The sequence below is a fragment of the Coptis chinensis genome, chromosome 4, assembly GCF_015680905.1.
Source record: "Coptis chinensis isolate HL-2020 chromosome 4, ASM1568090v1, whole genome shotgun sequence".
In the NCBI taxonomy this organism is placed as follows: domain Eukaryota; kingdom Viridiplantae; phylum Streptophyta; class Magnoliopsida; order Ranunculales; family Ranunculaceae; genus Coptis; species Coptis chinensis.
The window spans coordinates 46080205-46224383 of record NC_141459.1 but is presented as its reverse complement, the minus strand read 5'-3'; the positions used below and the strand labels follow the sequence as shown (position 1 = coordinate 46224383).

General features: G+C 36.7%; 3 protein-coding genes, 3 long non-coding RNA genes, 1 other non-coding gene and 2 pseudogenes across 22 annotated transcripts; 4 read left to right on the top strand and 5 right to left on the bottom strand.

The window, feature by feature from the left end:
* Window positions 1-19643: 19643 nt before the first annotated feature.
* On the bottom strand, window positions 19644-27062 carry LOC147503709 (protein involved in starch initiation 1-like). Its single transcript, XM_086556949.1, has 3 exons — window positions 26376-27062; window positions 21946-22034; window positions 19644-21864 (listed from the first exon to the last, which is right to left on the bottom strand). The coding sequence occupies exon 3, from the start codon at window positions 21599-21601 to the stop codon at window positions 20390-20392; it is 1212 nt and encodes a 403-aa protein (XP_086413075.1). The 5' UTR covers window positions 21602-21864; window positions 21946-22034; window positions 26376-27062; the 3' UTR covers window positions 19644-20389.
* A 4556-nt stretch (window positions 27063-31618) lies between these two features.
* Window positions 31619-33186, top strand: LOC147503708 (uncharacterized). The gene is made up of 3 exons (XR_015220240.1): window positions 31619-31747; window positions 32033-32293; window positions 32412-33186. It is a non-coding gene; the product is annotated as an uncharacterized LOC147503708 (long non-coding RNA).
* A 13577-nt stretch (window positions 33187-46763) lies between these two features.
* LOC147503707 (uncharacterized) lies at window positions 46764-47489 on the bottom strand. Its single transcript, XR_015220239.1, has 3 exons — window positions 47445-47489; window positions 47078-47232; window positions 46764-46973 (listed from the first exon to the last, which is right to left on the bottom strand). It is a non-coding gene; the product is annotated as an uncharacterized LOC147503707 (long non-coding RNA).
* Window positions 47490-49919: 2430 nt separating this feature from the next.
* LOC147503703 (protein ROOT INITIATION DEFECTIVE 3-like) lies at window positions 49920-101463 on the top strand (annotated as a pseudogene). The gene is made up of 9 exons (XR_015220957.1): window positions 49920-49931; window positions 49983-50063; window positions 50143-50258; window positions 50332-50500; window positions 50876-51032; window positions 96323-96521; window positions 96715-97489; window positions 98430-98631; window positions 101081-101463. The product of XR_015220957.1 is annotated as a protein ROOT INITIATION DEFECTIVE 3-like (transcript).
* LOC147503706 (uncharacterized) lies at window positions 52394-60248 on the bottom strand. 8 transcript variants are annotated; one of them, XM_086556942.1, is made up of 15 exons: window positions 59581-60248; window positions 58133-59519; window positions 57337-57475; window positions 57100-57234; window positions 56709-56839; window positions 56413-56449; window positions 56188-56264; window positions 56037-56106; window positions 55615-55717; window positions 54867-54940; window positions 53654-53745; window positions 53453-53512; window positions 53237-53305; window positions 53081-53134; window positions 52394-52772 (listed from the first exon to the last, which is right to left on the bottom strand). In XM_086556942.1, the coding sequence occupies exons 10-15, from the start codon at window positions 54913-54915 to the stop codon at window positions 52722-52724; spliced, it is 375 nt and encodes a 124-aa protein (XP_086413068.1). In that variant the 5' UTR covers window positions 54916-54940; window positions 55615-55717; window positions 56037-56106; window positions 56188-56264; window positions 56413-56449; window positions 56709-56839; window positions 57100-57234; window positions 57337-57475; window positions 58133-59519; window positions 59581-60248; the 3' UTR covers window positions 52394-52721. The 8 variants fall into 8 exon arrangements, with proteins under 8 accessions (XP_086413068.1, XP_086413067.1, XP_086413071.1 ...); XM_086556941.1 differs by having other exon boundaries at window positions 56709-56804; XM_086556945.1 differs by lacking the exons at window positions 58133-59519; window positions 59581-60248 and adding exons at window positions 57476-57549; window positions 57675-58089 and having other exon boundaries at window positions 56709-56804; window positions 57337-57384.
* Window positions 57378-61342, top strand: LOC147503705 (uncharacterized; annotated as a pseudogene).
* On the bottom strand, window positions 88867-94443 carry LOC147503704 (uncharacterized). Of its 8 annotated transcripts, none has more exons than XR_015192799.1 (5): window positions 94335-94443; window positions 93963-94252; window positions 91212-92565; window positions 89851-91082; window positions 88867-89111 (listed from the first exon to the last, which is right to left on the bottom strand). It is a non-coding gene; the product is annotated as an uncharacterized LOC147503704 (long non-coding RNA). The 8 variants fall into 8 exon arrangements; XR_015192803.1 differs by having other exon boundaries at window positions 89851-90141; window positions 90310-91082; window positions 93963-94430; XR_015192798.1 differs by having other exon boundaries at window positions 89851-89913; window positions 90053-91082; window positions 93963-94427.
* A 6463-nt stretch (window positions 101464-107926) lies between the features above and the next one.
* On the top strand, window positions 107927-108427 carry LOC147503702 (uncharacterized). Its single transcript, XM_086604934.1, has one exon. The coding sequence runs from the start codon at window positions 107927-107929 to the stop codon at window positions 108425-108427; it is 501 nt and encodes a 166-aa protein (XP_086461060.1).
* A 31015-nt stretch (window positions 108428-139442) lies between these two features.
* LOC147503701 (small nucleolar RNA R71) lies at window positions 139443-139546 on the bottom strand. The gene has a single exon (XR_015194072.1). It is a non-coding gene; the product is annotated as a small nucleolar RNA R71 (small nucleolar RNA).
* Window positions 139547-144179: the final 4633 nt, after the last annotated feature.

Here is a 144179-nt window from a genome sequence, read left to right as displayed (position 1 = left end):
TTATAGCCAATCCATAAATCTGTACCAATCAGGATTCCAAGTGTAGTTAAATCCAAAATTAATATATGAAAACACAAGTGACTCATGTGTTGTTGTGACACCTACCTTTAGGAACAGCAACAATGGGTATCCATAGTAAGTCTTTTCATGTCAGAATCCCAAAAACAATTAATGAGATGTTTCAATGTTAGAAAATACAGAGGAAAGTTTCATAGGGCAGTTAGACCTACACGTAATTTCAGAATTGATGATCATACCTCAATAATAGAAGATGGATAGAATAATCGAGCTGCGTGTATGACAAGTGTTAGCGCACCGTGTAAGCGCAAGTAACGATCTATTCCGAAAACAATAAGTTGATTGATTTATTTTGGTGCGTTATTGATTTTGCTTATTTGTTATTGTTTTGATAACTATTTTATGTTTATGATAAGGTAAAAATACAACTAATATACACAGTTATTAAATAGGGTACTTCTCCATTTAATACGTAACTCGTACAAATGGTGGAGAATTATTTAACACACCATAGTAATATACATAGCGACAAAGGGAAAGAAAGATGTCGGTTACATAGATCTAGATATTCTGGAGCATGTTATGCATGAGCGACAGTAGAACAATGATAAACACGGTTATCATGAATACTGTGACAGCCCATTCGCATTGCTCCTGTTCCAATCGCTCGATCAGATTCATTGTTCTAAATGAAAAGATAATATGTGAAGATAAAGCTGTGGAGAGTGAGAGAATGGGATGAGTGAAAATGGATGAGGAGAGTTGGATTTTATAATGGAAAATCTAACCTTTGGGTATCTGACCGTTTGGATCAGTCCGTTGGGTTTTGACCGTTGGGCTTAGAAAGTAGACCCAGTGCATCAAGGAACAAACTAATATATTAGGAATTACAATAATTGCATAACATAAATAATTTCTCATTCAAACCGTCTGGAGATACAAAATTATGAGAAATCAAACGATATATAATTTTTCATCACTAGAAAAATAAAAATGCAAAGGCATAAAGGAAATAAATGACATAGTCATTTCCAAACCAAGGGAAATAAACGACTCTTGGGAATCCTCGGGTTAGCGTAAGATGAACCGAGGTTTTGACGTTGTCACCATGATGAACTCGGGCCGAAATGACCGGTCCGGAATGTGGCCTAAAGACTGTAGCAGTTGATCTTGGAATTGTCGTTGATTTGCCATCATCATTCTCTGGAAACGGCCTTGGCGATTACGTATTTCTTGCTGGAAGTCATTTTGGGAAGTAAGCATCTCTTCCTGACGAAGAAACATCCTGCGCATGCTAGTGTTCATGTGTCTCAAAGCTTTCATGGGAGTGCTAATTCGGTGCATGGTATCCTCATTAAAACAGTTGGGTGGTGGGCACGCTCAATATCATATCTCGCTATAGGGTCCTAGTGATCCATGACACAAGTCTCGAAAATCGCAAAATTTTCAAAAGACCTTGTTTGGATTAAAGGACTAGCGGACTGGAACCCTAAATTAAGCATAATCTGTGTAACAAGTACGGCAAGAGGAGCTGACCTGTTTGACGCAGTTGTAAGAACATGTCCCAGAAAATGGACCATACAGAAGGTATCCTTATTCTCCTGGAAGATCCACAGCAGGTGCAAGAATGTCTTGTTCACGTCAGACGTCTTTGAAGTTCTAATAACGTTGTAAGCCAGCCACTGAGTAACGGCTAGTTGGTTCCGTCTGAGCGAGTGCTGGTACACGCAACTCGAGCCATTATTGTACTCTCCCTCAAGAAGCGTGTCAAACATTAAGTCCATCGTAGTCGGATACTCTGATATCAACACGGACTATCGGAGTTTATCGGAATCTGTGCTGTATTCGATATTAACTCCAACGTGAGTTCATGTTCCATCCCATCCGCCATAATCCAAAATTCATCACCCCGAAAACCACCATTGTTGTAAAACTTTAAAACTAAATCTTCTGAGTAATTAGCCGGCACTTTGTGCAACAGATACTCCCACTCCCTATTCGCAATTTCTTCGTCGAAAAAGGGATGAAACATGCCCAAATCGAATAAATTTTTAAAATTCCTCTCAACTGTGATTCGTCGACGTGCTGCCATAGAGAGGTCGAGATGCTATTCTGAGGGTTTAAATTGCTTGTAGTGATAGAGTAGATGGTGCTGGAGCAAAGGGGTTTGAATTGGTGGTGATTATCCAGTATGTATAGGAAACCATGAGAATTTGGAAAGGGACCCATGAAGTTGATGCCCCATACATCAAAGATTCCCACAATTAAAATGGGATTTAAGGGCATCATATTTCGTTAAGTAATGCGTCCTAGCTGCTGGCAGCAGTTGTATGCTTTGCAATGCTCATGTGCATCTCTAAACAGTGTTGGCCAATAAAATCCACATTGTAGAACCTTGGCCGCTATTTTCTTACCACTAAAATGACCACCACAAGATTGTTCATGGCAGAAGGATAACACATCATTGTGTTCCCAGTCGGGAATGCAACGACGGATTAGTTGGTCAGAACAATACTTGAAGAGGTAGGGATCATCCCAGAAATAAAATTTCACAGTAGATAAGAACTGTTTTCGGTCATTACGAGACCAAGATGAAGAGACTTCCTCGGTAACTAAGTAATTTACTATGTCAGCGTACCAAGGGGACAAAAAAATGAAATATAAGTGTTCATCTGGAAAGGAATCACAGATAGGTTCGGTATCAGTATCAACATCACTAACAATTCTTGATAAATGGTCTGCAACCACATTTTTGCAACCTTTTTTATCTCTAATTTCTAGAGTAAATTCTTACAGAAGGAGAATCCATCTGATTAACCTCTGTTTTGCATCTTTTTTCGCTAATAGGTAACGAAACGCCGTATGGTCAGTGTAGACAATTGTAGAAGAATCCACTAGGTAAGGACGAAACTTATCCAAGGCATATACAACGGCGAGAAACTCTTTCTCAGTGGTGGTATAGTTACGTTGAGCTTCATTAAAGGTTTTACTCGCGTAGTAAATGACAATTGGCTTATCTTCTCGGTGTTACCCTAGTACAGCTCCAATAGCATAGTCACTCGCATCACATATTAATTCAAAAGGTTTAGACCAATCAGGTGGTTGAATTATGGGAGCGGTAGTTAAGGCGGATTGTAAAGTCTCAAAAGCTTGTTTGCAATTGAAACTGAAGTCAAAAATGGCATCTTTAAGCAAGAGATTGGTTAAAGGTCGAGCAACCTTTGAGAAATCTTGAATAAATCTCCTATAGAAACCTGCGTGTCCTAAAAATGCGCGAATGTCGCGAACTATTTTTGGTATAGGAAGTGAAGCAATTTTTTCTATCTTAGCTTTGTCGACTTTGATTCCGTCTTTTGAAACGATATGTCCTAAAACTATTCCTTTTGTAACCATGAAATGGCATTTTTCCCAATTAAGAACAAGGTTTTTCTCTTCATAACGTGTAAAGACCTTTTCAAGATTTGATAGACAGCTATTGAAAGAATCTCCATATATTGAGAAGTCGTCCATGAATACTTCCATAAAACGTTCAACCATATCACTGAAAATGTGAAGCATGCAGCGTTGGAAAGTACCAGGTGCATTGCAAAGGTCGAAAGGCATTCGTTTATATGCAAATGTACCAAAAGAACAGGTGAACGTAGTCTTTTCTTGATCAGCAGGATCTATGAATATCTGAAAATATCCTGAATAACCATCAAGAAAACAATAATATGCATGACCGGCTAACCGTTCAAGCATCTGATCGATGAAGGGCAGTGGAAAGTGATCCTTGCGAGTGACTGCATTAAGTTTGCGATAGTCAATGCATATTCGCCATTTCACTAGAATACGAGTGGAGATGCATTCATCTTTATCATTGCGCACAACTGTAATGCCAGATTTCTTTGGAACAACGTGTACTGGACTCACCCAAACACTATCGGAGATAGGGTAAATAATACCCACATCGAGTAATCTTAAAACTTCCTCCCGTACCACATCTTTCATGGTTGGGTTTAGACGACGCTGCGGTTCACGCGATGTCTTAGCATTTTCTTCAAGATGTATGCGATGGGTGCATATACTAGGGTCAATGCCCTTAATGTCATCGAGGGACCATCCAATAGCAGAACGGTGTTGTTGAATGACATCTATTAAACGGGATTCTTGATCGTCAGTCAATTGAGATGATATAATAATTGGATGACTACCATCTGGATCAAGATGTACGTATTTTAATTCCGAAGGAATAGGTTTTAAGTCAGGGGCGGGTGGAGTGGGTATTAAAGATTCTTGAGAAAAGTCGTCTTCCATGGAGTAAATAGATTGATGTTCATCCAAGTCACTGGACATCACGGTCATAGGGTCAAATAATGGTATTGAGTCTAATAACTCGTTTACTTCTTGTGTATAATCATCGTCCTCAAATTCAGAATCGCTCAAGGAAAGAAATTGGTATACTTCATCTTCAGGAAAAGAGTTTGTTAAATACTCTTGCACAATGTTGTCAACCCTGTTCACGTCACCATCAATGTCAGGCTCTGGAATTTGTTTCATCATCTTGAACACATTTACCTCTACCGAAAGATTTCCGAAGGACATGGTCATGGAACCATCCCTACAGTTAATAAAAGCATTAGCAGTTACTAGGAACGGACGTTCTAAGATGATAGGAATGGAATCACATGCAACTTCTGTATCCAAAATAACAAAGTCTACAGGATAGAAAAAGTCTTGGACTTTTACAAGGACATTTTCCACAATTCCTTTTGGATACTTAATAGAACGATCGGCTAACTGTAGAGTCATGGTGGTAGGTTTCAGCTCATGAGGACCTAGTTGTTTAAATAAGTAATATGGAAGTAAGTTCATACTAGCTCCTAGGTCTAGTAGCACAGTAGCCGTATATTTGTCACCTAAGGTGCATGGAACCGTTGGTCTACTAGGGTCCTTGTATTTGACTATACCATTGTGTTCGGTGATGGATGGAAACTGTTCGGTGAGGAACGCTTGTTGAGGAATATTAGTTCTCCTTTTTGTGGTGCACATATCTTTTAGAAATTTTGCATGTTTTGGCAATAGCTTTAAGGCATCGAGAAAAGGTAAGTTGATTGTCAAATTCTGAAAAGTTTCTCGAATTTCATCAAAATTCTCATAAGGTTTATTCTTTGCCAAGAGTGCAGGAAACGGTGCCTTAGGGCGGAATTTGGCAAAGGGGTCTACTGGCTTGTTTCCTAAATTCTGAGATGTTGACTTTGTTGGATTTGGTGAATCCTTCGTAGGTTCATTATGGGAAATAGATTCATTGGAACCGTCGGATTCCTTTGGTTGATCATCCGGCATATGTATGTGATTGTCTACAGTTTTTGAAGAGTAGTGATTGCGTGCACCTCACCTTGGTTGGGAGTACTTGTACCAGGTGCATTGCTGAGTTCAAAGGTCGTGTTTGCTAGCTTAGGGTTCGGAACTGCTTGTCCAGGAAACACGCCTTTCTGACTTTTTTTTTTCTCTAATTGTTGAAGAGATTGTTGGATAGACGTTAAAATTTGAGATTGTTGGTTCATTTAAGCTAAGAAAGTCTTGCTTGTCCTATCCATAACGAGTGGCGCAGGTTGTGCAACAGGTACTAGATCACTATTATTGCTGAGAAGTTGTTGATTATAGTTGGGATTTGGATCTGTTGGAACAAGGCTGCGGTTGGTTTGATAGTTAGCATCAGAAGTATTTTGAAATTGATTCTGACTTTGTTAGTATTGTTGATTATTTCCTTGGCGGTAAGGAATAAAGTTTTTGATTGGTCGAACTGGTGATTAGCGAAACCTGGAGGAGCCCCCAGCTGTTGGTTATTTTGGGGCCAAGCGAAATTTGGATGTTGTCTCCAAGGTGCATTAGGAATGTTGAATGCACATGCCTCCTCCGATGGTTGAGTAGGGGAAGCAATAACAAAGGACAATACGCATCAGGATGGTCAGGACTAAGACAAAGAACACATGGGGAGGTGTCAATGTTCATGACCTATTTTAGTAGTTGATCATTTACTTGAACTGCAAGGGCATCTACTTTTTTAGTTAGGGATTCTATCAAATTTTTTAATTCGGGATCGGGTTTTACCTCAAAAATAGATGTAGCTTTTGTAACAGTATCCTTTGATGACCTAGACGACTCAGTGTTACCCCAGTGTGTACCTTTTTTCGCTTGTTTTTCAAGAAAAGTATATGCTTCAGTAGCTCCTTTGTCCATGAAGCAACCGTCGTTCATTATATCAAGAGTTTCTTTTTGATAATCAGAAAGTCCATTAAAGAATGAACGAACAAGGACAGCTTTGTCTAGTTGGTGATGAGGACATTCTAAAAGAAGATCAGTAAAGCGACTTCATGCTTCCGTAAATGATTCATGAGGATTTTGACGAAAGAATTGAATTTTCTGAAGCATTTCAGTAGTTTTCTTCTGAGTGTAAAATTGAAGCATGAAAGCTTGAACAAGTTTATTCCATGTATCTATGGATTGTGGATGTTGTCCTGCTAGCCAAATTGACGCTTTTTCCGCTAAAGTGAATGGAAACAGCCACAACACAACAAGAGTTGTTCCTTAGAAACAGCTGGATGGTGAAATGTTGTGGCCACTTGTTGAAGCCTACGAAGATGATTGTACAGTTTTTCGTGATCATATCCAAACCATGATACACAAGTAACAAACTAAAAACGTTTTGCGGAATTCGAAAATCACCAACAATGTCCTCAAGTTTGATGCAGGAAGAAGGTCCTTCCTGTAATGCAGTATAAAAGTCCGACAGGGGCTTCTCAGCTGGTGGAGGATCATTGCCCATAACGACAGAAGTTAATGGTGACGAAGGATCTTGATGAAGGTAATTAACAGAAGAAGAACAATTTTTAGGTGAGAACTTACGCAATTGCTTATCGTATTTTTTTCGACGATAGGTATGTTCAAATTCTTTAGTAGAACCAGACCTTAATCTCATGCAAGCATAAAATTAGATCTAGTTGACAGAAGGAACTTATTATTATTTGAATTTTATGATTCCCTTGAAGTATTAGAGTTGAACAACGTAGGCCTAAGCTGCTGCTAATGTAGCAGTAAAGCGAGAAATACGTGTACATAAACCAACGGCCAGGTTACAAGAGAGATATGAGGGAGGCTTTCCGTGCAAGCACGGTTCTAATTAAGTAACCTCAATCTTTCAAGTTTCCTAGACACCGTTGGAATATGATTAAGATTTATGGAATTTTTTTTTTTTTTTTTTTTTTTTTTTTAAGATTTATGCAAGGGTGAAAGTACAAGCATGCAAATACGACCTACTCATACAATGCTAGATGCAGTAGCATGTGAAGATACTCTACTCATAATGATAGCAATACGAATAGGCAAGGATGTATCATCGATAAATACTTCGACACGCATGTGCAAATATACATCAAGAATAATGATATGTACGCTTAATTTGTAAATATATATTACGAGACGGATATCTATAGTTACTAGCAAATTTGAATCACTCATACGTATCTAGATACATTAGCATGCGAAAATATTATACGTACGTGGATAGATACGACAATGCAAAAATGTTTACTAAACATGCAACGTATTATACCTAAACTAAAATACGACTCTTGTATTGCATAATAATTCGATTTCGTCAATACTCATTGAGATTGCGAGTGTCATATAGAGAGCAGCTTCACCCCGTAAGGTTTAGAAACAACTTACCCAACTCAGATTTTAACCCTCGTTGGAATGTTCTCTTCTTTTTTGACAAAATCGACTTATTAAAGAAGACCGTGTACTTATACGTAGAGAAATACTAAACAGGCAACAATAGACACTTATACATATAGATAGAGATAACCATGCAAAACAGTACCATTTGTATGTATATATACATTAATATGCAATTCATACCCACTTAATCGCATATATATATTTACTGGCGTATTAATATGATTCATGCATATTTCTAGCCTAATACGTAAATAATAATCTATAAACTAGTACATAATATCTACATACATGGTATTCATGCCAAAACAGTATAAAATTTGGAACCTGTAGCTTCCCGCAAGTCTGCCAAAAAATTGAAACAGACGTTTCAACCCGTCGACGTCGTTAATCCCAGAAGATATTTGAAGTATCTGTTACAGGTCCAGAAAGTTAGGCCTGGGAATGTATCAAGATTTATCAGTGGATGTTGGAGCTAGAACATGAGCATCAACAGAGGAAAGACACCCGCGGACGCGGGTTCCACCTACGGACGCGAGTCTAGTACCGCGCACGCGCAGGATTCTCCCACAATGAGCTAAAATTTTCACAGCAACCTTAGATTCTTGTGTAGTTTACTTTCCCGGTCCTAACTTTTTGTTCCTAAAAGTACCACAAAAAATCCGTTAGTGATCAGGTCTTTTGCGAGGCAAAAATGTTGAAAAAAAAAACAAAAATGTAAGAAAGAAGAAAAAATGAAGGAAGGATGAGAGTGGGTGTTCCCCTTGGAGCAATTTCTAATCTGTAGCACAAGTCCTTGGTCATTAGAATGGCAGCGGCGCCATTTTGATATTCACCTTTTGCTATGTTAGAGATTTGAATCTCTTCCTTGGACAAATTGCGAAAACAAAGAATTTTCCTTACTCACGATCTTCGTGTGCGTATAGTTTTTGAGTAGGGATTCGAACCAACCTAAAATTTAGGACCGCTTACAACTTGGTTTTACTCTTTGGAAACTAGTGAGTAAGTTTAGTTAAGATTTCATTAATACTAACTACATACTTGGTTTCTTTTAATGCACAAAATAAAACAAACTTAAGTTACGTAACATGCAACTAAAACAAGAATAAAAATTTACTAAGACAAAAGTGGAGAGTTAACTTTTTCTCATTTGAAAATAACCTCTATTATTTGATTTTTAGTAAGTGCATCTTAATCTTCCTAGGACTCTTAGACAAGTCCTAATAAAAATTAACTTGATCCCTAATGTATATGACTCATCTCTAAGATCATACATGATAGCATGTAGAACCAAAGCAATGGCTTATCTCTAAGCTTATCACTTTGATTCCTAACTAGACTCTACACCAACTACCATTTTGGGATACAACTTACTAAACAACTTACTAAAATCAAATACAAAGGTTATCCCTCAAATACAAGGGAAGGTTTAGCTCATGTTCCTTGGGAGAAAATATGACAAGTGTAGAATATAAATGTAAAAAGAGAGAGGGAGAACAAGAAGAAAAAGAAACTATATATATATATATATATGAACTCACTTGCATGAAGAAGTGAGATTTATTTTCAAGAGGAACACAAAGTTTCCTCCATTAAAACTATTACAAGCTTTTTGTTCCCAACTAAAAAACTAAATACAAACTAAGACTAAGGAACTAAAATAATGCATGGTAAAGGAAAAGAAGTCAAGGGAGTAAATGGAGTGTCCCCCTTGTTTTGTTTTCTTCTCTATTTGAGAGAAATCTCCTTTCCTCCCACGTGAAACACCAAACCATATTTACTTCCTTCTTAACCACACAATCCACAACAAAGTGACGCCTATATTTATTTCACTATTAACACCTAATCTCATCTAACTTTATTAACTACATGCAAGGTGTCACTTTTGCACCAATTATTTGCACCTTTGTCTTGACTTGTATGATGACTCATCAAATCTTGCAGGCCCGTATAGTGGGTCCACGTGCAGTCCAGTGGCGGTCCGGCCTTTTGGTAATTTTACAACTTCCTGCCTATGCGTAGAGTTCATCGCCCTGATTGTCTGAGCAGCTCACTTGTCGCATTCGGAGTCCTGGTTCAAGAGGTAGGAGCTTCGGAAGTTTGATACTTCTGTGCGAATTTGTTGGGCTTCACATGGCTGATTTGGAAGAATTCATATATACATCGCTCCCCGTGCTTTAACGCAGGTTTAACCAATATTTTCATGTCACCTGTGAATACCTGCAAAATAATGAAAATATACTCATTTCATGATTATTAAACACATAATGAACCAAATTTTATATGTCTCAATGGGGTTTCATATTACAGTTTTGGGTGATTATCAGAATGCGTGAACGATCTTCCACTTGGCCAAGAATTCTTTGACTATTTTTCCCTTGAATTGAGAGCCATTATCCATCACCAATGTGTGGGGGAGGTCAAATCTGGTAATGATGTTGGTCCAAATAAAGTTTCTGACATTAGATTCTTTGACATCAGCCAAGGAAATCGCTTCCACCCATTTGGTGAAGTAGTCAATTGTAGCTAGGACGAACCGAAAGTCTGTGCTTTTCTGTGGAATGAATGGACCCATGATGTCCAATCCCCACATGTGAAATGGCCAAGGGTTGGTGATGTTGATCAGTCTGCGAGCTGGCTAGAAGATGTTGTGGCCAAATGTTTGGCACTTAATGCATTTGAATACATACTTCTTGGCATCAATCTGCATTATTGGCTAGAAGTATCCTTGTGAGATTGCTTTGTGAGCCAGAGAGTGGCCTTCTGTGTGGTTCCCGCATTTTCCCTCGTGGATTTCTGCGAAAATCATCTGACCCTGTTCTGGGCTTATGCACCTCAGATGGGGTCCTCCGGCGGACTTTCTGAAAAGTTTACCATTTACTAGGCAGTAGCGACCTGACTGGTATTGAACCTGTCTGGCCTTGGTGCAATCTGCTAGTGCTTTGCTGAGCTGGATATAATCTATTATAGGTTGCATCCATATTTGACTCATTTGAGTGTCAGAGAGTGGGCATAGGTCAGCAATTTCTAAGACGTGCTCATTTTGGTAAGCAGATCGATCAACTACTTCGATGATTAGTTTTCTAGGGTCACAGTTCGATGTTTGGGTTGCGAGGTACGCCAAGCTGTCAGCGTGGCGGTTCTCTTCCCGTAGGAAATGGTGTATGGTGACTTTTTTGAAAGAAGACAGTAATTGATTTACAACTTGAAGGTACTTAGAAAGGTTACCTTCATTGGTGGTATACTCATGGGCGACCTGGCAAACGACCAGTTGTGAATTGATAAAGACCTTGAGCTCCTGAGCTTCGAGCTCTAATGCCATACGGAGTCCCATGATCAGGGCTTCGTACTCCACTTCATTGTTGGAGGTTGCAAAATCGATGCAAACTGATTTTTCTACCATAGAGCCATCTGGTGACATTAGGACTACTCCGACTCCACTGCCACCTGGATTTCTAGCTCCATCTACGTAGAGTGACCATACTACCAGGTCGTGTTGTTTAGAGGTCGGGGGGTTGTCCTCTGGTTCCCAGTTCAGGTCGTCAACTGGGAAATCTGCTAAGAAATCAGCGATGACTTGGCCCTTCTGAGATGTTCTTGGGGTGAACTAAATGTGGTGTTCACCGAGTTCTTCTGCCCATACTGCCATGCAAGTTGACTTGTTGGCTTTGAGAAGGATCTTCTTTAGTGGCAGGTTGGTGAACACTTTGATTGGATGTGCTTGGAAGTAGGGCCTAAATTTCCTTGCTGAATAAAGTAGTGCCAGTACTTCCTTTTCAATGTGGGAGTAGTTCTTCTCAGTTGGCAACAATGTCTTGCTTGTGAAGTAGATCAGTATCTCTGCGTTCTGATCCTCTTTGAAGAGAACTGAACTAATAACGAAATCAGACACAACTAAGTACAGCCCCAGCGTTTCACCATCGTTCGGTTTTGCCAGCATAGGTGGTGTTATCAAATAGTCTTTGAGAGTAGAGAACGCTTGGTGGCATTGTTCATTCCATGAAAAATGTTCACCCTTCTTGAGAATTTGTAGGAAAGGTTGGCATTTGTCTGATGCTCTCGATATGAATCGGTTTAGAGCTGCCACCATTCCTGATAGTTTTTGTATCTGCTTCTTTGTTTTACAGTTGGGCATGTCCAAGAACGCTCGAATCTGATCTAGGTTTGCTTCTATCCCATGTTGTGAGACCTGATAACCCAAAAATTTCCCAGAGGATGCTCCAAAGAGGTATTTCTCGGGGTTAAGTTTCATCTGAGTTCGCCGAAGTCTGAAGAACGCATGTGTGAGATGATCTAAGTGGTCTCCAGCTTTCTTGCTTTTGACAACCATGTCGTCTATGTAGACTTCCATAGTGTCACCTAACATGTCTTGGAACATATCGGTGACGAGTCGCTAGTAGGTCGCTCCAGCAGTCTTGAGGCCAAACGGGAGGACGTTGTAACTGTAAATTCCTTGCTCTGTCACTAATGAGGTTTTCTCTTGGTCTTCTTCTATTAGTAGGATTTTGTTATAGCCGTTGTAGGCATCCATGAATGACAAGAGCTCGTGGCAATAGGTATAGTCCACAAGTCAGTCAATTCTTGGTAAGGGGAAGCTATCCTTAGGAGTTTCTAGATTTAGGTTGGTAAAGTCCACACAAAGGCAAACTGTGCCATTCTTTTTTGGGACTGCAACTATGTTAGCGACCCCTTCAAGATATTCGACTTTCCTAATGAAGCTAACTTTTTTGAGATTTTTTACTTCTTCATTGATTGCTTTTTGGAATCTAAGGGATAACTTTCAAGGTCGTTGGCGAACTGGTTTAGCATTTGGGTTAACGTTTAAGTTATGACATGCAACATTAGGATCAATTCCAGGCACATCAATATACGACCAAGCAAAAACATCTTTATTTAATGATAAAAAGCTTACAAGTTATGCCTTGAGTGTAGGATCAAGGTTAGCTCCTACATACACGAACTTAGGGTCCTCTTTAGTTCCTAGGTTGATCTTTTCCTTCAGCTTGGTCTGAGCAGCTGCTTCAATGGGTTGAGTGACCTCTGGGGTCTTGGTCTCTTACAGTGTCTCCTTGACTTGAAGCGGTGGGGCGACCTTTGGGGTCATAGCTTTTGAAACGGCTTCCTTGACCGAGCCCCCAGTGTTTTCCTTTGGCAAATCATTTCGAGGGGTCTTGGCTAAGGTTTGACCTCAGAGATGAAGTCTTCTGCGAGCTTGGTTTTGGCGATTTCTCCCTTGTTTTTTAGTGCAACCCCAACAGGCTTGTTGACTGAGAGGATTTGGTTGCAATTGTGGGCATCGAGCTGGTTGCTTCTGAGCTCCATCATGCCTCTGGGGCCAGGGAAGCGTAAAACTTGATGGAGTGTTGATGGAACTGCTTGCATCTTGTGGATCCAACGGCGTCCTAAAACAGCAGTATAGGACAAGTTGACATCCAGAACGCTGAAGCGCATGTTAATGCTGACCTTGTCTTCGTGCGACCCAACTGAGACAGGTAGAATGATGTCTCTTATTGGTCGGCTCGTGATCCATTGAAGCCATAGAGGGGTGCTATTGGATCGATCAAGACTGACCTGGGAATGTTCATCTCCTTAAGGGTGTGGTAGAATAGGATGTCATATGAACTGCCTGGGTTGATCAGGACGTGCTTGACAGTCCAGTCGCTAATTTTGATGTGGACCACCAAGGCGTCATTGTGTGGGAGACACACCTTGTTGAGGTCGGCCTCGGTGAAAGTGATGTCTCCAGAGTTGCTGGCAGTTACGTGTGGGGCAGGAGCCGCTTGTGAGGAGAACTAGTAGACTTCTTGGAGGGTGCCTACCCGTCTCCTTTTCTCCTTGGAGGACATGACAAAGTTGTCCTAAAAGGTAATCATGTTTATAGTTCTGTTGTTGTCTCTGTCAGATGAATGTTGGCGACGATCATGATGAGATCGGTTCGTAGATTGTCCTCGAGGGCTAGAGCGATCTCGGTTGTGGATGCGTGGAGGAGTTCGGCTACGCTCTCTGTGAGCCATGAGCTTATGGCGCAGGTCGCCATCGGCGATATCAGTATAGTGCTTGATATGGCCTGCCTCAATGAGGTATTGGAGGTAGTAGTCCATGGCATTCATTGGTCTCATGGCAATTAGCTTTGTGGAAAGCACAGTATGACTTTCCTGGTGTGTCTTCTGACCTTTTTACCTCAGGTCGGTAATAGGCCGCTGTTTTTATTTTCTCCAGTATGTAGCTTGGAGATCTTGTCAATACAGCGAACTCGCGTTTCGTGTGCGTCCTGGTACCAGACTTCTATCCTTGTAGTCTAGGTCGCTTTTTTGAAGACGGGGCAGCATCTAAGATTGCTGCGACTTCCTCGTGTTCACCGTCGTGATCTAAAGCTTCTTGTAGCTTTATATATTTGTACACGCGAGCGTACAAGTCTTCCAGTTTTTCAGAACGCTCCTTCATGAGCAACCTGTATAACCAGGTGTTTTTCCGGATTGCCTTGGTGAATGTTAAGGTTGCAAAGGACTCTTGGAGGTCGCTTTCTATAGACAATTAATTGTCTTGAATCGCCCTAAGAAGGAGCGGATTGACTTGTTTTTCTTCTGAGACAGCATAAAGAGTGTGTCGACGTTAATTTTCTTACGTCTGTTGTGGACGTAATGATTAGCAAAATGGTCGGTTAGCTTCTCGAAGCTATTGGTGGAGTTTGGCTCCAGTGAGTAGAACCAGTCAAGGGCTCCTTCTTTCAGACTTGCAGGAAACAAGCGACATTGCAAGTAGTCGAACTCTTGCGCACTATATAGTGCAAGGTTCTGGATGTAGCGAGCTACGTGTTGACCGGGACACGTACTGCCATCATACATCGTAAAGCGTGGCTGAATGAAATCGTGCAAGGATGGTTTACTGATGCCCTCCGGTGTGAAGGGGGTTGCTCGATAAGTTTTCAACATCTTCTGGACGATCTGAGTAGCGTCCTTCTTCACAGTACTCTAGTCAATTTGTTGGGACAGCTCGTTGATTTGCTGGTTCACTTCGTTAAAATCCGTCATCAGCTGTGACTCCGTTGGGGTTCTGGGCTACCGCCTGATTTTTCAGTGCGGCGTTCTCCTGTCGTAAGAGGGTGATGCTGTCATTCATGGTTCCCATCTGGGCAACCATGCTCTTCATTTGTTCTTGTAGGCTATCCATACTTCGTGGGCTTGAGATTTGTGTGAAGGTTTTCTGGTTAAATGGTTGTGAACTCAAGAAATCGAGCCACAGACGGCGCCAATGTAAAGGTTATGTTTGGTCAACCTTACAAATGTAGAGTTTATGGGGAAGATGGTGTTTGGAGTTGGATTTGACCGTATCAAGTTCTCTCTCTGCTGCGGGGAGACTTGAATCAAGTCAGATGTAGTTCCTCATCCTCTTTATATAGGCAAGGTGCCCGCGCTTTCCGCTCTCTCGAGTCAGGTCAAATCCAGGTCTCGTGAGCCATGATGACGAGTTAAGGGCATTTACTGTGGTGCGTACCTGAAGATCCAGTCTTGAATATTGTAATAAATACATACATTATGAGCCATTGCAAAACGAGAGGAGTGAGCGCTATGCAAGTCGTTGTTGGACGAGATTGTCCATTCGACTCAAGTCACTTTGAAGCGAGCTCGCAGGACGAATGGGTGAGATCAGTTGGTGGTGTGGTCGCTCTAGGTGCGATTTGAATATGTTGCTTACCTGATTTCGAGTCACTATGAAGCGAGCTACGAGGACAAGGATACGAGGTCGGTTGGTAGTTATGTGTGTGTTAGACACGTGTGTGATATTCATTGGATGTGAATATTACTCCCTCATATTGCACTCTCAATTACGACTGCAATATGAATGTTGCACTCTCAATTATGATTGCAACATGAATCATTTCACAGGCTATAAATTCTATTATAATAAATGAAAAATAAAACAAACCGACTAGCGAATAATCTCAAATGAGTATCAACATTCAATAAAATTATACAATGATGAGTATCAATTTCTCATTAATAAATGTCAGAAGACCAAACTTAAAAATCTCAATTAAGATAACAAAAAAAATATATGGTTTGCCGAGAACATCAAAACTGGTCACAGACTAACAAATCACATTGGTGCTTTCAATTCTTTTCTTCTTGGGTCTACTAGGACCAATCTTCGGACTACACGGATAAATCGTAGGAGAATCAGGCATACATCTTGGCATAGAACCATTCGGAACTGGCTTGATAGAATGTGAGTAACATTGCTTGAACGCGATCACCATATATCCTTCATCAATGTAGCCATAAAATGAATCACCACCCTTACTACATACCAATACAGGCGATATCATGTATGCAAGGGAAATTATCGATACGCCAATATATAGTTACAAGTACATGTTCTAGTCATCAAATCAACTTAATGAATAACGTCACTATGAACTAGAAACTGATTTTCATTGGATCTAACCACCCTCAAAGTCCTTGCAGCTTCAACCTTGCTAGCTAGTACTATCTTCATTTTTGGACATAAAACGGAATTCCATTTCATAGACTCCTCCAATCTGTTCCAACTCATTTCCATGATTCCAAAAGGCATAGGAGTAATAGGCAAGAAGCGCTCCTTACTGATCCATGCATTGAAACATTCAGCTAGTGTCGAGCATATCTCACTGTATCTAGCACTGCGAAAGTATGCATTTGCCCAATTTTCCAATCTAATATCTGTTAAAAACATTTGGACGTACAGGAAGACCGCCGTGTTTCTTCAACTTTTCATCACAAGTCAAAAATTCATGATGAGAAGCTGCATAAGCACAATTAGAAAACAGCTTCACAACATATTTCCTTAACTTGTTATCTTTCCGTATAATAGAACCAACATTGTTCTTCAAGTGCCAAAGACAATAAGAGTGAAATGACCCTGGAAACACAATTGGAATATTCTTAACCAGACCAACATGCCGATCACTCAAAAATATCAAAATTCTATCACTTGAAATCACAAGTTTCAACTGTTTTAGGAACCAAAACCAATTTGCATCAATTTCACTAAACACTATAGCAATAGCCAACAAAAAACTCCCTTCAAGAATAACCAAAATAGAAAAGAAAAATAAAAATGGTTAGTCTAATATGCATTAACAAATATTATTGCTAGGTAAGCTTCTCAATAACAATATAATACTATTTCATGCTTATATAGATAACAAATAATAAATGCGTTCTAAACGATATACTACCTTGATTTCCATTTTTGGCGGTTGCAGACATCCCTTATGCTTATTCTTAAAAAAAATTATCATCTACGTACATCATAGGACAACAGTGGTTAAAACCATAGCTGGAAGCCTCAAAGCATATGAACATTCCTTCAAAAAATTTCGTAGAGTCAATATCTAGAATAACACAACTTCCAGGATTACTTTCTACGATTGCATTCTTCAACCATTTTAACTGATGAAAACACAGTCCATCTATACCATGAATTTCCTCCAAAACCATTTTTTTAGCTGTGTACGCATAGTAATATATAATGTCAAGCCCGTAGTCAGTCTTCAACGTAGTCATCAAATCTCTTGGCTTCACCAAAAGCATACCGCACACAATCTCTAAAATAAGATTTTCCACTAGCTTGCTCAGTGGCGGAGCCAGGGGGGGCCCAGGGTACACCCTGGCTCACCCTCAACTTCTTAAAAAAAAAGTTTTTTTTTTTTTTTGGATAATACTCAAAAAAAGTAACTACCATATATATGAATACAGTTTTGTTACTAAAACCTCACCGTAACTGATCAAAATAAAAATCTATTTCCCCTAACTAACGTGAGAAAGCTCATGATCTCTAATTTTATGTATTTTGAGAAACAACACTTTTGGCAAGTGTTTTTCTTTGTTTGGAAAAACAAAAGAGATGAAAGAGAAAAAAAGAGTAATAACACTCTCAACTCTCCATCCCAATAACTCATATGTATATTTATTGGTATGTTTTCTAAACCTTAATTCCCCAATAATCTCTTATTCTTTTAGTTTTTTGTTAATGAATTTTATTAATTATAATTCAATTTTGTATGTAATGAATTCAATCTATCGAGCGGTTACTCGAGTCCATTACAATTTTAATTTGTTGCATAAATTTTTTTGATTGTCAATTGTAGTGAATTTATTACTTTTGAATCTACTTAAGGTAGTGATTGGAATTTCGGAATTGAATGAAAATGAAAACAATTAAAATAAACGCTAAAGTGACAACAAAAAAAATGTACTAGCAGTGTCTAAACATATACAGTTTAAAACAATGGTGGGATCATAAACCATGTTGGCGCAACAAACTAGCTTGAAAATCCAAATTTTGCTTACCCACTATAGATTTTTGACAAAGCGGAAACATGGGGATTATATTCCCAATCTAGAATTTGTAAACGCTTTGTAAGTCCCAGAACACTATTTTTGCTATTAATATTAATTACTTTTAGCCAAAAAAAAAATGTCTAAACATTGTACAATATTCTTTATTGTGCCCTAAGTGCTTATGTTTTTTCCTAATGCCTTTTGGACTATTTTCCTTACAATTCCAAAGAATTCATTGCTTTTTTTCATTTGTGGAATTTTAAAGTGGTTTCCATAAGCATATATATTTGTAAGAAGCATATATTTGTAGGCACTTTTTTCCCAAGTTCTTAATTTTCCAAAGCTAAATGTCCGTGTATTTATTTATTTTCTCCTAAATCATTTCATTAAGCAATCTAGTCTTTTGTAATTCCAAAATTTACATATCTTTTGTGATGGGATTCGAATTGTGTGTTTTTTTTTTTTACTTTTAAAAAATATGCAAGGGAAAACAAAAATTCTACAAATTGGGTGTTATTTTATTTTAGTTTTTTTTTATAGTGACTAGTTGTGGCTCACCCTCACCCAATTTTCTGGCTCCGCCACTGAGCTTGCTCGACATTAAACAATTATTAACATCTTTGCAGACGAATCCACAAGAGTGCTCAGAATGCATAGTTTTTATCACAAAAGAGTTTAACTCATTAACTATATGTACACGCCACAAATAATCAATACTTTCCTTCTTAGCACAATAAACGGTAACTCTCCCCGGATCATTCTTTGAAAAATGATATTTTTACCTAGTCTCAATAGAATACTGCAATACTTTAAGATGGAAATCATTAGCATCAACAAATATTTTTAACCAACATGTTTGAGATTAAAAGCCCACAATCTATTCCTCAATTCTTTAATAGGTATAGCCGTATAGGCACCCTTTCACTAACAATACTACCAGTCCCACTACCATAAGTACAAGAGCTATCGTAAGAATTAGAAGAACTACCACCAAATGTACTATTCTCACCTACTCCATATATAAGAACACAACATACTAGCAAGTTTCAAAGACCGGAATTAGAAGTAATTCATAAAGTCATCGGTTTAGTCTAATAAAGACCAGAATTAGGGTTTTGAACCTAGTTTTATGAATTTATTGGAACTTCATATGATATCGAATCTGAGATTCTAAACACTAGTTTACACCTTACAATCGAAAGATAGCATACGGGCAACACTTATGTCTTGATGCTAACAACGAATACATCCAGATTATGAATTGATTATGCATGCCTCAAATTAGTAATATCATCTACTCCAAATCAGGACAGTATATATGTTCAATTGTCACTCAGAGCATTTTATTGGAATGTCTCCAATCAAATGAAATGATATTTACTATTGTACAAGAATCAAATGAAGAGAGTAACTGGTTTTTGTCGGGAAGAAGATGAAGAGAGAAGGAATACACGTTCTTTAATTTACTTGACTTTCTTTTTCCTTCATTTTATACTTTTATATTTTTTTTCTTTTTTGGTGACAAGGTACAAATAAGTAAAATAAAAAAATTGACGATCTTATACCGATATGTAACTTACCATCTTTTGTGGAATAAATGATACGTGTTAAGGCTGATAATTTCCTTGGAGTGCTTGGAGGAGCCAAAGCTGGGAGCAAAAAATCACTCCTTAAAGTGAAGAATGTGTTTAAATATTTACACCAATATATTAGTTTTAGAGCTTATGTAACAGTTCGTACGGCTATGGCACCAAAAATACCTGCCTCCTTTACAAGTTGCTCAGTTAGAGCTGAGAGCTGGGCGACTTGTCTTTGAGCTTCCACAAAAGACTCATCTCCCCTAAACCAGCTTCGGAAGATGATATTTTCAGCTTTGGAATCAGTGCCTAAACCAGCTTGTTTCCAAAGTTTCGCAACCATGTTGCCAATGCTACGGAGTGCACAAGTTGCAGCATCAGCTTCCAGTTGCACAGACTCAACTTCAAGCGCCTCAAGTCCTACACTCTTACTTCCGACCTTTCCCTGTGCAAGTGCATATATTTTGTTGAGGCCATTAGGGTCGTCCAGTGTCTCTTGCTTCATCTTCACGAGTTGCATCTCCTTTTCATCCAGTTTACTAACAACTTTTTTCATTTCCTCGTCTCTTACCGTAAGGGCCCTCTGCGCTGCCAGAACTTCCATCTCTTTTAGTCTTAAACTGTCCCTAGCCATCTCCAGCTCTGTTCCCAACTGTTTTTTCTGTAACTCAAACGTAGTTGTTGGCTTCTTGTGTTCCTGCTGCAGTAGCTCATGCTCCATCTTGGGCAATTGGATTTCTTCTCTCAAAAAGCTCAAGGCATTATCCTCTGGTCCTTCAGAGAATCAACCAGCTGGTCTGTGAGCTTTGTGAGCCTTTCCACTACCGTTGCAGCTTCTAAGAACTTCAGCTTTGTATCATCCAGCTCATGTTGTATCCTATGAACATGTTCGTCTTTCTCCTGTAGCAGTTTAGAGGATTTAGTAAGCTGCTCTTCTCTACTGCTTAAAAGTTCCTCCAGCTGCGCAGTTTCACCACTTAAGTCTGATAATTTTTTCTGTGCATCAAAGAGATCAGAATCCTTTTCTTCCAATAGAAGCTTAATGGATGCTAGTTCAGAATGCAGATGCTGGATTTGAAGCCTTGCCTCTACCAGTTCCGACTCTTTAACCTGGAGGAGATTTTGAGCTTCCTTAAATTCATAAGTTCTCTGATCTAACTCATTCTGAAACAAGGTTAGTTCTCGAGTTGTCTGTTTTAGAGAAGACTTTTCTTTGTTCAGTTCCTCCTGTAACTGCTCAATCAACTCCTTCTCCAGAGACAAATCTTGTTCAAGTTCAATGTTTCGGGCCACTGCAACCCGAAGCTTAGCATGCTCATTCTTTACTTCACTCTCTGCATCGCTTAAACGTTCTGTGTAAGCTATCATCACAAGCTTCTGCACTTCAAGTTCCCCCAGTTGCTTTTCAAGTTGGTGCTCATGTTCTTCCATTTTCCTCCAAGAAAAAGCTAGAGATTTCTGAGAAGAAACCAACTCAGACCTCACATCAGTGAGAAGCATTTTCACTCTTTTAAAATCCTCAAGAGCTTCACTAGTTGCATCCATGTGTCTGTGTGCTTCTTCTGTCAAACATTTCAGTTCTTCCTGTGCCGATAACCACTCCACAGTCTGATTTTTTAATTTTGCCTCTACAACTTGAAGTTTGTCCTTTTCAATCTTCCTCAGATTTGCCAATTCTTTTAGCTCTTGTTTCTTCTCGTTGACTGCCTTCTTGAGCTCTTGTACCTCAGCTGCCTGTTTCTTGATGATGTCATTGACCTTGTTTAGGATCTGGTCATTGGATATTATTTGGGATTCCATCCTTGAAGTCTCCTCGGTTTTCTTAATAAATTTGTTCCTCATTTCAATGAGTTCCACCTCTTTCAAAGATAACGCAGAGTGAGCGAAAACTTTATCCCGATCCCTCTCTTCAATCACAAGTTTAAGATTTTCTATCCTCCTCGCTTGAGAGGCGCGCAAAATCATGGTTAGCCTGCTTCAGGTCTTCTTTGATTTTTTCCTGTTTGACATAAGCAGCAGCAATTTCTTTCTCTCTGTGCTCCAACTCCTGCTTTGCACGGCTTATTTCTGCACGCCCCAACAACACCCGACTCTCTGCATCTTTCAGATCTTCCTCTTTTTCCCTCAAGGCTGCTTGAAGGCCCGACTCAAAGGTTTCATATTCGAACCCAATTTGCATGCCCTCTGAAGTACTCAGCTCTTCCAGTTTCTGTGTTTGTGCAAAGAACCTATACAGAAGAATCCTCAATGAATCTGTCGCTACATTTTCACTGTTGTCAACGCTAAAATTCCTGTTACCCAAGACTGACCTGGTCACATTAATAGAATGCCTTTTGCTATTTCTTGATCCTATAACAGTAACATATTTGTGTTCCCTGTTGACCCTCAACCCAGACAACTGCAAAAACAAATGTACCATTTAGACTTACTTTCAGTCACCCACTATCAATCAATCCAGTTCATTGAAAATGTACGGCAAGGAAATAAGAAGCTATATGTCAATAGTTGATACTTAGCCCAATGAGTTTTAAATGGGCATGTAAGATACACTTGGAAGGTTGAGATATGCAGCGTCTTGGAGAAGTAAATAGTGAAATGTTGAAAGAAGGTATGATATTTTTTGAAAACTAATTGAGGATGACATCGACACATAAACCAGTATCAGTAACAGCCGAGCAGATGTCAGATATGCCTGACATGTTACACGCAGAGACGGAGCCAGGAATCTGACCTAGGGGGGGCGAGTCAGCGAGTGTATATACACCACAAAATACTAGATGGCCGGACGGAGCCAGAAATCTAACCTAGGGGGGGAGTGCTTATACTATTTCAGAAAATGAAATAGTATGAAGCGTGTTTACCACTTTGACCATGTAATTAACAAGGGATAACAAAATGTATTAGTAGATGAAGTAAAACATTCAAATTATGAACATACCCCAAAGATCTCGAAAATGAACAATCAAGGCAGACTAGGAGAAAACAAAGGCTTGGCCACTTTAAGCTCCCCACAGTCACTTATTTAGACTGTTTTAAGAGGTCTATTCCATATATTACGTGCACTCTCAGCTCTTTCGTCTCCAAAAAACTAAGCCAAATCGTTGAATTGGCATATCCGATCGGATGGTTTGTAAGTAAGTATAACAACTATGGTCATCACCACATGAAAGCCTGAAAACAAAAATTACCACATCCCCCCAGATGAGCCAATTAGGATCCCCCCCCTTAGATGGGGAAATTAGGGTCTCCCCCAGGTACACAAAAAAAAAATCCTGATTGGCTCATCTAGGGGGAGGGGGATATGGTAATACTAGTTAACCCAAATTCACCACTTATATTTTTTCATTCTTCTACTACAAATTCACTCACGCTACACTGTAGTCCAACATATAAATTATACATTGTACATATAAATTAACCATAAAATGACTTATACACTGTCTATAGTAATGGATAGTAAGTAAACAACACCACAATTGGAATGACAATTTCTGCATACATATATTTGTTATCAAAAAGTATGATTGCAAAATCAAAGAGGATATACAATTAATCATGATCACTTGTATCCACATACCACATTTACAAACAAAAAGAAGATATTGGTTTGTTAGCCTATATCCTCCTATACAAAAAAGATCGAACAAGGAGCTCAAGTAGCCAAGTCAGGCATTTGAAGCCGCTCTCGCCGAGTTTTCTTCAAGACATCAAAAGCATCTATGATAGAATCTTTATCAAATTGTCTAGCAATATCTTTCTCAATAAACACAATCAAATAATTTGCTAGATAATCATCTTTCATCCTATTACGTAGCCCCGGGTCTTTACAATACTCATCGCTGAAAATGCACGTCCGATGTAGCGCTTAAAACAGTAAAGTCAACACAAGACTAATCGAGAATCGAATCACTGTCTATAAGATGATAAATTGTTGACTTTCCGTTTCTATCAAAACTTAACACAACTTGGAAATGGGTGACAAATTTTTGAAACTCGAGTGTATGAGAATGTCATTATCATAGTTTTGCAACCGGTATCTCAAATGAAAATTTTCTTGCTCGGTGAAATCCATCGGATAATAATTATTTGCAAGCTCGCAAATATCATTAATTTTGAATGATCTATAATTGTTCCTGGGATCTAAAGCCGAGCTAAGAACAAACAATCTCATTACATCCTCCTTAAACCTGTGATTTAATTCTTGCAGCTGTGAATCAATTGTACCCATGAAAATTTCAACTAAAAAATGATGCCCATTGGTAAGGGAATCTTGAGTAGATTAATAATAAAACACTTGGGTTTGATATGGCGCCCCTACACCTATTATAAGAAGATTATGTTGTGGCTTCACGTTTAAAAAACATAGTCAAAAAATTTTGAGGGGGGTAGTAAAATATTTAAACTTATTTTGAGGGGGCTTAAACCTCACGATTCAAAAAAATTCATACTAATAATACATAGAACATAATGGTTCTTCAAAAAAAATTGGGGGGCGACTGCCCCCCCCCTGTCTCCATCTATGGTTACATGGCATATTCCTAGAGTATTTAGTGTGCCGGCTACCTTCAACTTTCAAGTGTAAAAGCACTACTCTACCTTAAACTAATAAATAGCATTTCTAATTTCCATTTTCATGACCAATCTGTTGACATGTCAAACGCATGCGCATGTATTGGGTACCCCACTTCTAATTGCAATTATATACGCATTGCCCTGCATTATCTACGTGATTTCAACCTGATGCGTAGGATACTTATTAAGGATAGTACAATGATATCTTCTACTTTCCCATTTGAGACTTTGCTAGTGAGCATCAACAATTTCTAACGATCCCACCCAAGATAAGACCTTAAACAACCAAAATAATCTCAAATATGGCCAGAAGAAAGAAAAAATTGTCTGATCTGTAGATATAATATTTTAACTACCAAATTGTCAGAACCTGAACTTTGGCGAGAGATGTAATAATGTGTCGAAAGGATTGTGGGTCTTAACATGTGGAAGCACGTGCTCAGGAACACCCTCGAGGCAGGGTATACGACCAACACCACAATCCCCCCCTCCCCCAGCAGTACTGGTGGACTGTTGAGTCCAATCTGCCAACACTCATGACGTAATGCTTTCCTTCCATGCACCATGTTAATATATGCCTTATTCTAAAAGCCCAAGTATGGAGAAAAACACAAGAATGCATATAAACAGGTCACTAATCTAGACTAGGCAAGCGAACACCTACTACCACTACAAAGGGGTATGAACATTCCCAACAACAAAAGACTTGTTGATAAAGAATATGGACTGGCACAATGAACAAATAAAAAGCAGTTTGCTCATATTCTCTTCATTATACTTCACCAGTTTAATACAAAATATAATCTCATTTCTTTTCTATTTGTGAACTCCATTAAGAGAGAGATACTAATGAATAATTCACAAAATATACTCTTGAGCCATTGGCTCAACTGTTGGGGTCCATTTGAATTCCCCCAGCATCTCCTGGAATCATGTTATAATTCAAATCCTACGGGACTTGATGGTAGACTTTGTGCTTGGTTTCTCTAGAGCTGGTTATGTCTCCATGTTGATTACCTTCCGGGGTTGGTAAGCTTCGGGCCAGGCATACAGTAATGTGGGTGCTTAGGTTTCTCTTGTGCGATGTGGAGGCAACGGGACTACTTAGGTAATGACGACGATATGTCATGTTGCATTGTTTAACAAACATTTGATCGGGTTTTTAGCAACATGCTGACTATACAGAGTGTAATTTTTTATACGTCCTTTAATCTGCAAAGAAGTTACGACCTAAATGCAAGATTGATATAGACCAACCATGTATATATATAGTGACATCATAAATAAAACCCCTACCATAATAAGACTGGACTTTGTGATTCATTCTGACACTTCAGTTCCCACTGTCTACGACTATTACCATCAGTGGCTCATCTCCATAACTGAAAGAGGGCGACAGCCTCTATGACTTTTTAGACAACGTATACTTAGGCTCAACCTTGGACTACCCCTCCTAGTTAAACCAAGATTTCCTTCTCGCCCCTTCCAGAATGTAAGTATCCATAGGGTACCCTCTAACACTAAACATATATCATTTAGGCAAGAGCCTCGGTCTCTCTACTAGCAAATGACAGACCCACTACAGAAACTAAATCCTTCATATGCTTCACTGCCATTTGACAGTTAACTCAAACCTCGTCACTTCCAATGATCCAGCCCCATAAGTTCTACTAAGTTGGGGCTCTAATGCTCTATGCAGATCTTTCACTACAACACTGTTTAACCTCAGTTACTCAGTACCTGTAAAATCAGTTGCATTTGTTACCAAATTGCAGGGCTAGTTGATCCTAATTAAGGAACCGTTTGGCACCTCTTGGTGACGACTAGGGACTTGCGTTACTATCGGCAACAAAGCGTTCTAATGTGCACAATTTACTAAATTCTTTTACCGATCATTCTCAGAAGGAAAACAACGAATAGAAAATGTTATCTCAAGGAAAACATGCAGTTGACCGTTGGACAGACAACAATGTATACCCAATCGTTGCAAGAGTATCTTCACCTATGTGTAGTTCACTTTCAATTAGCCAAAGTTTCCAAACAATTCCATAAAATCATTGACTCAAGTAGAAACAATCGAAATAAATAAGAAATTTGAAGGGGTCAATCAAGAAAGAGCAAAAACAAAAATGCTACAGAAGAAAGAGAGCTGGCATTTGTATTATACCTGTGAGAAGGAGGAGGCAAATGGATGAGAAGAAAAGGAAGACACTGGATTTATAATGCCAAGAGGAGCAGCATCACACCACGCCATTTTCATTGTCATCTCATTCGTTGAGACAAGAAAAATATCTGTTCGATAATGCCTCTCAACTCTCAAGTCACTACTAAATTCCATTCTTGTTAATATTGTTGTACTTGTATTTTTAGTTTGCTTTGTTGTTGTGTCATTGTACTAATGGTCTGAGTAGTGGCTTTAGTTGCAAGGCAAGGACAAAAGCAACGATTTCTGTCAGTCTCACTGAACCATTCGTTTTAAAATGGAAATGTCAAAAAAACACCTGTTGAGTGAGTCATTCGCTAGTACGATGATTCTGCTTTTTGCCTTTTTGTTGTTTTGCTCTACTAGATTCGGCGGTGGCTAAGAACATCTACCACGTACAAAACCAATTATCAGTTTATCACGCTGTAAAAGTTTTCAAGTCTCCCGGTGACCCCGTATAGCGACATATTGTGGCACTTTGGATTATGGATGGGTATATGGGGTTCTGGGTTCACTTATGTTCCAAATATGGGGCGTAGTTTTGATTCTGCCGCTTTTGAACCATATTGTGTAGGGGATAAGGGGAAGATGGTAATATAAATGCTTATGAAAATGATGATCGCCAATGAAAATTTTATTGGACATGTTTTTATCTACTTATTTAGTCGGAGTGAGTCCTTGTTAATTGACATGGGGCATATATGTACGTATATCTTCTATTCTTTCTATCCTATCTACATTAATATCGGTTATTCCAAGATGCTCATAGTGAGCCACGTCCTTACCAAAATAACTTTTAATTTGGTGTCTTCTCTAATTTAATATAAGTCAAAATTGTCTTTTCATATGTGTTTAGAAAAAAATAAAATAAAACTACTTCCGTTATTTCAATTCTACACCCATTATTTCAATTCTACGTGTAGGCTATTTTAGTAATTATCAAATAAAAAAAAGAACCCGACCCCTTCGTTACCTAACCGCCATCTTCATCTTCTTCTTGACAGAAACAAAACCCCACTCTTCGTGAAACACTCCACTTCAATAGAAAAAAAAAAGGTCTCTCCCTCCAAAGATGGGTTGATGATTGACGGCAAGACTGCTCCCTTAGAAACAGATATAGTGATCCTCGCCACTGGGTACAAGGGAGACCAGAAGCTACCAAACATTTTTGCATCATCGACATTTCAGAAATACATAATAGGATCATCAAGGACAAGAATCCCACTCTACAGGTATTATGTCTCTAAGTTGAAGTCATCAAAATGTGGCATTCAGCCCTATGTAACATAGATTAGTGCAAAATAATTACTAACTATACATCTTAATTAATGCAGAGAATGCATACATCATCGAATTCCACAATTAGCAATTATTGGCTACTCAGAGAGTATAGCAAATCTATTTACATCTAAGATGAGGTGTAGATGGCTGGCACATCTTCTCAAGGGGACTTTTAAATTGCCTAGAATAACATAAATGGAAAAGGATGTGCTGAGGCGGGAAAAAATCATGAAGCAGTACCAGGGTGAGTACTATAATCTGACTATAGGTTTGTATTCATTTAAAGCTATTTTTTTCATTAATTTTGGAGTAAATAAGAAATCAATTGATGGTGCTAGGCTTGCACTCACAACTATTATTGGAGTTGTCTTTGGATTTATTGTTGGTATTTCATTCTCATCTCTTTTAGTTATACCAAGGTAATCTAATGTGAATTTCTTTATATCCTTACTCTTTTTTCTCAAGGATATATAGAAAGTGATGTTATATTAGTTTGCCTGATGGGGATTTGTATGCGCCGAAAGTGCCGGATATGGTGAGATAAGGGGCATATTGCGTTTTCTGCTGACCAAAAGGAAGATTTAAGCAAAGTTGTACCAGGTATGTCAGTGGTTAACATAATAATTTTAATTTGAAGAATGTAGGTAGACTTCTACATTATTGCTCTAATCGTTGTACATTACTATCAACATTATTCAGAAGAAAAAAGATGAAGAAATGGAACCAGAAAATCAACAACAATTGAAGAAGATGATTCTGGCAATTTCGATAGTAAGATAAAAGAAGATGGTGTTTATAGGAGAATTCTTGGAATGGTTGAGCAGATTGAACCGTGGTTTAAGATTCTAGACGAGAAAGCGTGCGAGAAATGGAAGTTGGAGTTTGTGAATGTTCTTTATAGATGCACGTTGTTTGTGTTAGAGGAGGAGTCGTGTTTGGATGGAGATTTAGTACATAGGTTTTGTGTGACGGTGTTGAAACAATGTTGGAAGTTATCTGAGAAGGATCATTTCTTTAAGGTGAATTTAACAGGTTTTATGTACGTATTTATGTTTTCTCTCTATTAACACGTGCATTTAGTTAGGTCTTATGTGTTTGGAATTTGTAATGTTCAGATTGCGAGGAATATTTGTTATATTCTGAGCTCTCAATGGTCAAGTAAATATTTGCTTATTGTTGATATGTTGAAGTGTTTGATGGACTTTATTAGAAACGTCTACGAGGTAACATGACATTTTATTTAACTATTCTATCTCTTGAAGTGTGCAAATTTTGAACCGTTTTATGAATGCAGAACATGAAGCATAACATTCTTACAATTTTTCAGGTTGGGGTGGAAGACAGTGTAAATGAATGTGTTGATATTGTAGATTATTGTCTAAGAAAGTGTCGATTTGCAAGCATAGATTATTGTAAAGATGTTGGTAGCAGTCCTCTCAAAATAGCAAGTGATTTTAGTAAGGTAAATGATCCTGATATCTCTGAATGTTTTATCTTCTTTATGTATATGCATGTGCAACAGAGTCCAGGGGCTCAGAGATTCTCAACTTAAGATATCATCCAGAATTGCAACCATACTTGACGTTTATAGACTGGAGGGTGGTGTACCGTTGTGATTACCACCCTTTCAAAATGCAAACAGTATTTCCAACCATTGGGTGAAAATCATATGCAGTTAGGATTTTGGGTGAACCCCATCTTAGGAAACGATTAGATTCTTCATTTTGTTTCTATAGGTGGATAATTATGCACTTTCGCTGAATCTAATCTGTCAAAACTATCGCCAGGTTTTGGTACTGTTGATTCAATTCTCGAGGCTTTATGCAGTTGGCATGTGTTTTATGGAGACAAATTTTCATCCGAAGTGTAACAAATCTGAAAGTTCAGGTTACTAATTCATCGCTCCAACTTTCAATTGGTAGTGCGGATTTGCTATACTTAGTCGACGTGCTTCATCGTTTGGAAATTTATTTCCACAAGTGTTCTAGAAGTTGCAAGAGTGAGTAGGCGAGGTCTTCTTTCCCATCATACTTGAATGCTTTAGCATTCGCCTCATCATCCATTGGCGAAATAGTCAATAAAGCAAGCCAACTTATTCTCATTTTGAAGAGAAACTCAATCTGCTTTTCGACTAAGCTAATGTTTATTCGGATGCATTCCAACAATTTTGTGACGCGTTCTTTATTTGTTGCAGGTAGTCTCATTCAATCGGTTTCCACTAGAAGTCTTGTAGTTTGTACTTTTATTTTAACAGTGGAGACCTTTGTTAATGAATCCATGCTCATAGGCTAAATGTGTGAATGCAAAATATCTTTATTCTTGGTGAATAATTGCAACTGTACATCTGAAAAGGAGAGAGAGAAGTTTAGAGAGAGTAGAAACACATTGTTATATGTAGCAATCGTAGCTTTCACAATATCCCTCAGGACAGATAAAAATCTTGAGGTTGTTCTCATTTTGTTAATTGAAATGCTTTGTAGGGAGAAATTCAGTTGTTATCGGTTGGTCATATATGTAATTCTATTTCATTTATTTCAGAAAAAGTGTAGGTCACATCGACTGTATCTTCTCAAGCTGCTGGATTCCATTGAATTGAAAGAGATGAAATTCCTTATTGCATCCCTTTACAACATTGGTGCAAATTTATACAATAATAAGCAAATGAAGCAGGTACCTTTTTTCATCCAATGTGAACTTTTATCAGTTCTCATTTTGCTTTTCTTATGAAGTTACCTTTATGAAAATGCTCTGATTAACTTTCTTATAGACCAAGACACATTTGTAGTATTTTCCTTTACTTTTAATATCGATTAATAAACAACTCTTATGACTGATTTCTTTATGTGTAGAATTAAACTGAGATGATATTTTATCGACTAAAATGATGTTCCATCGTGATGCGATTTAAATCCACTTATTTTGTTTGCCAAATTGTTGTAAATGAGTTAAATGCTTGCAATTATCGCCTAAGTTGTCAAAGGCTGCGCCAAGGCAGCATTTTTTTTAGTGAAAATAGTTACAAGCTATTTTACATGGTCTAATAAGTATCCATGTGATATACCTCAATTTTTTATGTTTTGCTGTGTCAGACATATCGTGTCGGGTACGGACACACGTATCCGTGTCAATGTAGCTTTGAGCATGTCGGTTACTGGTCACTGTGAATGGTGTCCCTAGAGCGGTGCCAAAGTCGGCTCAATGTATTAGTTGAGAAACGTAATGGCTGGCGCCTTGAGGCTCCCCTTTTTAAGATGAAAATAGGTTGTACACCGCTATAATTTTAATTTAAAACTTTAAAGTGACTCTTGAACCAAACTTTAGGACCTGAATACCTAAGAAGCCGATCTGAGCTTATTTATCTGAGGGCATTGGTAAGTGGGCTAAAATCCTGGGTTCGGAATCAAAGACTCAAATACAGCCAATATTACCATATATAGTACTATGCTTAGAAACTTAGGTTTTCATAACTTTTTGTTTTTCCTTTTATTTTAATTGCTACATAGTAACATCTTATGCGTTTGAACTATGTTAATACCATGCGTTTGAACAAGAGTCCACCTCAATAAACTTCTCTGATGGTTAGGCTATGCTTTTCTTTTTGTTCTCTTTTACAAAAACGTCAGCAAAATTGAATATGAACCAACCATCATGCCTCTATAACATGCCTCACCACAGGTCGGCCACATTAGCAAAAAATTTAAAAAAGTCCCCACTTAAAAAATAATTACTATATTGTTTACCAAGTTAGCCTCATTGTTAGTGTGTTTAGCAATTTATAAAAATTACTTTTTAGTCTTTGCACATGTTTAGGAAATAAAAAACCAAATACACGCCCGTATTTGAATAGTACGTCGGGGGTAATTAAGTAGTTAAAAACAAAAAAAATAAAAGAAAATAAACATAAACCGAAGCCTTTTGGCCTCTCTCAAAAACTCTCTTTTTCTCAAAACCCACCTTGATAGTGAGCAGTGCTTCTATTCATACTGATATTGAGAAGAAAGAGTTGAATAAATCAAGAAATCCTGCTGCAGATTTCAAGGTCTCCTCCAGTTCAGGTAATGTAACTTTGTTAGTTATTGACGTTTCTTAATTTGGGGTTTCTGAAGAAACTAAGTTCTATAATTGAATCCAAATAATTTCAGCCAAGTTTTTAGATATTTAGCTAAGTCGGTTTAGTATTTCGTCTAAATTTTGAATTAGGGATTCATTTCATATTATTGTCTCTGGGTGATTAGATTTAGAATTCAACTTTGTAGCCTTTTATTTCTGATGTAATTTTTTGTTATGTTTAATTTATGTTTATTAAGCTAATGTCCATGGCTGCCATGATCTTTCTTCAGGAGTCACTATCTACAATTCCAAGAGGGTACCCTCCAGCTGCACTATGAAAAAATTTGACAATGTGATACAGACTTGAGGAAATTGAGCCTACAACCTTTCCCTCTTAATAGATCTCCTTACTTCCAGCTAAACATGTCTGGGAATCAAGACTACACTATTGACTTCAATAGACCACAACCAGAACTTCCCTCCATCATCCAGTTTCCACAGTATGCTGGTATTCAAGGTCCTACTTATGTTCCTTTTCTGCAAGCTCAAATGTTCGTTCCAACACCAAGACCCTCAGTCAATGATACTTAGCTATATAGTGTTTTGTGATTTTGTATATCATCATTATTTATGACAGTTAATTGATGACTTGCAATTATGATGACTTAGTTATGGAGTTCCCTTGAGTGGAAAATCATGGTGGAAACCAAGACATTGAGCACCCAAGGACTTTATGCATGGGTGCAACAATTAACAGCCAGAACATATATGCAGCGAAGTCCACCAACCAAGTTCTTCAGAATCATTATTCTTATCCACTAAGGGTAGGCAATGGATTAAAGAGGCCTCCTTCAAGCAACACTTTGCTAAAAGAGATCCATGACCGCCTACTTGGTGATTCAATGCCATCAACCTTCTTTGATGAACAAAAGGTGAAGGCAAGAGTGAACTCCATGTGCAATCTCCGCCAGTTTGCACAGGAACAGACACACACGTTTTGATGAACAGATGCTGATGACAAAAGTGAATTCCTTCTGCAATCTTCTACAATTATCGCAGGAACAAGCAGCAATTAACAACAACGGTACAAGTGATATTGAATATAGTCAAAGTACAAATAATACAACGTCTTCATGGAGCAATGGAGAATATAACGGCCATGGCGCACTATTGTCCAAGGAAACAGCCAATGTGTTACTTGTTAAAGAACATATCGAGAATATGCAGTCAATTATTTTCCATTGTATGCAAAAATTTATGTAGATTGCTTCACTGTCTTAAGTTTTGTATTTATTATATGTTCTAGGGATATAGATCATCTGGTCATGAATGGTAAACTTAACTGATAGAACCACATTACGATGTTTACTAAATTATGTGTTTTTGCTATTAATACTATTCCAATAAGTTTAAATAAATTAAATGTCATGAAAATTTCTTAGGTTCTCTACAAAATATTTGTAAATGGTATGTGTTAAATATGTTGTTCAAGTCATTCAAATAATGTTTACCATTGGGTAATTGTTAAGCCTAAATAGTAGCTTTGTCAAAGAGTGGACGTACCTGACTGCCCTGCAAAAGGAAGGAAACAATATATATATAAAAGATGAATTTCCCCACCACATGATACGGTAAAAACTATAAACTATCACTGATGGTTGTTGCTACATCTAATTGTGTAGGTATCGTATTGGGATGAGAGATGCATTGGAAAGTGCAGGGCGTAGGTAAAACTTTCGCAATCTTACTAATTCCATGGCAGAGATATGGGCCATATGCTTGAGGTGGCACATGTTACCAGTAAGGAGAATTGGTTATGGAAACTTATTAAGAGAGTCTAAATTGCTAACGGGTGGTTTTGAGGAAGTTGTTATTTGTTATAGGGGTCAACAAGCAAACAAGGCAGCTCATTTGCTAATGTTTGTTCACTGTGGTGTTTCTAATTCTATTACATTTTGTAAGTCACAAGTTGAGTGTTATATATGGTTGCTCTCTCAACTATGTTTCAGTGCAAGTTTTGTAATTTTGATTTTGTGAAATATTAGATGTCTTGCTTCATTTTGTAATTCCATTGCGTCAGATTTATCTTGGTAGGTTTATAACATGATCCAACAGAATAAAATAGAAAATGTTACCACCCGTTCATCATACAAAAATGGGCTTATGCATTAAGCACATAAAAAGTGACCCTCTTCTAATGAAAAGATGCATTTGGCCCCACTTTCTGTCTGAAATTCTGAATAACTCAAAGTGTCAAACAACTGACGGTAAATTGTTACCGCATGTTCATTATACAAATGCGCCTTTGCAGTAAGTACATCAACCAAAATACTTTAGCCTGAAAATTAACAAGCCCAAACATAATAAGTTTTAAAATAGCAGGCCCGACCACAGGTCGGGCTGCATGGCTAGTTCTTGTTAAAAAATACGATTGAGAACATCCAATAATGGAAGCAATCAGGTTAGTTTCCCATTCAAAAAAATGTATTTTAACCCTCAATTATACCTCTTGTTTGGCCTTCTTAGTAGACTAATCATGTTTGTGAGCTATATTTTATGATTTTGAAAAAGAGAGTTTTGCAAAATATTATAGTAAAAAGGTAAAAAAAAATTAGCAATTTGGAGCATTAAGATCACATGGGAGCTCATGGATAATTATGGAGAAGCCCAAGGTTCTAAAAGATAGGACGTGGATCTGTTTTAAAGCTTACTATTGGGAAGCCCAAGGCAAATGGACTTGTTACTTGGACCAAAACTCGTAAAGAAAGAGCAGCAGATGGAGCAAAAAAAGAAAAACAGACTTATGCGTCTGGGATGCATAGAATTACACTAGCTTATGCATCCAGACGCATGAAGTCGACCTACAGCTACACCTCTTCAATGTTTCTAGAAATAGAAGTTGGAATCGGAAAGAGGTTAATATGTAATATAAAATTGGATCCAAAAGCCCATGTTTAAGATATTTCTAGAGCTCATTGTAACCCCTATATAAGGAGCACCTCAGTGTCAGGTGTAATTGTCAATTCACATTCATTTTTCTTGTCTCCAGAACTTGAGTCAAAGAGAGGTTAATAATAAAATATTCAATTTTCACTAGCTAAGTCTTAATAAATTAATCTCCATAGTTTTATGTTTTTCTCTTCTTTTTCTTCTTCACGTTCTTACTTTTTCATGGAAGACTAATCTTCACCTTCAAGGGAGGAAATGAAGTCGGTGTTTAGGGTTCGGTGATTATTTTGGTTCATGGTGTTCTCCAATCAGGTATTTATGTTTTTAGTTATTAGTCTCTTTGCCCACACCAGGGGATAGAAGTATATAATAGGGTTTATATATGTTTTGCAATTTAATATCATGCTAGTATTATTTACTTTTTTCTAGTAGTATAGTTCTTTATAGTTAATGAATTATTCTTTGTGTTGTCCTAGAAGGGGTAGATCAGAGAGTGGCTGCCACAGGAGAAATATTCTTTGTGATTGTCTTAAGTCGTGATTCATTGAATGACTCCCTAATTGAGAAATACTCTTTGATGTTGCTCTCAGTAATACATTGAATGATTGTCTGAACTTACATAAAAAGAAAGAAGATATTAGTAGCATAAACATAGGAACAACCGTAAGTAGAAATAATAATTGTTAACGATGGTTTGTACAATAAGGCATCAATACTCGCTTGATTGCCTAATTGTAGTATACTTGTGAGAATGACTTTTAGTATGAGTGGTAAGTTAAAGTTTGAGGTTCACCATAGATTTTTGGAGATGGATTGATGGGAGTTTATGAAGGGGAGAAGGTAGTAGTTCTTAAAGTTCATAACTTAATTGTTTGAAAGAATGAAAGACTTGTATTAAAAGCAATGTAAAAAACTTGGTTTAATGGGAAAACATTGAGTAGAGATTGCAAGAACAAGGATTTGAATGAAAACTTGTATTGAAGAACAACTTGAATTGAATAACAAAAGGAAATAAAGCAATAAAAACTTGAAAATGTAAAAGACTTGAAATTAAAATCTACATTACTCCTACATGACCATAGATTAAGTCTAGGTGCTCTCTCTCCTCTTACTTTTTGGCTTATATATCACACATTTTCCAAGTTATAGATTTGCCCTTCACCCTTAGATGTAAGCCACCTCATGAGTTTGCTTTATGCTTCTCTAGATGCAAACCACCGGCCTCATGAGTTGTTTTTTTCTTTATGCTTAATTTATGCTTTTTCCTTTTGCTTTTAGGTTTCTTCATGAGAAAGATGAAGAAGAAGTTTTGATAGTGGTGAGAAGGTTGTTGAAGTACATCTTAGACTCTTTGTTTAGAGGAAGGTTTGTGAGGGATAAAACACTAACTTTTGTAACTCTTCTCTCCAATTTGGCTTTTGGAATTACTCTCAATCTTAACTTGTATTGAAATGATTTAGAACTTGTATTGAAATTATTAGAAAACTTGTATTGAATTGATTAAGAACTTTGGTTTACACTAAATCTTAAAGAACATGAAAATGGAAAATAAGGAAATAATAATTTAATTTAAAAACATTTAACCTATTCCTAATGACCAAAGATTAGATCTAGGGTTCTACTCTTAACAAACCAAATGGTTTGGACCCTAAAACTTGGATAAGAAATTCTCTACATCTCTTGGTTTATATAGGACACCATTTACAATTATACCCTTCCTTTTAGAAACAAACTCATGGGGTTTTGACCCAAGCCCATATACTAGAAGTCTTGAAATTGGCTTTAGGTCCTTGGGTCAGTAGCTTTCAGTCTTAAGTCCTTGACTTTGATAGTTGACTTGACTTTTGACTTTGACTTTCCAACACTGTTGCTCCCAAGCTGGAATTTTCCTAAGCATCGTAAATAGCCATCCTTTTTGTCCCAAAATGCACTTATTAGAAATATGCATCCTAAATGGCCTGTATCCTGCAAATGTTAGCAAAAGCTATAAGTTGTCTATTCATTAAGCATAAGAAGGGCATATTTGAAGCATTGTAAAGGTAATAAAATGTACATTTGGGGACTGATCACAAGCTTGGTTATGCAAGGCTACTTTTGAGTTGAGGCCATAAGCTCTAGTCTTCTAGGTTGAAGACATAATCTTCAGTCTTTTGGGTTTGAGTCCTTGACCATTGACCGTTGACTTAGACTTTGACTTGGACCTTGACTTTTCAGCATTTTCTCATGTAAGCTAAAGTCTTCATAACAAGCGTTAATAGAGCTTTTTTTGGCTTTAAAATGCATCTTTTACAATAAGTGGTCAGAAAAGGCCTGTAACCTTCAAATGACAGTAAAAACTATGAGTTGTCTGTTTATAAAACATAAGAATGACATAATTGCAGCATTGTAAAGGTAATAAAACGTATATTTGGGGTCTGATCAGAGAACGACCATGAAGTAAAAGATCATGAATCAAAAGTATTGGTGGATTCAATTCTCTTGATCAAATTCCCTCTCATATATTCTTTTATTCTCAATAGTATAGTCTAGTTTAGCTTAGCAATAGTTTAATTCACAATCTCTACAATCATCATTTTTAATCTCTCAAATCCCCTTTCCAGTCTCGTTCTTCATAATTATTGCAAATTAAAAGTTGAACGATATCCTACTCATGCATAATTTACTCGTTGAGGGATAATTAGGTTTTGATCTAGTGTGGTTTAATTAAACCAATGACATCCATCATCCATTGTCATCCCATATTCCATTCTCAATTAACTTTAAAACAAGCGTATATCAAAGGGTCCAAATATGGCAACAAATGAAACTACTACACTGCAAAAATGTGGGAGGCCTTAGGAAAAGGAGAATAACTAAGAAAACATCTTGTCCTGATAAAAGTCAAGTAATGGCTGGAGCTCCAGAAACAAACAATGAAAATGTGCAAATACCCAAGTTCAATGAAATGCCTATGGTTGCCCCTGGAGAGGCACGGGTACCTAAAAATGAAGATATCTCAATATTCCATACATATTCATGTGAATTGTAGGATAGGAAAGCACTTGTCATCGATGACATATTTAGCTATGCTATAGCTGTTGAAATATCAAAGGATAATGATGATATTGATAATAAGCCACGTATTGTGAATGAATGTAGACAAAGGAAAGATTGGTAAATGTGGAAAGATGCTATTCAAGCAGAGTTAAAATCTCTGGAAAAACGTGGTGTGTTTGGACCTATAGTGAAAACACCGGGGAGTCTTTCCTGTATTCAAGACTCGGGCTATATGCCCTCTTTTTTATTGTAAAACACTTTTGAGAGCTCTCGAATAGGCCGGTACTAAACATATATGCATGCAAGAAATGAGAGAAATGAAGTCGAAAGATATAAGGCTCGACTTGTGGCACAAGGATTCTCTCAAAGACCTGGTATTAACTATGAGGAGACATACTCTCATGTTATGGACATCACTTTTAGATATCTAATTAGTCTTGCAGTTTCTGAAAAAACTTGATACGGGACTTGTGGATGTTGTAACTGCATATTTGTATGGAGACTTAGATATTGATATCTATATAAAAATCCCTGAACGTTTTAAAATGCCACAAACAAAGTCAAAGGGTATGTATTTAATAAAGGTAAGACGTGCATTATATGGGTTAAAACAATCTAGAAGGATGTGGTACAGCTGTCTGAGTATGTATTTGATAAATGGGGGGTACACGAACGATGACATCTGCCCATGTGTCTTCATTAAGAAATCCGAGTTTGGATTTTCTATAGTAGCAGTGTATGTGGATGACATAAACTTGATCGAGACTCCTACAGAATTGGAGAAAACTGCTAACTATTCGAAGAAAATATTTGAAATGAAAAACTTGGAAAAGATGAAACTTTGTCTTGGTTTGCAAATAGAACGGAGTTCTAATGGGATTCTAGTCCATCAATCCCGATATACTGAAAAGGTCTTGAAACAATTTAAAATGAACAAAGCACATCCACTTAGTACACACATGGTTGTGCGAAGCCTGGATTTGGATAAGGATCCATTTCGACCAAAGGAAGAACATGAAGAATTTCTTGGTCCTGAAGTACCCTACTTTAGTGCTATTGGAGCACTTTTGTATTTAACACAGTGCACAAGACTAGTCATTGCATTTTCTGTTAATTAGTTTATTATCAAGATATAGTTGTGCACCTACACTTAGAAACTGGGATGGTGTCAAACACATATTGAGATATCTTCATGGAACAACTGATATGAGACTATTTTATTCTTGTGATTCCACTAACGAATCTCATCTAGTTGGATATGCAGACTCGGGTTATCTTTTCTGACCCTCATAAAGGTCACTCTCAAACAAGTTATGTGCTTATTTGTAATCATGCACCTATATCTTAGCGATCAACAAAACAAGGCACGGTAGCAACTTCTTATAATGCAGAGTTAATTGCACATTTTGAAGTAACAAAAGAAATATATAATTAGGACAAATGCTATGTCTATATATATCTACATAATCTAGTCCACAAGTCTACAACAATTCAACAAATTGTTAACTTCCTATAATGTTATAAGTCTATATAACCCTACTACCATGTAGAGAAAACTATAAAAGATTAACATTGAAAATAAAAAATTACCTTGTTTTGTTTTGTTTTTTTTTAAGTGAAAATTTTATTGATAATGCATGATAACGAGTTTTACAAATAATTAGAACAAGCGTGCAACAAGTTGCACCGCAAATCCTTTCTGAATTTGTTTTTTGTTTTTTATTTTTTGATTTTTGTTTGGATTGAGGTCTGACGCTTGTTTAAGAATTTAGAGTGAAAGAAAGGAGGGAGAGCTTACGGGTTTGTTATGAGTGATTGGAATTATACAAACTGACCTGTTGGGCTTTGGGGCTTTGGCTATTTGTTTGTCTCATTAACCTATCAAACATTGAAAGACATATTTGTCCATCTTTAATGGTTTTGCACTCAAAATAAATGATAAATGATAATTTTGTAAGGGCAAAAAGAGAAGTAAAAAAATCGTTAGTTTATTGGAATGTTTTTTATTAGTCTTTTTTTTCATACTATTTTTTTTTTTTGTTGATTATATTCTCACTATAGTTGTGAAAATTTTGGGGGTGGAGTAGTGGAAGTTTGCTAAAATAATTGTGGGTGCGAGTCTTTAGAGTTTGAAATTTTTTCTAGGCAATTAGTTATGTGGTAGTGGAGCTTTTCTAATCTCAGAGGGTGCGACCGCCCCCACACGTAACCCCTATATTCATTTATGCCTCAACATGCAGTTCGAACACAGAACAAAACGATAAATATAAACAATTGAGTACTGAAAATGTGTACAATTCAAGTAATTCAGAACATAACACTACTATTACATAACTATAACTATTACATAAGACAATCAACGTACTTGGGCTATTACATAGCCATAACTATTCAAAGTAATTCAGAACAGAACTCCAGATTGAACTTCAAGTAGTTCAGATCATAGTTATAATGTGACCTTCTCCTTCCGATAGTTTTTCAAGGAAACAAACTCCTACTGCGGGTAGAGCTTCGATAAATCCCCAATAAGGCTAAATAAACCACTGTCGGATACGACCAAAGCACTGCTGGGTAAGTTCAACCTCATTTAAGGAATGACCTGGTTGACCAGGTTTTGGCTTCCTGAAGTGAAAGGGTGGGACCTGTAGATAAAACCCCCATATCAGCATGCAAATGTGGCTAAAACCTAATACAACCATAACAATGGCAAAGAAAAGCCCCGGGATTCTCAAAGCTTCGACCTGTCTTCCCTCTTTGTCAGGGACAGAGCTAGGATTCTAAACTAGGGGGTGCGAGATTATGTGCACACCCTACCCCACCCAAAAAAAAAAAAAGTATGCAATTTTTTTATATTTTTTTGTGAGAAGGTCTAAACAATAAATATCAACAAAATTATTCATTTATTTCAATTCACAAAACTAGAGTACGTTGACTACTAAAAATTTAATATTGACTGACAAAGTTAACTACTTAAGCACTTAAGTCATTAATTGATACTACTATGTCTATATATATCTATATAATTTAGTCCACAAGTCTACAACAATTCAACAAATTGTTAAATTCATATAATACTATAAGTCTATATAACCCTACTATTATGTGGAGAAAACTATAAAAAAATTAACATTGAAAGTAAATTTTTGTTTTGTTTTGTTTTGTTATATATTTGTTTTTTGTTTTTTTTAAGTGGAAATTTTATTGATAATGATAACGAGTTTTACAAATAATTAGAACAACCGTACAACAAGTTGCGCTGCAAGTCCTTTCTGATTTTGTTTTTTGTTTTTTGTTTTTTGATTTTTTGTTTGGATTGAGGTCTGACGCTTGTTTAAGAATTTAGAGTGAAAGAAAGGAGGGAGAGCTTACGGGTTTGTTATGAGTTATTAGAATTATACAAACTGACCGGTTAGGCTTTGGGGCTTTGGCTATTTGTTTAGTCTCATTAACCTATCAGACATTCAAAGACACATTTGTCCATCTTTAATGGTTTTAGACTCAAAATAAATGATAAATAATAATTTTGTAAGGGCAAAAAGAGAAGTAAAAAAAATGTTAGTTTAATGGAATATGTTTTATTAGTCTTTTTTTTTATACTATTTTTTTTTTGTTGATTATATTCTCACTATAGTTGTAAAAAATTTGGGGGTGCAGTAGTGGAAGTTGCTAAAATAATTGTGGGTGCGAGTCTTTAGAGTTTGAACTTTTTTCTATGCAATTAGTTATGTGGTAGTGGAGCTTTTCTAATTTCAGGGGGTGCGACCGCCCGCACCCCCCCCCCCCACTATATCCATCTATGCCTCAACATGTAATTCGAACACATAACATAACGATAAATAGAAACAATTGAGTACTAAAAATATGCACAATTCAAGTAATTCAGAACATAACACTACTATTACATAAGACAATCAACGTACTTGGGCTATTACATAACCATAACTATTCAAAGTAATTCAGAACAGAACTCCAGATTGAACTTCAAGTAGTTCAGATCATAGCTATAATGTGACCTTCTCCTTCCGGCAGTTTTTCAATGAAATGAACTCCTGTTGCGGGTAGAGCTTCGATAAAATCCCCAATAAGGTTAAACCACTGTCGGATACGACCAAAACACTAATGGGTAAGTTCAGCCTCATTTAAGGAATGACATGGTTGACCAGGTTTTGGCTTTCTGAAGTGAAAGGGTGGGACATGTAGTTAAAACCCCCATATCAGCATGCAAATGTGGCTGAAACCTAATACGGTCATAACAATGGCAAAGAAAACCCACGAGATTCTCAAAGCTTTGACCCGTCTTCCCTCTTTGTCAGGGATGGAGGCAGAACTCTAAACCAGGGGGCGCGAGATTATGTGTACACCCCACCCTACCCAAAAATATAAGATATGCAATTTTTTTTATTTTTTTTGTCAAAAGGTCTAAACAATAAATATCAACAAAATTATGCATTTATTTCAATTCACAAAACTAGAGTGCGTTGACTACTAAAAATTTAATATTGACTAACAAAGGTAATTACTTAAACACTTAAGCCATTAATTGATACGACTATGTCTATATATATTTAATCTAGTCCAAAATTCTATAACAATTAAGCAAATTGTTAACTTCATATAATACTATAAATCTATATAACCCTACTATTATGTGGAGAAAACTATAAAAGATTAACATCGAAAGTAAAAAATTGTCTTGTTTTGTTTTGTTATATATATATATTTTTTTAAGTGAAAATTTTATTGATAATGATAACGAGTTTTATAAATAATTAGGACAAACGCTATATCTATATATATCTACATAATCTAGTTCACAAGTCTACAACAATTTAACAAATTGTTAACTTCCTATAATACTATAAGTCTATATAATCCTACTATCATGTGGAAAAAACTATAAAATATTAACATTAAAAGTAAAAAAAATTACCTTGTTTTGTTTTGTTATTTGTTATTTGTTTTTTTTTAAGTGGAAATTTTATTGATAATAATAACGAGTTTTACAAATAATTAGGACAAGCATGTAACAAGCTGCGTCGCAAGTCCTTTATGAATTTGTTTTTGTTTTTGTTTTTTGTTTTTTGTTTGGGTTGAGGTCTGACATTTATTTAAGAACTGAGAGTGAAAGAAATGGGTGCTAATATTTGCACCGTGGGACTCTTTATATTCACCGTTTTAAAATTTAAATGACATTTACACCCCTAAAATGCTCGAGTTTGTTCATATTCTTCCCATCAATCTCCACTCTCCAATCACCTTGTTAGTTGTTAGAATTCCATTAAACCATCTCAAGTGAGTTCACCAATCTTTTCAGATCCTTACTAACGCCACACGTGACACGTTTGAATCCATTTGATAAATAACTAATCTCAATTCCACGTAATTTTCAAGGGGAGTTTCTGTAAAATGAGTATCAAATTCATCTTGAAACGAAGTTTTGCATCATAGAAATTAATCAATATAGTTACACAAAGGAGAGCGATTGAATGTGTATATTCATATTTTTTTTATTTGTTTGATATGAGAGTTTGAAGAGTTCAATTATATATTGGTATGAAAACTGCAAATCTAAGGATGTGCCCCTTAAACCAATTCTTCTGTGTTATGATTCGTAAACTCAATAGTGGAAATTGAAAAGAAAAATAAAGTGTAAAGAGCTTGTTGTATTCTTACTAACTCACCAGTTGAATAAGGTAAAAATTAAGATTAGGTGTTTCTTTCGTTAGGTTACATCTTATGTGGGTATACATGTCTTTTTATTACTAAGAATGGTGAACTTAAAAACTTTGAACGGTGAAAATATTAACACCTGAAAGAAATGAGGAAGAGCTTATGGGTTTGTTATGGGTGATTAGAATTATACAAACTGATCGGTTGGGCTTTGGCCTTTGGCTATTTGTTTTAGTCTTATTAACCATCAAACTTTCAAAGACACATTTGTCATTCTTTAATGGTTTTGGACTCAAAATAAATGATAAATGATAATTTTGTAAGGGCAAAAATAGAAGTAAAAAAAAAAATGTTGGTTTATTGGAATATTTTTTATTAGTTTTTTTTTTCATACATATTTTTTTTTTTTGTTGATTATATTTTCACTATAGTTGTGAAAATTTTGGGGTGCAGTAGACGAAGTTTGTTAAAATGGAAAGGGGTGCGAGTCCTTATAGTTTGATGATTTTTCTAGGCAATTAGTTATGTGGTAGTGGAGCTTTTCTAATCTAAAGGGTGCGACTATCCCCACACGCATCCCCTATATTAACTAGCATGAATGCACGTGCTCTGCACATGAATGCCTATGGAAAACTATGTGAGCATACCGGCGATTTAATTAAGCATCTTTCTACCACTTAACCAACTCAACAACAATTTCTGAACCCAGTGCAAAAAACTCAAACATGATGTCTTTTTTCTATAAACGGAAACAAACTAATATCAAAGTACTATTCGTGGGAATATGCACACGTAACTTTCTCACTAAAGATGGAGATGGACGGTATAGGGTAATAGGGACATTAATTCGAGCCCACGTGAGTCATTTTGCATCACACCACCTTCGGGTTGCAAAGTGGCATCATAATTTTAACCACAATCGGATAACAAATTTCACCGTCTCCAATTTCAAGATTCCCCAACTATACAAAAATCAATAGGAATATTTGAAAATTTCCCAAGCTTACTGATGAAACTGAAATTAAATACGTACATTAATGTTTAACATATTTTAAATTGAAATCTGCATGCAAAGCAAGATTATGGACAATGGAGCTCAGCCTTGTATTCTTATAAATAAATTTATTAACAAATAATGCAATTACATTTGGTATTTTTTAAAAGAAAAAGTACAAACCAAGTGGAAGTGTGAGGATACCGGGTGGGAGGTGGGGGACTCACCTAAAAAAGCAACACTTAATTAAAGGAGTTGCATACGCGCGAAGCCGAGCAGCAAAAAAGACATTATGTTAGTTTTTTGTTGCTTGAGATGTATATTCTTCTTCAAATTGTGTCAACTTAGGTGATTTAGACACCCCTTCCTAAATGCCGCCCGACACCTTTATCCAACAAAATTTTCTAATGTGATCATGTAATTTGTAAGGTCTTGGGTAGCTAGCTAGCAAACTTAGAAGCTGTGAATGATCATAAATGATTAACTTTATATATAGACATAAATAAAACATTTATCAATCAACTTTATTAGTGATTGTTTTCGTTATAGCTAGGTGTTTGATTAACATCGAAGACTCGCGATGATCACATATGAGATAATCTACATGGAATTTTGATGAGGGATCAAGCATTATGGCGACAAGATCCGTTTTTTTTTGGAGGAATATATAAATTCTGACCCAATTGTCACATTTCAAGTATCGTCTGAGATTTTACAACTCATTTTGACCATTCAACAAAGATATGTCCTGTAAAAATAAGCGTCATCACAAGTCGGCCCCTCTTTATTCGATCTTGAGAAGCCAAAAACAGCTCATGCATGCACTATAAAGAGCATTCAGTGAATGTGCTAAACATGTAACATTTCAACTTACATTGGTGAGAGACTTAAAATGAGACACTTCCATCTATATATTCAAGAGTTTCCCATGGTTCTTGGCATGCTTTTCTCTTTCTTAGTCAACTCGAATGCTCGCATCTTGTAGGAGGCATACATTCTCACTGGAATCGATATTGATCACCATTCATTTTTGAGCACGACTTTTCGTTGAGGGACTTGGATATACTCAATTAAAAGAGCATTATCCTTTGAAGAGGTGAAAAGTTTGAAGCAGTTTCCCTTTATAAACTCTCGCAAGTGAGACCAGGCGCGTGAAGAATGAAAGTTAGCAATAGTCAGAAGGGAGCACTAACAAACACATGTGTGTCTTGGAAGAATGAAAGTTAGCAATAGCCGGAAGGGAGCACTAACATCACGAGAGTTGAAAAGTTCTCCAAAACAATTCAATTTTTTTATCAGCAAGAAGTAAACTGAAAAATACCAAAGAAAGGTGATACGCTATTAAGCTACTTACATAAATGGACTAACATATCCAACAAAATCAAAATGATATTTTCATAATCACAATAAAATTGAACTCTTTCATATCATAATAATGTTGAGAGTGGTCTATAGGAAAGCAAAATATAGGTTCCTATGTTTCATAAAATTATTCGATAAGTATAATCAGATTCTCGGATTCTTCCATCTCTATAGATTTGTATGCATATAACTTTGTTAAAAGTTTATTGGTATATAAACATGGTGCGATGTATCATAGATGGTGTGTAAGCAAACATGGTGTGATGAAGAATCCAAGAATAATGGTAAAGCATAAGCTTTAACACTGAAATAACCGAACATTAACCAATGAACATCAGGGTTTAAAAAACCATAAGCAAAAGAATAGCACTATTGACGACTTTATCACATTGGTCACACCTTAAAGGAAGCATGACATTGACAAATTTCTGGCAATCGGTGTCTAATGTCTCTTGACAAACATTATATATTATGCAATTCAAATAGCATATACAAAAGAAAAAATAAATCAAGACACTATGTAATGTTTGTGCCTTCCTACGGTTAACACAACGATACTTGCTCGGTGAGTAGCAAGATCAAAGAAAAAAAAAGGGAGCTAAGAATTTCAAATTGCCTGTTAAGGGTTCCTGGATCATTGTTTTGTGTATGGACTTTTCTCATTAACCTTTTTTTTTTGTCTCATACTCTCATAGACCAACTTCCACAGTTAACCTCAGGTCTAATTCTCCTTGCTACTATGGCAAAAACCATCAAGAATCTAGTAGACAATGAGCAAAGGCCTAAGTATAAATCATTCACATGAAACCAAATAATGTCAAGTTTGATTTTTAAATAATTTTATAATAATCGACTTCCAATCCTATCATTTAGGAGTTTCTCTTACAGATGTATTGTTGCTTTAGGCTAACTAAACACTCTCACTCTCACTCACAGAAACAGGTGGAGGTAGAGGTGGAGGTGGAGGTGGAGGTGGAGGTGGAGGTGCTTAAGTTTGAAATGTACGACTCAAAAGTGGTGGAATATACAAAGGATAGTACACAAATCCATGAACTCAGTATTTCTATATTAGTTTGTGAAGCTTGTAAATGAAGAATACAAAAATCACTGTGCTGTATTTTAAGCGTTACCTGTTGGTAAGTTATTGAAAATCTCTTTGTACCAATGAGATATATTTTGTAAAGAGTTTGAAGCTCATCCTTGTGTAATACGGTTAATACCTAATAAAATATCATATAACAACCAAAAACTCAAAAAAATCAACATGAGATTCTCAAACCAATAAAACAAAAGACAACATTCGTGAAAAAGAAGCATAACTTACTTGTATATTTGAATCATCTCTCTTCCAAATGTACCCCATAACAGAATCCTCCAATGGTCTGTAGCAAGTTTTAGCATTGACTTGATACGGACTACAATGGCTAGCACCCATGTTGTACCCTTCTTGAGACTAATTAATTCCCAAGATTTACTGCCCTGTTGAAGCGTTTAACAAAGACATTCAGACTAACAGACATAATTACCAATTAACAAAAGGCATGTCATTCATAATGAAATTTCGTTGGAGACTTAGTCCAAACGGTGTGGCCATATGCGATGACATGCCTATCATACCATAATTCAGTAATATTAGATTAGTTAAACAACTCATTGCTAATGAAGGTAAGTTCCAAGCACATAGGGATTACCTGGTTCATATCAATGGTCTGAAGAGCTTCCCCTCGAGTAAAAAAATTATTGCATGGTTTTGGTTTTCGTGTTTTCCTTCCCCCTATCTTAGCAGGACTCGGCAATTTTATACGATAGATTTCCTATTTAGAAACGAGAAAGGTATACATCAGTTGACATATCCGTAAGACAGTCACTCATGACATTTCATTTGCTTTGAAATCTTCAATGATATGATTACCGGGTCAAGATTATTAACAGCTTTGACCAAGACATTTAAGAGTAGACCTTCGCGACACCGCCACCTTCGCTTTCTTCAACTTCATCAATGTATGCTACTTTCGAAGAGATGGATTACTGCATCGCGAAGTCAAGAACTTAGATTATGACTGAATTGAACATGATGTCAACAATAAACTTACTTTAGTATATATATTAATCCACGCAATTCTTAATGATTATAAGGAAAAGTTAACGTGCTTGACCATCAAGTTTAGAATATCCGTTAACGGCGGTCTCCACATTGCTTCGGGTTGCCATAGTTTCGACGGTAGCAACATATGTGAATTTTAAGTCACTCTGACCTCTAATTGGGCACAAAGAGATCTCGGCTTTTTGGCTCTTCTTCCGTTGGAACGGTGACGCCTTGTAACCTTGTAGAATTTTCGTGGTGCTTATGATAAGAGTAGTTAGAAAATTATACACCAATGCAAGAACGTAACTATCTCATACATATTCATCTCTCTTGTCTTTACCACTTTACCTCTTTCGTCGACCATGTCAAGGAAAGCTTGAAGCTTCAATGCCCCCTCAGTAGTACATCATTCCTCATTTCGACCGCAAAACCAACAGATTTTATCGTAACGTAAATAGTAATACGAGAAAAAGATTATAAAAGAAAGAAGAATCTTCTTGCGGTTACTGCTTCGCACGAGAGTTTGACCTCTTAGAGACACCCAATGACGAAGATGCAAGATGTTTTCCTCATTTTCCCAAACCTCACTCGTTTTTTTGCAGTTGATCCTCTCCATGAAGTTGGTCCATTCGTCTATCAAAGATATATCGTTAACCACATCAATTTGATAGAATCAACGAAAAATCAAATCGAAAGTAAATAGACAAGAACTCTTTTGGTTCTTTGAGTTAAAGTGAGAAGAGAGGAATAAGATCAATTCCTTAACAACATATCCTCAGTGGTATCACCCATCAATGTAGCAGAAACATGAGAAGTAACCTTAGAGCTACAGATTGACCCAACAAAGTTACTTTCTTTTGCACCGTCCACGAAGTATCCAAAACTTGGTCAACAATCAAGAGAACGACCTTTGGTTATGCGGGACTAACGGGTGAATGTAGGGTGTTTCCCTGTAAAGCACCGCTAAGTTCGGTGGTCGCTTTGCTCAAGATCCCATGTTCAAAGACCAAGTTTCCTTCACACGGTCTATGCATCGGTGTTTCCTTTTCTTCACTCCCACTTTCAACTTCTAGAAAATGAAACTTCTAAGTGTGAGGATTCAATGATTTTCGTGTTATCATTTTTAACCACATGATCCGACTCTTTTTACTCCTACGGCAGCCTTGTTTGATGTTTTGCATGGCCCGATATCTTTTCTGCGGCCAAATTAAGTGAATCTATTTCATCTTTTTCAAGAATCAAATAAGGAATCATTACATTCTCACGATCCATTTCTCTGAAAATCAACAACCTTCCCGACATCTGCAGGTTTCCCCACACTATCTCGCCTCCACTACTCACAACTTCCCTAAAAAAATCATACCTCCAAAAAGAAATCAACAAACTAATAATTTGCATAACAAAGAAATACAAATGCCCAAATAGAGATATAAGGAACTAAGGAAGGAAAGAATACTAACCGAGAATCGACTAAATGGAGGCTTTTTCATCTTGTCCGAACTCTCTTCACCAACAAATCAACACAAGTAATTTCATCATGACTGAACTCAAAAGATCTTTAGCAAAGTAAAACCCAATAACAAAGATGCCCACCTTTGTTAGTATTACTAATAAGTACTTTCTTCTTCTCTGACTTGCACCGACGGTGAAAGAAGAAAGAGAAGAGTGTCTAGAGATTTTTGAGTTGAGAAGAAAAGATGAAGAGACAAAAAAAGAAGATGAAAGGAAAGAAGTTGTTGTTTACCAAAAGAGCGGAGACGGAAGCGGAAAGGAGAGATGTATTTATGATAATTGAAGTCTAATTTATGAATAATTAATATAGGCTTATAATTTCATAAAAGGTATTTATTTAGGCAATCAATAATGGGTAAGTGGCGAACAATTGAATAGGAGCGTATAGTTGATTTCCGACCTGAATTTACACATACGTCCTTAAATTACTATATAATCTTGAGGGTATAGATGGTAGTAAATTATGAAATGACTAAGTAGTCCTTTTTAAAGGCATTGAATAATTGATTTTAATATTTTATTAAGGGCATTTCATGGTAGAAAAAAGGTTGGTCTAATTTAAAGGTCCATGTTAATTATGGTATACTATACTAATAGAGATATATGCCTCTGATGGTCTACTTTCTATAAGTGGACGTTTTCTCGTTCATCTCAGCTTCGTGACTCTTCCGCTTCTTCTTCCGGTTTCATTCTTTATTGGTCCTGGAACAAGGTATAATCATAACTTTCCTAGTCATATAAATACTAAACATTTTTATGCTATAAATATTTTTTTTAATTATTAATTGCAGCTGCATGTAGAGGTTAGAAGTTTTCCAGCTGAGCCAATAAGTCCACTTGTTTCTAATATGGAGGGGACTTATATGATTGGAGGAGGGTCACGTGGTGATATTTACTTGGGATGTAAGTAACTTCTTTTTGTTACTGAGTCTATTATGGCCTAAAAATGAACATTTACGAAGTGTTTGTTTAATTTGGAGTATATTTTGATTATTATTTCAGGTTGCAAGTGGTAGATTGTTGAATAAATGGCATGCTCATTATAGCGCTGTTACTTGCTTGGTATTATCTGATGATGAATCTCTATTAATTCATGGGTCTGATGATGGTTCTGTCCGTATTTGGATTATAACCTAATCTTTTGTGGATGTATTCAACCAACCATAAAGATCATCTCTACAAAATTTCAACTCATTTAATAATGTTTAACTATGTCAAAAGATGATTGCAAAATTGAAAAATCTGAGCCATTTAAAAAAAATCAAAATTGAGAACAATTTTTAATTAGGTTAGAAATTTCTAAATGGTACGAACTTTTTGTGGAGATGTCATCAATGGTTAGTAGATCATATCTACAAATTATTAGCACTTAACTAATTTTGTAGAGGGGTATGGTATTAAAAGTATGGTAAATGGAACCTGCTCGATATATATATTTCCTATTTTATTTGTAAAATTTATTGCTCAGCCATTACTAGGTTCTGAGACAGTATGTTCTATTCACAGGCTCGTAATGTTATTGAGATCCAGAAGGCGAAACAACCCTATGAATATAGTTTCTCAGAACACACTTTGCGTGTCACTGATGTTGTTTGTGGAACTAAGGGATGCAGTGCAATTGTCATTTCAGCTTCTGAAGATTGAACATGTAAGGTAAGGTACGTTCTAGTTTCCACATTTTGTAAAATTGTAGTCATCTTTGTGCTATTGAGAAGTATAGTTACTTCATGCTTATGGTGTCAGTAAATATTAACATATCTATACACGTGGTTAGCCACTTCATCTCACTCCAACAAATCAGGAAAATACTTGATAAGAGTTAGACTCTGTACTCTTTCATTCAGTTCTCATTTAATTAGATAAGTAGAGAGAATCTCTCAACTCAATTGTAATCTCCTATTTAAATACCTTTAAATCAATAAAGAAAAGATATCTTTGAGGAACTTAATTTACGTGTTTTCACATGGTATCGGAGCAACACTTTTATTCAAGTTAAAACACTTTTTTTTTCTATCTTCCTCTCTATTTACTTTGTTCAATGGATGTACCACCAACCTTTGGAACACCAGAGTCTAATGCAACTCAGGTTTCCTCAAATGGTCCTTTCTTTGTGCATCACTCAGACAATCCATCCACTGTGTTGGTTGCTCCTTTATCAGGTGACAATTACAACACATGGATTCGTGCCATAACTATGGCCTTATGAGCGAAGAACAAATTTGGTTTTGTTAATGGTAAGATTGACAAACCAACTGATGCTGTTGAAATTCTTCAATGGCAAAGATATAATGACCTTGTTTCCTGCTAGATACTCAATTCTGTGAATCCTGAAATTTGTGGAAGCATTGCATATTCCGAATCTGCAAGAGAAATCTGGAAGGCCCTTGCGGAACGCTACTCTCAATCAAATGCTCCATTAGTCTTTCAACTCAAGGAATATATTAAAGACACAAAGCAAGACGACCTGTCTATCTCTGCTTATTTTACCAAGCTCAAGTCCTTGTGGAATGAACTTGATTCTCTCACTCTAATTCAGCCATGTACTTGTGGATTATGGCAAGCTTCTTGCAGTTCAAATCCTTGACGATCGAGCAATGAAATTTCTTCAAGATCTCCATGATAGGTACAAACCACTTCGCAGCCAAATACTTCTCATGGAGCCCTTTCCTACCATTACCAAGATTTACTCTCTTGCTCGTCAAGAAGAAAAACAGTTTTTTTGGGACACCAAAATGGCGTCACAAATAATTATAGTGACGCCAAAATGGCGTCACAAATATTTGTGACATCAAAATGGTGTCAAAAAATGTTAGGCGTCGCAAATTTTGTAACATCGTTTTGGCGTCACAAAATATATTTTAGAAAAAAAATTTAATAATAATTGGTTGCTATACAGATGTATAACAACCAATTATTATTATTATTATTATTCAAGATACAACTATCCCTAACCACTACCGGTTGCTATATGAACTAGCCAAGATACAATTCTTTTAAAAAACAGTCCATTCCATAAAATACACAATCACACCGTCAATCCCATTCAAGAATAAAACATTCATTCCATCACTCAAAATTATCTAGTCACTTGTAAACACCAAGTACTTCAATTGTAACTAGCCCTAGTCACTTGTAAACACCAACCACAGATCCAATTGTAACTATTCTCGAGGAATTTTATACATAGGAAAAAAAATGAAAACTGAAAAGCCGATGGGAAAATGACACATATATCACGATTACAAAGCATTTCAACCCATTTAACAACTCCTGATTCTCGAATATCAAGCCAAGAAACACGGCTTCCTTGTGTGATATGTAAATGGGGCAGAATAAAAGACAACAATCCTGTAGCACAGCTTGGAAGAACTTACTGCATTCCCTTCTTCGTCATTGTCCAAAAAGCAGCATTATATCGATTCTGCAATACATAGAAAAGAATTGCACAAGGTCCTTTAGCTTTTAAATATTCATGGTTAGACAGTTTGAAGAAATGTTTGGGAAAAATGAATTCTGTGAAGAGACTAGAAGATTTCCACATGGAGCCTGATTTTTTTTAGACTATCAGTCATATCTAAGCACAAAAAGTATGTAAAATGTAAAATGAGCCAATAAGGCTGCTAGATGCGGTTTGTGCGGGTAAAATAAATCTGATTGAACCATTATTAATACAAAAGCATGCTTCCTACACAACCCTTTCTAAACAAGCACACATATAAACAACCTTACTTGCATCATAGCCTGAGGATTTGCAGTGTACATTGTTTCAACTATCTTCTCATGCTGTCACAGAAAATTAGTAGAACACAGTCAGCATTTCAGCAAGGTTATATACTTATATATAGTTTCTGACTAGCTAAAAAACAAGAATTTACATTATGGTACCTCCAAATGAAATCCAAAGTCGAAAGCCACTCTCATCACATCTTCCAAACTAAGTTCAATGGACATCTCCTAAGCCAAGAAACCAGAAAAAAACTTAGCCACTAAAACCATACACCATCGTTCAATGAGTTTGTGCATATCTGGTAAGAGGTCTTTCAATGAGTGTGTGCATATATATGTTACCAGGAAGAGAGAGAGAGAGAGAGAGAGAGTTACATCTTCGGTTCCATATGCATCCGCAAAGTGATAAAGTAAGGGTCCCAAGTTTATCCACACCTATATAACATACAAGACAGAGGGAATATCAAGCCAAATAGACGTCTTCAGAATTATACACAAAAGGCAATTTCTTAACAAGGGAACAACATGCATATAGCAAAACAGGACTTGTTAATCTTCCAACAGAATAATACTTACATCCTTGAGAATTCTTGATATGATTTCAATGTATTCTACAATGTTGTGTGCTGTGTCCAGGAAGAAACAGGTAACCACGGCATCCCAAGCTCCTACGATACACATCCCAGAAAATGTATAAAAAAAAAATCCAGTATGATAATACAAGCACGCGCGAGATGTGTAAATTATCTAACAATTGAGGACATGTTAGTCAGACATTACTTTCCAATTCAGCAATCTCGACTCTAGTAATTGATGAGAAACAATTGTTCCGAAAGGTCGAACTTATAGGGAGAGGCACCAACTATGTATTTAAAGGATCATTGGTTAAACTGATAGCAGGTACACCCCTTAAAGCACACATGGGGGTGGACACATGTTCAATGGAACTCCCCCTTCGCTTGGACCAAAGGTCATAATGTCACACATACCATAGGTATTACAAATGAGGTGCCCCTCCTCCCCCCCCCCCCCAGAGATCCCGCTGAATAAACTTCTGATTAGTAAAAACTACTTAGCAGACTTGAACTTGCAACCTCCTAGGTTCAAACCGCTTTGATAGCATATTGGGAACCAGTCGTTCTAAAAGCTCGAACTGTAGAGACTGGAGATAGATCATTGGTCAAACTGATGGTAGGTACACACCTCACCACATCCATGATACCTTCAGTGGGATCAAGTCACACCCATGGCACACACTTACCTACCTACAATAGGTGGGACACCACTGGAAAACAGTAACCAAGTTCAGATACGTCATCTATCCACCCAGAGGCAGTGTTGCAGGGTACAGACTGTTCGATTCACGGAATTCAAAAAAAGGCATTCTAGGACTCATCATTAGTCTTAAACAATCCAGACAAAAACTGATGTTTGTGTTCTTTCAAAGTTCATATAATGAAGTAAAGAACCATCTGCTGAGAGGGGTCCGTGAGTTAGTCCCACTGACCTAGTTTCATAGGATTTATGAGCGCCTCACCAATATATCACTAATTTAAACATTTAGTTTAGACAAAATGTAAGTTAATGACATGTATTAAGAGATAACTGCAGAGGTGAAATCAGGATAGGTTGGCCACATTGGATTTTCATAGTGCTCAAAAATTCCTAACAGCTTGAATACGCAATATATTACAAAATTACATATCAAACAAAAAAAAAATAACAGTTTCAATAGGCAATACCACAATATATTACAAAATTAAGAAAAAGACAACATCATGTGGCATACCTTCCTGGTTTGAATCACTGTATACTTCAACGAAGTCCCCACCACACATAGAAAACCCTTCAGTAATGCCGGCACTGTTCACAAAAGTAAGTCAAAAGTTATTACCCTGGGCTCTTATGTTTACGTGTATGTTTATGAGTCAAAAAATGTGAAGATGTATTAGACTAGGTTACAAGGACATACACTAAAGGAGTGCAAGTTAACCAGCTAAAGAATAAATATGACTTGTAAAATAAGTTTTTGAAAGTGCCTTCTATCATATGAAGAAAAATTAATAAGTTTCATTTTCATTTAAAAAAAGGAAACTATAATCTTATGTTATAATTTACATATTCCATTTCAATATGAGATGATCTGCAAGCATCTCATAGTAAAGCCACTAGGAGCTGGTTGTCCTTATGTGAGTGTCTCTTAGTAAAGCCACTAGTGTGTTTTCCCCAAGTTAGACAACTAGTCCTTTTCATATACATTGTTGTGCCTCTCTCTAGCAAATAGAGCTTTTTGAGAAAAGTGGCCCTCAACAGGTTTCCAAACTTAAATTTCAAAGGTGGATTGATTCGTCAAGGCATTTTAAGTATGCTATCTCAGAGAAGACTAACTTGGATTGATAAGATGTTTTCTAATAATTTTTTGGTTTCTAATATCAATTTGGATTTAATTTCTTATTGTCCTCTTCCTAAACAATTGTATTTGGATATTGATATACAGCAGAGATTGAATGAAACCTCAGGAAAGCTTGTATGAATACCTGGCAGGGTGAATATCTGGAAATGAAACGGCCCGAAGTTGGTCATTGTCTGAAAGAGAGTTGCAATTGTTGTGGATCCAAGGATGAACTGTCCTTCAAGTTTCTATTTATCCATTCAAAATAACATTGTATCATGTCAACAATGTCCTTCAAGTTTTGACAAGTTCTCAAAGTTTGTGTGTGTGTGTGTGCTTAAGACATAATATACACTCCAGACTCAAAGTTTAGCGTGACACTAATTGTGACTTGAGAACACTACATACCGTCTAAGTTGTTGACACTTGAAAGGATAATGAGAAAGGATAGTATGCACAAGCACAAGAAATGAAAACTTAACAAAATAAGAATCAAACGTGAAAGGTTATTCTAAGCAATTAAACAAATGAATATAAATAAAACTCGTTAACGCTACAAATGGATACCTTGTGAGCAGGAGGAAGCTTTCTATAAGACCTTTCATATCTTTTAACATCTTCTACAGCGTCTGAAAAACTGGACAAACAATGCATATTGAGAAAGAATAATAGTCACCATCGTACAAACATGCATCTATACACAAACTCGCAGAGTCACCTTTCAATTTTCAATGGCCAAATCCATCTACAGACCATTATAGGTTTACAAAAACATTGTGAATTTCCGCCTATGCTCTACGGAACAAGGAAAAAAACATCCTTCAATCTCCAACTCATATTCTCATCATTACCAAGTACAACATATTAGTATGAAGCCAGCATACTAATATGAAGCCAACATATTAGAAAACAGACTTAGTATGAAGCCAACATAAGAATATACCTGATTTGATCTGAATGGATATGATATCAAATACAGGCTGCAAAACGAAGATGAACAAAAATACTAGTCTTCAAATCTAAATGTTTCAAAATTAAAGCATTGCTCTAATGTCAGGAGAAAATGATTCTTATAGAATTCGACAATGACAGCACCCAAGGAAACACAAAATCACGGTAAGCATCTCGTAAAGATGGTACAGGAACCACTCGAGTAGCATAACCCATATATTCAACTCAAAATTATAGAATGCAAAACGTCTTCCATCTGAGAGTCTAAAAAATTGTAAGACTTTGTACCCTTCTTAGAATATCTGAGTGAAAAATGTCATCAAAGCTTCTTTCAATCGTTCCTTTCTTAATCTCAGGATGTTCAGAATCAACGAAGGGCCCCAGCTGCCAAAAGTATGAGAACCTAAGAGCTGAAATATCTATAAATCCCACAGGATGACTCAAATTTTAGCAAATTGGAAAGAGTTTGTTTCTTAGCCTAAGAGCTGAAACACTAAAAAGAAGTGAATTTGTATTTGGTTGAGTGTGAGAGTGAGTCAGGCGAGCACTTCAGGCGCACTAAAGTAAAAAGGAGGTAACTAGAACAAAAAATGAAGGTAGGCAGTGTTTCACGTGTGTGTGTGTGTGTGTATGTGTGTTGGGGAGAGAGAAAGGGGTGAGAGAAATAAAGAATACACACCTGTAACAGTGTCAGCTGTGCAGACAACGTAGTTGCTTCTGTTTGTAAGGTTTGAACTTCGGATTCCAATTCTAAGATATATACCTCATCTTTCGTTCCTTAGAATGAGCTGTTGATTGCCGATTAGCCAAAATCCTGGGACAATCAGTTTAAGAATAGTGTTAACATCATCATAACTTAGCATTCCCTTTAGTCTATACCAAATGCTACAGAACTGAAAATTGGAAGAAAGACTACCTTTTGGCATCATTTGCTGCATTTGCTGACGAAAATGCACCATGAAAGCTGAGTGGGCAATGGGTCAAGGCAAAAGTATTAGACTATGGCAAGATGAGTGGGCAGGAGTAGCTCTAGCCGACAGAATTCAAGGCATCACCTGGAAGGTTTTTAATGTGAAGCTGTCAGACCTTAATGGATCAAAAACTTGCACCCCAGAACAGCAGGCACTGTCTGGAAACTTATCCAGAATGTAGTGCCAAAGGATGACAGGGTCAGAAGCAAAGGATCAAAAACTTCCTACTACTAAGTTGCACTAAAAATGACTCTTAATACATATATTTTCATGAATTACTAACCTTTCTATTTCAATCAACCAACGCCGTACAGTTTAGTAGTTTACACACAAAAATCCAGTAAAAACTTGTTTTAGAAATCATGTCTCGTTTGGTCCAGATTCATAGAACATCAATAACAATCACATTATGGAAAAAGTGCCTCTTTTCATAGAACATCAATGAAAATCACATTATGGTACAAGTGCCTGGTTCTTGTGGTACCCGTCCTTCCATTCGTGGTACATGTTCAATTCAGACGGTTTGTATGTGAAGTCAGATGTATCAAAGCCCATATTGCTTATGCAACAGAGGACACAGAGATTAGAGAAGGGTTTCGTAGTAAGAATTGCAAGAAATTGACCATAATAATGAAATCCAATGTAGACTGCAGTCCACTAAGAACACACGAAAAATGACTCCCTACATATTTGCCTCAAGTGTAAATAGAAATACAAGGAATTTACGGAAGTAAAGCATACCCCTTTTCCCTCATCCGTGCGCCCCAAGCATTATTTCTATTCGGGCGATCAAGGGTGCCAACTGCATGGTTGCCTGTAACAGGAGCTCCCTGCCTGTTTATGAGTGGCTGTGGAACTTATAATTCACAAGGACAAGTAGAAAAACCTACTTATTGTTTCAAGCAGAAAAACAAGGCAGTAATTCACAAGAACAAGTAGAACAAATTTATAAGACTACCCTCTTAACTGTTGTAACGAAGAAGAAAAAAAAGCTTTTACGTGAGGATATATATGACTAAGACAAGGAAATAACTTACAAAGCTGTTTTGTTTCTTCTTCTACGAAATTCAGGTATAAAGTTTTGCTAGAATGTGGGAGTATATATATAGAATCAAAGAATAAATCCAGTAGGAATTATGACTTTGCCATTTTCAGCATGAACTTAGGCAAGTTAAAGCTATCTAGCAACAGCAAAATGGAAGGGATGGAACTATCTAGGAAATTATGCATCCTGATCCTTGATACTTTCGGATTCGATGTCGAAAGCTACCTTACTAAACATATGAAGAACAGTGGCTACTGGCTAGGAAATCTATAGAATGAATTACAAAGTCTGATTTTTACAACAAAAAACCCAAAAATTGATTACTGCGGGTTCTTAAGTAACTAATTAAAGAGAATGGAGTGGTGGACTTATAAACAACTGTGGGTTTGCATGGACTACTCTGTCCACTAGCAAAAGTTAACACATGCATGCGGTTCAATTTGCATTGAACAAATAAGCATAACCCAATATATTGAGATCAGACAACTTATCTAACTTGGTATAAAATGAAGATGAATGTACTAAATCCAAAAATGGAGGGAAAGAAGGTACTAATCCATGTTGTCTTTGAAATTCATTGTTGAATCAATATAATTACACTGTGTGTTGTTCCATACCAACTTACCCTTGACTAGATACCTGGTGGAAATCAGAACTTAAAACAAGTAATTGACGTAAACATGAAAACAAAAGAATCAAAACCATATATTAAAAAATACTTATCTTGTTGATGGTTGCTCTGTATCAACTTATCATTATCTGTTTCTAAAAGGATAGAGATCAAAAGACTTAAGCTGCTATTTACCAGGCCTAGTATCTAGTTGGTTATGGCCCATAACATATCAAGGTACGTACACACCCTCCACACAGTTGTAACAAACTAGAAGAAACATGAGTCGCAGTATCAAAGAAGCACTGCAAGATTCAAAATCTAAATCATCAGTTCTTTCAACATTGGTTCACTACTTGAGACAAATTGAAATCTTAATGTCTAACGCGACAGTAATTAGTAACAATCAATAAAATCCAATGAAAAAAAGCAAAAAACCAAACTTAAATTTGCACCGACCAATTTTTTTGACACTTTTGCCCCTAAAACATAATAAATATTAAAATAATATAAAAACAATTATTTTGCAGGGACAGAACATAACTTTATCTAGAAAGCATCTATATATATATATATATATATTACATTGGGATAGAGGCACAGTCACTGTAGCCACATTCTAGGCACAGTCGATCTAATCTACCGATCTGTTTCCAATAAACGAAATTTCAGCCCTCGGATATTTTTAGAGTTCTGAAAATCAAAATAACTCAATATAGCCCTCGGATATTTTTAGAGTTATGAAAATCAAAATAACTCAATATAAAAGTCGATAATCTTGCGGAGGTTTTTTCAAAATCTCCAATCTCTCCCCAATTTGCTCCAAATGCACAAACCAACACCTCCAACACAAAATCAAACAAAGATTCGAATCTGGCATGTGTACTTCTCCGTCTCGCATCCTCCAACAAACTTGTCAAATAGAAAAAGAATTGAAAACCCTCACTCTCTCTCCTCGTCTCCTTTAACAGGTATGAAGAAGTAGAAACACAACAAATGAGTTTAAAGGGTTCGATAAAGGTGATTTCTCAGGGAGTAAGAAAAGGAAGAAGTGATTGATGGATTGTGTTCATCTTCTAAAGGATGTTAATTGTGTAGTAAGTGAGAGCTCTGAGAGGTACCAATTTACTTTTTATTGTTTTTATGACCTACCAAGTCTCTTGGTCTAGTAGTTGTCTATATCTTGATGCAGTAGGTTATTTCCTAATTTTTGACTTCCAAATAAATGAAACAGATTGACTGTGACCAGTTTACCAATATTATCATCTTGGGTTGCAACGATTTTTTTTTTCCTTCCTAGTATGTAGATATTTATCTTTTTCTTCCGCTTGCAGTGATGAGTTTCTAGAGAAGGAACATGCTGGTTCACCATCCGTTTGGATGGATTCCTGGATAGCCATGAAAGCTGTAATAAGATTATTGTCTTGCAAGGCATTGTTGGGTCACTACCGTGGACTGCCATGTTGTTCTTTATAATGCGGTTCGAACTAATTGGTGAGCATAGATGTAAATTCAAATAAGTAGGGTCTTTACAATTTGGTTTGAACTAATAGTTTGTACCGATTAATCGGCTCTCGATAAAATATTACGTTTTACTAATTGCGGGCTTTTTAACAATAACAATGTGGTGGCCTCCTCTCGCTTTGTTCGCAATTGGATGTGCTATGGGATCTTTTCTTGGTGGAGTAATAGCGGATAAGATGTCTCGCATTTATCCACACTCAGTCGCATCATGTGTGCCCGGTTTAGTACCTTCATGGGCATACCATTTTCATGGTTCCTTCGATTGTTATTCCACGGACAATAAATAAATAGTTGGTTCACCGTTGCCACAACCCTCTTCTTCATGGGACTTATGATTAGTTGGTGTGCCACTTGTGCAAATAATCCAATCTTCGCTGAGGTGGTTCCTACTAAGCATCGGACGATGATATATGCATTTGATCGTGCCTTCGAAGGATCCTTCTCATCATTTGCAGCCCCCATAGTTGGGATTCTTTCAGAGAAGATTTATGGGTATGATCCAAAGTTTGTGAATCCACTGTTTGGGTCCAAACAGGAGGCTTTTGCACTTTCAAGAGGTCTTTTCTCTGTGATGGCCCTGCCATTTGGCTTGTGCAACCTGTTTTATAGCCCATTGTATCTTACATATAAACGAGACCATGAGAGTGCTCGACTGGCAAGTTTGAAAGAGCAAGAGAGTATTCATGATATGAGGTGATTCTTTCTTTCCACTGGAAAAGCCTCTTTTGTAGACGAGTTGTTAATGGCAGAATTTTATGTTCAAGTTTCTTTTCTTCTTCGTTTTTTTTTACGCTTAAGAGTTTGCTTTACACGCTCGGGGTAATTGTTGTAAAGGTGTTTAGCAAACCATCGATGGAATTTTTTAGTTTTGTAACTTGTGACTTGTGAGGCGAGTTGTAAATTGAAATATAATAAACTGACTTAATGACTAGCATCCTTGTTGTTGATTAAAGATACTGTCATCTTTATATTATGGGATCAAAAGAATTTATGTTAGGTCCTTGGTTGCTCGGGATCAGGGCAAAAGTCTTATATTAGAGCTATGGTTACACATTTTGTGTTTTAGTTGCGATGGATGATATGCATCCTAGCTTATTTGCTTGTTCGCTTATTGCTAGATGCAAGTTCTTGATTGCTTGTTCGCCAACTATGCAAGAATATTGGAAAAGAATAGTGTCCTAATACACAATTATTGCCTCCCTTCAGTCTTTGCTATTTATACCTACTCCCAATCTGAGACAAAACATAAAATCAGGTTTTACGACGATATCCTCTACTGGAATGTGCTGCCATAACGTTTACAAAGCATGCACACCAAAGCTGAATTTTATGGTCATTGTGAATTTGTCACCCACTTTGTTCCATGACTCGGAAAATAGGATTTTAGATTGACTTGCAGGCTCAAAAAAGTACAATTTCAAAATGCAGCAAATAGTTTTGATCTTGTTGTATGAGAATGGACTAAAAGATTGAAATGATGCAATAACGTATGTCATTCTCTGAACGGATCCTTGTTTGACATAAGAACAGTCTTTCCAACCAACATCACAAATAAGTTTGAAGTTACACTAGTATACATACGCATCTTTCTCCCATAAATTTTTCTGAAGAAATTCACAGGGCCATGAATGCAAAAAGAAACCCAAAAGTTGACCTTTAACCATTTTTACAGCATTTAGACCTTGAAACACAGGAAAATGGGAACTGACTATTGCTAAACACGTGCACCGGATGAAGCGTGTCTATCCTACATACCCACCACTCATTGCCCTTCTAACATTTGGGTTGTCCCTCAAGACTGTAGTTGCATCATGATTAAGAGGATCCTCATAATTGGGTTCCCAAGCAAAATACTGAGAAATGATCGAGGTCGATAGCACCAAAGAACTGCACTACTACATAAAGGTCGATAGAACACATTTTAAACTGTGGTCAATTGTAATAGAGCACCCTTTTTAATCAAATTTTGAATTTGGTTCTACCATGGTGTGGTCTTTTCCATAAGGCATAAGAAGTTAAGAACACGTTTTAGTACCTAAGAATTGTGCTCTATTAAGACTATAGAACTCGATTTTTTTGCAGGAAAACAGAGCCACACAACACATGCCGATTTAATCATAAAAAATATTGATAGATATAGAAGCAGATCTTACAAAGAGGAAAATCATAAAAATGAATAATTTAAAAACATGATCCCTATTTGACTTTTGACTCCTTATGTTTTTCCACATATACTAGCATATTAAGGAATCGAGACTAAACTTACCATGTGATCCTACAGGTTTGGGTGTCTCTGCAACTCCAACCCATCAAACTAAAAACGGGTAACAGTTCCATTTGCATTTATGATTTATGCCGAGCTCTAGAAGATGTGGGATCTATAGCAAGAAACAATGTCAGACAAGTTGCATTATAGATGACACCCATCCTTTTTCCTGTAAAACCTCACAGAGGTACTACAGGAAAAAGAAAAACAAGAAAAAATCATTATACACAAACAATAGACTAAACAAACGGATGGTAAACCAAAGATGTTCCTTCTTAGAAACTCATCACCGCAAGCGGAAGAAAAAGATAAATATCTACATACTAGGAAAGAAAAAAAAAAAAATCGTTGCAAACCCAAGATGATAATATTGGTAAACCGGGTCACGATTAATCTATTTCATTTATTTGGAAGTCAAAAATTAGGAAATAACCTCTTGCATCAAGATATAGACAACTACTAGACCAAGAGACTTGGTAGGTCATAAAAACAATAAAAAGTAAATTGGTACCTCTCGGAGCTCTCACTTACTACACAATTAACATCCTTTAGAAGATGAACACAATCCATCAATCACTTCTTCCTTTTCTTACTCCCTGAGAAATCACCTTTATCGAACCCTTTAAACTCATTTGTTGTGTTTCTGCTTCTTCATACCTGTTAAAGGAGATGAGGAGAGAGAGTGAGGGTTTTCAATTCTTTTTCTATTTGACAAGTTTGTTGGAGGATGCGAGACGGAGAAGTACACATGCCAGATTCGAATCTTTGTTTGATTTTGTGTTGGAGGTGTTGGTTTGTGCATTTGGAGCAAATTGGGGAGAGAGAAGGAGAGAAAAAACCCTCCGCAAGATTATCGACTTTTATATTGAGTTATTTTGATTTTCATAACTCTAAAAATATCCGAGGGCTGAAATTTCGTTTATTGGAAACAGATCGGTGGATTAGATCGACTGTGCCTAGAATGTGGCTACAGTGACTGTGCCTCTATCCCATCCCATATATATATATATATATAAAAGCTCGCACCTTGTCTCTCTCCTCATCTGGTGTCTTTATTTTCTAAACCGTGCATTCTCATAGATTCCTAAAAAAAAGGAAACTCTATATATTAGTTAGACCTCTCTAAATTTGTTACTTGCTCCTCTCTTTATTTTTTAATTACTATAGACTTTTTCTTTAATTAATATGGGCTACTCAAACTAAACAATTTCACTCGATTTACATACTAAAAAATAAAAAGGAATCATGGTGTCTGTTCTTTCCGTCTCTTTTGTTTCTCACCAAGGATTTCTCAAGACTCAATCTTTCAAAATTCAAACCGAAAGCACTATTCACCCTCAAATCCATTTGGTTCAGGTTGCAGTCGCTCGTAATAAAGCTGACTTGAGTATCTATCGTAATGCAGGTTCAGAGGTTAGAACCTTTGCATGCATGGAATTGATGTTGTTATATAGTTTACATTCACATTGACATATAGTATATTGAAGAGTTTCAATTGCAAGCAGGTGGTTGCAATTCTTTCCCAGAGCGGTCGATGTGAGAGAGCGTCAATTTATGAAGTGTACCTTGATCTTACTGATGCAGCAGAAACAATGCTATTAGAAAATCCTCCAGAGAAGTTGGAAGCAATTGATGAAGAGGTTCTCAAATCACATGTTTTGGGGATTAATGAGATAAGAGAGGATCACTATTTTTTTGTTCTGTTGGCTTACTACATGTTTCCATTCTGCACTTATCACGGCATCACCATTTCTGATAAAAAATATTGTAATATGTAATTGTACTTTCCCTCACGGGTGGTAACGATTGGTTTTAATTCAGAATGGCAACAAGAAAGGAGAAAATGTGAGAGAATGGATCTGCAGTAGTAATACTAATCATAACGATAAGCTACTAGCTTGTGGGGCTATTATTGTGGCGAGAACCCGGATGCATGTCTTGAAGGAAACCGAGTTTCATGTTATGCGGGCATTGCTCACAACAAGGTAGGAAAAAATATGTTGCCCTTTTCCATCCCTTTTTGCCATCAAAGAAAAAAAAAAAAGAAAAAGAAAATGCTCCATCTGTAAATGGGTTTTGGGCCAGTTATATGATGGGTGATATTGTTGGCAGATGTTAGCAAAACTTGCAAGCAATATGAATAAGCCTGCACAACAAACAGTTGTTTCCTTCTCAGCAGTGATTGAACAGTTAGCATCCTTGCCTATAAAGAAAATGTACTTTTTTTTTTCTTTTGGCCCGCTTGATTTCTGTTTCTCTTTCTTATTATGCATTTTCCATTTCAACCCCCACCACCATCGTGTCCATCATCACTTCATAACAAGTCACCACTTGATCCTAATTATAGGTATTAATCTTTTGCTCTGGAACAATATGGCTAGGAAGCAACTTGGAGGAAAGCTTGGGAGTTCTGTACAAACTGACCTTGGTGTAAATAGTGTTGGAGATCTATTGCAATTTTCAGAAGACTATCTACTAGAGTGTTATGGCGTGAATACCTGGTGTGTTTACTATTGACTATGTGTCCTCTACAATCTTTAGAAATGAAAATTTAATGGGTTTTCCATGTGGTTTTGAGTTTATTACTGTATCATATCAAAAGCCTCCTAATTCTCTAATTACCCTTAAGAACTAATACCAGCTCAGATTAACTGTGCAACTTCCCTGCCTTAGTTTGTTGTCGACATTAACTTCTACTCCAAAGACATGGTTATGGAGTCTTGCAAGAGGCGTTAATGGGGATGAAGTTGAAGGTCGTCTTCTTCCCAAGAGCCATGGTTACGGAAAGACATTCCCAGTCCACAAGCTCTAAAGACAATCACTTCTAAGAAGAAAATTTCTCTCTAATTTTTTTCTTGCAAACTTTTCGAGTGCAAGTTCTTCTTGGCCGCCCCCACCCCCAATACATGCAGACACATCAGTACATATGGTGATGTTTTATGTTAACTGTCACGACCCTTTTCAGGGGGCACATTGGGAGATGAGTTTAAAGCTGGCTTTTCATGAATTATGACTTCTCATTGCAAAAACTAACTCAATCTGCAACAGCCCCATAATCAACATTGTTGAGAGCTAAAGATTAGTTTTATCTTTTTTAAAATTCTAGAAATGAAGTATTTAAACTAAGTATCTTTTTTCTCCCATCTATTCATCTCTATTGCAGGTTGAATGCTGGCTTAATAATCTTTGTGAAGAGTTGAGTGAATGAATTCAGTCTGACTTGGATCAAAACAACAGGGTCGCTCACACACTTACACTCAATGCTAGAGTGTACAAGGTGTATATGTTATTTCTTTCTTTTAGACCCTTTCTTCAAAGGAAAAGTTAAGTACACATCAGTTCATAACTATACTAAATTGATGTTATTTGGTAGACCAATGATTCAGATTCATTCAAGAAATTTCCTTCCAAATCTTGCCCGCTAAGGTATGGAACTGCAAAGATTAAAGAAGATGCACTGAAACTGTTTAATTCTGGGCTATGTGAGTTCTTAAGTTCATACAGAGCTGAGACATCTGGAAATCAAAACAATAAGTGGGGAGTAACAAGTCATTCTATTACGGTGGGTAAAGTATTAGCTACACCACCTGTAAGTTCCTTTTTTTTATAGAACATTTTATTATTGTGGCATATAAATGTTTGGCGAGGAATCAATAATTACTACTTCGAGATGCAGATTCTATGTCTAACCATCGCACGGGAAGCTTAGGGAGAAAGAAGAACTATGATGGCTTGGTTGAAAGAATGTTTGCAACTAAGGGGACCGAACAGGCTAAAGCAAAGCAAGGGAACATAGACTAAAGCCTTGGTTTTCAGAATCTGTTTTTTAGTTGCCTAGCTGCAGTTGACAGATTCTTAGGCTCAATCTCAGGTCCCCGTCTTTTTGGTACTGTGTATGGGTACATCCCCTATAGTGTTGCAACTTTTCTAATTTTTTCATTGATTGATGCAATGAAGTTTTCAAGTCAGCTTCTTTGGTAATGCTGACTGCTGGATTGCATTTGAAAACAAGAACACTTTTTTTTTTCATCCTTTCAATATATTCAAAACAGAATTATGTTACTACGATGAAAGTAACCAATTGACCATGTCTGCCTTTTTGTCTAAAATATTAAGTCAAGGAATTTCTCTTATTCATTTGTGGCCTAGAAAAATAGAAATCAATGGCTTTTTGTTTCTGTACATGCCATCTCTTATATTTCGATACTAGAATGATCTTGGAAATCACAAATAATTAAAGCGTTATACCGCTTGAAAGGTAATTTCCTTGAGTCTTTCTACAGTAATTGATAAATGAGCTTATTTTGTATTACTCATGGACTTCGAAAAATATGCAATTTGAGGTTTGATTAAGTGTAAGATGTTCTGGCCCTTGATGGCTTTTTCCTGCAATTTAGTTAGTTCCAAGCTATGAATTAATGTTTTCAAACCCAATATTATTAGGAAACTTATTGTTCTGAATTTTTTTTGTATATGATCCCAACATTTTGACTTATTACCTAATCTTTATATATATAATAGCAAGCCCCTTTGGAGCTCTCTGAGGGTGTCCACATCATAGGGGGATTGCAAGAAATCAGGGCAGTCTCCAACTTAAGAATGGAAACCTACCAAAAACCCACGACTATTCACCGAAAAAAACAAAAACCCCCGGCCTAAAATTACAACACTAGAGATTCTCAGCTAATCTATTGTCTCTCTTCTCTATAGTCTTCTTCATATCAAGTTTGTTCCTTCTATTTGTCCTTTTTACCATTGTCCATATAGTTTTCAATGTCTTTATTTCTTTGGTTGGTTAAAAATTTTGTAGTAATTTCTTTGTTTTTTTGCTTACGTTTCTACAATTTGTTAATGTGGATAATTTTTCCAGACACTCTGTGCTAATTAAACAGCTCAAAACCCTGCTTATTCAATCTTTTTTTTTTCCGCTTCGTTGTGTTTTTTAATTTCTTGCTCATCCAATATTATTATGTTGATCGCTTATTGCTTTCTTTCTAAGAGATGAAACAATTTCAATAAAGAGATTAATACTACTAAATATGAGGAAGTTGGAAAATTATTTCAAAAACAAGCTACACAAGAAACAAGTCATAGCCCCAACTCTCAGGCATCAACCTCAACATAATACAGAGTTGGTTCAGGGGTTAGTACATATGTGGAACAAGTCAATGCATGAGTGTCCACCGAAGTTAGCAATCAACACGAAGACATGGAGTATAAGAGTTGCAAGTCAGATAGATACAAGGATGGTGTAGTGGCTTGATCTGACTCCTCAAGCTCCAAAAACCCCTGAATGATTCTACTGATATGTCATTGTAGTTGCTGCTAGACTTCCCAGGTGGCGATGAGATGAGCTTTTTCCAAGGGAATATCAACAATTACTCATCATTGTTTCCAAGCAGCTTGATGATGGAAAGCTATTTAAATTCCTTTTTCTGTATCATACTAAACTTTGGGTGTGGGAAATGTGGTTTGTTAAGCTCATTGTTGTAGTTAGGAGTTTCTTACCCTTTTTGTTGGGAATCAAGGATCTTTTGTTCACTCGGCCCTTTTAAAGTGGGATTATGTTTGGGCTGACAAACCAAAATGGAATAAAAAATAGAGAGTAATTTATAGTATAAGCATTACCTTACTTGCATTATAAGAAATACATCTACCATCTCTATCGTAGGTTTCATTTCTTTATCCAGTAGCACATACAACTCAAACAAAAGCACAAACAAAACCACAAGAAAAAGAAATCGAAAAATTAAAAAGAGAAATAATAGCCAAAAAAAAAAAACAAAAAACATATTGAATATTTCTATAAATTTGTGTTTTCATCAAAATTTGAATCATTACAATATTCTATAGTTAAAACTTTTTGGTACATAATAATTCAAAATTTTAATTTATAAAATATTGGAAAAAATCAAATCAATTATATGAAAACGGTCATGCGAAACAGGGGGAGTTTCTTTTAATTTTAAGTGCTTGCTTTGATACGACCCTTATATACCCCTACAATATTAATATTTTTCTACTTTATTCAATTTTGTGGCATTCATAGTTGCTATGAAGAGAAGTGAAAGGTGGATTGTGTATGGTGAACAAAAGACTGCAGTTATTATATTCCCCCAAAGGTGCTATTCTTTCTTCAGTACCATATTTATTTATTGTTTCTCCTGTAGATGCATGGTTTAATTCATAAATTTGTATCTACGAAATTCATGTTAAAATCTAATGGATGGGAAATTATATACAAATGGGTGTGCACCTTGATTAGCATAGCTTCCAATTGATCTTCTCAGGCTAATTGGGTGTAGCATGCCAAGCATCAAAAGCTTTTGGTTCACCTCTACATGTCCAATGGTAGCATTGCTTCCCGTATTAAAGGTAAAGAGTCATACAAAATTATATCTTTATTGTATATAATATTCTAAAGTTATACATAATAATAAAATGAAAAAAAATTATATGAATGTATATATCTCAGATAACTACACGAAATATTTTTAGGAAAGCATAGGTAGAAAAAAGATATACAACTAAATATTTAGGATGTTAGTTTCCATTAACACAAAAAAATCTAAATTATTTTGATAGATTAATAATATTAAATTATATTACAGGTCATGACATATGAAAACTACAATTTATATTAAAAAACGATGCTTAAGGAAACTCTACAAAATGTTCTTCATGTTAAACAAGATCCGTTTTACAACTCAGAATTAGAGAATGGACTATTCATCAGCACTGTAATAGTAAAGGTACCAAAAGATTTATTTTTTGACAATCAAAACCTCATAGCTAAAGACATTCCTAGAAGCCCCACATATTCAGAATAAAAATCACAGGATTCAGCTGCTTTTATATACAATCAAGTTTATAAAGGATGAAGGTGAATTTGAGATTGAAGACTTTAATTTCAAAGAACTGATGAAGAAAAGAAAAGAAGTTGAAGACAAACAAAAGTAGCTCGATATTCTGAGAGACATTATTTTAGATTGTTTGGTTGACGATAAAAACAAGAAAGACAAGATATATTATCTCAAAGAAGAAATTCAAGCAATGAAGGAAACGGAGAGAATGGCAGACAATGAGATAACCAATAAAGTCGAGAAAAAGAATTTGAGAATCAAAAGAAGAAAAACATGATGATTCATTATAAGGTTAAAAGGTTACTATTTATGAAAATTACTTACTATTGAAACTATTCTTTTCAATTTAAATTTAGTCTACCAAATTACCAAATGGAACTATGTCATACTCAATTAGCAGATAATATAATATTTTTAGATTATGCCAATCTGTTTGTTTCTGTATCCTCTTACTTACATATTATTATTATCCTAAGACTACTTGGAATGTGAATTACATTCAAATCTTGCATATAATGAATTAGCTATACAGAAAGGATAGTACTCCAGGAAGCCATAGAAGACATACATATGGGTAAAAATTAAAAGTCAAAACACTTACTCGGCAAAATCAAATTCTCAATCCCACTTGATGTCGAAGTAATAAGGAATCCAAATAATGTCCATTTCTCCATGCAGCCAAATATACAACAGAGATATCTTATAAGAGAAGTCTTCTGATGTCACTGAAGTTCATGCCTAAAACGAATGAACCTGAAAATAGACGGACATTAACCCAAATTTATTGGCGGAAGCAATGAATAAGTAACTCTTATAACGAGTAGTTAAGTGGGTCAATCCAATGGCGCGTACTTGAGGATTTAGAACAGCGTCTGCCAATAACTAAAAACAACAATATTTAGAAATATATGTGGGCTTAAAGAACTGCCTAAAGATAAAAAATATATGTACCTCCAACTTTTACATTGAAAATGCGGTGATACGCTGATAATGTTAGGTTCATTTTTGTGACAACTCAAGGTTTCTCCGTTCTTGAAGATATAAGAACATAACTCAACATAATGGTTCAGAAAACCAAATTATTATTGTGCCATTTATTATTGTGACTTCTTACAAGAGTTGTATCCTATAGGGAAAAAAAATTAGTTTCCTTCTATGGCTTTATTTTTTGCATATTGGTACAGAATTTGATATAGGGGAAAAAAAAAATTAGTTCCCTTCCAATTGCCTAAAGCCATGTCATCGATATACAATGCCCTTTTCTAATGCATTTGTAAGCAAATCCAACTATCACACCTAACCCAGGGCATGACAACTCAGTTAAACAACAAACAAAAATAAATAACCTTCGGCTAATCAAGATCATGCACACATATCAGAACACCACCCAAGGATCACTTGAAGAACTACTCTAACCATCTTTAAGAAGTTAATCAAAACATGTATCTAAAATATAAAACAAGGGACCAATGCAAGAAAACGTTGCCTAGAAGATGACCTAGAAAATACTTAGGTAAACTGACAAACACAACCAAAGCTTTAAAAAAAAAAATAACACTGCTCAAGCAAGAAGGCATCGTCAAAACAGTAAAAAAAAATAAGACCTCAATTGTAGTAACAACAACCTTAATTCCGCAGGAGAAAAAACTGCAATCATATAAGGCCTACAATTAAAGAGGAAATTGGTACCTGGGAAAAGAAGTCAAGATGGGATGCAAGAGCAGAATGTAGAACAATTGGCATATTGGATGTGTAAAATAGCTTAACTATAAATCCCAAGGGTTTTAAAGGTAGAATTAAACTCAACACTTTGAGATTCAAAAAAATAACCTAGAGAATGCTTTGTTAGACAACCTGAGACAATGCTTAGTAAACATATTAAATAGTACTGCCGCATGTCCAATAAAACTTCACTGAAACCAAAACCGTCCCCCTACACTGAATCACATGTATCAAATTATACGTTCTAGGATAAGTAGACTAATACATACATACCATAGAGACTAAGCACTAAATCAGCATGTATGAAATAATACGTTCTAGGATAAATAGACATAGACTCACACCTCAAGGGGTGAAACATTTGCAATTAATCAACAAAATAACACTTGAATATAAATTTCAGTAGTTAAGTAAATAAAAAGATAACCAGCTTTGGTATGTTCCAATTAATCCACATTCGTAGATGACCCCCAAGGTATTGACCTTAGCTTCAGTAGGTATGACATTCATGAACCAAAAATGCTCATAGGATATAACAGCTGCGAATACTCTATTTATCCATGACTTCATATCTTCCCTTAACAATTTATAACAGTGTCCCATGCCTTACACGACGTTGCGAATAACCTCCACAAGACGCATAATACAATGGATTCCAACACATTCAATGAATATAAAAAACCTAACTGATGAAAACATTCTAAAAATATAAGATAAATGGGAAAGCTCAGCCACTTGATCTATCACTATTTTTCCAACCAAAAAACACAAAACTCCTTTAGCAGTTAATTTACGCGCCAATAGTCATTCTTTGCTTTCTTAATTTGGGAGAATTGCAGTTGTAGTAACAAGAAAAAATGGTAATGAGAATAATTTGATTCACAAAAATCAAAACACAAGGATTGATAGAGACATTTTCAAAGGAAAAAAAAAATTGTATCCAACTCATTCAAAAAAAAATTCAAACATACAAACCAACAAAGTAAGCAAAATATATTGATTATTGATTAATCATCACTGCAATATAGTTTCATTGCAATATAGATATTACAAAAATAGTCATAATACAATTACTAGACTATGAAGTCAAAGACTAACATAAAGATGAAAAAAAAATCATAACTACCAAAATATACAAGTCTGCCATAAGAACTTTAGTGCAAAATTAGACCATACAAGTTCCTATTTAACCCCCAACTTAAGACATACAAGAGACGAACGTCACCAAAATAAAAGCGTCCAAAGTCACCATCAAAAGCTTCATACCACAGAGCATCCAAAATCTGTTCAGTTGAAAAATAAAATAAAAAAATAAATACACCAAAAGATATTAATTATACTATAAACAAAGTAAAAAATTTATATGATAAAAAACAATTACCCATCAACAACTTTTATTGCTAAATTCTTCTTTGTCTTTTGTTAGTATTCACATTCCGACCACTTGAACTTCCTTCATCATAAAGCTCTTGAATGCTCTTTGTTTTAAGACGAGGACAAACAACCTCTTCATCAGATTCATCCAAATTAATATACTTCGTAAGAACTTCAACCAAAAATTCCGTACAGTTTAAGAAAGTTAATCCTTCAAAGTTTTTCTTATAATACTCGAGTAAATTATCCACTTCATTATTTACCCAGAGCATCTTTTTACCATACGAACGAACACAAACACTTCAAAAAACAGAAAATAAAAAATTAATAACATTATAAGTAATTAAATTCCAAAAAAAAATAATAATAAAAACTTACTCATCTAATAGGTTTCTCATCCTGAGAACAGACTTTTGAGTTTCACTATTTGCATTGCATAAAAATTACATACACCACGGTGTATACAACACCTCTTCTGCTTGATTTTTTTAATCAGATATTCAAGAAAACCGAAAACAGTCATGCAGATTGAATAAACGTTTCTGCTAACCATTTGTCTTTTAGAGAACCAAAATAATTACGAAATTTACATGAACAATCTCTACAAAACATTAAAAAAAAAAGACAAAGAAATTAGTAATCATAAAAAAAAATAAACATTTAAACATAAAAATAAATGGATACTAATACAAAAATAACTCAACTTACTCTTCCATTATGATAAAATTTCAATATAACCTAAAAAAAAAAAAAAAAAAAAAATAGTGCATTAAACAATGACTTCCTTATTTGACGGATTATATACTTAAATTTGAAAACTCATCCTAGCAAGGTCTTGCCATGATAATAATTAATAATGAGAGTTGGTGAGGATACACTCAAAAAAGAAGTTACTACCAAATATCCAAGCAAATTGTCTAACTATGGATAGTTCATGTGTATTCAGATAACAAATCACCCCAATATGCCTTTTGGTATAATAAAAAATTGCAAAAGGTACTTTATGAAAACGTAGTACTCAAATAGGAAGTAATAGAAGACGCACACATGATTTCTCCTTATGTCTTCTTTATCCCAACATAAACTCACCACTACACAAAAACTAAACAAGGATAACTCAACAAGGGTGGTTCTTCTCTTATAAGATATCTTATAACTCAACAAGGGCAAAAGGCAATGAAGTATTTTTACATGCATTGACCTAAAAGATAACAGTTGACTTGGATGTGGTGTGATCTTGGGGGGGTAAACCTCTAGATGAAAAAACTGGGGGTAAAGCTAATTGGCCTAAGTTCACCTCAAATTCTTCATCTTAAACAAAGGTACCATCTTTTTTTTTTTTTTTTTCTTTGATGGCAAAAAGGGATGGAAAAGGGCAACATATATTTTCCTACCTTGTTGTGAGCAATGCCCGCATAACATGAAACTCGGTTTCCTTCAAGACTGTGATCCAAGTTACGCCACAATAATAGCCCCACAAGCTAGTAGCTTATCGTTATGATTAGTATTACTACTGCAGATCCATTCTCTCACATTTTCTCCTTTCTTGTTGCCATTCTGAATTAAAAACCAATCAATGCCACCCGTGAGGAAAGTACAATTACATATTACAATATTTTTTTTATCAGCAAATGGTGATGCCGTGATAAGTGCAGAATGGAAACATGTAGTAAGCCAACAGAACAAAAAAATAGTGATCCTCTCTTATCTCATTAATCCCCAAAACATGTGATTTGAGAACCTCTTCATCAATTGCTTCCAACTTCTCTCGGAGGATTTTCGATAGCATCGTTTCGGCCGCTGCATCGGTAAGATCAAGGTACACTTCATAAATTGACTCTCTCTCACATCGACGCTCACGGGGGAAAGAATTGCAACCACCGCTTGCAATTGAAACTCTTCAATATACTATATGTCAAGGTGAATGTAAACTATATAACAACATCAATTCCATGCATGCAAAGGTTCTAACCTCACGAACTGCATTACGATAGATACTCAAGTCACTTTATTACGAAGCGACGCAACCTGAACCAAATGGATTTGAGGGTGAATAGTGCTTTCAGTTTGAATTTTGAAAGATTGAGTCTTGAGAAATCCTTGGTGAGAAACAAAAGAGACGGAAAGAACAGACACCATGATTCCTTTTTATTTTTTAGTATGTAAATCGAGTGAAATTGTTTAGTTTGAGTAGCCCATATTAATTAAAGAAAAAGTCTATAGTAATTAAAAAATAAAGAGACGAGAAAGTAACAAATTTAGAGAGGTCTAACTAATATATAGAGTTGCCTTTTTTTTAGGAATCTATGAGAATGCACGGTTTAGAAAATAAAGACACCAGATGAGGAGAGAGACAAGGTGCGAGCTTTTATATATATATAGATATAGATGCTTGCACAAAGTTATGTACTTGCAACTAGGGTGGTCAAGTTTAAGTTTGGTTTTTTGCTTTTTTTCATTGGATTTTATTGATTGTTACTAATTACTGTCGCGTTAGACATTAAGATTTCAATTTGTCTCAAGTAGTGAACCAATGTTGAAAGAACCGATGATTTAGATTTTGAATCTTGCGATTAGCTTCTTTGATAATCGCGACTCATGTTTCTTCTGGTTTGTTACAACTGTGTGGAGGGTGTGTACGTACCTTGATATGTTATGGGCCATAGCCAACTAGACACTAGGCCTGGTAAGTAGCAGCTTAAGTCTTTTGATCTCTATCCTTTTAGAAACAGATAATGATAAGTTGAGGACTTACCAGGTTAGTTTTGAAAAAGAAAGTTAGAACTAGAACTAAAGGACAAAATAAGAGAATTTCTCTTATAGCTTACACCTCAATCAGGTAATCTTTTCTCTCCTCTTAAGTTATGGGACATTCATTTTCCTATCTATTTCCTACAGAGCAACCATCAACAAGATAAGTATTTTTTAATATATGGTTTTAATTCTTTTGTTTTCATGTTTACGTCAATTACTTGTTTTAAGTTCTGATTTCCACCAGGTATCTAGTCAAGGGTAAGTTTGTATGGAACAACACACACAGTGTAATTATATTGACTCAACAATGAATTTCAAAGACAACATGGATTAGTACCTTCTTTCCCTCCATTTTTGGATTTAGTACATTCATCTTCATTTTATACCAAGTTAGATAAGTTGTCTGATCTCAATATATTGGGTTATGCTTATTTGTTCAATGCAAATTGAACCGCATGCATGTGTTAACTTTTGCTAGTGGACAGAGTAGTCCATGCAAACCCACAGTTGTTTATAAGTCCACCACTCCATTCTCTTTAATTAGTTACTTAAGAACCCAGAGAATCAATTTTGGGTTTTTGTTGTAAAAATCAGACTTTGTAATTCATTCTATAGATTTCCTAGCCAGTAGCCATTGTTCTTCATATGTTTAGTAAGGTAGCTTTCGACATCGAATCCGAAAGTATCAAGGATCAGGATGCATAATTTCCTAGATAGTTCCATCCCTTCCATTTTGCTATTGCTAGATAGCTTTAACTTGCCTAAGTTCATGCTGAAAATGGCGAAGTCATAATTCCTACTGGATTTATTCTTTGATTCTATATATATACTCCCACATTCTAGCAAAACTTTATACCTGAATTTCATAGAAGAAGAAACAAAACAACTTTGTAAGTTATTTCCTTGTCTTAGTCATATATATCCTCACGTAAAAGCTTTTTTTTTTTCTTCGTTACAACAGTTAAGAGGGTAGTCTTATAAATTTGTTCTACTTGTTCTTGTGAATTACTGCCTTGTTTTTCTGCTTGAAACAATAAGTAGGTTTTTCTACTTGTCCTTGTGAATTATAAGTTCCACAACCACTCATAAACAGGAGGGAGCTCATTCTACAGGTGCAAACATGCGGTTGGCACCCTTGATCGCCCGAATAGAAATAATGCTTGGGGCTTACGGATGAGGAAAAGGGGTATGCTTTACTTCCGTAAATTCCTTGTATTTCTATTTACACTTGAGGCAAATATGTAGGAGTCATTTTTCGTGTGTTCTTAGTGGACTGCAGTCTACATTGGATTTCATTATTATGGTCAATTTCTTGCAATTCTTACTACTGAAACCCTTCTCTAATCTCTGTGTCCTCTGTTGCATAAGCAATATGGGCTTTGATACATCGACTTCACATACAAACCGTCTGAATTGAACATGTACCACGAATGGAAGGGACGGGTACCACAAGAACAGGCACTTGTACCATAATGTGATTTTCATTGATGTTCTATGAAAAGAGGCACTTTTTCCATAATGTGATTGTTATTGATGTTCTATGAATCGGACCAAACGAGACATGATTTCTAAAACAAGTTTTTTTGGATTTTTGTGTGTAAACTACTAAACTGTATGACGGCGTTGGTTGATTGAAATAGAAAGGTTAGTAATTCATGAAAATATATGTATTAAGAGTCATTTTTAGTGCAACTTAGTAGTAGGAAGTTTTTGATCCTTTGCTTCTGACCCTGTCATCCTTTGGCACTACATTCGGATAAGTTTCGGGATGATTGCTGCCTGTTCTGGGTGCAAGTTTTTGATCCATTAAGGTCCGACGACTTCACATTAAAAACCTTCCAGGTGATGCCTTGAATTCTATCGGCTAGAGCTACTCCTGCCCACTCATCTTGCCATAGTCTAATACTTTTGCCTTGACCCATTGTCGGTGATGCATATTCGAAATTTGTATTTGGCCATCTTTTGGTCATCTTTTGAAATTTGTATTTACATATTCGAAATTTGTATTGCAACATGATGTAAAATTTACTGGTTCTAACATGGTATTCCGTTTTTCTGCAATGCTAATGCTAAAGCTTGTACAAGATTTGAAGGGAAGAATTAGGGATATTCATATCACCAAGATGAAAGAAACTCCTTTTGGTCATCTGTTTATGGTTTTTGTCGATGGAAAGGTCGATAGTAGAATGTTAGAGAAACCAAGCCACATCATTATAAAGTTGTTAGCGAGTTGGTGCAAGGAAAGGCATAAGTTTAAGATAGGAAGTAAGTTTGTGTCTTTATGTCCATCTGATGTGGCTGTAACCTTTGGGCTTCCGGTGATGGGGAAAGTTGTTGTTTTCCAGTCAGGAACGAGAATAGACGAAGCTATTTCTGGATCCCCATTCCTGTTGAGATGTTTCTCCGGAGTTAACAAGATAACAACAACGGTTGTAAAAGAAATCTTGAACCAGATTGTAGATTCAACAGACGCTACGGACATTGAAGATGTGGTGAGACTACTCGTCATTTTTCTGGTGATGACAGTATTTGTAAGTAGTGGTGCGAGTGGAATAGCTTGGTCCTTCCCAAAGTATGTTAAGACTTTGGAAGCTATGTGGAGCGTGTCATGGGCTGCCTCAGTTCACTCAAAATTGATTGAAAAAGTTCAGAAGTGGGATAGCAGTAGTCCGTTTAAAATTTCAGGATGCATTATTAAGCTTTTGGTAAGTTTAGTTTGTTTTCTGACATATGCGTAGTTATATTTTCATAGCATATATCACCTCACATGATAAAAGAGAATATACATTTGCATATGTATATGTTAGATGTCATATGTTGGTAATATAATAACATTATATTGTCTGTTTTCGTATGTAATTTTGTTTTCAAATATGCATAGTCATATTTTCATAGTCTATATCACAACCTTATAGGGATGTTTTCTGAATTGGTCCTTCAAATTTGTAGATGAAATCCCGTATCCAGCCATTGGTGGACCTTAGTACTCACTATAGATGTACTAGTCCTATATTTTGGCTTCTTAATGAAATAGCAGTCCTGAGGTCAGTGTTGGATTTTAGTACACTCTCTATATTACTATTGGGCAGGCCCTTGAACTGCTCAAGTTACGTTAGACTGCATGGTGTATATCGTAGCACAGAGACTGTCATTGCAAGAAGTGTTGTAATTGGCACATGGTGCTTACGGGAAGGACTCTGTACAGTCCAAATCTGAAAATTTTGTCACCTAACTGGCCGGGTCTGTATTCCTGAAAATATGGTTTGTACACCGCCAGTTATAAACTTATCATTGATTGATTGTAAATATGTTTACATATGTCAGGTGTATGAAAATATATATGAAAATAGAATTTTACATATGAAAATAGAAATTTACATATGAAAATCTATATTTGCATATGAAAATTGAAATTTACATATCCAATGCAGATGTCATATGTCATATGTTGGAAAAAGAATTCTATGAAAATGTTGCTAATACAAATTCACATGTTATGTGCAATACTTTTTGTGTGAGCATGTGAAACTTTGTAAGCCAGTCCGTGAGACTTGCTTCCCACGGATTGCAAAGTGGTTGATGGAACGACTAGCGGATGAAGTACCAAAAACTTTCAAGCTAGAAAATGTTCCTAATTGCAACATCAAAGTAAAATTGGAACTGACCAAGGAAGAGAAAGAGGCATTATACCCTGAACACCACCAAAGTGAAGCTGAAAGCTTGAGGAGGAAAAATGCTGAGTTGAAGAGGGAGAATGAAGAGTTGAGAAAACTTAGTAAAGATTTAAGGGGTGAACTTGGTAGACTGACGAGAATAATTTGTGAAGAGAGTCTAGAAGATATGTTTGAAAATCATGAACATAGAGATGTAGATGTGGTTGAAGGGGTAGAGAACAAAGATGTGGATTTGGTTGAAGAGGAGGGCAAAAGAGAGTCCGAGTTGTCCGAGAAAGAGTTGGCTGAAAAGGAAGAGTTGTCTGAGAAAGAGACATGTGGAGAGTTGGCTGAAAAGGAAGAATTCGAGTTGTTCGAGAAAGAGTTGGCTGAAAAGGAAGAGTTGTCTGAGAAAGAGACATGTGGAGAGTTGGCTGAGTTGGCTGAAGAGGAAGAATCCGAGTTGGATGGAGAAGAGGAAAGCAGCGAGACAAAGTCAGATGAAAAGGAGGAAAAAGGTGAGGGAAAACCTAACTCTATGGTTAAGAAAGTGAAGGAAAAGGAGCGGATGAAGAAAACATCAACAATATATGAGTTCGGAAATATTAAGAAGCAAACAAGGAATACTAAAGTTGCTGAATTGGATGATGAACCAGTGATTGATGCAGATGATTTCGAGACTCCACCACCCCCGCCCATAGGAAAGCCTATGTCAAAACCACATTCAACCAAACTGTGGAGTCTACTTGATAAAAAGAAGTTGCCGTTGGTGGAAAGTTTTTTCAGAAAAGCAAACCAAAAATAAAATTTACTTTTCATAAATATTTGTAAGTTTTTCTTATCGTCTATGTAATTGCACAAATTGTTTTGATCGTGTATGCATATTGCAGTACAATTGCGTGGATGGACATTCAAATGCACTTGAAAATACAGGGGGAATACGTGAACCACCTGATGTTGAACTTCTTCGTCAGTGACAAGGTAAATCTTTTGATTACTCAAATCTTTTGAAATGAAAAAACTTGCAATTTAGTAATTTTTCGTACTGTTTATGGTAGATCATTGATTGGTACGCGCACTTCCAACTCTCCAAGGAAGTGGAAAGGCTAATTGGATCTTCTCCACCAAAGTGTCTCCATTTCTCATCATTTGCATGGGTAAACATCTTCCATGTAATTTAATTACTGAAGTTGAATATGTAAATTCAACTGAATATGCATATAAGGCATGACGATATTGTTGTTCTTATTTGTTGTAGCTGGCTTTAAGAGATAACCAGAAACAAGGCATGAAAGTCTATGTCACAGATGTCCTAAAACAGTTGGACAACAAGGTCGCTCATCTATTTTTCATCATAAATAGTCCCAAGTTAAGAAAATTCAAAAATGGTTATCACTGGACTTTGCTTCATGTTGATACTTTGAATTGGGAATGGACGAACTATGACTCTTTAAGGCCAAGGAGCTATGAGAAGAAGAAATACATTCCGTTAGAAGATGCTGAAATGTTGGTAAGTGAAATTTTATTTTAAGTTACTATGCAAATCCATATTTACATAGGTCAGTTACTATGTAAATCTATATTTACATAGGTCAGTTACTATATAAATATAGATTTGCATCTATATTTAAAATGGGACTATTGTAATGTATTTAGCAATCTACACAAAGCATTAACAACAGCAAAGTAAGTTTCTGGAACCATCTCAGGCGACTGTTACAATGTAACATTTTTCAGTTTTTGACCCAACAATGAAAATCTAATTACCAGTAATTTCTCTCTTGATATATGCTTGGCATTTGCATACTGGAGGAGTTTTGCATAGACATCGGGCAGACCCCAAAGGTATAGTTTCACTCACTCTTGGGTTCGATAAAATGAGTAGTTTTGAGATTATCTGGCCTAGAAATTTTGTTAGAATTTCAGTAGTGGTCTCATTTGTTTCAGACAGAGTGCTCTGTACGTTCTTAGCATCTAGACATGGATTAGACACGGATAACTAAAATTTCAAAGGTTCCATATATAAAGTCACTGCATACATGCATGATGTTTGACTTAGGTGCATGCCGCAAGTTGTTGTTGTTGACTCTTTCTAGTTTCTAGTATTAAGATCGAGTTTAAGAGCCTCTAATCATCGGAGGGCACGGACTGAAGAAGCAGTTGTTTACAGATTTAACACGATCTGTAAACAAAGTCAATTTGTGAGGGGAAATCAACCCCTCACAAATCACAATGTCAATTTTTCTATAGTACTGAAATTTATCTAAAATAATACAAAAATGTCAGAAAAGACACTTTACTTGTCTGACATATTTCGTACCTTAACTGTAAATACTCATTTTAGAAAATCTAAGCTTGAGAGAAAATATTGGTCTAGCTTTATGTCAAATGTTCAATGGATAATTTTATTTTAAGTTACTATGTAAATTTAAGTTTACATAGGTCAGTTACTATGTAAATATAGATTTGCATATATATATTTACATAGTTTTGGTAATTTTTTGTTCAATTTAATGAAGCAAGAGAGGGTGGTGGAAGCTATTAGATGTAGGCGTTAGGAGCTAAGGTTGCCAGATGTGGATTTGATGAAAGATATCAAAGTTGGAGCATGCCCACAACAAGGAGAATCGTAAGAACTTAACTTCCCAAACTTAAATGTCTTTTTAATCTCTTATCTTAAACTTCTTTTTTTGTATTTTCAGTTCAGATTGTGGTTTCTTCATCATTTTGTTTGTGAAGGCTATAATATATGGAAAAGCTATCCAAGATATAACGCTAGAAGCCACGAAATAATTGAGGGTTAACCTGACATATGAGATCGTATCAAGCCAACAAGAAAAATGGGATCCAAAAGAAGAATGCAAGAAATGAAGAACTGATTTTCCGTATTTCTAGTTGATTACGTTATGTTTATTTGTGTTAAAACATTGGAACCATTCTAACTCGGGAGTGTTCGATTATGATGTACTTTTACTGTTAATGTGTTGGAGTTGTTTAGTTTTGTTATGCATATTCTGCAACTAGCTTCAGATTACGTTTATATATAATGTGGTTCTTTCTGCATTTATATTTACTGTCAATTCTGTTTAATATGTTTTTCAACTCTTTAGGTCGTTATGCTCTTTTAAATGTAATATGTGCTTCTTGATCTTTTAATGTGCAAAATACAGGGACCATGGTCCCAGACGAGGCTTCTGCAGATTGCTAAATGCATTACAATAGAGTCCCATTGTAAATCCTTGGTTACGTAACAACTGAAAGTAGGTTATGCATTTAGCAATCTGCACAAAGCATTAACAACAGCAAAGTAAGTTTTTGGAACCATGCTTGCTATAAATTACTGGTTAGGTGATTTTGGATTGTAGGTGAGAGGTGAGCCTTTGGGTTAATGATGTTTTTTGTAGGAAGCTTGTTCTTGTATGAAACTCATCTAACTCAGGCAACTATTACAATGTAACATTTTTAAATTTTTGACCCAACAAAGAAAATCTAATTACCAGTAATTTCTCTCCTGTTATATGCTTGGCATTTGCATACCGGATGAGTTTTACATAGACATCGGGCAGACCCCAAAAGGAATAGCTTCACTCACTCTTGGGTTCGATAAAATGAGTAGTATAGCTTCAATCACTCTTCGCTCTTGTTCATAACCTCTCTTAGATATAAGAGCCAAGCACGTGGCGGCTACCCTCTTGTTCATTTCATTATTTATTACCTTTGTACAAGTCCATGGCCTATGTTAGCGAGAGAAAAAATAGTCCATGGCCTATATGTCCATTTTATGTTAAAGCCAAGAGTTATCATGCATGCACAAGTTTTGCTCTTTTGTTGTCGTCCAAGGTTGTGCAAATTGGGAAGACGACAAACCTAAACTCCTGGAGTGGACAAATTTAGTATATATGAATCCAACTGATCACCATTTCATCTCAAACATTTACTAAATTGGATAGTAAAACTAGCTCAAACATCTACTAAATTGCAAAGCAAAGCTTTAGTGTCTATGTAAATATAGATTTACATATATAATGACTGTAAATCTAAATTTACATATATTCTATCAGGTGTCAGGCCAATTTCATTCCCAAAAAGTATTATGTAAATTTAAGTTTGCATAGCTTTAGTGACTATGTAAATATAGTTTTACATATATATGACTATGTAAAAATACATTTACATATATTTGGTCTGTCTGGAACTTTTCAATCCCAAAAGTTATTATGTAAATATATATTTACATATATAATGACTATGTAACAATACATTTACATAAAATTTGTCAGGTGTCAGGTTAATTTCATCCCCAAAAGTTACTATGTAAAACTATTTTTTCATTCTCCAACTAAAAAACATAACATATAAAATCCAACGTCAAACTATAAAATCCAACAAGTTCATCGACATCTTGTTTTTCATATATGAGCAACATCAAAGAATAGATGAAAAAATGCAAATTCATTGAACCGGTGCAGAGCATGTTGTAGGAGTGGAGCCCACTCTTAGATTGCGATGGCCATAGCAAGGGCCCTTGTTCTTCTTCCTACCTCTTGTAGCACCCGTGTTGTGCTTCCGTTTCTTGTTTGGTCTCCCCATCTTCTTTTTCAGATCCGGAGGTAGTAAATCAGACACACTTGGTATCTTAGCAGGCAATTTACTGTTTTCCACAGGTACTATAGCTCTTGAATAACTATCACGGAATGTCTGAGAATAGAAAAATTTATCACAGTAGGTATACACATTCAATCCATCAGCCAAAATGGAGCGCAGTGCGTGTGCACAAGGAAATCCTTCGATTCTCCACCAATTACAAGAGCAGTGACTTCTATTCAAGTCAACCAAGTGAGTATGAGTAGCACACACCTAAAAAATACCCTCCCTTGACTTGAGAACCACCCAACTTCTCCCCACCTCGATCCTCTCAGCCAATAAAGTTTCCATAGATGGACATAAGATAGTAGTCCAGCTCCTACCTAACTCCCGCTGATCAGACATCATTTTCATAATTTTTCCACAGATCTTGTCCACCATTGCAGTGATAGGCAAGTGCCGTTCTAGTAGGATCCAAAAGTTGAAGCTTTCCGCAATATTGGAACACATATCGCCATATCTATTTCCTTGAAAATAAGCATTACACCAATGCTCATAACCTATGGTGGACAAAAATGTTTTCACTTGACTGCCGCAAACATCTCGAAAATCAGCCATCACTTTCTCAAACTCATGGTGCATCCCAGCATAGGCAAGGTCTGAAAAAAGATCAAGGGTATGCAAGCGGAAGCAATGGTTGCTAGGCATAGCTGAATTAAGATTATTTTTAAGGTGCCACAAACAATAACCATGATGAGAATCAAGAAAAACGCAAGGGACACCCACGAGTAGACCATGGTTTCTGTCAGATATAAAAGTTAGTCTACGATCTTTGGAGAGCACCAACCTAAGTTGCTCCAAGAACCAATCCCAATTATCATCAGTTTCAAAAAGTACAACCGCCATAACTACTGGAAAAATACCTGGAACACAAATAAACATCAATTACTGATTTGGTTTTGCGTACCATACTCATTATGAAAACTTAACTCATATATATAAAAATAAATTTTCATATGCTAAATTATTATGTAAATATTAAAATGCATAGGCTAAACATCTGATGTGAACGTAAATTTTCATAGTTTATGCATGTTTAGTTTTATAAACTACTATGAACTACTATGTAAAAAGTCACAAACTCAAAAAGACATACCCCCATTTGCATTTTTGGCAGTAGCTAACAAGACACACCCCTTGTATTTTGTTTTCACGAAAGTTCCATCCAAACAAAGCATAGGACGACAAAGTTTAAAGCCGTGAATACACGCACCAAATGCAACAAATAGTCTCCTTAACTTTCCTGTTGTTGATTCCTTTTCCAAAACAACATGACTCCCTATATTGGTTTCTTTCAGCTTTCCAACATACCAATGTAACTGATGATAAGATAAAGCATAGTCCCCATGTATCTCCTTCAATGCAAGATCTATGCCGGTATGCGCAAAGTAATAATTCAAGTTCACACCATATACCCTTAGAAAATGGTCAATGATTTCACTTGGCTTAATCAAAGGCTTGTCTCTCACCATATCTAAAACAATACTCTTTACAAGTTTACTATTCACTGGGGGATTGTTAACGTCAGCGAATCCAACTCCACATGTGTGTTTTTCTTCCATTTTCTTTATTTCAAAGAACTTCGGCATCTTATACTTCTTGGATGCGTGAACTCTCCATAGACACCCGGTTTCAGTCTTCAAATAACACTCAGCCGTGACTCTATCAGGATCATTCTTCTTAATAAGAACTCTGTAATTATTAACAAGACAATGACGTAAAAGCTCAACACGAAAATTGGCAGCACCACCAGGAAATTTCTATCCCACACCAGTCAAAATAGGCAAAGAAGCGACATTAACATATTTTTCATCATATGTAGTAGAAGACATAAAAGAACTACAAGTATAAGAAGAAGCCTGAAGAGAGACTTTGGAACTAGAACCAACATCACACAAAGCAAAAAATCCTCTTGACGATGCTGTTATAAAAAATGTATCAAGATTTTTAACCAAATTGAAACAAACAAGGGATTGAAGCTCCGAGTCAGTATCTATCACAATACGCTTTGAATCCCTTACAAAAGACAGTTCTATAGACAATGGAGTAAGGTCTGGCCACTTTTCAGAAATCGTACGCTTCAAATCATAAATCATACCGTTAGTCCCGACACGAACACTCATAATTTGCATCTCGTACATAATAGCAAAAAGAGAAGTCCCATCCATGTCTGCATTTGCAAAAAACAACAAAATCAAATTGATGAACATATGTAAATGTATTTTTACATAGTCAATATCACCGCCGAAACAGTATTTTCAGCAATTTAACTTTTAAATTTTCATGGCCAAATCGTGTTATCCAAGCAATTTAACTTAGAGATTCATCGCAAAGAAGATGGAAAAGAGGTGAATCTCTTCAGCGTCTAACCTTCTTTCGTCAATTGAGAAACAAAGGAAGTCAAATCGTGTTATCCAAGCAGATGAATCGGTGTTTTTCTCAATTGAGAAACAAAAGAGGTCAAATCGTGTTATCCAAGCATATGAATATGGAAAATCGGTGTTCTTCTTGGTCGAAATTATGATGAATATGGAAAAAGGGTAAAACGGGTAATAAAATAAAATAGAAATCGGACTGAAATTTCGCTGTTATTGGAAAGCAGGGAGTTTATGTGATATGGGCCGATAAATAGGGAGGTTATGTGATATGGGCCGATAGGAAGGGGTTTACACTCATCCAAATTAAAACCAAGGGGCTGAGCCCCATTTCTTGGTTAACATTCTAAGCCAGTTTATGCAATCCCCTTGCATTACACATCTTGATGCAGCTCACCGAGTGATTCGCTATTTGAAAGGCTCTCTTGATAAAGGGATATTTTTATCCTCTTCTAGCAAACTTCAATTACGTGGTTACTGTGACTCTAATTAGGCAGGATGCCTAGATACTCGACGATTAACCACTGGTTATTGTACTTTTTTAGGATCTAATATTGTTTCATGGAAAACTAAGAAACAAGTCACAATATCCCGTTCTTCTGCCGAAGCTGAGTATAGGGCTATGACAACTCTCACTTGTGAATTACAGTGGTTACAATACTTGTTATGTGATTTTGGAATTTCTCATCCATCTCCCATTAGTATGTTCTGTGATAACAAAGTTGCATTGCATATCGCCAACAACCTTGTTCTTCACGAGCGCACTAAACACATATAACTTGATTGTCACTTCATTAGAGAGAAGATTCAGCCCAAGCTTTTAGCTCCTCAATTTATATCTTCTAGTGCTCATCTCGCATACGTTTTTACCAAACCATTGGGCAGAGATCAATTTGACAATTTGATTGGCAAGTTGTGCGTTCAGTCTTTGAACACTCCACCTTGAGGGGTACTATTAACATATCTGTACACGTGGTTAACCACTTCATCTCACTCCAACAAATCAGGAAAATACTTGATAAGAGTTGGACTCTGTACTCTTTCATTTAGTTCCCATTTAGTTAGATAAGTAGAGAGAATCTCTCATCTCAGTTGTAATCTCCTATTTAAATACCTCTAAATCAATAAAGAAAAGATATCTTTGAGGAACTTAATCTATGTGTTTTCACAGTAAAGTTATCTATCTCTTTTCATTTTTTGGAAACAAAGATACTTTGTAAACTTGTAACTCACAAAAATTGTTTATCTTGAGGGATGATTACTTGATTGTCTGAAACTGTCAAATCTTTAAAGTGACTAAAATTTTCTACTGACATGAATAAATTTTCTATTAACAAGGCAAATAGGAGTTTTGTTGACTAACGCCTCCATAACTTTCTATCCTTAATCCTATTTCTAGGGCAGGAAATGGAGCGGGTTCGGGTCGGATTCTCATTCAAAACTCTTTACCATATCCGGATCCATCCGGATTCGGGTCGGATTTCGGATATCCATATCCACTAAAAACACAAAAAAAATACACAATTTTAATGATTTTCATATATAAATGTAAGATATAAATTATTTTTAGGCATCAAAATATGAATCTTGTTAAAATAGTTCGGATATTCGGGTCGGATAATTTAGATTCGGATATGGTCTATTCGGATAAAAATGAAGGTATTTGTTACTGATGGACCCCATATTGTGTTGGGCAGACCCCAAAAAAATAACAATTATTACAAGTGTGTCATTGGTCCCAAAAAGTCAAAAAAAAAAACAATTATTACAAGTGTGTCATTGGTCTCAAAAAGTTGAATTCGAAAACCCCAAGCTTAAACGACCCGGCTAGGTCGTTCGTTGTGCAAACCAAACGGTCTGGTCACACCGTCTGGACTAAGTCCAAAATGATGTGACCATATCGTTTGGAATTTGGACTTAGAAAAAAACTTACCGGTGTGGTCACATCGTTTGGACTAAGTCCCAAACGACTTGGCCACACCGTTTGAGACTTAGTCCAAACGATGTGCCCACACTGGTCAAGAGGCTCAAAAATAGAACTTTATATTTTTTCAAAGTTCAAATCCCAAATGGTTTGGCCATATCGTTGGGAACTTAGTCTAAATGGTGTGACCATATCGTTAGAGACTTAGTCCAAACGGTGTGGCCATATCGTTGGGGATTTTTCTAAGTCCACTACACTATATCAGTTTATTTGTAACGGATATATATCCGTTACAAAAAATATTAGTAACGGTTATCTTGCGTTGACACAAAAACGTGACAAATATTAGTAACGGAAATTAGTAACACTTATCATCCGTTACAAAATTTACTCACGGTTAAGTGTTGGTGAAGTTAATTTCAATAACAGGTATCAACTGTTACAATGTGTTAGTAACGCTTACTAAATTGTTTGTTGTTGGCCATTATCCATTTCTAACAGATATAACCGTGACTATGCTTCTTATTAACTGTTGCTCAATAGAAGGTTCAAATATTTGTAACAGTTATGTATCCGTTATTAATAATTTGTAATATAAAAAAAAAAACTATTAGATATTTTCCCAAAGCTACATCACCTGCACCTGCTTACTCCATGATATATCAACCAAATTCTTCTATTAATAATAATATTCATCCATTCTAACAATCTCTACCACAAACATACAAAAGCTCACTTGTATTATAAATAATTTTACTCGTATATTCTCCATTAACCATGTACAAAATAAATCTCGATGCTAAAGCAAATAAGCCAAAACCAACCATCTAGTTAAAGTGTTCATCAATTATCATCTACAAAAAATTAAAACTAAAACAAAGAAACAATATTTATTGAGCTGCATAAATGACTCCCCCGCCTAAAGCTTTGCATATTCGTTTCCCCATGAAAAGGCTTTAAATCCACCTGGAATGAACAAATGGAACACACGAACAAATATTATATGTCTATTCAGTAGACTACTTTAATCATAAACTAGCAAACTATTTTCTCGTGTTATTGAAGTTAACCCTACTCCCCCATCGTTCTTACGAGGATCATTTTCTAGAACTTAAAGGGTTTGGGTGACACGGAGACTTCGATCTTAGGGCTTAGTTCATATATAGCAATGTCTTTATGTGTCTCGGTAAGGTGGTCTGTAGTTAAACGCACAGGTGATCCTAAGGGCCAGCCACCGGTCCTAGGTGACACTAAGCCTTCTAGACCTGAGCCTAGGAGGCCTTAGATGCAAAGACTATATATAACCAAGACGATGAACAAAGGCAGGTATTTGGCAAAAACGCACTTACTGAGGCATTCCTTCCCTTAACTGCCTCTAGTAAAATGAGTCTTAGACTGAAGAAAAAAAAAAGTTCACCACGAATAATGAGTCTTGATATTTGGAACTCTGTGTATCAAGTACCATGGTAGAAATTTTCCAACTTCATCAAGATTCCAAATTTAAAACTTCAAACCCAAGGCGATAACCAATCAACAAGCAAATAGAATATGGTACCATCACCATTAAAAGGAATATAAAACAATTAGACTAATAAGTTACTTCTATCTAAGAGAATACAGCTCAATCAAGAACAATGTAAGAAGCATAGATCACCATATTTCAAGTTAACCCTTACCTAGTTAAACCATATTTCAAGGGAACTACCTGTTCGGGATTTCACCAATTGAGAAATCAAGAAAGATTTAACGTTGATTCACAAATTTTAATCTGAAAGAAAAACAACGGTTTACGGAATCGATCAGATGCGATTAAGAAATCAATAACAAAAACAAGTAAAGATGGAAAAAGCAAGGATGAGGAACATATTACATCTAGGCTTACGAAATCAATAGCAAACAAAACTTACAATGTACATGGTCTCGTCCATTGATGAAAAAAATAGAAGGGCCAACCTGAAGTAACTTAGAGGACCGCCACCAAACACATATACACAAACTGTCGTTACACAGGTCAAACTTTATTTCTGGACCCTTTTTTTTTAAGCAAAGAAAATAATTGTGAAAGCAAGTTATGTCCAATAGTTTCAATTATCACTTAATAATCAACTCAAAGGAATCAAACTTAAACACCACATACATTATAAATGAATGAGATACCACATACTGTGAAAGAAAGTGAGAAATGGAGAGTGCACAATCTTGGTGGTTAGCTTTTCTGTTTGGTGTAGTACCCTTGTTTGTGTGGATACTTTGATCATGGAATGAGTTCAGGTTCTCAAGTCTTCTCAAAGCTCACTCTGGCTCTACTAAACTGAAGAAGACATACCAACTAGGCATTACATAGATAGTGGCTGCTAAAATTTAATTAATAAAGAGAGAGTTCAAGCATTTATAACTTCACTAAATAACTTACCATACATTGTGATCTAAGAAAGTGATTACTCCCCTTCCCTTCCATAACAGCAGACATTAAATTATTTTTCAAGTTAAAAGTTCTTGATTCCCAATTTCCACTATGCCTTATAATCTACATTAGTCCTCTTCAGTTAATCCAAAGTCTAAACTACTAGTAACTAATCTTTATTGAATTTAATACCCTTTCCAGTAAATAAACGCCAAATTACACTAATTGGAAAAAAGGGATTAAATAAGGACAGTCCATTTTCAAAAGACTACAAGAGATTGGATTTTAATTAAGACTTCTGAAAATTTTGGCCTAATACAAATAGAAAACAAGGCAGACCCATACCTTGGAGTAATTCATGTTAAGTTTTTAAACACATGGTCACACATGGAAGAGTCTTTATGAAAGGTTGTTATGCAAATGGGCTACAAGAAAGTTCAGGTTCACAAAGTTGGTTTCAAAGGAGCCATATACCAGTGCGTGTCTTGCACAACTCTTCCTTGCAGCTTCGTTCTGCAACGAGTGGAAATAACCTGAAAGTTTCGAATATAACTAAAAATGTCGGGTTTCTTTATAGTGAACATATATTCAAGGTTTCCAAACAATAAATCAGTGAACTGAATGCAAGAGTAGGAGATTTAGGTCTATGTTTCAAAGCTTACAGAGTGCTTAGTTCTGGTTCTTGAATTGTCTTTGAAGAATGAATTCAAGGTTTGGTTAAAGGCGGGGGTTGCCAACTGTTCTTGACAAAAACATCTGAGAACTTAACAAAGATCCCTTCTGCTTTTAAAGCTTGGTGATGAGAGATTATAGGTAGAATAGAACAAAACAGATTCACCTTCATTCTTATACCAAGTTGAACCTACTAGGAATGCATTAAAACAAGGCATCCAATTAATCCATCCGATATCCATTATTGTCAGTACATTTTTCATCATCCTGCTCTTATAACCAATTCAAACAAATGCCGCCATATTAATAACACTTTAGAAATGTAATGAAACAGAGGCTTCACAAAAAAATTGTTGACAAATGAAATTAGGAAAGAAAGAGTTTTCAGAAAGACCAAAAGTTGCGATAGAAATCACTACTTACAAGTCCTGCCTCCACCAACTTTCGGGTTCATAAATCATAATCCTTGAAAACTTGGTGATGGTGAAGAATGAATATAATAGAAGAGTTTCAGTGATTCACAAATGAAGAGAAAGGAGAGTGATCATTTAAATTGAAGGCAGTCGAGGTCAATTACCACTAAAATTTGAAGCCATACCCAAACTCTAGTTTGATCAATGTTGATTATCCACGGTGTAACCATAATTGAGTTAAAATGCTCCTGGATTTGGGAAACCCCAACTAAACTCAAAAACCCCAAGGGAATAATTTATTTGATGTGTTGCCGAAAGTGGAGTCTTTTGTTTTTGGTAACCGTCTAGGTGTCTAGTGAACTTGTGGTGCGAAACATAATAAATTTGGGTAGTACTAGTTATCTACTTATCTACTGAATCCTCTTGTAATTGTTTATCTGAAAACAGTGACTTACAAGTCTCCACACCCATCTGTATATTGTAAAAAATTATTTGTCACTGTTCAAAATACACCCGTGACAAATACTTGATAAAAACAGTGACAAAAATCCTATTCTGTACTAGTGTGCTATGTAGTCACGTATTAGCACAACCCGAGTGAAAAAATTCCTACACACACTTACAGAATGAGATACATTTAACCACCAAAATAAATATCAAATTATTTAATAAGGAACCAAAATGCAAAAAGAAGAAAAGATATAACACTTACCGATGAAATCAGATTCCAAATTTGTCATGAAACTTCTTAGCTGGTATTACTACTAATGGTGTAAGAGTGATCCAGAACCAGTTGGCGTTGCTCTTGATTTTCAACCTTAACAAACCAGATATTCAAACACGGCCACATGACAAAATGTCTCTAGCACCGTGAGAAGATGAATATCCCACAAGGGGAGATGGACTCAAGTGTGAGACCCAGTATGAACATCTGTGATTCCATAGAATCAATTAACTAGATTTTACGACAAAAGTAAAAACACATTATTTCGGTAACATATCAACATAAAGTGTAGATTATCCTATCAAGGAACCAATAAATATGACTAAAAAACCAATCTGTTAAGGAGTGGAAAGTTAATTACTCAATCTAGAATACTAAGATTCTACCATGCTTCCAAGTTCAGCTTCTTATAAATTGGCCCACTCTATGTACATTGAACTCAAAGTGTCCTCATTACTCATCAGTCAATATTCAATGACTAAGCACCATGCTCATACGTAATACCAAACCCTTTTTAATCTAGATTATAGGTCAACCCCCCTCTCTCTCTCTCTCTCTCTCTCTCTGACTAAGTCGTGTACCTGGGGTCGTCTTTGACACCAAATCGGCTAACGGCCAATACTCCTTCACATCTAAGTTTTCAAAAAGAGAAAAGCTATTTATTTAGCCAAGAATACTAATAGTCAACAACCCCGCAACTATATTATACACTATATACTGATAATCAATATTTGTAAATCTAAGAACACAATCAAAGACCATACATTGCAATTGAACTGAAACCCCAATAAAAAACCAGTCATCCAAAAAGTAGTATCTAAGTTTCAGAGCACATGTTAATCCAGGATAAGTACAAGAACACTATTAAAAACAGAAAAATGAAACACTGAAAAATACAATAACAATTATAAACTACACTAATTCGAAGTTAACGTGGTCTCAAATTATAATAAATAGTCGAACTTAAGGTCAAACAACCACAAAGCTAAAAATTGAAGTTTTACGTCATTCTAGATGAATGTCAATTCTTCATTTATCGAAGCTAGAATAAAGATGATTCTAGCCAGAGTTATTTGAAGAAGTATTGATATAGGAAACTGCATTCATCTCAAAAGCACAGTTTTAAAGCCAAAGAGTCAAACTCCAATCCCATGAACTAAATTTCTTCAACCTCCCAAAAATATCACGCTACACTAAAGATTATTCTACCAGAACATCACAGTTGGGAAACAAAGACATAAACTATACTAATGAAACTCTAGAAAGAACAATTAATACAGGAGAAAACACATTGTTGCTTCTGAAGTCAATTCAAACATTTATAAAGTTAGCATGTAAAATCAATTCATATTAAGTTTTTAACCAATTTATCCAAAAATATCTCCGTATGCTCATAATGCAGATGCACAGTTCATATGTTCCGTCTTCCACATTTCAGCCAGATCAAGAACGTTTCAAGCCAGTTATTGAATGACAGTTTAGTATAGGGGAGGCGCATTCATCTCCAAGGCACAAATTTAAAAGCCATAGAGTCAAACTTCAGCCCCATGGAATAAAACAGAGCAAACCTACACACTATCCAGGTGAAGAATACTCAAACAAACCTGATCTTCTTCAAGCGCTCCAAATCATCTCTGAGTTTCATGTCCAATGCATTGGAAACAACTTGGGATCTTGAACTGACGAGGATTGGCAACAATCGTCATAATGTTCTCAAGCTCAGCAGCTGACAGACTACATACTTCTATGCTAGCCACCATTTTCAAAAAATTGAACCTAATAATTTGTTACCTTGGTTAAAGCAAGCTTCCTTCCATAGATCGAGCAATTTTGTGTTGAAATAATGAATAAAGGTTTGTCCTTTTGGGTAAGAAATCAACTAACTTGAGAAACCCTAGAAGACCGACCAAAAAACAATTTCTCATCAGTCATGAATCATAACTGAGGAAGATTGAGAAGAAAAGAAAAATAAATACCCCATTTTCCCCTTTTGTTTACATCTTTTCTTACTAACTCACGGAGTCAGGCGTAGTTGACCCCTTGACCTACTAAGCGCGACTTGAAAATATCCCGCTGAAATTTTTGCCCTTTTTTTCTTTTTTGATTCGTCACATTTAATATCTAACTTCTTTAAAGAAAACGGTGGGAGGAATAGTGAAATTCATCACGCCATTAATTTTTTTTTTCTAATTTTGCCCCTTTCCAAACACGAATATTACAGCTCATGCCATTTGTTTGTTTTATTTTTTTATTTTGTTTTTTGCATGGGTAAAATAGTAGTTTCACGTCTATAAATTAATGAAAAATAAAATAAAATCAGAAATTGTTAAAGAAAACGAGAGTTTCAACAGTAAATTCATCACGCTATTATTATTTTTTTTTCCGATTTTGCCCCTTGCCAAACCCAAATATTATAGGTCATGCCATTTTTTTTGTTTACGTGGCAGAGACACGTACAAATAGGCTAGTCTAGATAAACGACACAAAATAATGAGGGTAATTTACTAACGGTTTGTTTTTCATACTTATAAGTGTTTGCTACTTATAAATAGCAGTCCTAAAACCCATTTGTTTTTTGCTACTTATAAGTGGTAGGGGTGTTTGTTTTTTCAAGCGCTTATAAGTGTCGACATTATAATTTTATCCATATTTTAATAACACATGTACTCTCTTGTCGAAATTAATGACGATCATATAAGAAATCAATTTAATGGAAGTAGAAATAAATTCATATAGACCATGCATTAAACAATCCACAATAGACATACTGTATATTATGATAATCAAGAAGTGTTATTGGAAAGACATTAACTTTTTCTCATTTGCATCAACTCATTTGCTATTTGGTTAGTTATGTAATTTTATATACGTCCATGGGTAGTTATATAATTTTATGTATAATCCCAACTTATAAATTGGCATAAGTAGGATTTTATCGCTTACAACTTTCGGCCCTACTTATAAGTTTTTTTTACCGTTAGCTACTTATAAGTGGGAAAAAACAAATGGGTAAAAACAAGTGGTCCACTACTTACAAGTGCTTAGAAGTGGTCTAGCACATAAGTAGGAAAAACAAACACTCCATAATTGTTATTAACTTATTAGTGGATAAATATGTGTTACAAATGTGAAATTGCAATTGTTAGGAATTATTTGTTATGGTGTAGTGGTCCAAATCCTAAACGACATGGCCACATCGTTTTGGACTCAGTCCAGACGGTGTGACAAGACCGTTTGGTTTGCACAACGAACTACCTAGTCGGGTCATTTAGCTTGGGGTTTTCGAATTTTCTCATTCAGCTATTGTACACATGCATATTCAACCCTAGTCACGTGCATATTCAGCCCTAATGTTTAATGTTAGTGTTAGGATATAGTTTTCATGGTTTAAGATTTATGATGGTTGAAGAGAAGAAAAGAGAATAGAAGAGAAGGGCTGAAAAGGAAAAATTCACGTTGACTTGGAAGGTGCCCAACACAAAATAACTTTTGGCTGGCCGACTAATCTTGATGCAGCTGTACGTATTTGGAAGTGAAGTGTACATTTATCTGACCAATGACTTCAAAGTAGCCCGAGGAAGCCTACAATACAAGGAAAACACTACACGTGAAAGATCAAACAGCTAAAAACAATGACTTGAACATATCATCGACCTCTCTGCCACTGTACTCTGTACGTATGTATTTTCGGTAGGATGAGCTGAGTTATAGTTCTACAAAAGAGGTTGTTAATTTTTGGGAAGAAAAACCCTTGACAGTTAGAGGAATGCTAACATTCCATCTTACTAAGAGGCGCAATTTTTATATAAAAATTTTAAATATCAATTGCAGTTTTGGAACCTGGAGACCAAAAGCGTAGTTTTCCTGTGAGGTGGGCATGTTGTAGTGTGTTGCCTGTTAGCATTCTTTTTGTAGTTATTTGCTCAAGCACTTGCTAATTTTTTTCCCACGATTGTTGTCTCAGGTTGGGGCTTATCTGAGGGGAGGTTCTTAAGAACAATTGAGTTCCCTTCTATAATTGATGCACTTGCACTGGATCCTGGTGAAAAGAGTTTTTTTTATGGCAGTAGAGATGGCAAGATATACATTGCTGCACTTAATGGTGAAAGCTCCTATAGTAGCAGTTTTGGGATGCATATAATTGGTGCATTATCTGAGCACAGGTTTGCAGACTTCAGCTTAAGATTAAGTCAGCTGCAGCTAATAATTCTTAGTCTTCCTCGATTTTGCTGTGAACTTAGTTTACTCTTTATAGTCATACGCCCTACACACAAGCATATCTAAAGAAGCTTAAGTTCAAGCAGTTTAATTTCTGTATTTCGTCTTTAACAGTTGTCTTTTGATTTCATTTAACAGCATGGCTGTTTCTTGCTTGGCCTTAAACATGGATGGGAACTTACTTGTATCCGGATTGGTGGATGGAACAATTCGTGTTTGGGATACTAAAACTCTTCAGATTGTCCGCATGCTTTATCTATTTGTTCACTTCACCTTCTTGAGCATTTTGGTGTTTGTGGAAAACGGGTTCTTTGTTTTAAACTAATTAATCTGTTGCTATGCACTTAAGCTGCCACATGCTCTTTTTTCTACCTTTAACTATAAGGAAACAGGTTTGGATCATTATTTTTTGTTGTATTTGTAAGTCCGAGTTCAGAGATAGCTCTTGCTCACATATAAGGTTGAGGCATTCATGTTAATTTATTGTCATATACGTCTTTTCCTTATTGTGTTCACTATCTGGGAAACTTTTGTTGTGGTTTTACATCGTATCTTTATGTAAAGGGTGTGACCGACTAACCGGTGACTTTTATCTAGCTCCGGTTCTATCTTCTATATATTGTTCTCTATCAATCTATCTATCTGATTGGTTCTTTACTTGCCAGGTCCTGTCAATAATATTCTTGTGATTAGGCGCTCACTCTTCCGAAATCCTCAGACAGCAGTGAACAAGCAGCCTTCTAGAAGGCATGGATCGTCATTACCATCACCTCTGGATAAGTATACAAATTCAAAAGATGATGAAAATGACATAAATCCCATTATCACTCTTCCGTCACTCTGCACTGAAACACCTGATGGTCTACTATATTACACTTCTCATGTGATGAACACTTATATCAAAGAATTTCAGGTTACTTTTTAGTGTTACCAATCTTCTTTCGCGTATATACTTTTGGCAGATTGTTTCTTTCGCGTATATAACCTTTGTATATGTTCTGTATAACATCCTTAGTTTGTGTATTTAATATTTTGTTAGTCCAATATTGTTTTGTTCGAGAAAATTAAGTCAGTCAAGAATTGTTCCCAGGAAATTTGAGTTTTGCATAAGACAAAGACTTGATTACATTCCCACTAGAGACATCAGCTAAGATCTGGCATTAACCTTCAGTATTTTCTATGATTTATCACATGTGTGGTTATGCAAGGTAACAATATGATTCTTAATCGATTTATATATAAAAAGGGTAAAAAAGAAGAGCTGAGTATCATATTCGGATTATACTCTTAGGTAATTGGGCCACCTCTCTAAGGCGAAAATTTGAAAGTTGAAACCCCTTGGTGCGAGCGTTTGGGGATGAGTGAAAGGGCTTACCTAGACTTATCAACATATCAAGTATTAGAGTTTATGATCAGATAGATATGGCTTGAAAACTTTTAAATTTGCTTTCCCCTTTTGATAATATTTAAACATTAACTGATAGTGACCATTTGTGGAGATCATTCTAATTGAAGTGATGATCTTCAGAAAATGATCGTACATTTATACATGAGGCTTCAAGTCATTTTAGCATTTCATGTTAATTTGTCAATGGACAGTGCAATATGCCGCATATGTGATGAATTTGCCTCCGATCTTGCACACTTGCACTGAAGGACGTTTTATTTTTTGTTCAACTTGTTTCTTCTGATGCATCTTTTATGCATACAAGCCTTCCTATGATACTGCTTTGCTATATGCAAGTTGCTATAATAATTATCTACTTATTATATTAATTTCCTGTTGCTATGCTTGTAGAGTAATTTCTAAGCCTAAGAACTGTTTTCTAAATCATTGTGGTCCTTCATTTCAGCAGCAAGGTTCATCGGCCACCTCTGAAATGGAGATGGAGAGAGTCAGATTTGACTCCTTGAGATGGCCCATCAATGGATGAAAATGTATGAAGACCTTCATCACTTTTGCATAGATGAGTTTGTTGATGGTGATCAAAATAAGCGGATTTGACCGCAAAGGCTGCCCACTGCATCTGACAACAAACAATTCAAGTTTTGTAGGTATAGTCCAAGTGTTTTAAGTAATTTAGCTTTTCTTTTTCTCTATCTATCTCTCTTTTTTAAGTAATTTGTATGATTCATACCGTGATATTTTTCGTAATTGATGATTAGATAATATGCAGTAGAGCTAAATTGTATATGCTTAGCAGTGTTACGCCTACTGAGTTGTTCAAATGAAGCTGACTCTTCTTATGACATTAAAGATTTGAAAACTAATTGACGGCTGAAACGATTAATGTCAACTAAAACCTCAAATGTGTGATGCTTTGCAAGGGATCTGGGAATGAGTAATATCGTGAGTCATGACAGAATTTCAAGATCATCTTATGACGACATAAATAGAAAATGCTTTAGTTATTTTTTTTTAAGATTATTTCATTGGTTTCAGAGGTTAGGAGCTATGAATGTGGAAAAACCAAAAATGACACTTGGCTGAAGGGGAAAGACACCAAAAAAGGACATGGCTACAAAAAAGAGAAGAGAATGCAAAAGGATCCTTTTGCTCTCCTCAGATCTGTTATTTATAGTTGATGAAGTCTAAGGAATTTCATTGGTGGGGTCGTTGGGAATCATGTATGGCATGTTTGACAATGTTTTAAGGGATTTAGTAACGAAATCTTTGAAATAGCCTTTTCAAGTGCAAGTTATTGTTGTTTTGGTGGATTCTTAGGGCACATTGCAACTTTCAGAGTGCGAGGCACCAATCTAGGGTCCAAAGGTCTTCCAGGGGTGGTGGCCCTTTAGAAGTTGTTCTTGGTGTCTTTGATGGCCTCCGGAGGATGTGTCCTATTTACTCTCTAATGTGATGTGTAAAGGTCCAGTACGTGCTTGCTTATCCACAAGATCTATTCTGTCCAAAGGAAATGGTTTCAATTCACTGCTTATTTTAGGGTTTTAATGGCTTGCACGGAACACACAGAGGGTGCGTCTATTGTTGTGGGATTGGGAGTTCAATTGATTGACGGCCGTCATGGGAATCTAGGTTATTAATTAATTAAATGTCATATTACAGGGAGGGTCATTATGTTTAGCGATTTAAAAATAGGCATAATTTGGGATCTAATTCTGAGTCCAGAGAATTTTGTTGTTAGCCTTTGCCCTGACAGGTAAATTGGTCTGTTTCCACATATATCTAATGCAAATGATTTATAGAACTTAAAAACTTTTTTTTTTCATTATTGGTTTTAGGATACATAGAAGTTATAGTGTTTTGACTAATCTTACGTACTTGTTATTGCGCAACAACTCAACAAGCACAAGTGGAAACTTTCGACGTCCTGAGACTGTATGTTAACTTCGTCTTCACGTTTCACTCCATTTGCGCTTCCATGTGGTTAGATAATGGGCATTGCAAGAATTGGACATTCTCTTCCAGGTCTCCTATATTACCGTTTGCTCCCAAGTCCCACCTGTATTCACATCAAGTTAGTCCACTCCCGTTCTTAGGCTCTTGGACGCATGGGACTTATTGGTGCATGGATTTTTTATGTCTCCTTGATGTTGATGACTTGTGACGTTGTCTTCTCTTCAATTCGCTTCATCGCTTTCTCTCAAAAAAATCTACTTGGGATTATCTAGGGTGAATAGATGTTATTGGAGCCTTTTGTTTTTTAATGTACATTTTCCGGTTTTGTTTTATTTGTAAGTTTCTTACTCTGTGACCTTAATTTGTTTTTCTACACTATACAAAGATTGTTCAGTGAAGTGGTGGGAAAGGACAAGGGAATGTGGGGAAAGCATGCAAAGGCAGGGAGACAGATTAGGGGAGGAGGAAACAGAGAGAGTATTGGAGGTGAAGTGCCAGTCACAACAATACTTTGGCAGAAGGTGTTGTTTTGGAGATCTCTTCGGAGGTCAGGAGTCGGAGATAGGTTGGGTGGGGATTGGCGTGTATTGGGGTTTTGACATTTTTCAGTTAGCTTTTGGCTGATGGCTTAAAAGTCGATGAAATTAATTTTCATATGAATGAATTTATCTTTCATCAATAGAGGAAAAAGAAAAAAGAAAAAATTACCAGTGGTTATGGACAAGGATTTTTGGTATTAGAAATGGACGTAAGCGTTTGAATATGATAGGCATGGTTTAGGTTTTGGCATTATTTATGACTGTTGGAGTGTACTTTAGGTTTTGTGGGTCCTTATTTTAAAAGGATTGGTTTATTGTTTTGGGTGAGGTATCCAAATATCAATATCATGCCTTTTATTTTGTTGTTGGGGTTGTGTGGCGATTGACCTGCTTTTGATAATGGTCATTGGTCAGTGTCGGAATATGGTATCAGCCATGGTCCAAGTGCCTATCGCTTTGTGTTAGAGGAAAAACAAAAGTGCCTTTCGCTTTTGTACTCTTCATTTAGTTAGTTATTATTGATTCCCATGCACTTTTACATGGATTGTTTCTCATGGATTTTGACATTTAAGTTTCATTAACCAAACTTGTAATTATTGATTAGGTAGAACACTGGTCAGCGTGAGCCTTTGCATGATCCAAATCCAGAATCTAATTGTGTAGAATCCTTGAGCAACAAAATCTTTTTGATGGAAGAGGAAAAGATGGTTCAAAGCTACTCGTGCTGTTCGCTTACTAGCATATGGCAGCGGCCTAGCAGGCCTTATATCGATGTCCATGTCTGTTGTGTAGATTGTTTAATCTCATGTCTATCTGAATCATATATGTTATATTGTGAAGTGCGTTTAGGTTTTTCTGTAGCTAAGTTTACAGGAGCTAGGATGGCTGTTGTGTTCCAGTTACTGTGCGTCTATTTCTGTACTGAAAATTTCAGAATATATTATTGTTTATTGTTGGTACTCTTAGTAGACAGACTTTGTTTAATCAGGTTCATATGTTCAGCTTCAATTTTAAGCACTCAGATGACAAAATGTGCGTAATAACCTCGCCTTTTAAATGTATAGGGCATTCTGAAGCCATGGGAAGGTTGTTATTTGGTTGTCCTTTGAATGGCAAGTTGAATTAATTGTAGGTCTATATGCCAAATGCAGTATTGCAATTGACAGATTTTTTGTGATACAAAGAAAATTAGGAAATTCTTTAGTTTTTTGAAAACAGTAGCGGGTTAAAACATTGGTATCGGAAATTATTAGTATTTCTTTTGAATGTTTAATTAAAGCCTATCAGGTGGCATGATTGGACGAACGAATGGCAGTCGCCACCTTCGAGCAATACACTGACAGCTAGGTTTCCAGAGAATATTGACATATCCTTGTTTCAGATTTGGCTGTCAGATATGAATATGGTTGGAATATTGTTTTAAGGTTTTCTTCCCACCCAAAGTAAATTACGATGAAGGCAGACGAGATGCAATAGCAGAAATGACTCAGAGACAAGTAAATGGAGTGGATGATTAGCTTGCAAAGCAGGCGGAATAGACGAAGGGTGTCATACTAAAATATGACCCAAGGATACCTGCTTAGCCTTTGATTTTGTTTCTTTCTTTTTCCATCTTCGTGTGATTTTGAATGTAATGTAGCAACTGATGCGTGGTAATATTAGTTGTCATTTGTCTACACAAGTTGCCGATGCACCATCACAGTGCTAGTATAATGTTGCCTGTGTTCTTTTGATTCCTATTGTAGTCACTTGGTAGGTACGTGGAGCCTGACTAGTGATTTGAGTCTGGTCTTCAACAATCTTGATTTGGGGGGCAAAAGTTGCGAAAGCATCATGATGGCTTCTTACATTTTGGCGTGGGTGAATTTGATTATGTTTGTTGTACTCCAAATTTGTTGCCTAATTTTACTTACGAGGGCTAAACTTCCCCTTTTTTTAATTGGCAAGCCTGTTTTAAATGCTGACGGGCATGCCAAGGTTCTTGAACTCTGGCTATCAGCTCAAGAGATTTGTTGATAAGAAGACTCCTTTCAGAGGTGTCCATATAAAATGTTTGAGGTGCCGTGGAGACCAAGGGAGGTACTAGTTCAGCGTGCACTATAAGAATTTTGAGAAAGCCAAGTGACATTCCAATTAGAAATTGAGTAACTTGTCAATTGTAAAACACCTCATAACAGTTTTTATTATAGTTATCATCACTACATCAAGCATCAGCTTGCATGCACAAGTGTATAAACTATAAATTGATACACAGTTCACTAAATCATCATCCACACTTCAAAGTGGGAGATCAGCATCCAGCTTGGGAGTTGGGACAATTCATGAGTACATATTTGTTTATCGTTAATTCATCCTTAGCATTCGTACTTAAATTCAGTTGGAACTCTTGTATCTGCTGCTTGCATTGCCGACTGAGTGGTATTGCACGAATGCGTGGTTTCACTTTATGAGCTAGTTCGTAAGCATTTATCAGACTGTAAGTTGTTTGTTCCCCCAAAGTGCCCAAACACAGCTTTAAGTCCACGTACACGTTCAATAAAGTCAATCTTATTAAACAAAATCAATGCTTTTTCAAAGAATTCGTGTTGCTCTAGCCCAGAACAAGTCCCGTGTTTCTTCCACTGCTCGCCCCAAAATTTGACATTGTCAAGATTTTCTACGTAGTCAGGCCAAGCGATATCCAACCTTTTCTGCAAACCTTTAACCTGTACAAGAAAATGATTAGCATTTGTACTCGTAAGATGTCCTTCATCAAATTCATTTACAAATAAATAGTTGTACCAGCTTAGGATCAAATATGTTGCTTGGGTCACGGTCCCTTCGACTGTGACCCAAGCAACATATTTGATCCTAAGCTGGTACAACTCTTTATTTGTCAATGATATGATATGATGGCCACGGTCTTTTGGAAGGCAACGTGTTCCTGACTGCCCATTGAAGAGCAAAGATATTATATTGTAGTCAAAAGAACTAGGTGAGGGTGCAAGGGTTTCATAATACTTAATTGGTAGGAACAGGGAGATTTTTGTAAGCAACGGGGGACACATAGGTGGGAGCAGAGACATTACTATCGACATACGGTGGCACAAAGGTGAGAGCAGAGACATTATTGTGAGCATCAGCTGACACAAAGGTGAAGAAGGTGAACAACATAAGGTAAGAGAAACATAATGCAGGGTGGAGGAGATTGAAAGAAGCCATTTGGTGCTGTAGAGTAGAGATTTGGAGATGGAGATAATTCTTATATAGGCCCCTCATTCGCTGCTGTTGAAGTATGATATTACTGAAAGTAAATATGCATGAAAAGAAAATAAAGGCATCTTTTACAATCAAAATAACCCAAAACCAGGTCGACACCAATGAAAGCTATATGCAGCAACGCTTAAACAATCTGTCTAGCTAAAGTCAGGTGAAGTTAATTTCTCCTCCTACTGTTGGAAAAGAAAAAAACCACCTCTCCTACCATTTTTCGCATTGATATCATGGAAGTACGTATTAATAAGTAATTGTAATTGTGATAAGAAAAAAAGGAATCTTGTTTAATCAAAATACCCCATAAGCAGGCAGAGACCGATGAAAGCTATATGCAACCACTAAAGAATCTCTCTAGCTAAAGTCGATGAAGTTCATTTGTCCTTCTATTTATACGAAAGAAAAACTACTAGTTCCTACCATTTTTTGCAATGATAAAGTAGAATTATGATATTTATGTGAGTTAATGTCATGCATAATATAGCCAGGAAGTTGCATGTCTCGTTCACTTGGCCCAGCCACTAATTCTTTGTCCAAAAATATCAAAAAGCAACAGCAAAATGTAACTTCCAGAGTACACCATTCACCTTAAACTTGAATGGAGGCATGTTTTCAGGGAAAATGTGTGACCTTGTAAGATGTTATCAGATCATAGAAGTCAAATTTAAGTCAAGTTTTCGGCTACTGATCCATTGGTGTGTCTCGATTGGTCTTTATTTATTCTTCATTACTGTATTATCTTGAACTTCAAAGCGATTCAATATATTTAGCAATCCTATCGGGATATATCGATTGAAATATGCTATCTGGATACTCATGGCCATATACAGTGAGTGACTCTGAAGTACATAACACCCGAAAAAATAACTCTCAACACCATTTTTTTTTTAATCACTCGACCGGATAGATGAAATGTCGAGTATACCCTTGAGGTGAAATAAAATACGGTTTTGGTAGATGAAATGTCAAGAATACCCTTGACGCGAAAAAATAAATGGCCCAACCTAACTGAAACGACCCGGTGTATACAGTATGAACATTCATTGTTCATACCCATAAGCTATGAACAATCATTGCTACGTTCATACCTTAACATAATATATGATCAGTAAAAACACCTATTGGAATATGAACAATAATTTGGGGTATGAACAATCACGTACTGTTCATACCTCAAACATGAGCTATGAACAATCACTGTTCGTATGAACAATCGTTGTTCATACTTCAACACGAGCTATGCACATTTATGCCTCAACATGAGTTATGAACAATCATTGTTCATATCTCAACATAATGTATGATCAGTAAAAACACCTATTGAAGTATGAACAATAATTTGGGGTATGAACAATCACGTACTGTTCATACATCAACATTGTTCATACCATAAACATGAGCTATGAAAAATCACTGTTCGTATGAACAATCGTTGTTCATACTTCAACACGAGCTATGCACAATCACTATTCATGCCTCAACTTGAGATATGAACAATCATTGTTCATACCTCAACATAATGTATGATCATGAAGAACACCTATTGGAGTATGAACAATCATTGTTCATACCTCAAACATGAGCTATGAATAATCAATGTTCAGATAATTGTTCATACATATTCAGGGTATGATCACCTCAACGTACATGAGCTATAAACAATCACTGTTAGTATGAACAATGAACAATCATTGTTCATACTTCAACATAAGTGTAGGGGGGATTTCCCACATTAAACAGATGACACATGTATGAGAAATAACCTAAGACTATAGATGTCCAGAATGAGACGAGGACCATCAGATCAGTTCCGTGAACAAGTGATCTCATGTTTAGCACAAGTGTTTAGTGGATATGTGCTAGGCACGTGGTTGACCGCCTCTAAGTATGACAATTCTCCAAGTCGTTAGGAACTGATATAGACAATTCCTGAACAGAAGAAAACTGTAGGTGGCGATCTCTGATGATAAGGAATGAATTGTGAAGACATATCTTAAGAGTTACCTTTTAGATATAATCTTCCCATACACAATGAGACATTATGATCAACAAGGAAACTTACCTCTCATAAGATATGGTCTAGATTCCGACTTCCATAAGAAGAGGAATTCTAATAGGAAGGCAGAGTCCAAAAATGGAAGGGAACTCACAAGCGGTGAAGACAGCCCTAACCCTAGGACTCTCGTAGCTCTTCCTATATAAACCATAGGGATTCGCTCTTAGGAACTACTCAAAATAGGGTTTGATTCTCCTTAAGAACAAAGGAGATATGTAGGCAGTCGTCAGACGGTTCAACCCTGAACTCACCATCATCTCATCCCTTCTCTATTCAGTAAATGCTTCTAGATCACAAGGCATAGAGGAAGATCAGGGGATACTCGGAATTTCCCTTACATTTTTTGGCGTTGTCTGTGGGGGACGGAAGCAGATAAATATTCGTTTCAAACGATTGATTTAGTCTAAAAACTCTTACTGTTGTGATGGCAGAAGCAATGAAAATAAAGGGTGGCGCTACCACGCGCAGTGTCGCCATCAGAGAAAAAGAACTTGAAATGCCTGAAGGGGGTGAGAACGTCGGTCACCAAGATGCGAATGATCCCCCCCAAGGACCTGTGACCAGCCCTGATAGACCAGTTGTTCCCGGAGTAGGTCCTAGGAATAACGGTCAAGAGGAACGTCAAAATGGTGAGAATGCTGTCCTTACCAACCAAGAGTTTGTTCAGGCGAGTCAGGCGATACAGGCTCTGGAACAGCAAAGAAGCAACCTTGAGCGAGAATTACAGCTGCTAAGTCACTTATATCAGTCTAACATAGGGAAGGAGCCACTCATCGATCTCGATGATGACGACCTTTTGGAAGGTGGTCGTGTTAGGAACCCAAGGTGTGGGGATCCAGTACGACGCGAGCAATTTGAGTAAGAATACAACAACTCAGATGAGGACTCAGGAACAGCCTCAGAACCGGATTCCACTGACCAGGATCATGATGTCGACCCTCGACACCAAAAAAGAACTCAGAACAGGAAACTTTCTACCAAAGAAAGTGCATGGGAATTGAAAAGAATGACCTGATCCATCAGATGCATCAGTTGATAGGCAAGGGGAGAAAAATGCAAGACTCCCTTGTTCAATCTGCCATAATGGGGGCAGGCATATCTCCTTTTGCGTCACGGGTGATGAGGAAGCCATATCCCCGTGGTTATAGATAATTGAAGTTTAGTGTCTTTAGTGGCAAGTCAGATCCAGTGGATCACGTATTCAGGTATCGTGCCACTATGGGACAATATGAGAGATATGACCATGTCATGTGTTAGGAGTCAAAAAGCCTCGGCTCGGTGGTACCGGATCACGCTCCGGTGGTACCACTTGAAGAGTTTAGGACCTTAGATCAGTCTCATGCAATAAGCTATTTAGGACCTTCATGCATTGTTCAACATCAAGAAAATGGATGGAAGCATGAGATCCAAAATAAGCTTTCAGAAATTTCAATCCAAATAGAGTCTTGTGACAAATAGACTACTATAATAGCTTTCAAGCAAGGGTTGGATGAAAACAACGTCTTATTCGGATCTCTCTCCAGGAAACCACCCCGCAATTTAGAGGAACTCCTTGACAGGGTTGAAACTCATGCGGGGTGGGAAGAGGATGTCCTGAACAAACGTCAGGAAGCAAAGAAGACTAGTCGGACAGTTCCTGGGGTTCCTTGAGAAGGGAATGGAAATTCTTCCCCTCAAAAATCTAAGAGAGACCGTAATCGTGGTCGCCAAAGGGCCGAATCCCCATCAAAAGGACGAATGCCCAGAGGGTAATATCAAAATGTAGCAAGTAGTGCAGATGGAAAATCACAGAAGAAGCCACATGTGGAGGGAGCTGAAGAAGCTCTTCCCTCAATGGACAGAAACTTCGCCCTTCTAAACAAAATGCTAGATGAAGTTCTGGACTTGATGAAAAATCAGAGTTACCTCAAATGGCTAGCTCTACTAAAGCCAGGCTCCCTGGGTACCACAGACCAAATGACCTACTGCAAGTTCCATAAGAGTAAGGGTCACAGCACCAGAGCTTGCAGGACCCTAAAAAATGAACTACATGATTTGATTGAAAGGGGGTATTTGAAGTAGTTTGTGGCACACGAACAGGGAGTATTTGAAGTAGTTTGAACATGAGCTACTGGACTGCTCAATGGCCGACTCCAGATAAATATGATTTATGAAAAAACAAGTAAACGAAGTGGACAGATCATTGAAAAGGGTGCGCGATATCAAATGCGCATCACCAAGCAGATGAGGATCATGAACAGCGAGATGACTACAAGAGCTCAAGTTAACACGGTACCCCACAAAGATCCGCTCATCCTCTTCACTGAGGCTAACTATTGTAGCATCCAGAGCCCCCATGAGGATGCACTTGTTTTGACACTTCTTTTTGGAGATTATGATTTGCATCGCATATTGGTTGATTTAGGCAGCTCAGCAGATGTGCTATACTATGCTGCATTTAAGAAGCTGCAGATTCGTGATTCTAAAATGGTCGCCGCCAACTCCAACCTATATGGATTCAGTGGGGACAAAGCTCTGACAGTTGGAGAGATCCAACTACTTGTAGCTACTGGTCAGGTAACTCTCATCATAAACTTTGTTGTGGTAAAAGCTAACACATCTTATCATAAGATCTTGGGCAGGACCTGGCTACACAGACTCTGAGCTGTTCCTAGCACCTATCACTAATGTCTGAAGTTCCTGCATAACGGGAAAATTGAGACAATCAGGTGGCTGCCAAAGCATGCTACGCGCTGGCGACGAAGCAGTCCCCACTCCCTTTTGAACCAATAAAGGTAGCTCGCCAAAAACCGTTTTCATCAGCACCTTGTTGAGTTCTAAAGAGCGCCAGGCTCTGATATAGTTCCTCCGAGAGCATAGAGATGTGTTTGCTTGGTCATTCGAATAAATGCCAGGAATTGACCCCCACGTGGCTTGCCACAAGCTCAATGTCCATAGTGATGCAGTAGTATTCAAGTAGAAACCGAGAAGGACAGGTGCTGACAGATCCAAAGCGGCAAAAGCTAAAGTTGAAAAACTAAAGGCAAGGAAATCAATTTCTAATATTGTCCCTGCATGGATTTCTAATATTGTCCCAGTAAGAAAGAAGAATGGGTCATGGAAAATCTGTATTGACTTCATGGATTTGAACCATGCATGTCCGAAAGACAACTACCTTTTGCCACAAATTGACAAGTTGGTGGATGCGACAGCTGGACATGAACTGTTGTCTTTCACAGATGGATCATCTGGCTACAACCAGATCCCATTGCATGAGGAAGACCACAAGCATGCAAGTTTCACAACTGAGGATGGCCTATACTGTTATCAGGTCATGCTGTTTGGACTAAACAATATAGGGGCCACGTACCAGCGTTTGGTGAACAAAATATTTGAAGGATTGATAGGTGACATTGTGGAGGTGTATGTAGATGAACTCTTGATCAAGAGTCTGAAATGGGGAGATCATCTCTTCCACTTGAAACGTGCATTTAACGTTCTTTGAGAGTATCACATGAAGCTCAACTCTGTGAAATGTGCTTTCGCTGTATCATCAGGGAAGTTTTTAGGGTACCTGGTTACTAAGAAAGGGATTGAGGCGAACCCAGATCAGATCCGGGCGCTCATAGAAATGCCATCACCTAAAAACATGAAAGAGGTTCAAAAAGTTACAGGCAGGTTAGCAGCTCTGAATAGGTTCATCTCCAAGAGTTCAAATAAGTGCAAACCTCTCTTTTAGTTACTGCGAAAGAACACCTCCTTCGCATGGACGGAAGAATGCCAAAAGGCATTTGATCAACTCAAAACATACCTGGGGGCACCACTAATCCTTTCAAAGCCCGTTGAGGGAGAAGTCCTGGGTCTTTATCTCTGTTCATCTAACTACGACATTAATTATGTACTAATACGTGTGGATGAAAAGAAGGTTGAAAAACCTGTTTATTTCTTGAGCCGAACACTCCTACTAGCAGAAACAAGGTACCCTAAAGTCAAAAGAGTCGCATTAGCACTTTTTGCCGCAGAGAAATTACGACCGTACTTCCAGTCCTATACTATCAGAGTGATCACAGAGTACCAATTGTGATCAATTATGGAAAGACCAAATAGGTCGGGAAGGCTAGCTAAATAGTCTGTGCAACTGTCAGAATATGATATTATTTACGTCCCCAGAATCTCAGAGAAAGGTCAGGCACTAGCAGAATTCTTGGGATATTTTCTAATGACCTACACAGGGTACGACTCAACCACCCCTAGTTTAGATGATGGCATCCTGCCTAAATCTCCAAATACCCATCCAGACCCATGGGAGTCAAGCTCCGGATGGCGGCTATTTGTGGATGGATCTTCAAATGATAAAGGCACAGGAGTTGGAGCTGTGTTAGTTACTCCTGACAATATACGGTTGGAGAAATCCATCCGATTAGGTTGGAACGCCTCTAACAATGAGGCAGAGTATGAGGTAACACTTGCTGGGCTCACAATGGCTCTTGACCTGGGCCTAACACACCTCACAGTTTTTAGTAACTCACAGCTGGTTGTGTTCCAAGTTGATGGAGAGTATGAGGCCAGGGACGAACGAATGGTTAAATACCTGGAACTGGTGAGGGGTATTTAAGGGAAGTTTGAACATTCAGTTCTTTCAACTACCTCGATCCAAAAATCGACACGCAGATGCTTTGGCATATGTTGCCTCGATGTTGGGCAACAGTGAGTCACGTTCCATCCCTATAGAGTTCGAGGAGAAATCTAGCATTCAGGTCCCAGTTACAACAGTTTGTGTTGTTTCAGCCATTACTCCAAGTTGGATGGATCCAGATAAGTCCTACCTCAAAGACGGGACACTCCCTGAAGATAAGAAGTCCTTTCTGGGACCTCATCTCAGATGTCTCTCCCCACACCTCACTGAACAGGCTATGCGAGAAGTTCATGAAGGAATTTGTGGCAACCATGCTGGGGGCAGAACACTAGCTCTCAAGATCCTAAGGCAATGGTACGTTTAGCCTTATATGCAAAAGGATGCACAGGTTTTTGCCCGTAAATGTGAAAAATGTCAACGATATGCTCTACTAATCCATGCTCTAGCAACAGAACTGCACCCATTGGCCAGCCCATGGCCATTTACACAGTGGAGAACTGACATCATAGGACCTCTACCACCTACTCCTGGCAATGTCCTATTCTTACTGGTTGAGACGGATTACTTCACCAAGTGGATAGAAGCAGTTCCCCTTGTCTTCATTCGAGAATAGGACGTCAGAAAGTTCATTTGGAACAACATTGCCTGTAGGTTTGGCATACCCAAAGTTATCATCTCAGATAATGGGCAACAGTTCGTTGGAGGATTGGTCGTTGAACTCTGTGAGGAGTTTCACATTACCCATATGTTCTTAACTCCAAGGTATCCACAAGGCAATGGCCAGGCTGAAGCCTCTAACAGGGTCATCTTGGATAAAATGAAGCATAAATTAGATAACGCGAAAGGTTTATGGGTCGAGGAACTACCTAAGGTCCTATGGGCATACCGAACTACACTAAGACGGTCAACTGGTGAGTCCCTATTTTCACTGACCTACAGAACTGAAGCTGTCATACCTCCAGAACTGGTAGCTCCCACGCAGAAGTCAGATGTTATGCACACTCTAGACAATGAGGAGTTATTATCTAGAGAAATGGATCTCCTAGATGAAAAGCAAGAAGGTGTCGCACTTCGCTTAGCTGCTAACCAGCAGATTCTGAAGAGATCATACAACAAGAGAGTCCGGATTAGATCTTTCAAATCTGGAGATCTGGTTTTGCCTGAGATCCCAGAGCCCAACAGCAAGCTTGGGCCTAACTGGGAAGGACCATACATCATCGACAATGTTGGTCGAACTGGTTTTTATTATCTATGTACTGTTGAAGGGGACGTTCTTGTCAAACCATGGAACACGCAGCACCTTCGCAAGTACTATCAGTAAATTGTTAGTCTATATTTTTTTACGCATTGTTTACTCCTTTCCAAGTTATCAATAAAGTTCTCCACATTGCCATCGAATTTATTCCTTGCATTAGTTCTTTATTTATGATCCACAGTGGACTAAGCCTTTAGGGAATTATCTTCTCACTATTTATTCAAGAATATTGTATGCTAATTTGCTTTAGAACCAGTGATACTGAGTATGGGAAAGTTGAACTGTATGCTAGATCCTTTCTCATTTCCACGCAGTTGGAACTGTACGCCAGTTCTTTCAAACTATGATTATCCTCGATGGGTTAAGCCTTTAGGGAATCAGACCACACTAACTGTTTAGTAAACTGTATGCCAGTTTGACTTGGAGTAAGAGATAGTGTTCTTGAGAGCCTGAACTGTATACCAGTTCCTGACACTCTTGAAACATCAACATAGGAGTTACTGGGACTGGAACTGTATACCAGATCCTAGCTCGCAAATCATGGGCCTGGAACTGTATCGGCATGATGGCGCCGAGGAAGACTCCCTCACTGCTGTTCTGGCGATACCCTATTTATTTTTTAAATAAATAGAACCTATCGTTATTAAACACAGTGTCGTGCTCATGACACCAAGTTACCTTCGCTAAGACATATGACTCTATTGTGATCGAACTCCTAATTACAGTTAACTTGAATGGCTTCCATGATATCCTAATCAGATTCTGGTTATGCCTCATTTTAATCTGTTTAGCCTACTAGGGTCACCTATAGTTGTTCCAAATGAACTTTGGGGGCATCAGGGGTAGAGTATGCATAGTAACATATGTCATATAACATAAAATGCTTCTAATGTATACATAAACTAGAAGAGCTACAGAGCTCAGTAAGTAAATTATACACATGCATAAAATAGAAAAGCTGCAGAGCTCAGTAAGTAAATTGTATGTGAGCTACATAGCTCAATATTACAGACCCATAGAATAATTATTTAAAAATAATTGTTTATGTGAATCATCAACTGAAAGACTTATGAAGCAGGGGTAGAATCAAAATTTGGTTCACCATCAGTATCTGCTACTGCACTATCGTCAAGAACTCTTGTTTCACTCTCAAGAACAGACTGTGCGGTTGGATTAGCTGGAACAGTTGAAGGCTGAACAGAACACTCACTTGAAGCTGGAACTGGCAGAAAAAGAAGTTGAATTGGAGGCATGTCATCATCGGTGTCTTCTTCAGAAGATGATGAGGCATCAGACATAAGTTCAGTTTGAATAGCAGAGATACTGGTGTCTAGATCAGGAAATAGGACAAAAGGGTTAGTTACCCGCCGTTGATCATCCAACTTAGAAACGTACCCAGTAGCCTCAATAGCCTCCTCGAACTTAACTTGTTTGGCCGCATTGAAGGACTCTTCAGAAACATCCAGTACTCTCAGAGCAAAACGAATGGCATTTTTAGTTGATCTCTTCTTCACCTCCTGCACTACCTTGGAATAGAACTCGGAGGTCTCAGCCAGGAGGTCATCAACCTTTTTATCAGAACGAAGATGTTTATCTTTCAGAGCTCTCTCATAACCTGACATGACCTCATTTGCATGGGCAATGTCTTGACCAAGGGTTCTCATCTCGGTGTTCCTATGGTGAAGTTCCCCTTGGACTTGGTCATGCTTTGCTTGCAGGGTGGTGAAATGGGAGCGCAGTTCTAAGAACTTCACCTTCCAAGTAGCAGCATTAACAACTCCTTTCTGGGATTTTTCTAGAGAGCCCCGAATGTTGGAGATCATATCTTTCATGTTTTTGAAACCAGTATCAAATTTCCTCTCTCTGGCCAAGAGCTATTCAACTTGGATCTGCAGCTCCTCAGCTCTTTTCTCAACAGCCTCTTTCGCCCAGATCATCTCACCAGTAGCCATGTCATCAGTGGCTATACTGGCTGAGGCCGTGAAGATAGGCTCTTTCATGGCTAAAAATTCATTCACTAACTAGAAAAGGATACAGAGTGCGTAAGTGACACAATGAGAGAAACAAAACATTAAATAGAGAGGGAAAGTTTTACCTTAGCAAAATGAACAATAGATCGATGAAAGGGCATGTCCAGTCTCCCAGCCATGCTGGCCTCAGCCTTGTCAACAGGAAGTCGCGCAGCTTCCAGAACTCTAAATATGATGTCAACATCATTTATAGAATGCTTGTTGGTAACAGGAAGTTCATCAATTTGTCCACAGTGCCTCATCTCTACGATCATCTCCTTTTTAGGGGAATCCAGAGATCGAGGCGAGAAGGGGATGTCATCACTCCCCCTCCTCCTATCCCCAAATTGAGGAGGAGGGAGAGCGATAGTTATATGGCAGTTGTTTCAGCAATACCCTTCCCCTTACGATTATTAGGGAGGGAAGGGTCAACAGTCAAAGGGACATTGTCACCAGTTTGTTTAGAACCTGTAGGAGGATCTGGAATTGATAGGGGTACATCTACATTCTTACAAGACTAAAGAGGTAGGGGAATACTAGCAGGGACCTTGAAAAGTGTTTCTTCATTTATGGTGAGAGGACAAAATTTCATTTTCTTACCAGATGGGGTAACATCAGAAGCAAAAATAGTATCAGATCTCTTCAATCTAGAACGGTTGGATGCACGCACTTCCTTTTTAAATTTTCTGGCGGCCAGCAGTTCATGAGGTAGTTCAAGGCCCCTCCCGCCAGTGATCACACAATCATCACTGGCAGCAGGTTCCTGAACTAAACCCGATGTACAACATCACTAGAGACGGCCCCAGAACTCTTCTCCTTGCGGTTTCCTCTTCTTCTAGTAATCAAAGATGAGTCATTCTAAACTAGGGGAGGAAGAAGTCCAGCATCCTAATCCACAGGTGGAGAGAATGTTGTGCGCCCAAAATTCATAGTGTTTATCCCAAAAGGGGAAAAACCAGGGACAAGTTGTTGCAATTCTTCAGTAGACATGTTGAAATATTCAAAAAGATGGGTGGAATCATGAACTATCACCCAAGGCATCCTTTGTTTCTTGGGGATCTTCTTGATGAACTCCACCATAACAGCATCAGTAGCAGATAGTTGATTCTAGGGGGAAGAGTTATCTAAGGAATAATTGTAAAGAAATTCAGGTGAAAGACTCTTGTATTAAATTACAAAGTTCCTGAGTAAGTAGACTTACTGGTTGGAGCATGGGTGTGTTTTTTGGGAACAAGAATTCCCATTGGCTCACCATCACTATCAGAGGGACGAACATCCCACGCATCACCCAGCACACGAAGGTGGTGATCAACCTAGCCTTCGTCACTCTGCTTCCCCTAAAAAAAGACGATTGGAGAGTTCTTATCTCTGGTCATAAGATAATAGTATGATTGGTCTCGAATATGCCGGACATCATAAAAGTAACCAAATACCCAAAGGTTTAGAGCGAACCCATGTCTTTTGGCAAGAAGAGCAGAATACATGACAGTTCTGTAAAATAGGGGTGCTGCCTAACCAAGAGCAAGATTGAAGTGAATCAGACACTCTCTTAGCAATGGGTGAAGAGGAAGAGTGAGTCCAGCCTTAAGCTGACCAATGGTGATGAGCGCCACTTCCTTATAGGCCAACTCATCAGATAACCTCCCCCACTCCAGACCGATATTCTCAGGGATGTGAAATTTCTCTCGGATCAGTTCCAGGGAGAAAAGATCTCCGAAGTTTACAAGTGACCAGTTGGGATTCATGATTGGAAAAGAGAGAAAGTTTCAAGTTTTGGTTAAACCCTAACGGGAGATCAAAAGGTTTTGTACGTAGAAAAAAGTAGCAGAAGAGATAATGAGAGTTCTCTCACCAGATCTTTTTATATACAAATAAGATGGACGGTTACGATTAGCCCAAGCATCGCGTCTTTTTGGGAAAGAACTGCCATCATTACTTTTTTCGGGAAACGGCGTGTCTGTTCGAGCCGTCTTTTTAGAGCCTTAATTAGTTAGATATGTTAGTAGTTCTAGTAACAGTTTTGGAAAAAGATTCTCATGCCAAAAGCGGTGTTGCTTCAAGCGCCCATGTGCTAGATGACACGAAAGGGGGCTTCTGTAGGGGGGTTTCCCGTCATTAAACAGATGACACATGTATGGGAAATAACCTAAGACTATAGATGTCCAGAATGAGACGAGGACTATCAGATCAATTTCGTGAATAAGTGATCTCGTGCTTAACACGAGGGTTTAGTGGACATGTGCTAGGCACGTGGCTGACCTAAGTATGACAGTTCTCCAAGTCGTTAGGAACTGATATAGACAGTTCCTGAACAGAAGAAAACTATAGATGGCGATCTATGATGATAAGGAAGGAATCGTGAAGACATATCTTATGAGTTACCTTTTAGATATAATCTTCCCATACACGATGGGACATTATGAACAACAAGGAAACTTACCTTTCTTAAGATATGGTCTAGATTCAGACTTCCATAAGAAGAGGAATCCTAATAGGAAGGCAGAGTTTAAAGATGGAAGGAAACTCACAAGCAGTGAAGACAGCCCTAACCCTAGGACTCTCGTAGCTCTTCCTATATAAACCATAGAGATTCGCTCTTAGGAACTATGCAAAATAGGGTTTGATTCTCCTTACGAACAAAGGAGATACGTAGGCAGTTGTCAGACGGTTCAACACTGAACTCACAATCATCTCATCCCTTCTCTATTCAGTAAAGGCTTCTAGATCACAAGGCACAGAGGAAGATCAGGGGATACTCGGAATTTCCCCTACAATGAGTTATGCACAACCACTGTTTATACCTCAATATGAGCTATGTACAATCATTGTTCATACCTCAACATAATGTATGATTAGTAAGAACACCTATTAGAGTATGAATAATCATTGTTCATACATGCATATTTGGGGTGATTGTTCATACATCAACATAGTGTATGAGGTATGTTCACCTATTTGGATTCGAACAATCACCAAATTTCTCTGCTTTATAAACATAACACAGAGGGGTGAAACTATTATTTAAAAAATAAAGGGTTATTTAGCTTTTAGGCCCAATTATAATTGAATAGTTTGTGTTTGGTCGTCACCAATTGATCATTTAATAGACATTGGGCCGAAATTGACAATTGACTGCGTTGACTTTGTTTTTTCCGTGACTGTCGTTGGGCCCAAAAAAACTTTTGTGTAATGCCTAAAACACCCTTGCATGTGTTTATCTCGAGACTTTTCAAATATCATCAAAATAACAATCAAATCTGAGATTTGATCTAACGGTCCCAATTAAATAGCTGTTAAAAGCCGTCTTTTTCACTCTATATATTGAGAGGTTTAGGGCAGTGAAGACCTATGTAAGAGCATGGTGATGAGTGAGGGGATATATGAGCAATTTCTGCCAGAAATTCTAAATCATTTGAAAAAATATGGAGAGCGAGCAAAACTTTGTTTTACTGGACATTCCTTAGGCGGGAGTCTTTCCCTTTTAGTCAACTTGATGCTCTTGTCGAGGGGGATTGTGAAGCCCTCTACTCTACTACCAGTGGTAACATTTGGATCATTTTTTGTATTTTGCAGAGGGTGTCGTATTCTTGATATGTTGGGATTGGATGAAAGTCACATCCAATGTGTAATGATGCACAAAGATATTGTCCCGAGAGCCTTCGCCTGCAACTATCCCAATCATATAGCGCGAATACTCAAGGGTCTGAATGGTTCATTTCGATCCCATCCTTGCCTTAATAGAAATGTAAGTCTATTCTTGACCATTTACTACAAGGATTGCAATTGTTAGTTAGGTATTTAATCATGATTGAATTTATGGTTTCCTTCCATTCCTTTTTATTAAGTGGGGAAAATGATGGAGTGTTTCTTTTGCTCACTTTGTAAATCATGTTAATATGTGCAGAAAATATTGTATACGCCTCTAGGACAGTTGTTCATTCTATAGCCAGATGAGAAGTCATCTCCACATCACCCTTTACTCCCTATTGGAAGTGCTCTTTATGATCCAATTATAATTGGGCCCAAAAGCTAAATAACCCAAAAATAAATAAAAATTTATATGTTTTATATCTATAATAACATGGAGGGGTAAAACTAGTATTTTTAAAAAAGTAAAAAGGCCAGACCAACTTATTTTGTACTTGAGGGTTACTAAAATTGAAATTGGGGGTTCATGGTAGGGGTGGGAATTTTGCCCTAACGACACTAACCCGGCCCTGACCGACCCGACCCTAAGTCCTATAAAGCCCTCACAACTAAAGCCCTCACATAGTTTAGGGCAGAGCCGGCCCGGCCCTAATGCCTTATAGGGCAGGGTTAGGGCTAAGGTTCTGAAACATAGGCCTGACCCTAATTCAGCCCTCATTAGCCCGACCCTAACCAAGCTCTAGTTATAGTTTCACACTTTCACTATAAATACACATACTATAATTGTTCAACTCTTTGTTAAATATTTTCAATTAAAATAACATTGTTCTTTCTAATTTATCACTTACAATAACTTGTCGTATATAACAAGAACTTGTCAACCTAGCAACCATGAAAAATAATGAGCACTAGCCTAAACTGATGTAGTAAAAAGAAAAATATAGATAGGTGCGGCTCTAAAACCTTTAAAGAGGGCTTAGGGTAGGGTCAGGGCTTGAGATTTAGACTTGTGACCCAGACCGACCCGACCATATACTGACTTTAGGGCCGAGCCGACCCGGCCTTAATATCTAAAGGGCTTTAAATGTTTAGGGTCGGGCTAGCCCAACCCGGCCCATTGCCCACCCCTAGTTCATGGGTTACTTTTATGCTAGAATTTGTCCTTGTGAGTTACTAAAAAACACTCCATTCCTTTTGAGTTGTTTTTCCCTAAAATTGGTCCTATGTGTTGGAGTTCTAAATTGAGATTAGGAAGTTTACTACTAGAGTTCTAAATTGAGTCCAACAAGTTTATTAATTAGAAACCATGTTGGTTTTGGTAATTAGAGTATGCTTAGTAATAGAAGTGTGTGTGAATTGAATTAGTAAGGTGTGAAGGCAATATATATGAGGTATAGGACGTAGGAAACAATAAGAGAAAAAGTTGGGTTCTAAGAGTTGATCAGTATATGGAGGTTGATAAGAAAAGTTGTCTTGGGTTAATAGTTAATTAAATAAAGGATCTGTGTGTTTCGTACATGTTTTCATTAAGTTGATTGTCTATTCATATCTTGCACTTTGCTTGATCTGTTTTGGTTTTAGTAATCTATTGATTTGTATATTTCGGATCTAAGTAAAACTAGATCTCACATATGGTATCAGAGCGAATGTTATTTAAAGATCCGATTTGATCGATGGCAACTAATGATTCTTTTTCGCATCATATGATTCTTAAGTTCGATGGGAAGAATTTCAATGATTAGAGATTCAAATGGAGATTTTGTTTAAATATCAAGATGTATGGGATGTAGTTGATAAAGACTTCACTATACCTGTAGATGAATCAAAACTTACCGATGCAGAAAAGAATGCGTTATCTAAAATTCAAGCAAAAGACTATAAAGCTTTATTGTGCATTCATCGAGTGATTGATTATGCAGTTTATCAAAATATTTCTTATGCTCAGTCATCAAAGAAGGCTTGGGACACTCTGTTCAATTATTACAAAGGTGCTGACAAAGTTAAAAAGGTGTGTTTTCAGACTTTACGACGACAGTATGAACTTCTTTAGATGGAAAAGTTGGAAACAATTTCTGACTAGCTATTTTTCTAGAACTTTGGCACTTACAAATCAGATGCGGACTAACGGAGACAAGGTAGAAGATCTCCAAATTGTGGATTTTTTTTTTATGTAGTCTTTCAGATTATTTTGACTATGTAGTAACCGCAATAGAAGAATCGAAAGATGTGTCAATTCTGTCTTTAGAAGAATTGATGGGTTCTCTACAAGCACATGAACAAAGAATTAATGAGAAGGCTGAAACACAAGTTTACAAGTTGAAGAAGGCCTTGTATGGCCTAAAGCAAGCTCCAAGGGCATGATATACGAGGATTGATTCGTATTTTTGTGGCAATGGGTTTCAAAAGTGTCCATATGAACGCACTTTATATGGCAAAGCTAACTCGAATGGCGGTTTCCTTATTGTGTGTTTATATGTGAATATGACTGAAGAGTTTAGGGAGGCTATGATTAAGCAGTTTGAGATGATTGATATAGGGTTAATGTCCTATTTTTTAGGACTTGAAGTGATCCAAGGAGATGATGGAATATTTGTTTCACAAAGGAAATATGCACAAGATGTTTTATAACGTTTTCAGATGGAATCGTGCAAGTCTATCATGACACCAGTTGAGGACAGGTTAAAACTAGTCAAAGATATATGGTACTGGAGAATTTGTTAACCCCACTTATTTTAAAAGGTTAGTAGGAAGTCTTCGTTACTTGACTTCTACTACTTGACCAGATATTGTGTATATATGGAGTTGGGATAATTAGCAAATTCATGGAGTCTCCACTCCACACCAGTCTCATTTGCAAGCAGCAAAGCGCATATTATGCTACATTCAAGGTACGCAGCAGGACTATGGTATTTTTTATTCAACATCTCACAATTGTGAACTTGTTGGTTATACAGACAGTGATTGGGCTTGCAATATAGAGAAAAGGAAGAGCACTTCAGGTTATGCCTTCCATATGTGGTCGGGAGTTTTCTCATGGTCTTCTAAAAAGCAACAGGTAGTTGTTATTTCTACAACAGAAGCAGAATATATTGTAGCAGCTATTGTGCTACTCAAGCAGTGTGGTTAAGAACGATGTTAGAAGAATTGAATCAAAAGCAAGATATTCCTACAAAGATTGTGTGTGACAACAAGTCTGTTATTGCGTTCACAAAGAATCCAGTTTTTCATGGAAGGAGTAAACACATTGATATAAAGTATCACTACATTTGTGAACTTGGAAAGGAGAATGAAATTGTCTTGGAGTTTTGCCAATCAAGTGATCAAGTAGTTGACAATTTTACAAAGCCATTGAAGACCGATTCATTTATCAAGTTGCGAAAGATGTTAGGAATTGTAGAGGTAGTATTTGTTCGACTGAACTCGGTTATGTTGAGCTGCCTACGTATTGAGTTCTTTAGTGAACTCGAATCAAGTTGGACGTAGTTCAATCTTTTGATTTGTTGATTGGATGGGAGATGGAGATAGATGATCGAGAAGATGGAGAATTGGCCTACCTTGAGAATGGAGAAGACGCCTCCTTTTATAGGCGTAGATCCCCCTTTTGTGCTGTCTTGATGATTGCTTTTACTCCTTCCGTTACGAAGTAATGATCTCTTGATAACTCATAAAAACTCAACTAGATTTCTCTAACTTTATTCTTACGGTATCAATTATTTATTTTCTAGTCTCACATGTATATTCATGCAATATATAGAGTACGGAATCGTTCAACTCCTAAACTACCAAGACATAATAGAATCCAATTAATCAAACATAAGGAGACAATGGTGAGAGCAATATTTATAGAGGTGAATTTATACTATGAAACTAATTATATGATGATTTAACTTATACTATATTAATTAAATACTAAGGTGTGAATATGGAGAAGAGATTAGGGTGATTTGATTTCACTTAGATAAATTCATAATATGCTAGTGTAGATTATTGCAATCATAACCAATAAAGATTAAGTAATTGATCCCTAACTATTCATGGCAATCTCTGCTAACTAATAATTAGCATATGAGGAAGTTCAACCCATTCTCATGGCGAATCAACTAACCTACTAAAGTGAAACTCTTAAATGCAATAATTCTAACTAACACATCAAGTCTTCATCAAGCTTCATCAAACCCCTCTAATGGAGGTTTAGCTAGAATTCATTAGACTATCATTAATAGAAGAATAAGAAGAAGACATAATGAAAAACAATAACTTGCCTTTTATTAATCTAATGGAGGCAAAAAACTAAACTAATTAACTAAAACTAAACTAAACTAAAAAGGGAGATAGAGAGAACCCTAATTTAGAACTAAACTAAAGATGGGAGTAGCCAAGTTTTGTTTTAGCCTTAACCCTTTTTATATAGGAGAGGGTTAGGTTACAATTTCGTGCATGGCCTTGGATCCATGTTTTGGGCCATGAAATCAAGCCCAAAACCTAATTACATATGTCCAAAAAGGGTTTCTCTGTGCGAAATTACTTCAACACTCTTTTGATCCACTTCTACTACTCTGATTGAGTCACGGCTTGGACCATTAGAAATATCTTTCCGATCCGATCGTTTTGATATATAGTAGGCCCAATTTTGAGGTCTGAGTCCAAAGATACGGCCTACGAAAGTTCTGTTGACTTTTATGCTCTTTTTCTACTCGCGTTGACTTTGGCTTTTCAGGTTTGACTAGGCTTTAAAAATGCTTTTTCTCCTTGAAACTTGGGCTTTAATCATAAAACTTCTTAGCAACCAACCTTTGCTCTTTTCTCTTGCAAAAGTGACATATTTCTTCACATATTTGACTCTAATACATGAAATACACAAAAACACATAAACAGTACTAACTCTTATTTATTATACATATAATTGGTCTAAATATAATATTATTAAGGGGTTAAAACTACAGTTTTGGGCTCTTATCAAACCACCCCCAAATAGCATTTTGCTTGTCCTCAAGCAAATATGAAAAATTAAAATAAGTGACCAAAAATGGAGTTCTAATTAATCTCGTTTCGCTGAGTGCGATTGCATTGACCATATACAATAAGGCCTTAAACCACTAGGAATTCCCAGTGGACAAGTTATAGCCTTGTAAGAGTTTTCTAGAGAAGGTACTCACAAACTTCATATATACTACAACGACTAAGAAATAAAAATTACTGTTTTCTTATTTATTCTCAGATATCTATATATCTCACTAGCAATGAATACAGAATAATCAATTCGAAATCTAAGCTAATACGTGCATAATAATCAATCATCTACGGATAAACATATGTATAATGAACTATGCTATGAAATGTAATAACGGGTCCATTTCTGAAACTTTGGAATAACGTCCTTAAGTAGGTCCTCACATATATGTCAAGACAAAAACCACTCAGATTTTTCCACTCAAGTTTCGCTTACTCCAGTGCACAGTGGGCACACTTTACTTTACAATCTCAATGACACACAAGGAAGCCGAAGTCGATCAAACACATCTGCCACTTACTATCACACTAACCTATTCCTAATTGAGCTAGAGGTATTTATTAGGTGTTACGGGGATTAGGAGATGGTTTAAGAAGGAAGGAAATGGATATTCGAAAAGAACCAGTCTGAGATAATAGAGTCTTCATATTATGTAACTAGAGAAAACCTTGTTCTTACTTTGCTTCTACACTTTGTTTCCATCCTTAGCCATTTTTTTTTCTTTTTCTTTTGGCTTTTGACTCCTTTGATTCTATTTTTGGAGTTCTAACTCTTTATTTTATTTTATTTTTCTTTTCTTTTCTTTGGATGGAAACTTTCTTTTCTTATTTGAAGCAACTAACAAATTTTTGGTTTCAAAGGTCTTTCTCTTTTCTATTCTTCATTTCATCTCTATTCTCAGACTCGTTCAAAAATGGGTAGGCTGATTTTTATTTTTATTTTCTTTTGTAAAAGGGTAAAAGATTTGCGGTTTAAGAAAGGCTAAAGAAAGGCTCAGAGGGGCGATTAGCGGAAATAATTTCATATAGGTTTGAATTTCTGGCTATATCGATCCAAAGAGGGTCTAAATTTTCGCTTAGGATATGGTATAGTGATCAATCAAGTGGATGTGTGATTTCTCTATTGGGAATATACTTATCCCTTCTGTCATTTATCAAATATTTCACTCATATAAGGCTTTAGGCTATATTCTCACAGGATTTGTAGAATAAGTAACTAGCCTAGATTTCAGAAACTTACTGCCACTACAAACATAGATGCTCATGCAATATATTTATAGAAAGATGCAAAGATTATTACCTACATATTAACCTAAGTTTCTAAAAACTATTCTAATTTAAAAGCTAACGTGAAATTTCTAGATTAATATCATCATGGAGAAAGAAACAATACTAATATTCCTAAGTGTATAGTATAAATACTTTTTATTATTTTATTATTTTCTAATTTTTATAAGACAAATAATACGTAATATACAACCTAATATGTGCTTAAACATTTACAACGTGTTTCTATACCACCCCCAAACAATTTGGGAGAAGGGGGTTCATGAAACAATTCAATAACACAATTAAATTATGTAACTAACTACTTTTTATGATTTTTAACATTTTATATATAAAAGTGCGCAATTTACATCCTAAAACTGCCTAATTTTTGCAAATGTTTCTATCCCACCCCCAAACAATCGAACGCTTTGTCCTCAAAGTGTAAAAAGATAAGGAAAAAATTTACCATAGAAACGTGGTAAATATTGGCATTACCTGTAATAGATATATTATAAAGATAATATGATAACATGAATCACAATAAAACTGTTATGTACTAACTAACACAACTTCTACTAGAGTAAACATGACAAGCAAAGAGTGGCAAAAAGATTTGAAATGAAATACCAAAATACGCCACCCCAAACAAAATTTGAAAACTCTTTTGAAGTTTAAAAAATTTTGTAGCCTATACTCCATTAAGGTGGTATTTTACAAAAAATTATATGGGTCTTTTAAAGTCAGATTCCCCTAGACTTAATGTGGGATCATTTTAAGTCAAATTCCCCTAGACTGTGCACACCCCTAAACAAGCAAGAAACTGGGGTGGCATAAAATGGATGATGCGTGATCAACTATAAACTAATAGTCGAAAGAGTTGGGGGTCTAACCATAAAAACATGATACTAAATGCACCTCCAAACATAATGAAGTTGTATAATTGGAAGCAATCATGTAGAAGAATGAAAGAAAACTTATGCAACCCATCAAAGAACATACACAAACTATCATGTTGTAGATGTTTTAAAGAGTTAGAATGACCAAAAAGATGAATTAGTGATATTTTAGGGGAGAAAGAAATGAAGTATGGATCCTGATGTCTTTCATGAGGCTCAGACGAGGAAAAATAAGACAAACTAGGTTTCTCACTACACTCGGTCAAAGCTTGGCTCTCAACTACAGGAATGGTGTACTCATGGGATTGTGTGCTAGGCAAATACTCATCACCGTGAGGGTTGAAAAAATTATAGAGGGTCTATGAGGCAATTGGCTCAAGTGCAAATTCGAGGTTCCGCTGAAATGGTGGGTGAATGGATGGCTTAGTTGTGGTAAATGGTTGGATTTTAGGAGGTGGTAACTCAGGTGGATGGTGGTCAGTTGGTGGATCCTCACACGCTCTTAAGAAATCATAGAAATCTTCATCTAGCTTAGCTGAATCCATAAAGTTGTGGTTCGTGGCATTATCGTTAAGAAATTCATCTATTTCGTCTATTGTTATTTTCTCAGCTGGCAAACTAAATTGAGATTCATATTGCTTTAAAGATGTTACTTCCTCTTTTTCTTTCACATTAACTTGTTCATGCCTTAGATTAGAATTGTTAATCTCTATTTTCTCACTCTCTTCCTCTAAAACACTATAAGTATCCTCAATGGCATCATTCGAATGTGTCGAGGAATCATCCAGCTTAGTGCGGTTATCAAACACAAAGGCCTGGACATGCTCAACAGGAGGGTTCATATTAAGAGAATGCCAATAGTTATCAAATTCTTCCTTCGTCACATCTTTATAAATATCTTTGTCACACCCTGAATTTCGACAGAATTCGGAAAAACAATATTTGTTCCCGACTCTTCGATTTTCGAGGTGTAATGCACTCTCAACTTCCAAAAACCCATAAACAGTTTAAATATGCGGATAATTAAAAACCAATAAAAATTTAAGATAAACAAAAGTTCTATTCATTTAAAACATTCACAAATCTGATTAACTTACAAATCTCCTTTCAACAACTCTTTAATTATCATTACAACTGAAAATACAAATTACATTTGTCTAAACTAAAATCTATTACACTTTAAGGAAAAACAAACATATCCTGAATGCGACGCTAATGTAAACCACAAGCAGCAACCAACCTCTTTCAACACTAAACCTGTCAAAACTTATCAACTATATTCATTTAATGAACACACCCGATAAACAAACATGCAAATCGGGTCAGCATTATAAACAATGCTGGTGTGAGTAACCCTAAAATATAATATATATACTTATACATATCTTTACACACTAAATAAGGCAATTAGTTCCTCTACCGAGGCGCCTTAACCTCTAACGAATAATACAACATCCTTAAGTACAATAATTAAGGCAGGTAGTTCCTCCACTGAGGCGCCTTAGCTTCCCAACAATAATACAAAAGCATTTAGTTCCTCCACCGAGGCGCCTTAGGTTATAACTAAACTACTAACCAGCCAAGCCTTTTCTATACTTACCATATTTCATGCTCAATTACAGAGTGGGTCGTCTCTGCACAAGTAATTAGGTTGACCTACCCTTCTGCAAAACCATATACAATCATATATTTAAAGATATATCATTAACCAACATATTACCATAATTATATTATTTAAGGCTTTCTTTGCATGTCCCTAAAATCACGTTGTATCTATGTCTTACCTAGTTTCCATGGCTACCACAATCACTATCCAACGCCGAACATGTACATCCACATGCCTCCCCTCACATAATGAATCACTCCGTGCGTAGCTACCCTAAGTGGGATATCGCATACCAGGTAACCCTCACACGAAAGCCATTATGTGAGTACTGCCATTATTCGACATAAAAATATCGCGCGTCTCGTTCTAATTTTGCGAACAGAATAATCAAGCCACTATTCGGCTATGCCAGAAGGGCCATTCAGATTCATTGAAACACCAGAAGGGCCAATCATATCACATACGCCCATCACAAGGGCCAAATCACATGAGTTGTGGTAGCTAGGTTCTAGGATTTTCGTTACGTAATTTATTCAGGTATCATACATTAGTATCTCATAACCATTTTACTCTATTAAGTGCCAAATAAATTATTGCACTAAACCACCATATTTGGAAAATCTCAATAATAATTCTTGTTCTATCTCATGCCAGCATACTTAATTGTACTAAAGCTCAACGTTTCTCGTTAGAATAAAAATCCACATTATCACGTGCCAATACTATTCATTGCATGATATCCAAGCATCTCTATATCAAATCTCAAAACTTATTATTTCACGTGCCAATCATATATTGCACTACACCGTATGGAATGTATCAAGCATTCATAAATACTACAATTCATTTAAGTAGCAACTCATAGTAGTAATCAATCATGTAATGTATTCATTCAATATATTTATGTGAACTCAATTCACTATCAGAGGCACGCATTATTTCCCTTTGTGCACAATATAAATAATATATAAATAACCAAAATATAAGTCCATTCCACCAAATATCAAAATGAAACGACTTTAAAAAGAAAGAACAACTTAAGTCCAAATATCACGCATAATTATTCAAGTCCAAATCACAAGTCAGGTCAAACTGATCAACCATCAAAAAGCCCAAAACTAAAGTCCATGAATCTGAGTCCATGTGTAGTTTAATTCTCATAAAAACGTATATATCTAAGTCTTATAAGAATTCCCCTCTTGTTACGTGCCAATATTTATATTCTTTACACACTACTCACGTCAAATCTTAATTAGATAATGACAAACAAAGTTATACAATTTTCGACAACATTTTATTACTACATTTGTCTATATTCTTAAATATGTGAAAAATATGGAAAAAGTCAATATTCCACAGTCAACGGTCAATGGTCAACGATCAATGTCAAAGTCAACCTGTCATTGTCAAAGTCAAACTGTCGTTTCCATGTTCAACAGGTTCAGGGTCATAGCCATGGTTCATGGCTAAGGGCAAAGGTGCATGGCTCATGGGCTCATGACTAAGGAAATGGTTCAGACCCAATTAGCCAAGCCCAAACCCAAACCTTAGAACCCGGCCCCAAAAGTCTAAACTGGCCTAGTGAATCCATCTGACCCACTTTAAAATATATGGACCAAGCCCAAAACAAAAATAGAAAAAACCGTCCAAAGAAACCTAATGTGAGCCGGCCCAACAACAAAATTAGATTTCGGCCCAACAACTTATATAAAAACCGGCCCAAAACTAAAATAGATTTTTGGCCCAAACAAAACCAACCCACTTGGTTTCAACCTAAGCCCAAGCCCAAGCCCAACCAAGTCGTCTCCCTCAGCTGCTCCAGCAGCCTCTTCCACCACCAGTTCCGATCGCCACCCCTCCAAACATACTCGAAAATATCCAGATTCAAAACCCGTACAACTTTAATACAAACAAAAACCTCAAATCCTTAAATCAAAGCCCTTCATCAAATTTAGATCTAGAATTCGTGCCGCTATTAACGCCGGACTCAAAGCTTCAATCCGCCCTACTGTTCATCCCCCAATCAACCCTCAACAACCAATAACCAACATCACAACAAAAAAAAAAGTTCAAACAAATCAATATGATTTCGTTCTTTTGGCTGGGCGACGCCATTAGCGCCCCTTCAGAGCTTTGCCAGCACCTATTCCACTACACAATCCAATTTCATTCCCTAAACCCAAGTCAACAACAACACCACTTTCCCATACCCCCCGACAGTTCAACCACCAATTTCAATCTCGACAGCCCCAACAAACCTCAACAACCAAACATCAAAACTATATACACAACTATATACAAGTTCAATCCATAATGTACAGGACGATTCTTTCCTTTGGGGCTTTAGCCGCCATTAACGGGCCCAAACAAGGTTCGACAGTTCAATATCAACTTTCAGAGTTTCGAGTTTTAACAGCACGACAGATTTCAACAAAGTTTTAACAACAAGACAGACAGGATGCCGAATAAAACAGGAGAATAAGCAGAAAAAAAACTGAACCTTGGACAGACATAAATATCTCTGTATACACGTAAAACAACTATAGGTTCAATGAATTAGCAAAAATAACTACTCACTTAATCAACAGCTCCACGAATTCCTCATAGTTCAAATCGTCGTGCTCCAACTCTAGCAATTGAGTTTCCTTATCTCCGCCTCCATTTTTATTTTTATCTAAAAACCCTATTCTCTAGAAAAATATGTATATATACCTGGGTTTGAAACCTAAGCCCAACACAGACTCGGGCCCAGAAATCAGGCCCACATATCCCAAATCCAATTCAGCGAATTTTAAATAAATAAATTAATTGATTAATAAATAAATAAATACGTATTTTAAATACGGGCGTTACAGCTATACACATCTCAAAAGAATCTCGTCCCGAGATTCGGAAGTAAAGTAATTTATACGAACAAATAACGTTGGTTATTAACTTAGAACCTACACAAGAATGTACTGAGATTAAACTTAAGCATGATAACGTTGATATTAATTATTTTTAAATAATTCAAGAATATATGTCCTCGTGCCACTACAAAATCTATTATAGTTTAACTGTCTATATTAAAACAAATTATTACTGTCACTTAAACGCAAGATAAATATATTGTTTCTCATTAGCTTGCAGTTTCTTGACACGTAGCAACTTCTACGAAAAATAATATTCTACTTAAACTAATCAATAATAAGGGGTAAGTTCATCCCTGCATAAAACATTATGGAGTCTTTCATTATCATGCACCAACGAAAAATTAGTGCCCTGATACACTTAAAATAAAAATCACTCATGCCATTGATACTACAATAAAACTTTATATTTACTTTAGTCATGCTATCAGAAACCCTTTTATTTTATTATTTTATTGTATCTACAAATATTATTTATTTGCATTGTTAAACAAACTATTAAGGAACTCTAACTCAACTTCATGCAACTATGATTCATCAACATGAGAGAAAGATAAACACTCAAATTTATAATACTCTCATTTCAGCAAAACAAAAATGAATCATATAAAGCTATAGAAATCAGAAATATTAAATTTAAAACAACCATTGAATCCTAATTCAGGAATGCAACTAGATCAAATATAACACGTATTCAATTTTTTTTTTTCATATCCATCTATCAATATCATATAGACTGAAACAAAACAATTAAGAATAAATACTCGACGTTCATTGTTATTATTATTATTACTAATTATTTTAAACGGTGAAAAGATTCAAAAATTAATCTCCATATACAATGACAATTAAAATAAGACTTGCTACCGTATAACACGAATTTTTAAAATTCTTTAGGATAATATAAACCCACTTCTAATATATCAGCAACAACAATTTATATCGGCATGAACCAAGTTCAATATATTAATTAAGAACAATTAATCCAATTATGATTTATGACTACCAATTATCACGACTAGTTTAATTAATCAGTAATAACGCAACATTAAGAAAACAACCTACACATGTATGTCTTATTGGTGAAACAATATTATCATCACCTACGCACGGTAATAGTTCATCTATATACAATAATATAAAAACATGTATACACAAGTATACACATCTCAAAAGGAATTCATGTATATTTTATTTTATTTTTTTCTTTCTATTTCTAACTAATCACATCTAACAAATTAATCTCTTATACTTTAAAACATTATTCATCCATTAAAGTGTACGAGTGAGGCGAGATAGTTCCTCCAACACAGAGGCAATTAATTCCTTACTTAGTACGTCACAAAATCATCAGTTGATGCAGGACATTCAATATAGATAAAATATCTTCTTGTTTTCTTAAATAATAACATAACACTCAAATACAAAGTTCACAGACATGTTGTCGTACTTAATCCATACTCCATGTGAGAATGAACACCAACAATAAAACAACATTATAGCAGTACACATCATTTTGATCAAATCCATTAATAATTAACATATTACACATATAACCACTCCTTATATGATAAGGAAAAATAAAAGCATTTCATATGCACTCCACAAGAATAACTAATATAATATACACATTACACATATAAACAAATCTAGAAAAATATTGACTCTATTTATTTCTGTATCTCTTTTATTTTCTTTGTAAAAATAAAACGACTAGCGGAAATAGTTTTGAAAATAATACTTCCTAAACACTACCCATAAACCACGATCCAAGAATCACTTAGACTCACCTAAGTCTGAGCTAACCAAATGCTCTGATACCAAACTGTCACACCTCGAATTTCGACAGAATTCGGAAAAACAATATTTGTTCCCGACTCTTCGATTTTGGAGGTGTAACGCACTCTCAACTTCCAAAAACCCATAAATAGTTTAAATATGCGGATAATAAAAAACTAATAAAAATTTAAGATAAACAAAAGTCCTATTCACTTCAAAAATTCGCAAATCTAATTAACTTACAAATCTCCTTTCCACAACTCTTTAATTATCATTACAACTGAAAATATAAATTACATTTGTCTCAACTAAAATCTATTACACCTTCAGGGAAAACAAATATATCCTGAATGCGACGCTAATGCAAACCACAAGCAGCAACCAACCTCCTTCAACACTAAACCTGTCAAGACTTATCAACTATGTTCATTTAATGAACAAACCCGATAAACAAACATGCAAATCGGGTCAGCATTATAAACAATGCTGGTGTGAGTAGCCCTAAAATATAATATATACTTATACATATATTTACACACAAAATAAGGCAGTTAGTTCCTTTACCGAGGTGCCTTAACCTCCAACGAATAATACAACATCCTTAAGTACAATAATTAAGGCAGGTAGTTCCTCCACTGAGGCGCCTTAGCTTCCCAACAATAATACAAAGGCATTTAGTTCCTCCACCGAGGCGCCTTAGGTTCTAATTAAACTACTAACCAGCCAAGCATATTCTATACTTACCGCATTTCATGTTCAATTACAGAGTGGGTCGTCTCTGCACAAGTAATTAGGTTGATCCACCCTTCTGCAAAACCATATACAACATATTACCATAATTATATTATTTAAGACTTTCTTTGCGTGTCCTTAAAATCACGTCGTATCTATGTCTTACCTAGTTTCCCTGGCTACCACAATCACTACCCAACGCCGAACATGTACATCCACATGCCTCCCCTCACATAATGAACCACTCCGTACGTAGCTACCCTAAGCGGGATATCGCATACCAGGTAACCTTCACATGAAAACCATTATGTGAGTACTGCTACTATTCGGCATAAAAATATTGCGCGTCTCGTTCTAATTTTGCGAACAGAATAATCAAGCCACTATTCGGCTATGCTAAAAGGGCCATTCAGATTCACTGAAAAACCAGAAGGGCCAAATCAAATTCCTTACGCCCGAAGGGACATTCAGATTCATTGAAACGCCAGAAGGGCCAATCATATCACATATGCCCATCACAAGGGCCAAATCACATGAGTTATGGTAGTTAGGTTCTAGGATTTTTGTTATGTAATTTATTCAGGTGCCATACATTAGTATCTCATAACCATTTCACTCTATCACGTGCCAAATAAATTGTTGCACTAAACTATAATATTTGGAAAATCTCAATAATAATTCTTGTTCTATCTCATGTCAGTATACTTAATTGTACTGAAGCTCAATGTTTCTCGTTAGAATAAAAATCCACATTATCACGTGACAATACTATTCATTGCACGATATCCAAGCATCTCTCTATCAAATCTCAAAACTTATTATTTCACGTGCCAATTATATATTGCACTACACCGTATGGAATGTATCAAGCCTTCATAAATACTACAATTCATTTAAGTAGTAACTCATAGTAGTAATCAATAATGTAATGTATTCGTTCAATATATTTATGTGAACTCAATTAACCATCAGAGGCACGCATTATTTTCATTTGTGCACAATATAAATAGTATATAAATAATCAAAATATAAGTCCATTCCACCAAATATCAAAATGAAACGACTTTAAAAAGAAAGAACAACTCAAGTCCAAATATCACACATAATTATTCGAGTCCAAATCACAAGTCAGGTCAAACTGATCAACCATCAAAAAGCCCAAAACTAAAGTCCATGAATCTGAGTCCATGTGTAGTTTAATTTTCATAAAAACGTATATATCTAAGTCTTATAAGAATTCTTCTCTTGTTACGTGCCAATATTTATATTCTTTACACACTACTCACGTCAAATCTTAATTAGATAATGACAAACAAAGTTATACAATTTTCGACAACATTTTATTACTACATTTGTCTATATTCTTAAATATGTGAAAAATATAGAAAAAGTCAACATTCCACAGTCAACGGTCAATGGTCAACGATCAATGTCAAAGTCAACCTGTCATTGTCAAAGTCAAACTGTCGTTTCCATGTTCAACAGGTTCAGGGTCATAGCCATGGTTCATGGCTAAGGGCAAAGGTGCATGGCTCATGGGCTCATGACTAAGGAAATGGTTCAGACTTAATTAGCCAAACCCAAACCCAAACCTTAGAACCCGGCCCCAAAAGTCTAAACTGGCCTAGTGAATCAACCTGACCCACTTTAAAACATATGGACCAAGCCCAAAACAAAAATAGAAAAAACCGGTCCAAAGAAAGCTAATGTGAGTCGGCCCAAAACTAAAATAGATTTTTGGCCCAAACAAAACCAACCCACTTGGTTCTGACCCAAGTCCAACCAAGTCATCTCCCTCAGCTGCTCCAGCAGCCTCTTCCACCACCAACCACCACCAGTTCTGATCGCCACCTCTCCAAACATACTAAAAAATATCCAGATTCAAAACCTGTACAACTTTAATACAAACAAAAACCTCAAATCCTTAAATCAAAGCCCTTCATCAAATCTAGATCTTGAATTCGCGCCGCTATTAACGCCGGACTCAAAGCTTCAATCCGCCCTACTGTCCATCCCCCAATCAACCCTCAACAACTAATAACCATCATCACAACAAAAAAAAGAGTTCAAACAAATCAATAGGATTTCGTTCTTTTGGCTGGGCGACGCGATTAGCGCCTCTTCAGAGGTTCGCCAACACCCATTCCACTATACAATCCAATTTCATTCCCTAAACCCAAGTCAACAACAACACCACTTTCCCATACCCCCCGACAGTTCAACCACCAATTTCAATCTCGACAGCCCCAACAAACCTCAACAACCAAACATGAAAACTATATACACAACTATATACAAGTTCAATCCATAATGTACAGGACGCTTCTTTCCTTTGGGGCTTTAGCCGCCATTAACGGGCCCAAACAAGGTTCGACAGTTCAATATCAACTTTTAGAGTTTTGAGTTTTAACAACACGACAGATTTCAACAAAGTTTTAACAACACGACAGACAGGACGCCGAATAAAGTAGGAGAATAAGCAGAAATAAAACTGAACCTTGAACAGACATAAATATCTCCGTGTACACGTAAAACAATTATAGGTTTAATGAAATAGCAAAAATAACTACTCACTTAATCAACAGCTCCACGAATTCCTCATAGTCCAAATCGTCGTGCTCCAACTCTAGCAATCGAGTTTCCTTATCTCCGCCTCCATTTTTATTTTTATCTAAAAACCCTATTCTCTAGAAAAATATGTATATATACCTGGGTTTGAAACCTAAGCCCAACACAGACTCGAGCCCAGAAATCAGGCCCACATATCCCAAATCCAATCCAGCGAATTTTAAAAAAATTAATTAATTGATTAATAAATAAATAAATATGTATTTTAAATACGGGTGTTACAATCTTATAATGTGTCATCATTATATTCATCTTCAGATGGATTAGTGGGAGGTTCCTCGGAGGCATATCTCAAATTTGAGTAGTCATCCAAAACAAGTCATAAAGAGTCGTCTTCAAGAATTTCCTCATCCAGGTGGGGTGTGGAGTCAATATAATGGTTAATGGGAGAGTCATGGGAAGGTAATGATTCATGAAATTCAGGGTAGGTCTTAACTAGGTCGAATGGTGTGGTTATGAGAATAGATTGTTCTAGTTGTGTGTCAATCTTAGGCAAGGTTGAAAGTTCTTTGTTAGGTGAGGTGATCAGGGAAATCATCTGGGCTATGTTCTGAAGCATAGTTAGGTTATGAAGCATAGTTTGGGAAATTCAGTCTGGGAAAGGTGGCGAACTAGATGGTTGGGTAATTTCTGGTATGGTAGAAGGGTCTGGTTGGTATGGTGTGTGATAGTCATAATTATTGGCGTTTGAGTGACTCTGGTTGATATCGTACTATGATGGGTTAGGTTGAGGCTGAATAAATATGGGACATGAATGGGCGGTGTGGTATGGATCTGAACAAATTGTGCACGAAAAAGTGTTTGGTTATTTGTACACACTCATTACGGAACTATAAGTAGACGACACTGATTGACTCCCTATATAGTTTAGATGACTAGAAAACTCTTGATTGTATGGGTCACTATAAAAATTTGAAAATTGAAGCTCATCATTATTATTATATCCTATATTAGGCTTAAACTCTTGATATGATGGGTAATGAGAAGCCCAATGGTAAGGACTACCACAACATGAACATGGTGAAGGGTTTTCATAATAATCACATGATTGCTCTTGATATGATGGGCAATGAGAATCCCAATGGTAAGGACTATCACAGCATGAACATGGTAAAGGGTGTGCATAAGAATCACATGATTGTTCGTCTACATATTGATATGCCATAATGGTTTTTTTTAAAAATATTCTAGGACAATTAATATGCAAACAAAACTCTAACTATAAATTTCTAGATAGGCTTGTGGTATTGCGTTTTACAAAAAACAAGCGTGATTATACTAGAATTAAAACTCCTCTGACAGAAAAGACGAAGAGTGAAAGAAAGAATACCCGAATGCCTCATTGCTACGCGTATAAATAACGTCTCATATACGCAATCCCAGTGTATTTAAGAAGATGAAAACATTGAATATACTTGAACAAATGAAAGTTTGAAATAACCTGTGAAATCGGGCTTATTCAGAAGAGGGCGCGGGGAGCACTTGAAATTAGACTAAACAGGGCGCAAGGCACGCTCTTGGCTGACTCGAAGTCCAGGCACGTGAGCATGGGGCACGCTCAGAATTTTGCTAAGTAGGGCGCGGGGCGCGCTCATGCCTAAGATGATGTCCAGGCGCTTTAGCATGGGGCGCACTTGGAATTAGCATTTATCAATGGGTTGAACTCATTTGATAACTCGTAAAAACTCAACTAGATTTCTCTAACTTTATTCTTACGGTATCAATTATTTATTTCCTACACTCACATGTATATTCATGTAATATATAGAGTACGGAATCGTTCCACTCCTAAACTACCAGACATAATAGAATCCAATTAATCAAACACAAGGAGACAATGGTGAGAGTAATATTTATAAAGGTGAATTTATACTATGATACTAATTATATGATGATTTTGATAGGGTTATATACTAAAAGCATTACTTTTGTATTAACTCTTATTCTTTATATTTTGAATGAGAATCATATGGGCAAATGTTATGCATATTATATATGTTATTAGTTATATGCATGTGCCTAATACTTTATGTTGTAGATGATATGGTGTGTGGTGACACACAGAAGATCATATCATCAATACCTTATAAAGTATAAGTAAACGTTCACAACCTAGATGGATTTGGACAAACCATTGGTACGGTTGTAGTATAATCTGGTATTAGTCTATCTTGACTACAAGATTACGCTAGTACACTTTGTGTGTATTGAACAGGACCAAGTGAGATTGTTTATCTTTATACTGACTATATAAGAGAACAAACACCTCTGTTATTATGGATGCTTGTCCTCTTAATCTGGATATAATAACGGGCACTTACGTGCATTGTACATTGCTCTAAATCATCAATGAATGAGATTCATTTGTGAATCAACAAACTCGATGGATTGGGTAATGACATTGTATGTAAGGTGTGCCGTTGATTATAGAAGGAATTCGTAACCTGCAGGAAGTCGGGTTGATAATGTCCCCTTGAGGAGCTCATAAGTATTGTCATGTAAACCCTGCAGGTGGATTTAATCCGACATGACAATGAGATTGAGTGGTACTACTCAAGGACACAAGAAATTGATTAATGTAGTTGTCAGTAACTTGACTTAATAAACGGGCATTCAATATCTTAAACACGGGGAGATCAACGAGCATATAATATGGAGCCCATAAACGTAACACATAATTTGGGATTAGGGCGGTAGTGCAACAATGGCTTTTAGTGGAATAAGCCATTTGTTGACGGACTTGGGCCGTGTGTTCTGGGCGAACATGGGAAGCCCAAGCCCGTCAGGAGACCTTACCCTGATTTCTCCCCATGGTCCCTATTGTAACTGATAAGAGCCCAAAACTGTAGTTTTAACCCCTTAATAATCATACTTTTAGACCAATTATGTGAGTAATAAATAAGAGTTAACACTGATTCCGTATTTTTTATGTATTCCAGGCAGTAAAGTCAATTATGTGCAGAAATGTGCATCTTTGGCGAGATAAAAGAGCAAGGATTGGTTGCTAAGAAGTTCTATGATGAAGGCCAAGATTCAAGGAGACAAAGCCTTTCTAAAGCCTGGTAAAAGCTAAGAAGTCAAAGTCAACGCGGGCAGAAACAGCACACAAAGTCAGCAGAACTTCCGAAAGCCTGTATCTTTGGACTCAGACCTCGAAATTGGGTCTACCTTATGTCAAAACGACCGGCTTGGGAAGAGCTTCCTAATGGTCCAAGTCTTGACCCAATCAGAGGAGAAAAAGTGGACGAAAAGTCTGTTGAAGCCAAATTCAGCTGAAGAGCCCTTTCCGGACTAAAAGAATTGGGTTTTGGGCCCGATTTTCCAGCCCAAAATATGGCTCCAAGCCCATGCACGATTTTTGGATATGAAGCATATAAAAAGAAAAGCTTGGCTCTTTGTTAATGTTAGCTAATTAGACCTAAACTAAAGATAATTCTAGATCTAGTTTTAATTGTTTTTAATTAAGTTTAGTTTCAATTCAATTCTTGTCTTAGATTAAACTCTTAAATCATTGTTCTTCATCGATTAGATAAATAAAATAGTAGATTCTTGTTCATTTCGATTTTGTCATTTACAATTATTTAGATCTAAATTCCTTTATTACTTGTTAGTCATTTCCCAGTTATTACCTAAGATTTCAATTATTGTTTAGACAAATTGCATGAAGATAGAATTTTTATATGATGTCTAGTTTTAATTCAATGGGAAATGATAGTTGTATGAATCAAGGCTAAACCTCCATTAGAGGGGTTGAAGAAGCCTTGATGAAGCTTGATCTTTGTTAAACTTAGAAATCATCGTGATAGTTATTCCACTCTAGAAACGATTAATTCACCATAAGAATGAGTTTAATCGCTCACATGCTAGTTATGAATTGGTAGAAATGCCATGTATAATTAGGGATTAGAATTACTATTTTGATATGCGAAGCATTCAATTTGGATCACGACGAGTCTGTGTTAGTAGGATTAAGTCGAGTTAAGGTGGATTCAATTCCCTTTAATTCTTTATCTAGATTCAAACCCTTAGCATTCTATCATTTTGTTATTCGTAACTTGTTAATTGAATTCACCTCGTAGTATAGAATTCCCCTAGTAAATCTCTCACTAGACTTATGATTGATTAGTTGACACGAAACCATCGCATGCTAAAGAACTAGGAGTGGAACGAACTTCCTACTCCACTATATCTTAATTTGATTGAGAGTAGAAAACTTTGATAAATTAGATACATGAAAATAGTTCTAGTTTTACTAGTGTTTAGAGTTTTCACGAGCTTTAGTCATTGGTAAAACTACTCTTTTTACGTTTATCAAATGGCGCCGCTGCCATCTTAGTTCCCTTTAGCTTTGGTTTCATAGTATAATTAGTCATTTTTAAGTCCCATTAAACCCACCCACCCTTGTTTGATTCATACTGTGGTTGTCCGTTTCAGCATTGAAAAGTTCCTCGAAAATTACGGAGCTTTTGCACCTAAATGCTCGGAACCCCGAGTGCGACTGCGCGCCAAACCGAGCGACCGCAAGGCCGCATTAATAACTTGAAGTTACACGAAGCGCACCTGCGCCCTATGCTGAAATTGCCCGATTTCCTCAGGTTTGTTTCAACCTTTCCATTTCTTCAAGTTTTCAGTGTTCTAACTTGTTATACACACTGATCACGCGTAAACAAGACGCTATTCATAAGCGAAGCAAGGAGGCATTCAGGTACTCTTTTTTTCCACACCTCGCATCTCCAGTTAGAGGTTTATACTAGTATATCAAGATTGTTTGGAGTGTTGTCATGTTTAGACTTAGACTTGCATGAGATTAAGGTCTGGCCGGAGAAAAACACCGAACGTAATTAACCGTCAACGTCAACAAACACGTCTATCTAGTATACCAATCACTACACCTCTAGCTACTATTCCACACACCACACCTGACATAATGGCTGAAGAATGAGAGACTCCTCTCTCCGACTTTTACAAAGCCTTGAGCGATAGCCCTAAATCTTGCATCGTTCTAGCCGACCCAGTGGGGGATTTTCGAATCCCCCCAAACATATTTAATTTGTTACCCGTTTTTCATGGTTTAGACAATGAAAAACCTTATCAACACATGCGTAGGATTGAACAAGTCCTTACAACATTCCACCATCCTACGGTTGGTGCGGAACAAATTAAACTGAGGGTATTTCCCTTCACCTTAGCCGATAAGGAGGCGTCTTGGTTAACTGCCCAAACGCCTAATTCGTGGACTCGTGGGCTAAACTTGTTCAATTTGTTTATGGAACATTTTTACCCACCCCTAAAGACGGATGAGATGCTTTCCAAGATTTATTTCTTTCGACAAAATCCTCATGAATCATTTTCAGAGGCTTGGAATCGTTTCACCGATCTCCTTATAGAGTGTCCACATCATAACCTAGCGAAAGACACGTTAGTTCATGCCTTTTTCAAAGGACTTCTACACCACCATAAAGAAGTCCTTGACATAATGAATGGGGGTAGTTTCCTAAGTAAAGGAGCCACGGAGGCTTACAAATTTTTAGAAGATCAAACTAAGCGCAATAATAATTTGGGGGTAGCGATGATATCTCCCGCTTTGCTAGTTCTTCTTCAACAGTTAAGGCAGCCGGTATGTTTGAGATGAAACCCGATCCAGAACTTAAAAATTTAATCGAATCTCTAACTAAAAAGGTAGATGCTATTTCTGTTCAACAAAAGCCTATCCCCGTCATGAATGTCAACTCCAACCCATGTAATTTCTGTTTGAGTCCTGAGCACCCTGACTCCTATTGTCCTCTCGCCTATGAACAACAACAATCAGAGCAAGATAATGTTTGCTCCATTAATAGCTATCCTATTCCTAATGCCCCATGGAGACAAAATCCCAACTTCAGTTGGCGAAACAATCAACAAGTTACACCTCCAGGGTTTAATAACCAAAATGTTAGGCAAGTAAACAATTATAACCAAGCTCCACCTAGGCAAGGACAAGGACAAAGTCAAGGGAATTATAATAATTATAACAACCAAGCGCAACCACGACAAGGTCAGGGTAATTATAATAGTTATTATACCAATAGAGGTATCGTTCCGGTTAACAATAATAACTATCACAACCCGCCCATAAATAATCAACGTGAGATAGTTCCAGTCGCACCACCTGTGACTACTACACCTACACAACCGGATCGTATCGACGCCTTTATACAGGTTACCCAACAAATTTTCCAATCAATGACTCAATCGAACCAACAGCTCTTACAATCCATAAATCAGAGCATACAACAATTAGCCCAAGAGAAAGCCCAATCAAAAGGCGTGTTTCCAGGCCAAGCGATATCAAACCCTAAAACAACAAACACAACCTTTGAGGTAAACGGTAATACTAGTACGGGAACTACAACCGTAGGTGAGCTAAATGCCATCACCACTCTCCGTTTTGGTAAAGTGGTTGATAACAAAGTAACTATGCCTATAGTTACCCCACCAGTAGTCCCTACACCGGATATCGAACTAGATACCAAAATAGAAACTGAAGAGCCTACCACTGTAGAGGTACCAGTCAAACTACAACCTAAGAAACAGATACCCAAGGTTAGACATCCAATTGAGGCATACGCTAAATATAGAGAGAAACCACCGTTTCCCCAGAAATTAGCCATGCTAACCAGGGATACAAACTTTGAGGAAATTAGGAACGTTTTCAAAAATCTAACGATAAACCTTCCTTTTCTCGAAGCTATTAAAAAGCTACCTAACCACGCTAAGTTTCTTAAGGAGTTGTGCACTACTAGGCGTAAGACCAACATACATAAAGACGCTTTTCTAACTGAACAGTTCCCAACTTTATTAGAAAATAATGGAATTGTTAAGTACAAGGACCCTGGTCGTCCTATTGTAAAATGCACCTTAGGAGATTCCCACACGATGACCGCTTTATTAGACCTGGGGGCGAGTGTTAACTTACTCCCGTTTTATTTGTATAAACAAATAGGTCTACAAGAAATACAACCTACAAAAATGACGTTGCAGTTAGCGGACAGGTCTATAAAGTATCCTAAGGGTGTAGTAGAAAACATGCTTGTTAAGGTTCAGGATTTCTACTATCCTACAGATTTTGTTATCCTCGATACAGAAGTCGCTAACGACTCTGTACCGATCATCTTAAGCCGCCTTCTTGGCAACCGCCAAAGCGTTTATAAATTGCCGCGATGGTAAGATGTCCTTATCTTTTGGCCATCTTTTTGTTGAGGTAAATGTTTTTAAAATGATGAAACAGTTACCAGAATCGTCTATAGATGGGGAGGTTAGCATGATTGAGAGCTTAGCTCAAGATTATTTTAACAACACGTTTCCCGAAAAACATATGTATAAATTCTTTTCTTTTGGAACTTCAGATTTTGTAAATGACTCCTACTTAGATGAAGTCAACACCATCCTTGAGTCCACACCGATTGTAGACCCTTCGGTTGCTCCTTATACTGAGTATGAAGACTTGCTACCTAAGCAAGTATTCATTACGTAAGATGAGGACCCTGACGAAACATCTATTGACTTTCCTTCCACCCTGGTGCTTAAACCTCTTCCACCGGAGTTAAAATATATTCAACTTGATCCGGATGGTAGTCATCCGGTAATTATATCTTCTCTATTATCTAAGGATGAAGAAACACGTTTAATCAGGGTGATTAGGGAACATCGGTCTGCGATTGGTTAGTCCCTAGCCGACATTAAGGGAATTGACCCTAATGTTTGCACTCATCGTACCCATTTGGAGGATAACGCGACGACTTCTCGTGAACCTCTGCGTCACTTGAACCCTGCCATGAAAGAGGTGGTTAGGGAAGATGTCTTACGATTACTCGATGCGGGTATCATATACCCAATCTCCGATAGCGAATGGGTAAGTCCCATTCATGTAGTTCCTAAGAAATCGGGGGTTACCATGGTACGTAACGCTAAGGGTGACTATGTTTTCACACAAGGTCCTATGAAATGGAGAATCTGTATTGATTACAGATGTTTAAATGCTATGACACAAAAGGATCACTTTCCTTTACCTTTTATAGATCAGATGCTCGAACGTCTAGCTGGTCATGCTTTTTATTGTTTTCTGGATGGCTACTCTGGCTATTTTCAGATTATTATTGATATTGATGACCAAGAAAAGACTACATTCACGTGTCCCTTTGGAACGTATGCCTATAAACGATTGCCTTTTGGCCTTTGTAATGCTCCTGGTACCTTCCAGCGGTGTATGTTTCATATATTTAGTGACATGATAGAGCGCTTTATGGAAGTTTTCATGGATGATTTTTCTATCTATGGAGACTCCTTCACAGATTGCTTGTCTAACCTGTCTAAGGTTTTAACACAGTGTGAAGAAAAGAGCCTCGTTTTAAATTGGGAAAAGTGTCATTTTATGGTGAAAAAGGGCATATTATTAGGTCACATTGTATCTAGTGATGGCATCGAAGTAGATAAGGCCAAACTAGATAAGATAGCGACTCTACCTATACCACGGACTGTCCGTGATATTAGAGCCTTTCTAGGCCATGCAGGTTTTTATAGGCTTTTATTAAAGATTTCTCAAAAATAGTTAGGCCTTTAACTAATCTGCTTTTAAAGGATGCCATCTTTGATTTTAATTTTAACTGTAAGAAGGCTTTTGAAACTTTAAAAAGCCTCCTAACCTCTGCACCAATTATACTGACCTCGATTGGTCTAAACCTTTCGAACTCATGTGTGATGCTAGTGATTATGCAGTTGGTGCTATCTTGGGACAGAAACTAGATAATAAGTCCACTGTTATTTATTATGCTAGTAAAACCTTAAATGATGCTCAACGGAATTATACAACTACTGAAAAAGAATTCTTAGCTGTCATTTATGCTTTAGATAAGTTTCGTCCTTATTTGGTTGGATCTAAAACTTTAGTTTACACGGACCATGCAGCCCTTAGGTACCTTCTTGTAAAGAAGGATGCTAAGCAGAGATTAATCCGATGGATTCTTCTCCTACAAGAGTTCACATTAGAAATAAAGGATAAAAGAGGGGTCGAAAATGTAGTTGTCGACCACTTATCTAGACTTACAAACGACGATGATAGTGATTCTGAGTACATACCGGACTCTTTTCCTGATGAGCATCTGTATGCTATTTTATCAGCACCTTGGTATGCTGACATTGTAAATTATTTAGCGGCTGATGTTATTCTTTATAATTGGTCAAGAAATGAACGTAAGAAGTTCTTGGCCAGAGTTAAGTTATACTACTGGGATGAGCCCTACCTTTTTAAGTATTGTGCGGATCAGATTATTCGTCATTGTATTCCCCAGTGGGAATATAATGAAGTTCTATCATTCTGCCATGACGAAGAGTGTGGTGGCCATTTTAGTGGAATGAAAACAGCCGCTAAAGTTCTTTAATGTGGATTTTATTGGCCTACCCATTTTAAGGATGCCCAAGTGCATTGCAAAACGTGTATTCGTTGCCAACAACTTGGGCGAATCACGAAGCGTAATATGATGCCATTAAACACAATCATGATAGTAGAAATTTTTGATGTTTGGGGCATTGATTTCATGGGTCCCTTCCCTATTTCCCACGGTTTCATTTATATTCTAGTTGCCGTGGACTACGTGTCTAAATGGATAGAGGCCATGGCTTGCCGTAGCAATGACCATAAGACAGTGGTATTTTTTTATTAAGGAGTATATTTTCTGTCATTTTGGCATTCCTAAAGCCATCATTAGTGATGGTGGAACACATTTTTGCAACAGAGTTGTTGCATCTCTAGTGAAAAAGTATGGAGTTACACACAAGGTAGCAACTCCTTATCATCCACAAACTAGCGGACAAGTAGAAGTTTCTAATAGGGAAATCAAAAAGATTTTAGAAACAACTGTAAATCCTGATAGGAAAGATTGGTCGAAGCGTCTATCGGATGCCTTATGGGCGTATAGGACGGCTTTCAAAACTCCTATAGGTATGTCACCTTTTAGACTTGTATTTGGAAAACCTTATCATTTGCCCGTTGAATTAGAGCATC

Bases quoted from the DNA above. Each gene is read 5' to 3' on its own strand.
- LOC147503709 (XM_086556949.1), bottom strand. From the start codon at position 21,601: ATGATTTTGCGCGCCTCTCAAGCGAGGAGGATAGAAAATCTTAAACTT.
- LOC147503706 (XM_086556942.1), bottom strand. From the start codon at position 54,915: ATGTGTGGTGGGGACTTCGTTGAAGTATACAGTGATTCAAACCAGGAA. The intron at 53,135-53,236 runs GTACCATAATGT...TTTCTGTGACAG, and splicing joins ACTTTGGATTTCATTTGGAG to CATGAGAAGATAGTTGAAAC. The intron at 52,773-53,080 runs GTAAGGTTGTTT...TATGTATTGCAG, and splicing joins ATCCTCAGGCTATGATGCAA to AATCGATATAATGCTGCTTT.
- LOC147503702 (XM_086604934.1), top strand. From the start codon at position 107,927: ATGATTTATGAAAAAACAAGTAAACGAAGTGGACAGATCATTGAAAAG.